Here is a 144,179-nt window from a genome sequence, read left to right as displayed (position 1 = left end):
TTAAATCACCTCACTTTAAAAGCCCAAATATTTAAATTAATTTTAATTTAAGTTAAGGAATTTGGTAAGTAAATTCTAACGAAAATCAAACATTAATATAATAAGAAAAGAATTTAATAGGATTATTTTTAAAAATTAGAAGAATAAATAATTAAATAAAAATTAAAGATCTAATTATATTTTATATAAGGATGATAAAAAAATGTTAGTTTTTTTTTATAAATAAAAAAATCAACCATGATTACTTTCATTCTAGAAAAAAAAAACTCAAAAGAAATTTGGATGCGTGGTTGATTTGTTCGAATGTGAATATAATATTAGATAAATAAAATTAGATAATAATAATAATGAAGTTCAAATAGAATATTCAAATTTTGTGAATATTTCCAAAAAATGATGTTTTAATATTTATATTTTCAATTTTTTTTATACGATGATTGTTTTAATATAATAGTAAGTTATATAAATTTATAATTCCTTATAAAAACAATTATTAAGATGACATACTAGATTTCTTTTACTAAAATATAATATATTTAATCCATTAATTCAAAATAAAAATTAAAATATTTTTTAAAAAAGTTACTCAATATGAATGAAATCCAAACAATTCACCTAAATTAATCCACAGACCGAACAACTCATGTCCTATAAATAATTATATTTTCGTTTCAATTGCTTAGAGTAAGACTGAAAATAAGATCTAAATTTTTGTCTCAATTGCTCAGAGAAGGCAGGTTCACTTTTACCGCACCTGCAATTTGTTGTTGTGGGATGGAACATCATACCTCAAATATTCCTATGCAAATCTTTCTACCTCTCACTCTTCAACTACATACGTCTAAAAAATTCTTCACCAAAATTGTTTAAAAAAGAAATCTCATTTTTATGTTAAAAAAATAATCAGAATCCTATTGTACCCTTTTTTTCGTACATAATAATTGTCACTAGTTATTTCAAGTAGTTAATGGATAGAACTTGCGGTAGAAGATTTCATCTTATGGCTTCATTGTTGGAGCTTGTCTATGTGCCTTTTGTTCATAAACTAGTGTTTGATATATGCCATGCAATGCTGACTGTGTATAAATCTGTTCTCCTTTCTTTTCTTTCGGTTAAGTCACTGCCCTTTCAGTAGCTTCATACATCACAAAATTTATCTCAGACTCGTAATTTTTTTCATCTCTGTTAAAGATCAAATATCATCGTACCACGCATATCAGTTGAAGCACGGCTTAATAACCCAGTTTCGTGTTTATATGGAGAAAATCCAGAATTTTACCATTGGTCCTCCTAGTTTAATGCTCCTCATTGATATTGTGCAAACTTCAAAGCTCCTTTTATGCATGCTTTAGACGCTTTGAATCAAACCATAAACCTTTGTTGATATTTTAAAGCACAAACCAAATTTCATCTACTTCAATCCTGACTTCATGTCATGCCTCATAAAATGCTGACATGGTAGGATCTTCAGAATGGATGTCCTTCCCCACTTTGCCATTTAACTTGTCAAGTATTCTCCATGTCACAGAATCAGGACTGAGACCATTCTTTTTCATCTCTCTGACAATCTGGTAAGCTTCACTTTTCAGACCAAGATTGCACGCACAGTTGATCAGAATATTATAACTAAATATATTCGGAGAGACCCCAGAATCTACTAATTCATACAAAAAATGGCAAGCCTCGTCAAAATTGCCAGAGCGGCAAAACCCTTTCAGAATTGCTGCATAAACAAAATTATCATGAACCCCTGAAGGCCATATAACATTGTGCCAAAATCTCTTTGCTTCTTCTACTTGATCAGATTCACATAGACCTTCTACCACAACTGTATATGTGGTACTATCTGCCCTAATGCCATCATTTAGCATGTCATCAAGAACCATCAATGCATCATTTGGTCGCTTTAGTTTGAACAAACCTCGGAGAAGAGCATTATAAGTCACAACACTAGGCCTTATACCATTTTCAGGCATCAGCTTATGAAACAGATCTAGAGCTTCATTGATTCTTGCAGCATCCAACATACCAGAAATCAAAGTAGTGAAGGTCACAACATCAGGTGCAGCAAATTTTCCTATTAACATGTCATGCAATACCTTTGATGCTTCATCAACCCTACCCATCTTGCAAAAACCATTGATCACCGTGTTGAGGGTGATCACGTCAGCATGACACTGGGTCTCAAACATAAACACAAGTACATTCAAAAGCTCTGTCGGGTTGTTCACAAGACAAAGAGCTCTCAAGTAAATGTTGTAAATCCTAGTCTTGTCAACACCTTTCTTACTCAGCATGAGTTGCAAAACTTCCCTCGCCTTGTCCACATCAAACACTTGGCAAAGAGCTTCCACGAGTACCTTATAAGTATGCTCAGATAACACAAACCCAAATTCAGCTCCTTCCTCTAACAACTGATAAGCCCTCATACAATCACCATCCCTGCTAAGCCCATGAATGACATAATTATACGACACCTCACTTGGAACAAACCCTCTTTTCCTCATTACGTAAACAATCCTAGCTGCCCCATTATGCCTCCCAACTCTGCAAAGAGAATCCACCATCTGTCCATAAGCAAGCTCCTCAGAAAAACCACTCCCGAACGGCAACTCCTCGGCAATCCTAAACACTTCACCAAAAAACCCCTCCCTGCACAAAGAATCAACCAAATTTGCAAATGCCGCGGTCTTCACAGAATCTTCAGCTTCCGCACTCATCATCTCCCACAACTTGCACATCAACTCCCTCCCACCTTCCAGGTCTCTCTCCCGAAGAGCGCCGCGAATCAAAACACTCCAAGTCACCGTATTCGGCTCCACGCCACTCTCAAGCATTTCATCGAACACCTTGCGCGCGTCCCTAAGACCACGAACCAAGCAGTACCCATTAATCAAAGTGGTGAAAGAGACAACATTTGGGCAATGGCCACGACTCTTCATGTCAAAAAACAGCCTGTGAGCGTCCTGGGGTTGATGGGCACCGCAAAACTGGTCCATCAGACGGTTGTAGTTGACCAAAGAGGGAACGAAACCGGGCTTGGAAGCGATGATGGATTGGATGAGGCGCCACGTGGCGTGAGGTGTTCGAGAAGCGAGCATGCGAGCGAGGAGGACATTGCAGGTGCGCTCATCGGGGAGGGAGCCGGAAGCGAGGGAGAGAGAGAAACGATATTGCGCTTCGGAGAAACGGCGAGAGTCGCAGAGGGAGTGAACAGTGGTAGCGATGTTGTGTTTTGAGGGTGCATTTTGGGACTGGTGAAATGAAAGAGACGGAGAGAGGTTTGAGAATTGAAGGGAGAATGGAATGAGTTTGGGCCTGCGGAGAATTGGCGCGAAGATTATGTGCATTGTTGCAGCAGCGAGTGAAGCTGAACCAGCTGGGTTGCAGACATGTCAGCACAATTCAAAGGAAATTCCAAACTAATGACTGCTTCAAAAATCATCCCTTCCCTCTTTGCTCTTTAGACGTCATAAAGTTTCTCACCTTTTGATTCACATTTCAAGATTTGAAATTCAACTACACACCAAAATGGATCTCAAATAGTCATGTTTTATGATCTGATCTCCACAAATAAACTATTAATTGGGATGACAAAAAAAATCCACACCCGCATATATCTGCAGATAAAATCCACGACGGATAGTTGATATCCGCAAATATTTATTACCCACCAGTAGGTAGCGGATATTTTAATATCCGCTTATAAACGAGTCGGGTGCGGGTATTATACTATCCGTACCAGCAGATACCCGCTATCCGAAAAAAATAAAAATAAAAGTTTAATTTATATTTTATTAAGTTAAATTTAATTAAAATTAACATTAATTTATATTTTACAAGATTAAATTTAATTAAAATTGAATTTAAATTTAAATTTAATTTAATTTATATTATATTTTATATTTTTTGTAATTCTATTTAAATTATTTTAATAATTTATTAAAATATATATTTTTTTAAATATTTGTGGGTATCAGCGGATATCCATGGGTATCCGCGGGTTTTAAAATACCCGCGGATATTTTTTAAGCGGGTATCCGTGCGGATAGCAGGTTGGGTAGCGAGTGAATTTTTTTTTGTCGGGTCGAGTTGCGGGTAGGCACTATCCATGCCCGACCCGACCCGTTGTCATCCCTAACTATTACAGTGTAATTCAAGTTTCAAAATTAAAACGATTGAAGAATGAAATTCATTTTTATATATTTTCGTGATATTATTTTGTTAAGACACCGAATTTAAACTAACTCTAGTGTGAAACTAAAGATTAATAAATAATCGGATAACAAGTGAATGAAACATTGTCTAATAAACAATAAATATTGTTAAGATGAATATAGTAAAAACGATGTATGAATATATACACATAAACGTATATATACACAAAATCCACTCAACGTATTAAGTTTTCTTAGTGCTAAGAATTCTATTTCGATGGGTGCTTTAAGATTTGTTCAACAAATTGAGTTTTTTTTTTATGTTTGCTCAATAAATTGTGTTATGCAAATGTGTCTCTCTACTACTAATTTTCTCAACACTTTCAAACTTTCAGTGATGTGTACAACTATAGAACACCATTTCTCTATTTCCAATTTGGCTCAATGCTTTTAAAAATTGCATAGGAAAATACTAGTATCAAGGACAACCATCTATTCTCTTCATTAAATATTGACATGTGACTCAACGAATGAGTTTCCTATGTCTTTCCCTTGTTAAAATCCTTCTTCATTTGCATTCAAACATTATAATTCTATCAATAAATACTGTACTAGTAGTTTGTATAAGACTATATATTCACGTGAAATAAGAGTCGAAAAAAAATATAAACAAAAAACTTTAACACTTGTTAATTAATTCTCTCAACTTATAACTTTGTTGGAACATTAGTTGGGTCATAAGAAATAACTTCTAAATTTAATATGATCTTTCAAATATCTTTCAAATGTAGCAACTCAAATTCATTATAATATGAATTCATTAACTATTAAATAATCATACAGTCTTTGTGATAATAATATTGTGGAAGAACTTATTCATCCTACACTTCTTAAAGCTAGACCACATTATGTAACACCCAAAATAAAACATCTCACACACTAATAATTTTATAAATAATATAATTATTGTACATTTATTTTACAAACATTTCTCCAGCATTATAAAGAGTGATTGCTGAAAATACATTATGTGCTTTCAAACATCACGAAACTCACTTAAATTTTTTTTTCTTTTTAAACTATTCTTCATTTCTCTGATGCTTCACTTGTATAGATTCAGACATTGTTCTCTCATTTGCTCCCGTATAGCATATACGTTATACAATTATCGCTAAAATAAGATTTTCCGACACAAACAAACAAGTAAGGGTGAACTACCACGCAAAATTCCAAGAGAGACATAACATTATTATTATACATAATACGTTCACTGATGAGTCAATATTTTGTTCACTTCACTTAGTTTATTGTGCTAGAATTAATCGGGAAATTGTGCTTAATTGTCCAGTATTTTCCCATTTTTACTAATTGTGCTTAATTTGACCAAAAATTATAATTTTAATTAATTTGGATTATTTGAGCAAATTATTTGCATTATTGATTTCAGGGAAAATTTTGGAAATATAATTTGGGACATTTAGAGGGCCATCACATGATTCAAGACTTTCCACAAAAGAAGTGTGCACAAAGGGTATTACGGTGATTTTACTTTTTGGGCTTATGAGAGAGGGGTGTTTCATTATTGGAAAAAGGGTGACATCCAGCAAAATATCTTTCAAATGTAGCAACTCAAATTCATTATAATATGAATTCATTAACTATTAAATAATCATACAATCTTTGTGATAATAATATTGTGGAAGAACTTATTCATCCTACAGTTCTTAAAGCTAGACCACATTATGTAACACCCAAAATAAAATATCTCACACACTAATAATTTTATAAACAATATAATTATTGTACATTTATTTTACAAACATTTCTCCAGCATTATAAAGAGTGATTGCTGAAAATACATTATGTGCTTTCAAACATCACGAAACTCACTTAATTTTTTTTTCTTTTTAAACTATTCTTCATTTCTCTAATGCTTCACTTGTATAGATTCAGACATTGTTCCCTCATTTGCTCCCGTATAGCATATACGTTATACGCTAAAATAAGATTTTCCGACACAAACAAACAAGTAAGGGTGAACTACCACGTAAAATTCCAAGAGAGACATAACATTATTATTATACGTAATACGTTCACCATAAATTCTTGTAAGATACAATTATTATACTAGACTCTATTATCCGGATATAATGTTGATGGAAGTCTCAGGTGGTCATGCACTTGTGATGACCTTACTCCTCTCACAACATAATCTTAGCCAAATACAATATATCATATCACCCACAAGGTTAGTCTGTTAACATCTATGACCATAATTGAACATAGACTAGGACCACCTACCACTCTCACCACATAACACATCCTTCTCTATTTGAGATTGGATAATTATTAGAGTATTAGGATAACCACCAACAACAGGACCCTCAACATCAACATATACACTAATACCATACCATTATAAAGTCTCTCCTCGAGACTTGTACTATATTCCAATGCATAATTTCATATCCAACATCATAAAATACATTCATCACATAAATCATACAAAATGAATATATCACAAAACAAATTAACAATAATAAAATATTACTATAAATGGTCACTAGAGAAGAATCAAATGTTTCACGAATCAAACTCACCATAAACGCTAGTACATATGACTAGTCACAACTTACTGGATCAGACCAAGGCTACTCTATGATCAGGGATGTACAACCTTCGGTTTTTAAGATTCCTCTATCCTACCATAAAAAAAATAACCTTAATATAAACATTATGGGGAACTAAGAAGTTGAATCTGGCATAGCCAGTTAGACATCTTCTCATCCTTCCAGTAAGATGAAATAAAAATAGATAAAAACAATAAAAATTCTAGGGAAAACAAGAAGTTGAATCTGTCATAGCTGGTTAGACAACTTCTCATTCTTCCAAAAAGATGTAATAAAAATAGATAGAACAATAAAAGTTCTAGGGAAACAAGTAGTTGAATCTTCGTAGAGCCGATTAGACAACTTCTCATCCTTCCAAAAAGATGCAATAAAAATAGATAAAAACAATAAAAGTTATGGAGAAATAAGAAGTTGAATCTGGCAGAGCCAGTTAGACAACTTCTCATCCTTCTAAAAATATGCAATAAAAATAGATAAAAACAATAAAAGTTATGGGGAAACAAGAAGTTGAATCTGGCATAGCCAGTTAAACAACTTCTTATCCTTCTAGAAAATTGCAATATAAATAGATAAAAACAATAAAAGTTATGGGGAAACAAGAAGTTGAATCTGGTAAAGCCGGTTAGACAACTTCTCATCCTTTTAGAAAGATGTAACAGAAATAACTAAACGTTATGAGAAATAATAATGTAAACACAGTAGAACAGAATAAAAAATCACGTTTTACAACTATCAATAGACTTGGATCTCATCACAGAAGCATGTTCATATTAAAAATTCAAGATCATACAAAAACAAAAGACTTCAGACAAAAGCAAAAGATTTCATATTCAAGGTTCAAGATCATACAAAAACAAAAGGACTTCATATTCAAGATTTAAGATAGACAAAAGCAGAAGATTGCATATTCAAGATTCAGGATAATACAAAAACAAAAGACTCAAGATTAGCTCCCCTTACCTCTATTCCAGACTTAATCTCCTGCTTAGAAATTGTTCCCCGAAAACTTCCAGAATTTTCCTTTTGCAACTAGAATTCCCTCCAACTCTCTCTTCTCTCAAAATTTTCTCAATTTTTGGTGCCATTTCGGTCTTCCTCATGCTTGCTATTAGGCTAAGATTTGGCACTATTTGATTTTTTTAATAATATTTTATTAAAAATACTATTTTATTAAAAATAATATTTTGACTTCACCACCAAAAGTGTCTTGCTTTCCATTCCACTTCTGAAAGGTTCTTTGTCATTTTGCAATCATTTAACATTTTTTTTAATTAATTTTTTCCTTTTTACAAAACCTTCTAAACTAAAATTTTCAAAATTTTAAATTCCTTCTTCTAAAATTACTATAATCCATTATCATAAATTTTTAATGTTTTTTATCATAATTTTCTCAATAATTATATTTTCTACCTTTAAAATTATTACTACTAAAAAGGCTACTGTTTATTAAAAATGGATAATTTTAATGGACTTTATATTCTCCTCTAACAACAAAAATTTTCAATCTCGAAAATTCGACACTTCACAAAAATAGATGGGGATAATAATGCTTTACATCATCTTCTAGTTCCCATGTAGAGTCACTTGTTTTCCTATCTCAAACCACTCTAACTAAGTTGATAGTCTTCCCTCTAAGCTCTTTTGTTTTAGTGTCTTCTATACAAATAGGTTGTACTTCTACGAAGAGATCCTCTCTGATTTGAATCTCTTCTACTTCTAGAATGTGAGAAGGATCGGGCACATATTTTCTTAGTTGAGAAACGTGAAAAACTGAATGGAGATTGGCTAATTGAGGGGGTAACGTCATCTCATAAGCGACTGACCCAATTCTTCTCAAAATTTGATATGGACCAATGAACTTAGCCCTTCCTACACCCGTGGTTGAAGTCACCCACAAAAAGACATGATCTCTGACTGCAAACTCTAGCGGTCTTCTCCTTTGATCAACATATGACTTTTGTATACTCTACGAAGTCTTCATTCTTTCTCGTATCAACTTTACTTTGTCCATGGTTTATTGTAGTAATTCAGGTCCTATCAAAGCCTTTTCACCGTCCTGGTACCAACATAAAGGAGTTCGACATTGTCTTCCATACAGAGCCTTGTAAGGTGTCATTCCAATACTAGCATGAAAGCTATTATTGTAGGTGAATTCCACTAGAGGAAGTACTTCATCCCAACTACCTAGATGATCTAATACACAAGTTCTCAGTAGGTCTTCTAACGATTGGATGGTTCTTTTAGATTGTCCATCAGTTTGGGGATGATACGCGAAACTCATTCGTAACTTGATGCCCATAGCTTCCTGTAGAGTTTGCCAGAATCTAGAAGTGAATCTTGGGTCTCGATCTGACACAATGCTTGAAGAGACGTCGTGCAATCTTACTATCTCTTTTATGTACAGTTGTGGCAACTTAACCATTGACATTCTCATATTTATTGCTAAAAAGTGAGCACTTTTTTTCAATCGATCAATGATGACCCAGATAGCATCGTTACCTCTCACTGTCCGAGGTAAATGGGTAACAAAATCCATAGCAATGCTATCCCATTTCCATTCTGGTATGTCTAATTGTTGTAGCATTCCTCCAGGTCTCTGATGTTCCACTTTTACCTCTGACAAGTTAAACAAGCCGCTACAAATTGTGCCAATTCCTTCTTCATTCCAGGCCACCAAAAGGACTCCTTGAGATCTTGGTACATTTTAGTCATATCGGGATGTATGCTAAAACGACTCTTGTGTCCTTCTTCAAGGATTAGTCTCTTTATCTCTGGATTGTCTGGTTGACATACTCTACTTCTAAACCATAATACACCATCAGATCCTAGCCTAAATTCTTTAGCCTGTTCTGTATCGATCATTTCTGTTATCTTTTTCAGGCCAAGGTCCAACAACTGCTTCTCTTTAACTAAATTGAGCAAGTCGCTACATATAGTCAGACTACTACATCTAACGAAATCTGCTCCAAACTTCATTTGTAGCTTCAGATCTCTAAACTTCTCCACCAACTCTTGTTCTTTGATCATCATATGAGAAACATGCACTTCCTTTCTACTCAAAGCATCAACTACCACGTTTGCCTTTCCCGGATGATATAGGAGTTCAAAATCATAATCCTTCAAGAATTCCATCCACCGTCTTTGCCTCAAATTCAGCTCCTATTGGTCAAATAAGTACTTCAAGCTTTTGTGATCGCTGAATACTTGAAATTGAGCACCATAAGAATAGTGCCGCCAAATCTTCAAGGAAAACACCATCTCTGCCAATTCCAGATCATGAGTAGGATAGTTCTTCTCATGAACCTTTAATTGTCTTGAAGCGTACGCCACCGCCTTTCTTTCTTGCATGAGCACACAACCTAATTCTTGATGAGAAGCATCATAATAAACCTCAAAATTTTTACTTGGGTCAGGGGTTACCAAAACTGGTGCACTAGTAGCCTCTGCTTCAACTCTAGGAAACTCTTCTCACACCTATCCGTCCAGACAAAGGGTTGATCTTTGCGAGTTAGTTGTGTTAAAGGTGCTACTATTCTAGAGAAACTTTCTATAAACCTTCTATAGTAGCCAGCAAAACCCACAAAACTCCTTATTTTTGTTACAATCTTTGGTCTTTCCCATTGCAACACTACTTCAACTTTGGTTGGATCCACCCTATTCCTTGAGATGATATAACATGTCCTAAGAATTTCACCTCTTGCATCCAAAACTCGCATTTTGACATCTTTGCGTACAATTTCTTCTCCCTCAAGATCTCAAGTATGACCCTTAAGTGTTCGACATGTTATTCTCGAGTCTCAGAATAGATAAGTATGTCATCTATAAAGACTATGACAAACTTCTCATCCTTCCAAAAAGATGCAATAAAAATAGATAAAAATAATAAAAATTCTGGAAAAACAAGAAGTTGAATATGGCAGAGCCGGTTAGACAACTTCTTATCCTTCCAGAAAATTGCAATATAAATAGATAAAAACAATAAAAGTTCCGTGAAAACAAGAAGTTGAATCTAGCGAAGCTGGTTAGACAATTCTCATCCTTCCAGAAAGATGTAACAGAAATAACTAAACGTTCTGAGAAATAATAACGTAAACACAACAGAACAGAATCAAAATCACGTTTTACAACTATCAATAGTTTGGATCTCATCATAGAAGCATGTTCATATTCAAAATTCAAGATCATACAAAAACAAAAGACTCCATATTCAAGATTTAAGATCAAACAAAAGCAAAAGATTTCATATTCAAGGTTCAAGATCATACAAAAACAAAAGGACTCCATATTCAAAATATAAGATCAGACAAAAGCAAAAGATTGCATATTCAAGATTCAGGATAATACAAAAACAAAAGACTCAAGATTAGTTCCCCTTACCTCTATTCCATACTTAATCTCCTGCTTAGAAATTGTTTCCCGAAAACTTCTAGCATTTCTCTTTTGTAACTAGAATTCCCTCCAACTCTCTCTTCTCTCAAAATTTTCTCAATTTTTGGTGCCATTTCAGCCTTCCCCATGCTTGCTATTTATAGGATATGATTTGGCACTATTTAATTTTTTTTAATAATATTTTATTAAAAATACTATTTTATTAAAAATACTATTTTGACTTCACCATCGAAAATGTCTTGCTCCCTATTCCACTTCTAAAAGGTTCTTTGTCATTTTGTAATCATTTAACTTTTTTTTTAATTAGTTTTTTTTACAAAACCTTCTAAAATAAAATTTTCAAAATTTTAAATTCCTTCTTCTAAAATTACTATAATCCATTATCATAAATTATTAATTTTTTTATCATAATTTTCTCATTAATTATATTTTCTACCTTTAAAATTATTACTACTAAAAATACTAATATTTATTAAAAAATGATAATTTTAATGGACTTTAGACATTATGTTTCAAAATAAATTTAAAATAAATTCATAAATTTAAAATAAATTCATAAGTACTTCAAAACATAAAATAAGAACTTAATACACTTTAAAATAAATTAAATAGATTCTCTAAGATATTTCTATATTAATCCTTCAGTCTTCTATACCACCGTATTATTTTCACTCTGAGTTTCTACCATTGCTCTCTTATATAAAAATAATGAATCGTCGTATTAAAAAGAAAACAAGAGATACATAAATACAAGGGTAAAACGTAAAAGATCGATGAGAAATAATATATTAGGAAATAGTAACATATCAAACTAAAGATGAATAATATCAAAGCATATTTGATAGAAAATAAGTTCTTAAGTCATCTTGTCTCATTTCTTGATATATTATTATACAAATACTCACTAAGTGAACATTCTCTTTAAAAATCAACATAAAAACTCACATAATGCATTTAAAAGAATAAGCTTAATATGAAAACATTAATAACATATGATAAGGATTATCAAAACAAATCTTTAGTAAAAATCAATCATTAACGTAGTCCTTCTCATTTTTTCATTTATATCACTCCATTACTTCAGTCCAATAACTCATTCAATAATACATTTAATTACATGACCCAACCCAAAAACACAAATAGTTCTCATTCATCAATTCAAATCAGCCCACATAGTTCAACTCAATGGCTTAAATGAACATCATTCAAAAGTGGCTCAACAACAAAATAAATATAGACTATCCTTCCGAAAGACGAGTGTATTGAATGGACTCCTGAGACTCTACATCTGTCATACTTACCATCATTTCATTCTTTTCTATAACTTGTTATCAAATTGAATTCATGTATCTCATCTAGTCTTGATAGGGTTAACCTCACTAGTTCCCTGAGTATAATTTTCTTTCATATCATATCGTTTGGCCTCCTTTGACTCTCACCACCTAATTATCTTTCTCTATATGAGTTAGGATCGTCTCATATAACAAATTCCCTTCAATACACTTTGATTGACCTTAAATTAATATTTCTTCCTTGAAAATAACAAATTTAAACTATTATATCAAAACTAAAATTCCTTAAACAAGCATACATCGACGGATGCAACTCAATCTAATCATCATTCAAATTGAGGTATGAAATCATCATAGATTTCTTTAACATAAAATCTTTAAAATTTCAAAACTTTCTTGAAAAACTCAATTATATAATGGATTAAACTTGACATGTAATCAATTACCAAAGAATGTAACATTTGTATTCATGTTCCATATTAACTCATCAATCAAACATAATTTCAAAATCAAAAATTCTAACTATGTAACCCAAATCAAACAATGCCAAAATAAATTCATAAACCTTTTAACAACCTCAATACACTTCATATTCCTTAATAATTCAATTCTTCATATCTTCATATTCAAAATTTTCTATGCTTGTACCCTCTTTAAGCCTTACCCTTCATATAATAATGAATTCATAAGAATAGTCATCTCACTACATCAAAGACACTCAAACAATCAAACCCAAAGAAATTGCATAGTCATGCAATCACAAAAATCACATTCAATCAATAAAGTTTCTTACGAATGTAATTATTCAATCACTACTTTCATACTGATTTCACAACACAACAACATCAACCATTACTTAACATATCCAACCTGGTAGTTTCACCCCCACTTAGGAACTTCATAGTATAAACCCAAAAATCTCCTCCTCTCACAAATTCTTAACTTTCTTTAAACCAAGGAAAATATCACCACTACAAATATTATTCATTAAACTTATACTTCTCTTAAGAAATTCTCATCTTTGTAGCAACATTCAAACACAACAATCATACCATCAATTAATATCTTTTAAAAATAAAACATTTGATTTAAATAATGAAATTAGTTTAGTTCACTTGATAAAGTTTGTCTAAGTCTACTCTACTTTCCTAAACAATGTCACACTCAAAAAATTACTCTATTTACAAAATCAAAGGTCTGACCAATGTTCAGGGCAAAATTTTAGGATCATAAACAGAGAGGGAACCCAAATTGCTCTTAGAGAGTAGGTAGAATTTTCAAACTCACCGTTAAGAGAAATTGACTAAAGGTTTTTGTAGAATTTTTCACGTAGATTAATTCAGTAGTGTTGATTCTTCAGAAAGAATGGAAGTTGATTCATAATTTTGGAAGAGAAAGGAAGGTTTTTGGAGAAAAATAGGTTTACATAGAAGAAAAGGGTTTTTTGAAGAAAAAAAATGGGGGTTCTCACATCCAAACAACTTGATTTTCTTTTAATTGTTCTAATAAACATCAACAATTTATGGCATCCCTATTTTCAGTGAAAAACAAGATATACATGCATTTCATAACATAAAAAGATAAGAGACAAATAGATAATTATTCTCTTCAAAAGTAACTCTTGTGCTTATAAAATTATAAGTCACCAAGTTAGTGTTTTTCTCATTAACCCTCACTGAGATATACATAAATGTTTTACTTTAAATCAAACACTATGCACATAATCAAAATAAACAAGTGAGATCTTTCAAAGGTCGTAAAATAAGTAAAACTTTAAGAAACATTATTTTTCTATATTTTTAAATTAATAGAGCATCTATGCATCACGTGGGAACTCCCCTACATTAATGCTCCTACCCTATTCCTTCTTTGAACCAAGAATTCAATTCTTTCATACCAATTACATCTCAAAATTGATTAATCACATTAATCTTATTTATTTTATCCTCTTTATAGTTAAATGTTTTTAGCTTTCATAAATTGACATCTTTACAAAGCCATAACTCATCATTGCTCTCTCTTTGATGTAAGAGAGGACCAAATTGCATGTAAGGTCTATGAAGTGAAATGAGTTTTGAATATAATTACTAAATAAATCTTCATTAAGGTATGCAAAAGTTGATTTTTTTATTCTAAATTGAGTTGATTCATGATAAAATGTCTTTATCACTTCCATGTGTTTTATGTTTAATGGTTATAAAAAATGACATAAAATCAACTAATAAGACAAGGTGAAAATCTTTCAACTTATGACTTGATTGAGTGTTTGGCTGGATTATTCTCTTTCTTATTTGAATGGTTTGGTTTCACTCCTTTTGAACAAAATAAAAAATTGATTCACTTTTCAAATTTGGGAGATTTTATATAAACATATCATATTCTTGATGAAAAACTAAGGATGATCATCTTTCAATTAATCTCAATCCATAACAAAAGATTTTTTGAATTATCAATAGCTTCAATATTTTAGTTTTTTGTCCACTAAAGAAAATAAGATTATCCCTAATCCGTGAAATTTTTGTTGAGAAAATTACTTTAAAAATGCTACAAAAATGGATAATCTCCTTCAAACAGATAATGAACAAAGAATTTGTAGAAAAGATTCATTTAACGAAGTGTATGTTCATGTAGAAACAACTTTCTTACACTTTTAAGTAAAAGAGTTATACTTAACTATAAGTTATAACTCTTTACTTTATAGTAAGTATTTGATGTAATAAAATTAAAAAATTCAATAATTGAGAGTATCTTGAATTAAAGTGTCAAATTTATGTTAAAGTTTGTACAAATTCTTAAAGTAAAATAAAATTGATTTAATTTTACATGGGAGTGAAAAAACAAGTGAATTCACCATCAACAATTTGATAAATTCAAATAATATTCATTAAGTTATCTTAATTCACTTTAAGAAGATTACACATGAACGGAGACAAGTCCTGACACGTTCAACCAACTCCTTCTTTTACTTTTTTTTTATAAAATATTAAAATTAAAATTAAAAAATTATGATTTAAATAATTTTGTAACTTAAATAAACACTTATAAAGTTAATTTTAATCATTAATTATAATTCAATAATTTAATACATAAAAGTAATATTTTTCTTAATTGATCAAATTAAAAACATTAATTAATAAGATGAAATTTAAAATACATTCAATATTTTATCTAACCTATGTATCTACACTTAAGTAGTAAACTCTATCATGGCAAACTCCTAGGTTTATCTTCATTGCAAAAAGTTAGATGTTTGAAAATGCAAAAGAAGAAATGATAACTACTTTTAATTGGAGAAACACTCATAATGAGTTGAGTTGCACGATCAACCACCACAAGCTGCCAATACACTTCCATTCTGTCACCTTTTGCCGCCAATTAATTATTAAAATAATAGGATAAAAAATTAAATTTATCAACAGTAAATATATAAATATTATATATATATATATATATATATATATATATATATATATCATATTTTTCTATATTCTACAAGTATACCAGATGATCCCGGACAGCCCCAGACAAATACATAGGACAGACGACACGTTCCAATCACCCATACCGGACGGTCATGACAGGTAGGTCTCCTGACGCGATTAAGGTAAAAAACTGATTAGAGGATTGAGCCGTAATTAAGGTCTTGCTAATTCTAGGCTCATGACCAAAACTATAATTACAGGTCAAAGGTAAGAGGTAGGCAGATTCATTAATTACGTATTTATTGCAGCACTTAAACAACCGATTGGACCATTACTGACTTAAGCATCAGAGCACCTTTGACAGGTACCCTTCTAAGCAGACAGGATGAACGGACTTTGGACAACGGAGGAAAGAATCTTACGAAGACTGGACAGAGACAACATAAGGCGTGCATATTTAGGTGACTCGACCCCATACAGAAACATTTTGGCACCCACCGTGGGACCGAGTGACTAAACCCAATGGTGACTACGAGAAACATGAGTAGTGAGGACCCAACCGAGATGATAAGGATGTTAGAACACAGATGGAGGAGTTGCAGCAACGACATGAGGCGGAAATGGCGGCCGTACGTGCCGAGTGCTTAGCTCGCATAGCGTAGGAGAGAAGATCCGGAGCAGGGGATAAAAGCGAAGAAGAGCACGGCAAAGCCGCTCAGGAAGGTGCTTTAGAGCATAGCAGCCTGCCTGATCCCACCTGGAAGCCGACCGAGTCGGAGGTCGAGAGGAGCAAAGCTAAAGCCGACTAGGCCGAGAGTGCAGCCCTGAGCAAACAATTGGTGGTGAAGGTCGAGGACACCGCTGACCACCTACCATTTGTTCAAGTTATTATGGATGTTCACATATCTGAACACTTTGTCCCGTCGCAACTTACCATTTATGACGGGACGACCGACCCTGACGATCATGTGAAGGCGTTTACTACTAGGATGGCATTTCGAACAGGCGACCGGGCAATCTGGTGTAGGGCGTTCTCTTTGTCCCTAGAGGGGGAAGCTCTGGAATGGTTCAACTCTCTGTCCCCAAATTCTATAGAAAGTTTCGACGGCCTGAAGGCTATGTTCGGATGGCAATTCGCTAGTTGTCGTTCCCAAGACTTAATAGTTTTTGAACTATCAAGCCTCAGATAGGAAAAAGAAGAAACATTGAAAGCATTCATGGACCGTTATCAGAAGATCGTTCGACGGGTGAAAGGTCTCAACTCCAAATTGGCTCTTCAGTATGTCTTGACTGCACTCAAATCTGGGTCGTTCAAGGAGAGTGTCTGTAGGTGCGCACCGAAGACTATGGAAGAGTTGCGTGAGCGGGCAACAGACGAGATAAGGGTGGAAGAAATGAAACAATCCTACTGAAAGAAGGTACAGAAGGCGAAGGAGAAGTCGGAGGGCAAGAGCCACAGAGGACCATTGGGAAAGACCGGCGGGTTCAGGTCGAAGGAGCCCCAAGAGGACCACATTTCCAACAGTACACCCCGCTAAATGCCCCTCAAGCTAAGATATTGCAAGAGGCATTGAGCGCTGAACTCATACAGGCGCCCAAGAGGCGTCCCACACCACCCGACGCGGATGGAAACAAGCATTGCCTATGGCATCAAAACTTAGGTCACACTACGGAAGATTGCATAACTCTCAAGGACCGAATCGAGGAACTGATCCGAGCTGGACAATTGAAGAAGTATGTTCAAGTTGGAAACACCAACCATCGAGTAAGCTCGTCGAGATGACCGTGCAGCCCACGCAGGAGTCCGGTGAGACAAGATGACAGGGGACGCTCATGAAACTACGGAGATAACAGTTCTCGGAAAGATAAACGACGCAGTAGAAGCCGTAGCAGGAGTAATGACCATCTGCTGTGCGGACACATCAACAGTATATCAAGAGGATTTGCCAGAGGCGAATCATCCTCGTCGACGAGGAAGCGTCATGTCAGGGCACTCCGGTCGGTCAACTCGGTACAGAGACCTAAGAGATCCATGTCGGCGATCACTTTCACAAATGCGAACTTCCACGCCCCGGACCCAAAACAGGATGATCCTATGGTGGTCACAGTGGAGATAGCTTGTTATGAAGTGAGTAAGGTGCTCATTGATCAGGGAAGCTGTGTTACCATTTTATACTGGAAAACTTTTCAGCGCATGGACCTGTCGGAAGATCTCATCGTGTCGTATAATAAGCAGATAGTGGGCTTCGTCGGTGAACGGGCGGATACGTGCGGGTATGTTGACCTCTGCACTCGTCTAGGGACCGGTCGGGAGGGCGACAAGAGGAAAGTTCGATACTTGTTGGTAGACGCTAATACGTCCTACAACGTCCTCTTGGGCCGACCGTGCCTTAACTCGTTTGGAGCAATAGTGTCCACGTCCCATTTGACCATGAAGTACCCATTAGAGAGTGGAGTGATAGTCATTGTCAAGGCCGATCAAAGAACGACCCGAGAATGTTACGCAACAGGATTGAAGCTCTACCCCCGAGTAGCACGTCGAAGGACAATTGGCTTTGAGGTGGCAATGGCCGACCTTGACCCTCGTACGAATACAGATGATCGGATCGAGCCTATAGGAGAATTGTGCGACGTGAAGATTGGGCGTGATGAAAAACAGACTACCCACATTGGGCTGGAGGTGGAACGGGAACTACGATCGATCCTCTGGCACAATTGCGACCTGTTTGCTTAGACAGCGTCTGACAACCGATCATTCATCCCTCGGTAATGTCACACAAATTGGCTCTGTTCAAAGAGGTCAAGCCGGTGGTACAGAAGAAGAGGAGGTTAGGCGCGGAGAAGAGCACGACCGTCAACGAAGAGGTGCGGAAGTTGAGGGAGGCTGGCTTTATACGTGAGGTGACCTACACCACTTGGTTGGCAAATGTAGTCATGGTCAAGAAGACTAGTGGAAAGTGGCGAATGTGCACAGACTACACCGACCTCAACAAGGCGTGTCCCAAGGATTCTCACTCGCTTCCCAGCATTGATGGTTTGGTCGACGGGCGTCTGGCCATCAAATGCTCAACTTTTTGGATCTCTATTCCGACTACAACCAGATCCCGATGTACGCTCCAGATCAGGAGAAGACGACCTTCATAACTGAGAAAGCGAACTACTGCTATGAGGTCATGCTATTCGACCTCAAGAATGCTGGAGCCACCTACCAACATTTGATGGATAAGATCTTTGCGGGACAGATCGACCGCTGCGTGGATGTCTACGTGGACGATATGGTCATACGGTCGAGATCCGACGATGACCATATCAGGGATTTGGAGGAGGTCTTCGGACAAGTAAGGCGGTACTCCATGAGGCTGAATCCATCCAAGTGTACTTTCGGAGTAGCCGCCAACAAATTCTTGGGCTTCATGCTAACTTCCCGTGGTATAGAGGCCAACCCGGACAAATGCGCTGTCGTCTTGGAGATGAGAAGCCCCATACATCTTAAAGAAATTCAAAGATTGGTTTGTCAACTTACTTCCCAGTCCAGTTTATGCCAAAATTGGCCGAGCGCATACGACCAATCATCAAACGAATGAAGAAAGGAGCCGGTGTGGGGGCTTGGGATGCCGAGTGTGAGCAAGCACTCTTGGAAGTTAAGGGCGTCCTGACCAACCCTCCGGTCATGAACCGACCGTGGCTAGGCGAAGAGCTATAAGTTTATCTAGGTGTATCACCAGTCGCCATCAGCGCCGCGCTAGTGCAAGAGAAACCAGAGCCCTGGCTCATCTACTTTGTCAACCGGGTACTGCAAGACACGGAGCCACGTTACCAACAGGTGGAGAAGGTGGCTTTGGCCATCCTCAACGTGGCCAGAAGACTTCGCCCCTATTTCTAGACTCACCAGGTGGTGGCTCGGACGGACCACCCTAAATCCAAGATTTTGAGGAAACCCGGTCTGGCCAGACGAATGGTCAATTGGGCGGTAGAATTGTCAGAGTTCGGACTAAGGTATTTAGCCGACTTCGCCGTAGAATTAGCACAGGCCCCCAATCCAGACGAATGGAATTTATACGTTGATGGAGCCTCCGGAAGGGCGGGAGGGGGTGCAGGGGTGGTCCTAAAAGGGCCAGACGACTTCCTATTGGAACACTCCCTCATATTTAAGTTTAAGGCGTCCAACAACAAGGCGGAGTATGAGGCAATGATAGTCGGCCTTGCCTTGGCTCACGATATGGGGGCACACAGACTAACCTGCCGCATAGACTTCCAGCTTGACGTTGGTCAGATGAAAGGCGAATTTCAGGTGAAGGACGAACAACTCCTCAGATATTTCCATAAAGCCCAGGCATTGATCAAGAAATTTGAAAAGGTGCACACTAGGCATATCCCGCACGAGGAGAACGTCCAGACAGACATGTTATCCAAGCTCAATAGTGTGAAGGAAAAGGGGCAGTTGACAACCATTATCTGACAGGTGCTATTGGAGCCTTTAATGGTCTGCTTAGCTATCGACAGAGACAGCGGGGAGGATTGGCGAAGCGACATTCGCAAATTAATGGTTGACGCCCGTAAAATTGCGCGATATGTTATCATCGGGGATGACCTCTACAAACACTAGTGCAGTAAGAGGAAATGACATCATTTATTTTTGCTTATAGGCATCGGTTCTGCAACCGAGGCATATATGGACGAGGTAAAAAAGGGTAGGCTTTATACCTTGGTTCAAAACTGAGGTAAAACGAGATAGGATTATGCCTCGATTCTTAGATAACCGAGGCAATAACATGTTTTTTTCAATTTTTTCAGCATCATCGTCCTTTGTTCTCAGTATTTTTTCAACATCATCATTCTCAGTTCTTAGTATTTTTTCAGCATCATCGTCTTTTGCCTCATTTTACTTTATCAGATTGCAACTCTATCAACTGCTAAGGCAGCATACACAATGGAAGCATGCTCTTCAGATCCAAAGGAACCTAAAACAAAGTGGTGCAAGTCAAAGTGTTTTTCAGTTGATGTTGGAAACTTGGAACAATACACAACAAGAAAATCCCAATCCGAGATCAAAACAGAGATCCAAGATTTCCCAATTTCATAAACCCAATTTGAATGGCAATTACCTGTACTTGTTCTTCACTAGGCTCAAGAACAATGCGAAAAAAAATCCCTATTTCGCTTCCAAATGTCCACCGCAACGGCGCAGCCTTCGGTGAAGTCCAACCTCTACACAACTTCGCCTTTCCCTTCTTGAAATGGGGAGCCGGCGGCAAGAACCACCACACCAACGCAGCGCATCACCACCGTTGCCGCCGCCCCTCCTCCCACCCCTCCGATCACGCCTTCGAACCTGACTCCGACCCCGACTACCGCCCCCACCGCCTTGGATCCAGGACCGCCCGCAACCGATTCGCACTCCCCACCTGCTCCCTCAAGCCGCTACCTCCACCACCACAACCACTTCAGGCGCCGTCGTGCGAAGCTGCGAAGCGCGACATCGAGGAGAGAATCCACGACTGGCGGAGGCACCACGGCCGGCGCTGGCGCCGCGTTGCTAGGGTCTAGGACGGGGAGCGGCAACACGGGAAAAGTCGTTGTGCGCAGGATGATGAAGGGTTGTTTAAAGAAATGAAGGGAGGAAGAAGAGAAAGAGTTTTGGTTTCGTAGCAGCAGTAGAGTAGTAGTAATAATGGAAGGGTTTGGTAGTAGCAGTAGAGGCAGCTCCTTATGCCTTGTTATGCTATTAACCGAGGCCGTAGCTTTCTGTGAGATGAAAAGCCTCGTTCACTAGAAAGTCCTTATGCCTCGGTCCTGCATCAATCGAATCAATATAAGATCATTACTTTTTATGCCTCGGTTCTTTCTACACCCGAAGTATATAATTTCATCTTAATTTCAAAACTGCCATCGTAAATGCTCCGGTTTTTACGAAACCGCAGCATATATGGCGAGTTAAAAAAGTGTTCTTTTACTAGTGAAAAGGGGATTTTCAACTCCTCTTCTAAAATGCCTGAGTCGGCCAGAGGCGTTGTACGTGTTGGATGAGTTTCACAATGGCGTTTATGGTTTCCACACCGGCCAGCGTACGTTGAAAGCCCGCGCCGTTCAGGTTGGCTACTTCTGGCCAACGATGGAGGAGGATGCTAGGAACTTTGTTCAAAAATGTGAAAAGTGTCAGGCTCATGCAAATATCCTACAAGCCCCTCCAAGCAAATTGCGGACTCTAGTCTCACCCTGGCTGTTCGGTCGGTGGGAAATGGACATGTGGGACCTTTCCCTCCTGGACGAGCACGAAAGAGGTTCATTTTAGTTGCCATCGACTACTTCACCAAATGGGTAGAGGCTGAGCCCCTCGCAACGAAAATAGCCCAACAAGTGCAAAAATTCGTGTGGAAAATTGTATGTCGATTCGGCCTTCCACGGACCGTGGTGACCGACAATGGTAGACAATTCATTGACAGGAAGCTGGGGCTGTTTTACCAAGGCATGGGGATCAAGCATGTCATGAGCTCGGTAGAACACCCCTAGACAAATGGTCATGCAAAGGCTGTGAATAAAGCCATAGTGACTGAGCTTACAAAAAGATTGGGAGAGAAAAAAGGCACTTGGGTGGACGAACTCCCTGAAGTCTTGTAGGCATACCGATGCACCCCACATGGGACAACCGGCGACACGTCGTTCGTCCTCACCTACGGCACCGACGCCATGCTACCAGGTGAAATGGGGAACTCTCCCTGCGACGGCAACTACAAGTCCCTCTGCTCAACAACGAAGAACTCATGGTGGAACTGGATACCCTGGACGAACGCCGCGACTGAGCAATCCTCAAGGCAAAAGCTTGCAAACGAATGGTGGAGAGGAAGTACAATACCAAGGTACGGGCCCAGAGCTTCAAGGAAGGCAACCTGGTTTGGAGAAAGACTGGAGACGCACGAAGGGCGACCACTCACGGCAAGCTCGCGGCAACGTGGGAAGGGCCCTTCAGGATAACGGAAGACCTTCAGAACGAAGCATCCCGTCTCTCCCACCCGAGCGGTAGAGCCATCCCGAATACATGGAACGCATCACACTTGAAATTTTATTTTAGTTGAAATTACTATTGTAATATCTTTTTCATTCTAGATATATAATACAACGCTCTGGATTTCCACTGCTTACATTGCTTATTACTGTCGCCCGACACGCATAGCCCATAAACGGATGAAACGATCGGGTGGTGATTGCGATTTCATAAATAGAACCACTGCCACCCGACTTAAAAGTTAATACGACGATCAGGTGGTGAATGGCGAGTTCATCAATAGAACCACTGCCACCTGACTCAGAAACTCATAGAAACAACCGGATGGTGAACGATGAGTTCATTTATAGAACCAGTGCCACCCAAGGCTCTTAAGAAAACTCTTAAGAGTCCATAACCTGGCCAGGTGGCCGATACGGAGTTCCTACAATGAACCCCCCATTAAACGGTCAAAACTAACAATTTCATATCAGCATAAAATTTTAAAGCGCACGTATGTAAAATTCATTAAACGAGCGATAACAAATGACCGAACGATAGAGATAAAATTTAAAAACTTAGAATTCATTAACAAAAAACAAATTTGTATGACATCAAAACTAACTACTGATACAAACAAGTATAACCCTTTCGGTCCCTGATCACTCCTACCCCAAAAAGCAAAAAACAAATTTCCCCAGCATCAATCAGTCATCACCCATCCGGATGCTCCTCCTCCTCGACCACCACGTCCTCATCAACCGGTCAAGATACGACCGGCATCATCTTCCCGTCGTAGACATCTTGGCAAATGTCGAAGCCGGCGGCCAAAGGATCCGTCCCCAACAGACAAGCGGCTTGCGGAGGGCCTTATTAAAGCCTTCTTCATGCTCAATTTGAACATTTGTGTTCAAAGTAGCAATGGCCTCGTTGGCCTTCTCCACCTCACAAATCAGACGATCCACCTGACTCTGCAGCTCATTTTCATTTTTTATTCGTCGCTTCGCCTCCAGCTTCAACCGTTCGGCTTCCTCAACTACCCGGTCGCTCCTAGCACGGGTGTCCTTCAGTTGTTGGATGGTAGTACTCAGCTCCCGGCGCACCTCGTCCATTTTCTCTTCTAGTTCGGACCGCTGCTTCTCACATTCTTTATGCTCAAGAGTCAGAGCTTCTAGTTGAGCCCGAAGATCTTCGACGATCTTCTTCTCAGCGGCCAGCTCCGCTTGGACATCCCCAACGTTTCGTCGATCGACAAATTCGCGTAGGTACCAGACCAGTATAGCCCCCCAGCTCGCGAACTCCAACGCGGCCTCGGTGATGTCCTTCTCTGACATTGGTTCGATCACCGCCCGTTGCAAGGAGCTCATGTGGAAGTTCGCTCCCCCCCACCACGTTGAATGTCGGGTCGATTAGACTGTCCGGTAGAGGATGAGGGGCGCTACCCTTTCAACGACTCAAATCAAGTGACGATCCCACTACCCGAGGCAGACAACCTATGACAACACGACACGTGTTTTCCCGCTCAAACTCAATTCAAAAAAGCGCCGACCAGCCACCCACTACCGTAGAACCCAACGACAATTAATTGTTTAGGGCTTGGGGGGCCTGATGTACCAGATGACCCCGGACGACCCCAGACAAACACATAGGACGGACGACACGTCCCAATCACTCATACCGGATAGTCGTGTCAAGTAGGTCTCCTGACGCGATTAAGGTAAAACACTGATTAGAGGATTGGGCTCTGAATTGGGCCATGATTAAGGCCCTGCTAATCCTAGGCCCATTACCAAAACTATAAATACAGGTCAAAGATAAGAGGTAGGCAGATTCATTAATTACGCATTTATTGCAACACTTAAACAACCGATCGGACCATTACTGACTTAAGGATTAGAGCACCTTTGACAGGTACCCTCCCAAGCGGACAGGACGAACAGACTTTGGACAACGGAAAAAAAAATCTCACGAAGACCGAACCGACAGAGAAGACGTGCTAATTTAGGTGACTCGATCTCATATAGTAACAACAACTATTTTTATAAAATTTCCAAATTTCTTTTGCTAAACAAGTAGATTTCTATCGTTTTGCTAACCTCGTTAAATGCAGGGTGCTGAATTTCTTCGTTAACCGATAAGTAAATGTCTATAAATCAATAATTGACCAGAAGCAGAAAACAAGAAATAAATATTTCGACATAAAATTTTGACTAAATATTTAAATATAAAAAGAAACTAAAAAGGTAAAATGTCAAACAGAGTGATGATTTTATTTTTAAAGGTTTTTTTATTTTAACTTTTTGAGTTGTAACTTAGATGACACTTATTCACTTAAATTACGATTCATACAAATAATATCCTTTGATATGATATATATCAATAATGCAGAAGATAAACAGTATACTCAACAATGGCATCCCTGGTGGTGGGCGAGAACCAGTGAGTTCTGAGCTGAGCATAACCCCTAGCAAAACGAAAGAGGCCACTTCCACCGATCACAGGCATCTCCCTCTTCTCGTTGAAAACAGGGTTCCTTCCAAGAATGGTGAAGCTGCTGCCATTGTACTTCCCTTCAGTGATGGCGAAGTTCATGGCCATCAGCAAGGTAACATCACTCTGCGACGTCGAAGCATAGAACCCCTGTGCCTTCCCCACCAACTGAGAGTTCAATTGGGGTTCCAATGTCAAAGGGTTCTCTATCATGTTCACCGCTCCAAACGACGTCGTTGAGTTCTTCAACCCTGATGAAACTACTTCGATGGAAGAAGGGTTGCGTCCACTCACCACGTCGTGCCAATACAACCTGAAATGACTAAACTTTTCTTGGTTTTCGTCCAAACCAAACATTTTGCGGTCCAAGGTACGCACGAAATCATCATGGGTGTCTTGTTGTGTGGTGAAGATGAAGGGAGTGAAGAGGAGAAAGAAGAAGAAAAGTTTGGTGAACATGGTTGTGTTGATGAGGTCACAAGAAAAATGGATTTGCAAATGGGAAGAGAAGAGTCCTTATAATGATCACACATCAACCTTGGAAGCGGGTGGCATAATCATTCATCGATGGACACTTCTATGTCCATGGTAATTTTTGTATCGTTTTTCATGAGGGTAAAACTTCTCAAATGTTGGATTGTTTTCAAAGCAACCAAACTCATGTAATTATTCATGAAAAATAATGTGCAAAATAATGAGTTTTTAGTAAACATTAAAAGTTATTTAATGAAAATATATTTAAAATTTAGAGAGTTTTTTTATAATTTTATTTATAAAAATGATACACTTATAATACAATATTCAATTTTTTCTAGATTATTCCAAAAACTGGGATAATTTATTTTCATTTAAGTAATAATCACAATTTTATTTTAGAGTGCAATTACGGTACAGTATAGTGATTTGTTCGGCTTTCAGTATATTACTTTTGAAAAAATATCTGAAAAAGTCTCTAAAACAATTTAGTATAAAGTAAATATATTTTTATTTATTTATTTACTATAAATAGTTTAATTTCATGCATTATTAATATGTCAATGTCACAATAAAGCTACTTTAAAATTGGATTTTAGAATACTTTTCATGCATTAAATTGGTAGAGAAAAATATTACTTTAAATATGATTGAATGGTAGTAAATTGGTAGGAAAAGAATTAGGGAGCTGGTTTACGAAGATAATATGGTAAGTTTTATCTTCCAATTGAATTAAGGCGATATTGATAGTGAAGTTAGAGGTGAATTTACTTGAATTAAATATGTTGATATATTTAGAAAAAGTGACAACAGGATAGTTTTAATTTTTTTTTATTTCTTATAGAAGTTTTGGATTTATATTTATGTTGAGTTACAAGACCATTTATATTTTAGAACATGTTTATAGATAGAAAAATTTTAAAAGTTTTCGTTGAAGAGTAATATTGTAGTTCATTCTATTCAAATAAGAAACTGATAACATAATTTCTTTGTCAACAATAACTTTATTATGTTCACAGGATCCTGCATGACAACCTTTCTTATATCTCAACTTTTTGACAAATAAAAAATCGAATAATAGAACTTAATTATATTAAACTTTGATTAAGTACAACTGGTCAATTGTGTCACTCCTCACCATTTCTTTGATTTCTTTATAAATAACTTCAGTCAAAACATTCATATTATTTATAATTAGTTATATTTTTTCTACCAATCTTGTAATTCTTCTACTAAAGATTTTATTATGAAGTTACTTCTTATTTTATATTTGTATCACAACAATTTATGATATTTTCTTGGTCGAACAAGTTATGATACATTAAATGAAGATTTTTCAAAATTTATTATTATTCCTTTCTCCTCAAATTTGCTAAAAACATCGCATTATAGGGTTCACACTATGAAGATATTAAATATCAAAATAAAAAAAAAGTGAACTTTATAAATAAACGTCGTTTGTAAGGATTTAACGGGATTTCATTGATATAAATTTTATTAAGTAGGGACGTAATTGACGCACGTTTAAAATAATGGACTAATTTGACATTGTCGAACGAAACTAGGAACAAAATAAGGTATTAAGCCAAAAAACTAATAACTACTAATACACGTGGCAGCAATCATGAATGATAAATAACTACGTGGCAGCAATCATGGATGATAAATAACTAAGTGACAATAATCATGGATGATAGGGTTTACGGTTTAAGGTTTTTTTTAAATAAAAAAATAAAAGGTAATTATTAAGTCATAAATAACTAACTTTTATTTTTTTTATTTTAAGTTAAATATTAAAATTATTAAAATACCTTTGGGTTTAAAGTATGTTTTTCTTTAAATGGAGATTTTTTTTCTCTATTAAAATTTGGTACACTTTGCTAAAATGTACCAACTAAAAAAACCTTACACGTAAATTAGCAAACTCATATATATATATATATACTAATATGATCTATAAATAAATATAATACCATATTAATTTTATTTTATTTTTTAGCTTACTAGCTTTTAAAATCACGAAAGTATCACTAGTGCAGAAAGGACTTTAGACGTATGTTATTTTGGGCTTTTAACGTCTGATCTTCGTCTGACGTCTATATGGGTGACCTTAATGAGACGTCGGACCCAATAGGTCAGACGTCTATATAGACGTCTGACACTATAGATCATACGTCTAAAACGTTGCCGTATTTGATTGGATTTTTTCGCTTGAGGCCTTTCAGGTTGCTCCTGACTCATGGTGATTCGAGTTTACAACTTTATATTTTAGTTGAAGAGAATGTATTGTACGTTTTTTTTTTGTATTGGATGATTTTAAAAACGTAGTGGAGAGAATTGGAGGACTGCAAAACGCAATAAATCGCCGCCCAAGAACGCCGCCCAAGGACATGAGCAAAACTGCACCAAAACCCAACGAAAACGCATTTTAATCGGTTCAAATGAAAGATAATGCATCAAAGAGTGATGTAATCAGAGTAAAGTTAATTTAAAACGGTGCAAAAGTGAGAAAACGAACCATGTATTAAACATCAACCATGTATTTTATTGCCTTAATTATTTATAAAACTTAAATAAAGTTAATGAAATTAAAGTTTATATATTAAAATTGTAAGGACCAAAAACTACCTGATGTGCTGATCAAATATTGGAATTTTTTTGAAGGGTTTTCTTTGATTCGAAGAAAAAAAAAGTGACTCGATATAACATATACTACCTTGCTAACCTAAAGCTCTTTAATCATCGCCCTCTCGATCACCTCATAAATCATTTTGATGTGTTTCTATTCACCTTCTTACCAATTATGGAAATGATTCTAAATTAATTTAACTACAGTGTTTCTCCCTAGTGACAATTCTACAATAGTTTTGCTTATTCTACATAAATCACAAATATTAGTATTTATTATTAAATTTATCAATTTTTTTTACCGACATCAAAATATTTTTTTTTTATAGATAATCAAACCAAACAGAATGAAAGACGAGCAATAACTAAATTAAACTGTCCTCAGCAATATAGAAGATCTTATGAAATTATTATTAAATATTTGATTTAGAGTAAATTTCAACTGCTAAAATATAATTTGTCTTTGAAGAGTCTCTTCCTATTCTGTGCTATTTTAAATTCAATTTATTTTTAGTGTTCTAAATATATCCTTGAAGTAGCTTTCTATGTGAAGTGTAAAGTTGGATCTTCCGTGACTTTATGTCTAAACCTAACCTAACAATATTTAGTTTCCATGTGATCTTCAATTATATACTTTTGATTTACTCATTAGGGTGCAATAAATGTCAAATATTTATTAACTTTTTTGATTGCTGATATTTTACTCAGCACTTACAATATTAAATAAATAAAAAATCATTCCACTCTTAATTCAGTTTGTGTCAGACCATGTTAGCGTTTATTTATCATGTCTTAATCATAGGATTTATTTTTTTTTCTATATTTCTTTTCAATATGTAAATTTGTTTAACGCGTATTTTCCTCCTTTAACAATTTTGACGATAATCGTACTTATTTTCTAATAAAAAGAGGATAATTGTTTTTAGTAAACTTTTAATAAAAGTGATTTTTCATTGATTTATTTTGTTATTTTGATAAATAACTAAGTATTTGTAATTTCACCATCAACTGTTAATGACTGCACAGTGTCTCAGAAGTAAATTAAAAATCATAATTTTCATAAGAATTATAAAATGAACTAAATTTAAGTCAGTTTTAACTTGTTTATAAATTTGATTATTTTTAATTAAATTTTCATTAAAAATTTATTTTTTATTATTAATGAGTCAATATTATCTTTACTTCACTTAATTTATTGTATTACATTTAATTGAGGAATTATGATTGAATGTTCGTTATTTTTCTAATTTTGCTAATTATGCTTAATTTTTTACTAGTAATTTTTATTTTAATTAATTTGAATTATCTTAGCCTAATTATTGTCATTATTAATTGTAAAAGAATTTTTGGAAGTATACTTTGGGACAAGGAGTTGCCACGTCATTCTTCACTTGCCACATCAGCATTTTAACTTAGAATTAAATTGTAATTTCGTTTCAGTGGACTTTTGGACATAATTAGTATTTGGACCGTTTTTGGTCATATTTGGAGAGAGACCCAATTGTAATTTCTGACCTAGTTTTGTGGCAAAGGGAGGCACACCCTAACTCTCTCCCTCATTCTCTCTTTTAGGTTTTTCGGTCTTATGGAATAGTAGAAGAGTTCCTCCTAATAGGCTTCTTGGGTATACTTTATATTTTGCAATTTAATGGAAGTTTGTTTTGGATTTCAATTTCCTTTCTCCTTTCTTGTTTAAATTTCATTCCAGCTTTTACCTTTCGGAGCCACTTTCGTTTTTTGTTTGAAGCTTCTATTTTCGTTCTTCCATTTTTGTTCTTCCATTTTTGTTCTAGTACAATGCATTTTCCTTTCTGTCCAGATTGCCTTGTTGTGTTAAGGTTCTAATTTGTTTTTCATTTTAGGATTAGGGTTCTCGTTCATGGGTTGTTGTTTATGCTATTAGGTTCGTTTTTGAATGTTCCAATTCGGTTTTGATTCTGTTTGGGTTTCGTTTTCATTGTGTGAATTTAGTTTGTGCATTTGAAGTTCGTGTTTCAAGTTGTTGTTCGTTTTCCCTTGCTGTTCCAATTCTATGTTAGCGTTTTTAATGCTTGGTTCTGTTTTGAAGTGTTAATGGAAGTTTAATCGATTTGGTTTGGTCATTAGCGATGCTGCAACATTTTACTTGAGATTTATGGGTATTAAATGTAAATTTGTTGCACTTTACCTTGCATTTCATTGAATCTATTGTGCATTGGAGATTAGAACACACTTAATGGTCTAATGTGGGTTAATTATCGTTTAGTTAATTAATCTGTTCAGTGTAGGATTGATTAAATGTGTGCAATTCGTTTGCATAATTCAATTTTAGGAAAACCCAATTAATCTTCGCTTAGTTGATTGATTGATGTTGGAATAGGGTGAAAGTAGTGATTAATTGATTGTTAATCGAGGATTGGAAATTTTGTAACTGAGCTAATGACCAAATTGTCTTTGAATTGTGTGAATTTCGTGTTTTGGTTTGTTAATTCTAGTCGCAAAACGGTCCACATAACCCCTCCCCCCACTACGTGTTCTATCTAATTCCTTGAACCACATTTGGTCCTTGAGGGACGACCTAGGGGTCAATTCTCCTAGTATATTGCACTTTATTTGCACATTAATTTGATTCGGTACGACCTTGATTATTTAATTTTATTGTCAGTTAGATTTATATAGTTGTTATTTTTGTATAGTCATTGTTTCAATATTTTAGGAAGAAAATAAAAAGTAATATAATTAAATTTTTAAGATACTTTTAATTAGGTTTTTATTAAAAAAATTAAATATAAAAATATTTTAAAAAGTTATATTTTTCAATATTGAATCCTATTAAGAAGTGGATGTTTACACTCACTTCTATACTCTAAATTGGTCTTATCTCTAATCGATGTGAAACTTCCAACCAATCTTTATAATTAATATAATCTCTATTATTAATTAATATGCTATTTTGACTCAGTATTACAAATTTAAAAAAATTAAAACTCCAAAGCTTTATTTATTTTTAGGTTTAATCATCTTGGACATCCCTATTTCTGTAGGATTTTCTCAAATAGGTCCTTGTATTGTAAATGCTCTCGATTAGGTCCCTTATTGTGAAAAATTGAATCAATTTAGACCTCGCCGTTAGTTCCGTACTAACACCGTTAAAGGAGGTGACACGTGTCAGTTCGTGGTGTTTTTGAATTTTTTAATTATTTTTTATTTATTTTTAATTTTTTTTAAAAAGTAAAATTACAAAAATGCCACGTGTCAAACTGATATTGTGCCACGTAGCAATGACAGTGCGACATGGCACTGATAGTGCCACGTGTCATTGTCAGACCACGTGTCATTATATTAGTCTCAATTTGGTCCTTGATTTTTATTGTGTCTCAATTTGATCCTTGTATTTTTATTTTGTCTCAATTTAGTCTTAATTTTTAAACAATTTTGTCCCTCCTCAAATTCAAGCAAAATTTAAATTGTATATAAATCTTAACAAATATTTTTATTAAAATTGATATTTTTGTTAAATATTTTTAACAAGATTAAGTTTAACTATATTTATATTTACTTAATCATATAAATGTTAATTATGTTATTTAAATATACCTATAAGGGTTTAAAAAAAGAGTGACATAACATGTTGGTTTGAATTTTCGTAGTAAAAGTTTCCATAGAAAATCATGAAAGAAGAAACTACCTTTAATTACTGTTTTCACCAAAACTTTCTCCAATTTTTTATTTAAAAAAAGTGAAATTTCACATTAATAATTTGTTCAATGAGCTAATTCCTTTGGAAATTTATATAAAAATATCAATTTTAATAAAAATATTTGTTAAAATTTATATACAATTTAAATTTTGTTTGAATTTGAGGAGGGACAAAATTGTTTAATTTTTAAAATTAAGACTAAATTGAGACAAAATAAAAATACAGGGATCAAATTGAGACACAGTACAAATACAGGGACCAAATTGAGACTAATGCAATGACACGTGGCTTGACAATGACACGTTGCCTGACAATGACACGTGGCACTGTCAGTGTCATGTCACACTGTCATTGCCACGTGGCACAATATCAGTTTGACATGTGACATTTTTTTTAAATGTTATTTTTTTAAAAAAATTAAAAATAAGTAAAAAATAATTAAAAAATTCAAAACAACCACGAACTGACACGTGTCACCTCCTTTAACGGTGTTAATACGGAACTAACGATGTTAATACGGAACTAACGGCGATGTTTAAATTGATTCAATTTTTCAAAATAAGGGACCTAATCGAGAGCATTTACAATACGAGGACCTATTTGAGAAAATCCTACAAAAATAGGGATGTCCGAGATGATTAAACCTTATTTTTATTAAAAATCATTGATTGGTATTATTGGTTTAATTTTTGTTTTAATATTTAGTTTAAAAATGAAACTATATCATTTGTTAAAAAGATAATTAAGATTAATATTTTTATGATTGATGTTTAAGTTTGTAAATGTTGTATTTAAGATATAAAATCAATTGCTCACATCATTTCACTAAACGAACAAAATCAAACTAGAGGTACTAAAGTAAAAATTATAAAACTTTTCAATACTTTATAAAACACAAATTTGTAATATAAATTTAATTAAAAATACTCCAATTGTTATTAATTTAATTTTATTTGATTTTCAATTTTCATGTAAAGATATGTAAAGAACGATGATTCAAAATCATAGTTATGTCATTTGAATTAAGGATAAAATTTGTAACATCCCAAAATATAACATATATTATATAATAGTCATTACACGTTTAATACAAAAGACTAGTTAGAGAAGGGATTATAAAGTATAATTTACAGTCATCCAAAATAACCATAAATTTAAAACTTTATATACAATATAGTTATAACAAAACTATATGCAAGAATGGTCATCTCAACCACAAAAAAGAAGCAAAGCTAAAACAGATAACTCTACTATTGTTGTCTCGAAACATCTGAAAAATCTCCACCTATAGCTTACTCCACTAACATCTTATCACCCTCTGCTCACACCCACCAGATGATCATCGCCAAACCAAACCAAGCAAAACATAACAACAAACAGAAACAACAAGAAAATAGTAAGCTAGATTACAAAACAAGTCAAAGGTCATTTATAACGTATCATACAAGAATCATACATACATATATCAACCCAACCATCTTAATATGCAAAGACATAAACCAACTATCTGGACTTAGAATGAATATCGAGCTATAGCGGGTTGTGCACTTGTGGTGGCCTCTATTGCTTTGCAAAGCCATTGCCAATGGGTTTCACCTTACCACCCACACAAGGTTAATCCGTTACCGTGTCATAGGCCTCCAGGAAGCACCTAGACTAGGACCTCCTACTACTCCAGCCACATGTTTCAATCTTCTCTACTTGAGAATGAAAGATCATTAGAATGTTAGGATAACTCTCAATGTTGAGTTCCCTGCATTCGTTCTAAAATACTTGAAGCCATACCGAAAGAGTTCCTCCATGGAACCCATGTTACCAACCATGAAACCATTTGAGACCATACCCATATACATATACTTCCACATTGAATCCCAACATATATTATTAATGATCATATAATACCATAAATACTTTTACACCATTCTCACAATCAAAACATAGCTTAAAGTTATCAGAAAACAAATATAGAAAGAATAAAAACAGGTCCTGGACTAGTCGCTCAATGCACCAAGCTCGATGGGCGACCATATAAACAATGAGTCAGGCTCCCTCAGCACTTGCTTAGTGACTAGTCTCATTGTGCGAACACAGAAACAGTGAGTTAAGTTCCCTCACCTCTCACTCAGCGGCCACTCTCGCTATGCGACAACAACAACAATGAGCCAAGATTTCTCACCTCTCGCCCAGTGACCACTCTCGCTGTGCGACAACAAAAACAGTGAGAAAAGCTCCCTCACTTCTCACTCAACGGCCACTCTCGCTGTGCGACAACTGAACAGTGAGCCAAGATCCCTCACCTTTTGCTCAGCGATCACTCTCGTTTAGTGAGTCTGCATAATTCTACAACACCAAAACTAGAGGATTTACACCCCTTAACCACTCTTGACTTATTCCAAATATCTTTCCCAACTTCTAATACTCCTAAATCGTATTATAGACTTAAATGTACCTAAATAAATGTATCTAAATAATCCTAAACACATTTTTAACTCATTGACAACAAAATTTCAGACTAAAATTTATCAAAACCTCACGTTAGAGACTCAACTTTAATTCCACTAGTTATAGCTCATTTTCAAACAACTTAGGGACTCTAACAAGTCCCAAATGACTTACTAACACTTCTCACACTAACCATTTAAGCACAGAACCCATAATTCAAACTTTCACTTGTTAAAACCCCCCTTTATTTGTACTTAAATCTTCTAAAACCATCACCTTGATCCATACCAAGTTCCCTATCAAATTTATACTGACTAATGTTACTAACAAATCTCAGATGACATATAAATAGACTTGAAATACCAGATTTCTACACCCAAACACTATCTCACCCAATTGCACATCAAAACCCCCATTTTAACTACCAAAACTCCTATATTTTCAACTCCTTATCTCATAAACTTTACATCATACATTCCAAACAGAATTGCAACATACTAACATCCAATTCCATAACAAGTTATCATCCAATATACCTCACAATAACATTTCATCACAAAATACCCAAATACACTTAATTAAATAATTTAAGACTAGCATAAAACATAATTTTCACCCAATTAGTTTAATACCCATATAAACATCAAACTTACACCACAAAAATCAATTAAGAAAACTCTAACTTTCCTTACCTTAGAAAAACCCTACAGCTCCAAAATCCCCAACCGTTGCTTCCCCGCAAAGAGCTTCTAGAAAGACCTACAAATCACCGATTGGTGATTGGAGACAAGCCTTAGAACCTAAATTCAACCAAGAATCAAGGAAGAGAAATTCTTGACACATGCAAAATAGATTCTCTTTGCATGACCATGAACCTAAAATACCAAAGAAAAGAGTACAAACTTATTTGCTCTAAACAACGAATTGATCGGGTAGATAGGTAGACCTTGACGCCGTGATCGTCTAAGCTCCTCCTGATCATCAAACAGATGACCAAGGAGTTAGAACACTTAGACAGATGTGAGAGAAAACAAAGAGAAAAAGTTCTAAAAAGATAAAGTGTTTAAAGTAATGAGATGAGTTTAGAAAATTTCTATTAATATTATAAAATCATTTTATAATAAAGTACTCGGTCTCATTATTTTAATACACCTACCCACTCTAATATTTTATTTTTTAGGTTCTAACAAAATTAAACAATAAAGTTTTAATTAAAAATACAAAATTTTAATATTTAATATAATGATTTTTCTAATAAATAATCCATTAAAAAGTATCTAAATTTATAAAAGAATAAAATTTAATTGAATCATTAATTGACTTTTATTTCTATGTTATTATAAAATTATAAAATTTCAACAATAAAACAAAAGGACTGAAAGAAAAAAAACTATTATTTTTTTTTGCATCAGCAGAATATAAACAAATTCAAAGATTTTGAACTTTATGTCTGAGAAAACTTGCAGAGAAAGTGACAGAATGTCAAAAAGACACACCTCACTGCATAAATTGTTGAAAACGATTTATTTTAATTTAATATTTGACACATATAATATGATTTTGTTTCTAATTTTCATTTTCATTAACTTCGACGTTTATACTTCAAAAATTCATTAATAATTTATAATTACACAAAAATTTATTATAACAAAAAATAAATAAAAAAAAACTAAACAAAAATAAAGCATAAAAAATTACAAATTTAAAATTTACAATAAAAATCACACTCTACAAAACATAAACAGAACATACCTATTATGAAAAAATATCTAAATAAATACTTAAAAAATAAAAAATTAAATCATTTTTATTATTTTTTATAAATAAAATTAAAATTTAATTACTTTATAAAATAATTATTTTACTCATAAAAAACATGGGAATTACTTAAAAAAAAACCAACGTCGTCTTTCTAGACATCTTTATCTAAAACTTTAAAAGACCACTTATTAATCTGGAAAACCATAACATATTAAAGTATAATTACTCTTCAATCAAAATCTAAAAAGCCTCACTCTGTTTCAAAACATAATTGGTCTCAATAAACAACATAAATAGAACTTTGCATCTTTGAAAAAAATGAAAAATTACTCACATATTTCCTTCAACTTCTTTTAAAATCACTAACACTAACACATAACTAACTATGACAATCATTAACTGCACCGTCAATATACACTTTAAGCCAAATAATAGATTAAACTTATTATATTAATTCAATAAATGAAACTACCTAGTTTGAATGTTGAAGTTTTTAGCATAAAAAATCAAATATAATATTATTGATATATTTTTTAGATTTATTCTGATTTCTTAATTTAAAAAATAATATAAGTAAAAATAATTGAATTATGAAATCTATTTATCCTTCAATAAAAAGAAACCTTCAATTTAAAAGACTAAAAGGAAAAATTACAAATCTTAAAAAATACTCTATTCAACCATTCTTAGAACCGAATAATAATAAAATATTAAAAAAACAAATGAAAAAAAATAAAATTCAATCTTATTCTCATAAAAAAATACATTACTTTCATTATTTTCTGAACATTTAAATCAATAAATAAACCGTCATACAACAACTTTTTAAAAAAGAAAATTTAACTACTAACACACCATCGAATTAGTTTAAATTCTCTCAATCCACACATTTTATATTAGAAAACCAAAAGTTTTTAACAACTTTTTAAAAAAAATATACTCATATCCTTCTTAATCCAATTAGATACATCATATTTTTATTAAGCATAAGAAAATTAAGATAAATTGACAGGAAGGAAAGTTCTGAATTCTCATTTCATACTATTGAGTATCTTTCTTTCAAAATTAAACGCTTAAATAGTTTAAAGGTCTGTCAAACGTAAGTAAAATTCTCACACTGACGTTGGATGTTTAAATAAGCACGACCACAGGAGAAATAAAAGAATATGCAAAGTATAAAATAAATGTACAAAAAGTGCATACAGAAAAAGTGATTAAATAGAAAGTTAATTTGGATCACATGATGTAACCTTACAAATAGGGCAAGGATAGACCCTAACAATCCTTCATTTCACCCGTGAAGGAAACCAGTGACTTCATGTATATCTATTTTGTTATCTTATTTTAAATTTGTTTTTTACATTTAATTACTCGTTTATTTTTTATATTTGCAAACAAACTATATTTTTATTTCTATATTAGAAAAACTATCTGTTTTAGTCTGTTTAGTATTATTTTAATGTGATATACCTTTCTAGAATCGAATACATACGAAGTGAAATCGTTTACAGCCTTCTATGGTGTAACTGACAAGGTAAAATTATGGAAATTGTTGAGGATAAAAGTGACATTTACACTTAAATCGTCTCAAATATAAACCTATCATTGCATATTCAAAAGTTCATATATCCCGTAACATAGTAATTCCACTAACTGAGCTATACATCAATTTTGTTAACTTTACAATTTTTTATTATTTTAAATCTAATTTTCTTGGGTCATACACACCATTTTCATTCTCCAAAATTGCACTCAACAATAAGACATGCACCATGCACAAATTCATAAACAATGCATATTCTTACCGTATAAGAATCACTTTCAAACAATAAGTTCAACTTGTCCAAGCATATAAACTTACCACTCATAACCTCAATAAGGTTAGGTCAACATAAGATTCAGCCCAACATCTTCATTCCAATCATCAAACAACCATACTTTACCAGTCAAAAGTACGGAGACAACTCATAATACATGATTCATTCACATAGCAAGTTAAACTTTAATGAAAGTTTTAAAAACATATTCTGAAAATTTATTTAAGCACCAATAAAACAGTTCTAGTAGCTAGTAGACAACACTTTTTAAAACTACACCTACATATAACCAAGCTCTTAAAAAAGTTTTCACACTCGAACACATAAAATAGACCAACAAGTTACATACTAAACTGTCAAGCAAAGAGTCACTGAGTCAGATGCTGCACCATAATCCTGCAAGCAAATCTGGTTTCACAAATTTGGTTCCACAAATCTGGTTTCAGCAAGCTCTCAAGACTCACATCGTTAACAACCTATAAATTTCCAGCTTTACACCAATACTCTGTAACCTTTGCTGAACCAGGTCTAGAACTATACACCACTTTTAATTAAAACTCCATAAACTTAAGCTTCCAAAACCAGTGTGTATATATACACACACACATATATTCTGCACTCATAGCAACTTGATCTATGCCTAATCACTCAAATCAAACCATACACACCAAAACACATATAAAGCATCATGATCAAACTTTAAGCTCCACCTATTTCTAACCAGAATTCTCATAATATCTCATACACCAGCTGTCCAAACCTTATCTCTGGCTTATCATTATATAATCCAAGTGATCATTGCAGCTACTCAGTTTCAGTTAGCAGTATCACAATAACAGATTAATTCCAGCACTTATAAACCCTCACGGCCTTTCAAGGTACTTGACATCAGATTTCTTAAATAAAAGGTACCAATCACATACAAGACTGATTTCTACTGCTACCAAACTCATAAACAACTTATAACCAGATGTAACACTGCAATATAACCCTACAACGTCAATATTATAGACTTAACTATAGTTCCAAGTACACTGAACCATCCACGTTCCTGTACCAAAATCTCAAATACTGGTGCGGTTCTCTGAATTATAAACAATAACATGTGCAACTCTCCAACAACCATAAAACAATGCACCTTATCCAGTTAAATAATCCAATGCTCTTAGGGAACCAATTTAAATTCTTATTCTGCTTGTAACCCTCCTTATCCTCTGTGCGGAAATATAACCTGCCTACAGGTTTAGTCAACCCAAAAAAAATAGTCTACATTCCCACTAACAACTATGCACTAAAACAACAGAGAATTATTGTTGTCTAAAAGCTGACAAAATCACCAGCAGTATTTCCTGATGCGTGTAGATTCACTGTCCTTAAGGACTTATCCGCGGTGTATTGTGCAAGTTCCCCAAGATATAACAGGAACTTCCCAGAAAAGCTATGAGGATCTCAGAACTAACAAGGATCTCTAAAAATAGTATAAAATAAACCCAGAATAATTTTAAAAGAGGAAAAGAAGTAAGGAGAAGGAGAGAAGACTGCTTTTGTTGTAATTTTGGAATGGGGAAAAAACTCTCTATTTATAGAGCTAGGAAATAATAAAAAAAGACAATAAAAGCCATTAAATATTTTACCGTTGGAGTACTTAATAAAATGAATTTAAACGTTATTGGCAATTAAAGTTTTGAACGTTGCAATCCAATGTTTTTCTTTTACAATAATCTAACATTATTACAACAATCCCCCACTTATTGCAAAAGAAAGTTGAAATAAAAGGTTACCTGGTATAGTAAGCTATATGAATCAGTCTTAGATTGAAATACTTAACACACAGTGTAGTTGGTATAGCAAGTTATATGAACCAAAGACACTTGACGTGTGTTAGAGGTTTATCAATCACAATACACCCCCACAATCCTTGATGTTATCGCTGTGTTGCGCTTACTAGGCCATGCGCGTGCCCGGTATTCATGAGTGCTCTAAAGATCATGCCAAGATCTCATGCAAGCGGCCCCACTCGACACTCATATAGTTGATTTCATCAAGTGTATGTTGCAAATCATACACCACCCATAAGGGATATGAAAATCATTGAAAACTTTGTTTAAAATAAAATTCTTTCACCACATAGAATTTTAATAACAAAGTTTAGCATCTCAATAATACAGTCTCTAGCACTTTCACACACATCATAGGAATGGACATAATTGATTAAAATCAATTTAGTGCTATCAGAACTAACAAGTGACTTGTTTTTACTCATATGAACCTTATTCATGGGATCTCCAATCACAAAAGGTTGGGTTACCATCACTTGTTTGTTTGCAAGTGGCTTAAGTCTCATTCCCCTTGATGTTTCTAATATCATTTGTCTTCCCATGAGTTTTGTCAGAGGATCTGCTAGATTATGTTCTAACTTCACATAATCAATGGAAATAGTTTCACTCTTTAACAGTTGCTTCACCAAATTGTGCCTAATTGTATATGTCTATTCTTTCCATTGTAATTCTTGTTTTTAGCTATAGCTATTGTCGATTAGCAATCACAGTGTATTGACACCAATAGGGTTGGTTTCATTCCTAGTGGAATGTTTGCTAAGAAGTTTTTCAACCACTCAGCCTCACTATCAGCCATCTCAAGCGCGACAAACTCATATTTCATTGTTGATCTTAATTGTTTGTCTAGCTGATCTCCATGTAATCGCACCACCCCCAATTGTGAATACCAAACCACTAGTGGATTTTGTCTCATCTGAATCAAAGATCCAGTTAACATCACTGTACCCTTCTAGTACAGCGGGAAATCCACTATATTCAGTGATGTAATCCATTGAACCTCTTACGTATCTTATAAGCCTGGAAAGTGCATCCCAATGTTCTTGATTTGGACATTGAGTGTACCTACTCAATCCCTACTGCATAAGCAATATCAGGTCTAGAAAAACTCATCAAGTGGAGTAAGCTCCCAATTATCTGAGCATACTAAGGCTGAGATAATGATTCTCCTATATTTTTCATTAATTTAGATTTAGCATCATAAGGGATACTCACTGGTTTTAGGTCATAAAACCCAAACTTCTTTAGAACTTTCTCAACGTATTGTTCTTGTGATAGTAATATACTATCTCTTATCCTTATGATTCTAATACCTAAAATCACATTGGCTTCACTCATGTCTTTCATGTCAAAGTTTGATCCTAGAAACAATTTAGTTCTAGCGACAATCTCATTTCGTGTACCAAAATTTAACATGTCATCCACATACAAACATATAATGACACAATCACCATTTTCAAATTTAGAATACTATCAATATCATTAGGTGAAAGCCAAAATTTATTTTTCGAGTAATTAAGTAAAATTACCTACACCCCCACAATTTTAAAATATTTAAGATTGGTAAATGAGAAAATACCTAGTTGTGCTTTTCTCTTTGTGGGTAAAATATACGAAAATTTACTCAAGTACCTCATCTTCTTCGTCCTCATCCGTGGTCCTTACAAATGCGATCAGAAGTCATCGTTGCTGCAAGCACCTTGGCAGCCTCTGGAGTTATGGGTTTCGCAAATACCGTCTGAGTTCTAAAAACAAAGTTTTGATCCTCCGGGAATGAGTTGTTGATGTTAGCCATAAGTCCTTAAGATGGTTGTCTAAAAGCTGACAAAATCACGAGTAGTATTTCATGAGGCGTGTAGATTCACTATCTTTAAAGACTTATCCGCGGTGTATTGCGCAAGTCCCCCAGGATACAATAGGAACTTCCCAGGATACAACAGGAACTTCCCAGACTATCTATGAGGATCTCAGAATTAGCAAGGATCTCTATTAAGAGTATAAAGTAAACTCAATAATTTTAGAAGAGGAAAAGAAGTAAGGAGAAGGAGAGAAGACGACTTTTGGTGTGTTTTTGGAATGGGGAAAAACTCTTTATTTATAGAGCTAGGAAAGAATAAAATCAATAAAAGATAATAAAAGTTATTAAATATTTTACTGTTGGAGCAATTAATAAAATGAATTTAAACGTTATTGGCAATTAAAATTTTGAACGATGCAATCCAACGTTTTTCTTTTGCAATAATCTAACATTATTACAACAATTATTTCTTCTGAACCAGAATATCCAGTAGTATTAAATTGCTACAACCCTTCAGAAAATCCTAATCTCTTGTACTAGTAGAAAGGTTTCGTACCTGAGTAAAGTGATATGGTAACCAATTTATGTATTGCACCAGACAAACTCCAACGCAGACCAATAAAACAGTGAACGTCGCATACATATATAACCAATCATAGCCAAAATCTTCTTCCAATCACAATGCACGTTAATTGCATTCAGCATACAGCCATAAGAAAGAAAAGCCACCCAATTATATAATCACAGCATCATATTCACGGAATCAAAGACAAGGCTCAGCACCCCTTACACATACAATTAAATAGCATGCAACTCTAAAAGAGACTCTACATAAACTCACATAATGCACACAATGAGCTTCATAGATTCATAATAGAGACTAAATAAGATGTAAAACAATTTAAACATAGATTAGTAAACCAAAGACAGCTATACACACGAGACTCCTCCAAAGACAGCTATACACACCACCGAGCTCTATGCCAAGCTCTTAGGAGTTGAAAAGACTTCCTCGGCCAGATATTAGGAGCTCGGCATGGATAATTTTAAACTCGATCCGGTTGATGTTATGCTCGAGGTGATTTTAATTCTTGTCATGTTCAGTTTCAATTTCTATTCTTCCTGTTTTTGTTTTATTACTCATCTTTATATTTCATGTTTGCTGGACTTTATTTTGATTATTGCTTTCGTAAGTAAATCGGCCTTGAATTAGTTTTGGTTTCAAGAGAAATTTTCATTCTAGTTTTAATGCTTTCGTATTTTCTGTTTTCCATTTTCACACATCACAATCTCCCAATTCTTGTTCTGTGAAAAATATTACTCAATGTGCTAAATTAAAATGTACTGTTCCATGGATTCATACCACGGGGATATTTAGTTTTATTTAAGGACGCTTCTACAACTAAAAGCCCTCTATCAGGGTATAAAACTAAAAAGGAGAAAGGGTCCGATTACTCGGTACCATGTATGGATCACATTTTCCGACTTCTTGACTTACAATTACAAGAAATTTCAAAAAAATAAAAGACTTTCCATTACAAGTAAGAGAAGTTATCAATAATCTAAGCAAGAAAAATTTGATCTAGGCAAAGTTTATATGATGTTTCAGCATTGACAAGCATTTTAAGACCAGCTTTAAGCTCTGCTATGCCTTCCCCAAAACAGCACATACAGGAAAGATGGGGACACCCTGTACCCTTCTCTTTAAGTCCTTACATACTTCACTTGCACCCTCCTCGTCAATCTTATTTGCAATTATCAAGGATAGTCGATTGGACAAACCGTCTTTGATGGCAACTTTTTTAGGGACTTTCCATCCAAAGAAGTATCAACTTAACACTAAGACTAAGAAAGGAAAGTTGAATAAGGACTTTTAAACAAAAGGATCTTTTATTTCTAAGTCTTAGAATGTTTACTTTACTAAATACATTTACATTGTTTTGTAGGACAAAAATAAGGCTTGGAAACCATCACCAATCAACCAAAGAAGCTTGGTGAGCTAAGGAAAGCAAAGGAAGCAAAGAAAGGAAGCCAACCAAACAAACGCTGCCACTCACCAACGGTCAATTTTTAAGCACGTTTTAAATGCTTTTCTTGTATGGAACGTGTAAATCATGCTTGCCAGCATTTCCAGCACATGTATCTTGCCATTTTCGTAGCTTGCTAGGCACTTCAGAGTCGTCTCTTCTTCTATAAAAGAGAGACTCACCTCTTTGTAAATTCAACTTGAATGTAATAGAGAAATGTTGTTGATTTTCTTCTAGCCACTCTGACTTCGAGTTCACTTGCTTGTGCCACTTTAGCACCATCTTCCTCTAGCTTCCTTCCCTCTTGGAAGGCCTCCTGAGCTGGAGAAACTTCACACGCACCTCCATACTTCACAAAACAATTCATCAAACACCTACCGTGCATTGTTTCCACCATCCATCTCTTCATTCTGCTGCCACCTTCTGGTTCGAGGAGCTCCTCAGTCTTAAAGATTGGAGCTGCTTCCATCATTTGGCATCAGAATTGAAAAATGAGCAGTTGAGTTGCTTGAAATCTGGTTTCAAAACACTGTCACGTTTCTCCATCAAGTTTTGCACCGTGCTTGTAGTCTTAGTGATGGGGCTGTCGCGGCCCATACAAGTTTGATGTGCAAATAAGAATGCAGTATAGATTACGAAGTGACTCCTAGGTCGTTTCTCAAGGACCAAATGTGGTTCAGGACTTAGGTCAAACACGCAGTGGGGGGAGGGGTTGAAAGTGTTTTTGTGACTAGAAATGAACTAAATTAAAGCATGAAATTAAACACAAGAGACTTAATTAAAAACGCTGAAAGATAAGTGGGAAGCATGAAGACCAAACGATTTTAAAATGAGACCGAATGGTTGTAAAGCGGAGATCGAACGGTCCGTAAAGAAAGGAAATGGAAGTGCAGGAAATTTGGAAACCGAACGGTAAAAGCAACTTAAACAGCAAAGGAAAAGGCCGAACGGTCTCTAACAATGAAGCATGTTAGAGACCGAATTGTATTAATTTAAAACCGAACGGTCTATAAAAATTGCATAAACAGTAAATGTGCAAAATCAAAAAGTAGCGCAGCGGAAACAAAACTGCAGAAACAGAATGCTGGAACAGTAAACGCACAGAATGCAGAAAATGTAAATGCAGCTAAATGTAAATGCACCAAATGAACGTAAACATAAAACGCAAATCCAGAAACGCAAAACGTGAATGGAAACAATGCTTGCAAATTAGATGAACAGTAACTCGCATAATAGTAAAACGCACCAGCAAGGAAAGAGATGATGAACAATAAAATGCAACAGTAAAGAAGACAATGAATAGTAAAATGAAAATGAAAAGTGGATGCAGCAATGATTTCAACTCTTAATTTGCATTGTAAACAAGATTGAATACATGGAAAGGAAAAAGAAACAGAACCGAAACCTCCCCAGAGGGGAAGATGCTCCCCAGAACTAAGTGGCGGCGGGAGACTTCTAGTGAATTTTGCTTTTAGGGTTTTATACAAACCAAAAGACCAAAATGCCCTTCTAGAGGGTCTGTCCCACAAAATGACCTAAAATTGGGCCCAAAGTCCTAAAGTTTGACCCATTGACATTCTAAAACGAAATTAAACTATACTATCAACCCTCTTGAAATCCCAGAGTATGCTTCTAACACTGCATTTGATCCTGCAGCTGACCACTGCATCTGACCGTTCGGTCATTCAAGGCACTTGGTCAAGACGTTCGTCTATTCGATTCAAGGCGCTTGGTCAAGACGTTCGGTTCAATCAGTGTTCGGCAGGTTCGCTCTCTATGACCGCTCGGTGCACGAATTGTCAGAGACCGTTCGGTTCAGTAGAGCTCGGCTTCTACAGACCGTTCGATCAAGAACAGACCGTTCAGTCAAGCACAGACCGTTGGGTCAAGAATAGACCGTTCAGTCAAGCACAGACCGTTCGGTCAAGAACAGACCGTTCAGTCAAGCACATACCGTTCAGTCAAGCACAGACCGTTCGGTCAAGCTATTGTGTGCAATAAGTTCTCTACCTTTCAAACATTGATTGTCCTGCAAAATAATAATTGAAAGAATTAAGCCCAAATAATTCAAATTAATTAAAATAATAATTAGTCTTGAAATTAAGCCCAAATAGTGAAAATGAGACAATAATTGATAATTAAGCACAATTCACTAACAAAGTATGGTGCGGGAAGCTAAGTGTATAGTAAAAAATGGTGACTCATCACTTAGTTTGGTCTTAGGTCCTTTAATATCTCCTAGCTAATTTTCTGCAGCTAGATCTAGACATTTAGGATTTCTTTGAGTTTTTAATTGAACCAGTCAGCTTTCAATCCACTGCTTTCTCAATTCTGCAACAATTTTTACTGCATTTTTCTACACTTTTAACAACTGCAACTGTGTTTTGATGAATCTGATTGTTTTGGTGCATTCTTACCATTTGAGAAAGTTTATTTTACCATTTTAAACTTGTATGCACTGTTCATTTGGTCAGTTTTGAGCATATATGCAAAATCACCATCCAAACCATCAAATTTGCTTGAAATTGGAAGTGGACCACTGATTTTCTGGTGTAGTCTTTTCCTTTGTTGTTTAAGTGTTTACACAAATCCAATTTGATGATATAAACTTGTTTGAGGTGTCAATTAAGCCTTAGACACACTGCCATTCATTTTTGCCACTACAAGCACCATTTTCCAATCTATTTTCTGGTGCAAAATTCGCTTTTTGGTGCTGTTTGATATTGTCCATACTTAGATTTTCAATTCTGGATTGGCAAAAGCTGGTGTAGTGTTTCCAAACGAAATGACATGATTAATACACTGTAATGCAATCATAAAAAGCCATTAAAACCATGCAATCCAGTTTTGAAAGGCCAAAGATCAGAAAACACAAAATCTGCACTTCATTTGGGCATTTTATCAAACAGTTTCACTTTTTTATCAAACAGTTTTACTGCACTTTGTTTTGATCTGTGCTTTTTATTTTTCTTGATTGTTTAATCTGCTCTAGAGCCTATCCTAGGTTCCTTTTATGTTCTTTGTTCTATTATAAACACATTTTCATGTATTTTTTTGAATCATTGTATCACGCAACCTTTGTAGTTTAATTACTTTTTACATTTGAAACTTAAGAGCCTTGGGAAAATTCTTTTCAAGCAATTCCAAGTGCACCTTTGAACATTGTAATAGTCTAGTTTCCGCATCTTAGTGTGAAAGTGTGTCAAGGGCTCCAAGTGTCACTTGCACTTTCACTTAGGGTCATCTCTCATTCTACTTTCCATTTGCATTACTTTACTTTCCTTTGCTTGATTGACTTTTATCTTTTAAGTCTCCGTGATACCTAGGAGCGTGTTTCATTTAGCTAAACCTTTGTTGGGTTTCTACGTGCATTTCATTTAGCTAAACCTTTGATTGCATTATTTGGACTGTTGTCAGTCAATTCTCGCTAAGCGCAAGCCATAATTCGCATATCTACGAGGAAGAAATTCGCACAACGCACTATCACTATGCGTTATGCCAATGTCATCAGTTGAAGAGCAATAGTTGAGAAATTCGCTCAACGCTTGCACACTTGTGTGCTGAGCGAATTAATTAAATGTTGGCTTAAAAGACGTGACAGAAAGAGAGAAACTATCTTCTGACACAAACAAAGCACGAAAAATACTGGAGAACCTCAGGAGACGATGAGCAGACATTTCAAGGCATCAAGACTTCGCTTTCTGCAAGGAATTGCTGTAAAGAGTATGTTTTAGATGTCTAGGAGAGGCTAGTTTTTCCATTCATTGGAATTGGTTTTATGACTATACATTAATGTAATTTTCCTGTGCAATATATGTCTGTGTTGTTGTGCTTTTCTTAACTTGCTTATGATTATACGGAACTATAATTTTATTTAAACGTTCTTTTGTATTGGGAAGTATGTTTGGAACATAAACGTAAGAAAAACAACTAAAAGTAATGACGCTAGGAATAGCTGATTTTCTTTTGGTCATTCTTAACATCTGGAGTTAATGCAAAGTTATCTGTTAAATTAATTAAGGGATTAATAATTTAAAAGATAATTTTAGAACTTGCTTTAAGGAATTAAATCATGATACGTTGATGTGAATGCTTGAATATATAACGTATGTTGTTCAGGATGTTACTGTAATGGTAGACTAAGACCAATTCCAATGATCTTTTATATAATTTTACATTTTTAAATTTTTACGTTCTTAATTTTATGCCATTTTCCAAAGTTGAAATCAAATGTTATCATCACTAAATTGATTTTGATAAACAAGCTTGATTAAATAACGTGACTCAAATTTCCTTTGGAAAACGATACTCTAAACTTATTTCATTAACGATTTGGTATACTTGCCAAAAAGGTATCAAGTTTTTGGCATCATTACCGGAGAATTTGATTGTTATTGTTATTTCAATTGTTTTATTGTTTATCAATTTCAATTTTGTTCCATTATTTGTATATATCCATTGTTTTTAATTTTTGTAGATAGGTTGTCTCTCCCGATTGAGATGGAACATAAGGCATATTGGGCATTAAAATTCTTTAACTTTGATTGTTCTCTTTGTGCAGGTAAAAGAAAGCTTCAATTGCAAGAGTTGGAGGAAATGAGGTTGACTGCATATGATTCATCAAAAAGATATAAAAAAAGGGTTAAGATGTACCATGACAAGAAGTTGATCAAGAGAGAGTTTCAATCTAGACAACAGGTATTGTTGTTCAATTCCAAATTCAAATTGTTTCCAGGTAAGTTAAAATCTAAATGGTCTGGTCCTTTTGCTATTAAGGCAGTCAAGCCTTATGGTGTTGTAGAATTGATGGATCCAAATTATGAGGATCAAAATAGAAGCTGGATTGTGAATGGTCAAAGATTGAAACATTATTTGGGTGGTGAGGTTGAACACCTCACCACAATTATTCATTTATCTGAACCGTGAATTTTTTAGGTCAGGCTAGTGACGATAAAGAAGCGGTTGCTAGGAGGCACCCTAGAAAATGTATGTTTCTCTACGTGTTTATTTGTTTTTGTTTTTGTATTGTTGAGTTTGAGTGTGAAGAGGAAGTGTTAAAGAAGCCTGAGTGTGATTCTGTGACGCTCTAGTCGCTCAGCGCACATCTGTGATGCGCTCAACAACATGAGTACTTCAGGCAACAGTGTTTTGATCGCACAGCACAATCCATGCGCTAAGCGTGAGAAAATGGTGATTGGTCTCTGTAATGACATTCGCATAGCGCACCACTAGTGCTAAGCGATTCAAACTTCTAGTTTCTCTCTGTAATGTTATTCGCATAGCGTATTGGAAACGCGGAGCGAGCAAAATCACTGCAGCAAACTGTGAGAAAATGAGCCACTAATTCGCACAACGCACACCTTGCACTGAGCGACCAAAAGTTTGGGGAGTCCCACTGTCTCAAAAGTTTCGTTGTGCGAAGCCTTGCGCAGAGCGAGCAAAAATGTGAGAGGTGGTTCTGTTTTACTAGTCTCGCTATACGCACAGTAGAGGTGCCCTCAGCGACAGTAGTTGGAAGAATAATATTAAAAAAATGAAAAGTGGTCAAAAAAATAAACATTAAAAAATTAAAAATGGTCATTCGCTCAGCGCACAACTGACGTGCGCTCAACGACTGACCCCAATATTCAAAAAATAATACAATATTCGAAAAAAAGTTCAGAAAAAGAAGAAGGACATTTAATACGAGTTGTTTCGCACAGCACACAGGACTGGTGCACTTAGCGAAACTACTCATTTTTCAAATTTTAACTTCCTTCTTTTTTTTAAATTTTATCACTCCTCATTCATTTTTTTTACCTTAACCGTGCTCTCCCTTCAATTTCGCACAGCGCTACCAGTTCTTCTTCTCCCATTGCTCCCAGATTCTTTCTTAGTTTTCCATTCCTAGCACAGCCAAACTCCAATGTGCTCACTCTTGTGTCTTTGCACTCCATTCTTTATTGCTTCAAAATGCTTACTTTTAGGTAAGTTTGTCTTCCTCTGTTTTATGTTTCGTAGCCAATTAAATAGAAATTCCATGGTTTAGGTGTAAATTGTGCATGCTCTGTCCATCTGAACAGCATTTGTGGTCTGTAAATGTCAAAGGAGTAGTTCATTTCGCTGGTCTAGGATTGATTCGCATAGTGAAAGGTTTATTCTTTTGAAAAGATGTTTACATATTTTACCTTTACATTCACCAAACTTGACTAGTGAATGTCTATACTGATCCATATGATATTGTTTATGAGGCGCAAAGCGAGTTGCTCACATAGCGTCATTCACTGTTAGGTCACATTCACTATGTGAAAGTTTCGCACAGCGAATCATTAGCTCTGCAACATGATTTCTGATATCTGTAAATTCCCTCAGCGCAACTGTGTGCATAGCGAATTGTTGTTGACAATAGCCACTGCGCCTTCCAATTCGCTCAGTGCAACTTTGCGCATAACGAATCCATATGGAAACATTTATGCATTGTTGATTGCTTAACTGATTAAACTGTGTTCCATGCTTCTGTGTAGCTTTTTCTTGCAGATATGGCTCCTCCTAAGACCACTCAAGAGAAGAAGAGGAAGACCACCAGAGGGTCTTCTTCTAGATCCCAACCTGCAAACGCCCAAGAGGAAAACATGGTTCTGAACTATGATCAGGATCGCTCTGTTTCAGAGGCGACTTCAGACAGATTTAATCAAAACATCATGGGTCGAGCACTATTACCTGAGAGGCGAGTGAAGTTGAGACCAAGTGAATATGACCACATTCAACAAGAACTTGAGAGGAGAAAATGGCATTGTGTCTTAGCCAACCTCCTTGATGAAATTGATGAGCTCTTGGTAAAAGAGTTTTATGCAAATTCCTGGGAACCCAACCACTCTCAATCTCGGCCGAGAGTCTCCAAGGTAAGGGGAAATCTGGTTCACTGATGACAAATTTATGAACACCGAAAAACGGCGCCACAAAACTTGTTTAACAATCGGTAAGTGTGACCGAATCGTATCAAGTAATAAAACAAGGTAAGACCAAGTATCGTTTTCCCAAAGGACTCACGGCCTAGTTTAGCTATATGATTTGTTGATTATTTAAGACTTAAGAACAAATTGATTGTAGGTTTAAATGCAAGAGACAATAATTAAATATGTATGCATGAATTTGATCAATGGAGAAAAACAGAATACAAACACTTCAATGAATTAGATGGATGAGTATGTTGTTGGGGTTATCAATTTCATCTTATCCACTCTCATATACTTTTAGGAATTCATCATTCTTATCATCAATGCTAATGTCACTCTCTAAATCACCTTGCAAGAAGGCCTATCCTTAATTACGAGTTCATACAATTCCTAGCATTCCTAGTAATTAGTTCTTAAAGTGCAGGAGCTTAAAGGCAACCAATATGCTATTGGGAGAAATTCCCCGGATCTAGACTTCCCCGTACGTTCCCGTATCGACAAAATCAATAATCATGGCAATGAATGAGTTAAACAAAGCAAGCAATAAGCAAAGAGGAAAAACCCTAGCTAAAGATGAAAGAAAGCATATATCTTAATATAAGACTTTAAAACACAAATTCCATATATGAGAGTTTCACAAGACTACATTGATTCCCCAACAACAATACAAGGTTTAGTTCACCACATTCATGATGAAACTAGATGAACAATAATGAATGAAAGAAAGATAGAACCCTAGAAAGAGGAGGAGGTAGCCTGAGCATCCAAGATCTTCCTTCAAGGGGTGGAAAAAAGAGTGTTTGCTTCGTCTTAGCCAAAGATACAAACCCTAGGACGTCCTAAAGCTTATATACTATTCTAAAATTACAGAAAATTAGGCCCAAGCCCAAAATAGTGCCGCTTAGCGGTAAACTACAGCTCAATAGTAAGTGCGTGAGTTGTTTTTCTCCCCTCAGCGGCCTTTTCACCCCTCAGCAGAGCCAACATGACTGCCTGAGTGCCGCTCAGCGGTAAACTGCCGCTCAGCGGCAGTTGCGGCTTCTCCTTTTTGCACTTTTTGATGTCTTTTCTGATTCCATCTCTATCCTTCTTCACTTCTTTCACCAAATTCACCTTAAAACCTGCATAAAAACACTGAAATCAAGCATAAACATGTCCAGCTCTCTTATTTCTAAAAATATAACCAAAAGCATGATTTCAAGTTAGTTTCTAAGTGTTAAAGGTTGCTTTTAGTATCAATTTTAAGCATGAAAATAACAGTTTTTCAACTGTTATCATTCGCTTTGACAGACGATCTCTGAACAAGATGCTGCATACACTTACCTTTCAGCAGTGCCCTCTAGGCACTTTTATGTCCAGTCATCCTGATCATGTTCTTATTGTTGCCACCTTGTTCTTACCTGGCTATGGATATCAATTGGGCATCAGTGGGACACCAGTACGAATCTTAAGGAAACATTTGAATTCTTTGGCAACAATATGGAGCACCTTCTCTTTCACTAACATCAGCCCCAATTCTCACACTTCAAATATCAACCTGGAATGCTCGTACATAGTATATGGTATAATCACAAGCATTGATATTGATGTTGGAGCATATATTTCTCAGGAGATGGCTCTTATTGCTGATGTTGATTCTTGCAAGCTTGGGTTTCCAGCTTTGGTGATAGCTTTGTGTAAAAGTAGTGGAGTAGTTGGGGTGTTTGATATCACCCTTAAATTACAGCCCGCCCTCAACAAAAAGTTCTTTGACCGAAATTACACTAACAGGGCGGAGTTTTCAACTATGCATGCCCCTCCTCCAGTTCCCCGTCCACGTAGAAATACTATAGCAGCCAAACCTCCTTCAGCCCTCTCAGTTACTTCAACAGACATGTTCACCGACTACATGCGTTAGAGTCTTGCTTGACAGGACGATATCCGTGACTGGTGTAACAGTATGAGGCAACGCCAAGTGTCCTTACAGGACAACATGTATAACCTTTCACTTGGCCTACCTAACTTCCTCGACGATTCACTGATAACTGGAGCCTAGTTTGCGGCCCATATTCCATGGCCTGAGGGTAGGCCATAGTCTAGGTGGGGGAGTGCTTACCTAGTAGAGCAGGAGCCAGAGCAGGAGGAGGACATGATGGCAAGTGATGGTGATGAGGAGGAAGAAGAGTTTGATCCTAGATGGACACAGCCTAGTCACCAGCACCAGGAGAGCTAGTGGAGATTGAGACCAAATGTTATACTACCTTACACCATAGAAGAGAACATGTATTATGCTTTAATTGAGGTTAAGGTTAAATTCAAGTTTGGGGGAAAAAAAATCATAAAAAAAAACGGATTGATAAAAAGGGTGCTTGAACTGAAAAAGAAGGTTGAACTGTGAAAGAAAATGGTATGGAATAAGTGATATATATTGGTATTTGACTACTGCTTTGGGAATTGAAGCATGTACTGATGTTCTCTATTTAACTGGTGACTTTGAATCCAAGAAAAACCATGATTTTTTTTCTAGCCAAGCCAAGCCATAACCTAAAAAGACCTTTTTACTTAACCAATGGTGTATGAAGTGTGTGAATTAAATGAAATGTAAAAGTTGATGAAGTTCTATGACAACTCTATTGTCATGTGAGGACAAACACTTGAGTGGTGAGTAATGCTAAATGTTGATCTGGTTGTTCATATTCTATGCATAAGTGATTTTGTGAGTGATGCACCATGTCATACTTGTTTGAAATCTTTGAGAATGCATGTGATTTTTTCAGATGTGCAAAGTCATTTTATCAAAATGTCAAATGTCTATTGTGATATTTATTTTCTTTTGTGATTTCATGAGGGCATGAAATAGTTGAAGTTTGGGGGAGTTGATAAGTTTGAAAAAGAGTTGTTTTTACACTTATAAATGAGCTCAATCTTGTAATTATTCATTTTGTTCCTCATTGAAAAGTTGTAATAGGAAGTAGAAAGTTGTGTAAACATTGTACAAGAAAGATTGCATTATTTGGACTCTTGTTAGTTAATTCTCGCTAAGCGCAAGCCATAATTCGCAATGCTAGAAGGAAGAAATTCGCATAGCGCACTATCACTATGCGCTCTGCGAATGTCATCAGTTGAAGAGCAGCAGTTAAGAAATTCGCTCAGCGCATACACACACGTGCGCTCAGCGAATTAATTAAATGATGTTGGCTTAAAAGACGTGACAGAAAGACAGAAACTATCTTCTAACATAAAAAGACCACGAAAAATACTGGAGAACTTTAGGATACGATCAGTAGACACTTCAAGGTATCAAGACTTCGCTTTCTGCAAGGAATTGCTGTAAAGATATGTTCTAGATGTCTAGAAGAGGCTAGTTTTTCTGTTCATTGGAATTGGTTGTATGACTATACATTAATGTAATTTTCGTGTGCAATATATGTTTGTGTTGTTGTGCTTTTCTTGACTTACTTATGATTATACAGAACTATAATTTTATTTAAACGTTCTTTTGTAATGGAAAGTATTTTTGGAACATAAACGTAAGAAAAGCAACTAAAAGTAATGACACTAGGAATAGCTTATGTTCTTTTGGTCATTCTTAACATCTAGAGTTAATGCAAAGTTATCTGCTAAATTAATTAAGGAATTAATAATTTAATAGATAATTTTAGAACTTGCTTTAAGGAATTAAATCAAGGTACGTTGATGTGAATGTTTGAATATAAAACGTATGTTGTTCAGGATGTTACTGTAATGGTAGTCTAAAACTAATTCCAATGATCTTTTATCCAATTTTATATTCTTAAATTTTCATGTTGTTAATTTTATGTCATTTTCTAAAGTTGAAATCAAATGTTATCATCAGTAAATTGATTTTGATAAACAAGCTTGATTAAATAACGTGACTCAAATTCCCTTAGGAGAACGACACTCAAATTCCCTTATTTCACTGTATTACTTGAACGATTTGGTATACTTGACAAAAAGTTATTAAATCACATCACCACCTCTCCCACCATTGCCACCTACGACAAATAGACATCAAAGTATCATTGTCATCAACTGCATTGCACACCATCCACATTTCTTAAATTGTGGTTTGCAACTACTATTACAGCTACACTATTGCAGTTTTGTAGAAGTTCTCTACTACCTAATTGCAACCACAACTGCACCGCAATTTCTAAAATCACAATGCAACTAAATTTGTGAATCAAAACCGTGGCTATACATCATAGTAAAGAGACATACACACCATCGGGTCTTCCCTTGCGCAAGCTGAAGCAACCACTACCTCCATCACCTACTTTTGCAAATATCTTACACTTGTCTATCATTCGTCTCTCCTACAAAACCACCCATAACCCTAAAGTAGTGGTAAAAACCTTAAAATAAATGACAGCATGTCCTTTTCATGTGCAAAAAAGAGTTGACAACCAACCTACAAAGGAGCAAGCTTAGACTTCTGGGAAGTATCAAAGTCAAAGCTTATACTTCTTCTGGGTGTAATAGACCATCTAGATATAGACCTTTGAGTCAAAGCTTCCATTTTTTAATGCTTTTTACTTGAAAGGAAAACATCATGTGCACACACTAGAAACTTGTAAGAGTGGGTCCTCTATGTGTTGAAGTTTGGCACCTTCAAAAACTATGCAAAACAAAAGAAAGTTAGCGCACATGGGATTTCTGGTTGCGGAATTTTCTCAAACATATTTCAGGCATGATAGAGTGTTACACAATCTTGTGCACTTACTAACAATTTTATTTTAGAAATGTAAAATTTGAGGGTGAGAGGGGTCACCTGTTGTAAAATGTTGACAAAGATCACGAAAAAAAAATTCTTAGGCATGTAGATGTCCTTAAGAACTTAAACGAAAGAGGGAGACTCGAAAGGTATTCTGTGAAAAGGGAGAGCTCAAGAGTCATTCCGTGAGAGTAAGAGCTCGAGATGCTGATCTGAGAGAGAAGAAGAGCTCGAGATTGTATTCTATGCGAGAGGGAGAGCTCAAGATTGTATTGTCACTTAGAGAAAGCACAACACTCTATTTATGAGAAGATATGTGACCTGTCAAAATAAATGACTCAACTAATGATCTGACGACAAAGCGTGAACCATCATTAACATAATAATAAAATTCTAACACAATCTTTTAATTACAATATCAAAACCACAAATATAACTTGGACCAGCAAAGCATTAATGTACCTAATATGCACTACAGCTGTTATGAGAAAAGAAAGGATAGGAATTGTATTTCTTATTCCATAAGAAGAGAGTACAATTTTACATATATATAATTGTTTGAAACAATATATAAACGGAATATAAATATAAAAATAGAATATAAATATATGAAGATAAATGCACAGATATGAACGGAAAATAAATTAAATCCAATATCCCCCCTCAAGCTGCAGCATATATATCCTTAATGCTCAGCTTGGACAACAAAGATTGAAATTGTGCTGGATGCAAAGCTTTAGTATGAATGTCTACAAGTTGTGCTGAAGTAGGAATGGACAGGAGCTTAATTACACCAGCTTGAACTTTATCTCTTATGAGATGACAATCAATTTCAATATGCTTTGTTCTTTCATGCATGGCTGGATTTTGTGCAATTTGTATAGCAGATTGATTGTCACAAAACAGAGAAACTGGTTGTGGTAGAGGTTGTTTCAAATCATGGAGCAAATACAGAAGCCATTGAATTTCACATGTTGTGGAAGCTAAAGCTCTATATTCTGCTTCGGTTGATGATCTAGATATAGTACCTTGCTTCTTGGATTTCCAGCTAATTAATGATGCACCATAGAACACATTAAAACCAGTCACAGACCTTCTAGTGTCAGGGCAAGCAGCCCAATCAGAATCACTAAAAGCCTTGAGAGCATGTTCTGTGTTGGAGGGAAAGAATAATCCTTGTCCTGGATTGTTCTTGATATATCTCAGGATTCTTATTGCTGCTGCATAGTGATCTTCCAAAGGATTGGAAAGAAATTGACTGAGAGTACTAACAGCGAAACATAAATCTGGTCTTGTGTTGGTTAGATATAGTAACCTGCCAAGAAGTCTTCTATAGGCCTGCACATCTGAATAGGGTTTCCCTTCTGTCTTGGAAAATTTTGTGCCTGGCTGTATAGGAGTAGAAACAGGTTGACACCCCAACAATCCTGCATCTTCTAGTAACTCTAGAGCATACTTCCTTTGTGACAAATTAATGCCCTGTTGAGATCTTGCAATTTCTAAGCCCAGAAAATACTTGAGTTGGCCTAAGTCTTTAATCTTGAACTTTGCATTCAATAGAGCCTTCACAGTTTGGATTTCCTGGATGTCATCACCTGCCAAAACTATATCATCTACATAAACAAGTAAGATGGTAATATGAGCAGAATCACTTTTGACAAAAAGTGAATAATCTGATTTTGATTGTGTGTAGCCCAAAGAAAGTAAAGTAGTTGTCAACTTGTAATTCCATTGTCTAGAGGCTTGCTTGAGTCCATATAAAGACTTCAACAACTTGCAAACTTGTCCTGGTTTTTCAGATTTATAACCAAGAGGAAGAGACATGTATACTTCTTCATCTAGATCCCCATGTAAAAAGGCATTAGTTACATCTAGTTGATGTAAATGCCAATGTTTGGAAGCTGCTAAAGCTAGAACCAATCTTACTGTTGTGAGTTTGACAACAGGTGAAAAAGTCTCAAAGTAATCTAAACCTTGTTGTTGTGTGTAGCCTTTGGCTACAAGCCTTGCCTTGTATCGTTCAATACTCCCATCAGCATGCCTCTTTATTTTGTATACCCATTTACATCCAATAGGTTGCTTTCCATTAGGTAGATCAGTCAAAACCCAAGTTTTGGTATTTTCTAAAGCTGCAATTTCTTGATCCATGGCATTTCTCCAACAATCATGTTTGATGGCTTGGTTATAGGTTTTAGGTTCACTAACTTGGGAAAGATTAAGGACATATGATTTATGAAGAGATGATAATGCATCATATGATAGATATGAAGAGATAGGATATAAGGTACCTGTGGATGACTGAGTGGCGGAAGAAGTAGATGACATGTTGCAATGATAGTCCTGCAGATAAGATGGTGTATGTTTTGGCCTAATTGATTTCCTTTGTGGAGTAGCAGTGACAGGTTCAACAGAAACAGGCTGAGAAGAGAAAATAACAGGGTCGAAAACAATAGAAGGAGGAGATGTAAGTGGTAAAGAGGGTTGATCAGTAACTTCTGAGAAAAGAGGTGATGGAGGTGAAATAATTTTGGTGACAAAATCCAAGGAATTTTGTGTATTAAGAGGTGAGTGCTTGTCACTAGTAAGAAAAGGAAATATATTTTCATAAAATACTACATTCCTTGATAGAAAAATTTCCCTAGAATTGAAATCTAACAAAAGGTAGCCTTTCACTCCTGTTTTAAAACCCAGTAAAACACATTTTCTTGCACGAGGTTGAAATTTTGTTCTATGAGTTTGAAGAGTTGAAGCATAGCAAAGTGAGCCAAAAACTCGTAAGTAAGTAATGTCAGGTTTAACATTGTGTAACAGCTGAGATGGAGAAAAATATGTCAAAACTTTGGAAGGTAAAATATTAATGAGTTGCACAGCATAACAAACAGCAAAAGACCAGAAAATTATGGGCAAATGGGATTGAAACATTAAAGATCTAGCAACATTGAGAATGTGTTGATGTTTTCTCTCAACGACTCCATTTTGTTGAGGTGTTTCAACACATGATAATTGATGTTGTATCCCTTTTTGTCTATAAAAATCTGTCATTGCAAACTCATTACCATTATCTGATCTAACAGCTTTTACATCAATGCCAAATTGTGTTTTTATATAAGAAACAAAGCCAATAAGTTGTGATCTTGTATCTGATTTACTTGTCATTAATTTAATCCATGTGTATCTAGACATATCATCCACTATAGTTAAGAAATATTTGAAACCATCAACAGAAGAAGTACTATAGGGCCCCCAAATATCAACATGAATTAAATCAAAAGGAGCTTTTGAAACAGTAGTACTTAATTGAAAAGGTAATTTTCTTTGCTTAGAATAATGACAAGCATCACAATGCGTGTATTTTGTATTGGGTAAAGTGGCATACATGTTGCGTAATTTGGTATAACAAGAAAAAGAAGGATGCCCTAGTCTATAGTGCCAAATATCTATAGAGTTATGTCTTATTGTAGAACAAGCAATAAAATTCTCAAAAGTAATAGCAGCTGGTGAACCAAGGGGTGTGGGTGCAGGAACTATCATGACATACAAGCCATCTCTTTCTTCAGCTTTGCCAATCATCTGCAGGGTTGACTTGTCCTGTATTTCACAGGAAAATTCAGAAATGTTAAGTTTACAAGATAGAGATTTAGTTAACTTTGTGACCGAAATAAGATTGACAGAAAAATTAGGAATAAACAAGACATTATGTAAAGTAAGGTGTGGGCTAAGTGAAACAGTGCCAGAAAAATGAGCAAATGAAGAGTTCTTGTTGGGTAGTGATACTGTAATTGGTGAGATTCTATGATAAGAAATAAAATGAGACAAAGAATTAGATATATGATCAGTAGCACCTGTGTCTAGAATCCATTTGGAATAGATATTACCTTGAGCCTGGGAAGAAGTGGAAGCATTATGAGAGCTCACTAGATTAGTAGAATGTGGGATTGTGGGATTAGATTGAGGAAGAAGTGCCAATAAACCATGAATTTGCTCTTGAGAAAGTCCCAAAATTGCGGAATGTGACTGTGCCGGAGAATTATTATAAGAAGGAACTACTGTAGAAGAATCTGTTGTAACATTGTGGACTCTTTTGGATTTGAGATCAGGTGGTAATCCATGTATTAGAAAGCAAGTATCAATGGTGTGGTTTGTCCTGCCACAGTGAGTGCATTGTCGAGGTGCACCAAACCTTCCCCCTGAGGAACGAGCCTGAGAACCTTGATAACGAGCCTGAGAACCTTGATAACGAGCCTAAGAACCTTGATATGAAGATCTTCCCCGGCCATAATCATTGGCAGGAGAGGGTTTACCTCTGCCATTGAAGGTAGAAAAAGAAGGTTTAGATTGAGAAACTTGTGACGCCATGACTGGAGGTTGAGAAAGAATTCCTGATTGTAATTGTCGCTCATGTTGAATTATCATCGAAAAAATTTTGGGTAAAGAAGGCAAGGGATCCATGAGAAGGATCTGAGAGCGAACAACAGAGTAATTATCATTCAAGCCTCTAAGAAAACAAAGAACACAATCATTTTCATGATATTCCTTCATTGTCTTAGAAACAACACAACAAGAAGCAGAGGATTGGCATTCAGGAATAGGGCGAAAATTGCAAAGTTCATCCTAGAGAATCTTCATTTTAGTGTAATATGCAGTAACACTTAGATCAGACTGATGCATTGAATAAAGATCTTGATGCAATTGTGAAATTCGAACAGAATCACCTTGGGAGAAACGATCTTTGAGATCCTTCCATACCGTAGCAGCAGAGTCAATCCAAATAATACTTGTAGCAATCTCATGAGAAACAGAATGATTGATCCAAGATAAAACTAGATTATTGCAACGCTTCCATGCTTGAACCATTGGATCTGTACCAGCTGGACAAGGAATGGAACCATCAACAAAGCCAAATTTATTCTTCATTTGTAGTGCCATAGACATCGAGCGAGCCCATCCATGATAATTGTGACCTTCAAGAATCGGGGAAACAAGCACCAATGAAGGATTCTCATTAGGATGAATGTAATAGTCATGTGTTGTATCTTGCAACGATGCGAGAGTAACAGAGGGAGTAGCCATAAAAGGAGAAGAAAAAGGCAGAAAAGCCAAGAACGAAAGGTAGAAAATGAAGATCTGGACAAGAAAAGAATTGGTTGCGGAAGAACGTGATAAAAAATTAATTTTCTTCTGATACCATGTTATGAGAAAAGAAAGGATAGGAATTGTATTTCTTATTCCATAAGAAGAGAGTACAATTTTACATATATATAATTGTTTGAAACAATATATAAACGGAATATAAATATAAAAATAGAATATAAATATATGAAGATAAATGCACAAATATGAATGGAAAATAAATTAAATCCAATAACAGCCCTTCAATTACCATGAGAGACAGCTCTTCAATCAATCATCGCACTAACCAACTTCTAAACTCAAAGCAACCCACATCGTAATATATATTAAACACTGCACGTCGAATACACCACACACTTTCACGTTTTAACACAGAAAATACATTTCTATTTTAACCATAAGGCACCACTGCACCAGGACATGTGTTTACCATAAATTAACACCACACTCTAATTATTTCCATGTATCATCTTCCAGCAAAAGTCTTTTACTTAACCAGTGAAAACAGCCAAATATAATTCTAGCGCTAATACATGTATTTCTCGTTCAAAATACTTAAGCATGTAGAACCAAATTATCTACATTACAAGAATTAACACCCTGCACAAATTGTTCCAAGAAAGCACCGTTGCACCTGTACTATGCCTCGAATTTTCACAAACTAACCATGATATATATAAACTCATCACACCAGACTTTATGTCAGTAAAATAATAACATGATCATGCAATGACAGTCAAACAACGGTATAAATAAACAACTAAAGCACACCACATTAGCACACATAGAACCTGACGCATTATTTCCCATACCACTGAACCATTAAACTAACTCAATCAAAACAGCCAACTGATACTTAAGTCAGGGATAATATCATTCTGAAACCAATTAGTCTTCAGAAAAAACTGCACAGTGCACACAAGCCAAGCCCATCATTTTAGACGTGTGCAATTCCTTCGCTAATTAGACAATTAAAACAGCCTTTAATCACATAACATCACATATGACACTAGATAATATTTACCACACCAAATTAATTCACTACAGCAGTACAATTTCACACCAGGGCAGTCATTCGACCAAATAAGGGTTCATAATACTCATCAATCAGTGAATAAGGTAATTCCTCCAGAAAAAAAAATTAGCAGAGAAAGACACTTATCACAACATTTGAGCACGTGCATACACTAAAAAATTTCACGCAACAAGCATAGAAAAAAATAACAAGGTCAGTTCCCCTTACTGCCACTTCTGCACCAACTACACAAGCCTTAATGACTTCAGCACCCAATGAACCTTGCACCAACTATCCAGCATAATTCCAAGCACTATCACAATCAAAACAACCAAGGAACCACTTCCTTCCAGCCTTGAACCGTTTGACCAATCCTTGCACCAGCTTTTTAATTCACACAACCATGGACTTACATTTCACGATTAGCGTACTATTCACATCAAACAACCACCAAAACAATGCCTAAACAGACCATACACCTTGCACATGCATCAAGCACCGTAAACAGTTTTAAAACACCATATATACCAACCAAAAATTTTCAAAACACATCATGCACTCAGCTATCAAATTACCACTTTGGATTACCATTATTCAGCACATAAAATAAGTGCATTCAATCAATTTTATTGAGCATACCAACTGTTTCTAACTAATCACAAATTCCAAACGCAAGTTCTCTTCTTTAAACAATTTCTAGCAAGCATTCACATCATGAAACACAAGGATATCAGAGATACACATCAGAAACTACACTAACTCACTCCTAAAGCCCCAAAAGATTTTTGAAAATATGATTCTGATACCAAAATGTAACACTCCATTTCGGGATGCCATAAATAAGTATAAAGCATTCAAACTGAGTCTTTGATACTAGCACGAAAAACGGAAATAAAGAAAACTACTTATTATTCAATTGCGCAAATTAAAATTAATACGTCCAGTAATCTCAAAATAAAACTTTCAAATTGAATTACATGTTCTTTAAAACTTATTCAAAATTGAAATTAAAGAAAAACACTAAGTTCTTCCCAGTCCACTCGTCGCTCTACACCGTATCAAGAACATCTGCAATATCACTTGTTCCCGTACAACACACAAATTACATGATCAGTATACATATATCAACAAACAGGGGTGAGCTAACTAGAAAAACATTGACAATAAAGAAATTCAGACAAGTAACACTAAGCATCACACCAGTACCAACAAGTTACCCAAGCATGATCATCACAACTACAAATCCAATCATTTGTTTATCTCTCATATCCTACTGAACAAACCTGTTTACCAGAACAGGGTAGTTCGAGTCGTCGTGTCATCACAACACCGGACCTATTTCCTGTGCTGCTAAAGAACTTATGAGTAACAACTTCGGTGAATCTCACACTGAGCACTATATTCAAACACAAGCTGGAACCTAAGGGCAAAACATCTTTGCCTCCCCACTGCCTCACATAGGCACAGATAACCTATTTTTACTCCCTCGCACAGGCAAAAAAGTCATCCTGAATTTACTATGCACAAGAAGAAGACCTCATAAGTCATAACAGCCTATCTTTCAATATACACAAGCAGACAAAAAATGACGCCCCTAATAACCTCTCAGCCCACACAAGCTTACCAAAACCAGATGGAATAATACAGTTGCCTTATCTTGACTCGGACAGGTCCACATTACCAAACCAGCACATATAAATTAACCAAACAGGTTGATTTTCAAAAAATAAAAGACAACACTATCAAACAATAAACAAGGTACACTATGACAGCCAACCACGTCAAAACCACTTATAAATCTCACAATAGATGGGGAAAATCATTAAATTATTATCAACCAAATTCAAGCACTAACGTCATGAACCAGCTACAGCAATTCTGCTGCCCCAAGCACAAAAAATAGCACATACAACCTCATAACAATTTGAAATCAATTAATTAAGTGTAGCCAAATACAGTCATTGGAAAAATAACAGCTAGCTACAACATTTCTACTACCTAAAGCACACAACTAGCGTTAAAACTCTCATGTCAGATTGGAGTTATGCAAGAAAATATAAAATAGCCAACAAGTTAACACAACAACCTGCAAATCAGCATCAAAAGCATCTACAATAAATCAAAGTTATTTCAACAATGTTTGACAACCAAACAAGCTAAAACAACCTTATAATGCATGCAGAAAAGTGAGCATTCAGTTTGGTAATAATAGTCAACAACCACATGCTCAGAAGAAAACTAGACCTTTCAAGGTACTGCTAAAGGTGGACATAAACTTGGTATTAGACCGTATAGCTAGCCCATGGAATTCCCCTTATCCTGGACCATTTAACGGTGAATCTAAACAATTTAAAATCCATAGAATCCCCTGGAATAGACTGTATTCACTTTAGAGGATGAATTTGGAGGAGAGGGAATGAATGGATTTGAGAATAAATTAATTATTTTTTTTAAAGGATTTGAAAGTGAATAAAGAGTGAATTTAGAGTAAAGTTTATAAAAATTAGTGTAGAAATTGACCGATGTGACACATAAAAAAATATGATTTAATTGATATAAATTGAAGATTAACAAAAATACCCTTAGTAATAAAAATATGTAAAATGATAATTATTAATATCATATATAATTGTAAACATTATTACAAGGAGAGAAAAAATAAAAATTAATTTTAATATGAAAATAAATTGTATTATTATTTTATTATTATTATTTTTATTATTATCATGTTTATTATTATTATTAGTATGTTTATTATTATTATTATTATTATTATTACTATTTATTATTATTATTACTATTATTTTAATAATATTATTATTATTATGTTTGCATTATTTGTCTTCAACTCTTTTTATCTTGAATTTTCATATTCACATAAATGAAAACTAGCAACACTACAAATGCAATTAAACAAGGACAACATGGACATTTCATATAAATTTTCTGAAGGCCTTGTTCACTTGAGAGAGTTTAGAGGAGATGATTTGGAGGAGAGTGATTGAATGGATTTGAGGGTAAATTTTTTGTTGTTTATTTGAGTGAATTTTGAGGTAAGTGAGAGTGGATTTGGGAGTAAAGCTTGTGGGAATTAGTGTAGGATTTAATTAATATGACACATAAATAAAAATTGTTTATTTGGTATAAATTAAAGATTACCAAAATACCCCTAGTTATAAAAGTAATATAAAATGATAATTTTAATGTTATATATAATTGTAAAAATGTTTATAAGTAGAAAAAAAATAAAAATTAATTTTTAAAATGTAAAAAATGGTAATTTAGTAAATTGAAATAATAATAATAATATTATTATTAAATTATTTTTATTATTAATATTACTATAATTATTATTATTATTATTATTATTATTATTTGGGTTAAATATGTTTTTAGTCCCTTAAGTATCAGACGATTTTGTTTTTAGTCCCTACTCAGAACTTTGATGGTTTTTAGTCCTTATTGTTTTGAAACTCTGACTATTAGTCCTTAAAATTGGACGGTGTTAAGTTTTAATGGATGTGGCAAACGGCGATGCCACGTGATCACTGATCTGCTCTGTTCACTCTCTACCACGTTGGATGTTTAAGTGTTGAACTGAGATTAAGTCAAGAGCACTTCGTTATCTTTTATAAATGAGATTTGAAGAAGTTGGGTTCTTCTTCGTGGCTGGAGCTGGGGGCAAAGAACTTGGGTTCAGCATGTTGAACTAAGTGGACTCGATGGAGTGACTGATGCCGGGGTTCTTCCACTGCTAGAGAGTTCTGAGGCTGGTTTGGTTAAAGTGAACCTCAGTGGCTGCAGAAATGTCACAGACAAAGTAGTTTCATCCTTGGCCAACCTTCATGGTTGGACTCTTGAGAACCTAAACCTTGATGGTTGTAGAAACATCAGTGATGCTAGCTTGATGGCAATTGCTGAAAACTGTGCATTGCTATGCGATCTTGATGTCTCCAAGTGCTCAATCACAGATGCTGGGATAGCGGCCCTGGCACATGCCCAACAGATTAATCTGCAAATTCTCTCTTTGTCAGGTTGCGCTTTGGTCTCAGACAGGAGCTTGCCCGCCTTGAGAAAATTGGGCCGGACCCTTTTGGGATTGAACATCCAGCACTGCAATGCAACTAACACTTGGATTCTTCTTCATCATCTTTTACCAACGACTTTTGAATGCATCTTCTACCACCAGATTTCCATCCTCCGCAATTCGAAAAACTCCACTGGAATCGGCAACAAGATCTTCTCTGTTGGCAACCCACACCATTGTTTGTTGTTTCAAGCCGTGATACCAAATCTCCAGATATTTCCTTCCACTTTTTTCGCCAGGAGAAAAGAAGCCCAGCTCAAATGTGGCGTTTGATGAAACGAGGTTTCCTTGCGGTGGTCGTTCCGTGAAATTTTCTCCAATTGAAAAAATTTACTTTGCCCCAATTAAGAACCCTAATTAACTTTGCCCCAATTAAGAACTCTAATTGCCCAATTAAGAACTCTAATTGCCCAATTAAGAACCCTAATTGTTAATTTGATTTCAATCAAGAACGTGGCAGAAAGAGAAGAGGACAGCTGGTATTTCACGTGGCAACGCCGTTTGCCACCTCTACTAAAACTTAACACCATTCAATTTGAAGGACTAAAACTCAGAGTTTCAAAACTATAAGAATTAAAAACCATCAAAGTTTTGAGTAGGGACTAAAACCAAAAACGTGTGATACTTAAGGGACGAAAAACATATTTAACCCTTATTATTTTAGTATTAACATTAATATTATAATTATTAATTATTATAATAATAATAATAGTTATTATTATTATTATTATTGAATTTTTTTATTATTCTTATTATTATTTTTATTATTATTATAATTGTTTATTATTATTATTTTTATTTTTATTGTTATTTTCATTTTTATTTTTGTTTTTATTATTATTTGTTATTATTATTTATTATTATTATTATTACTATTATTATTAGTTATTATTATTATTATTACTATTATTATTATTATTATTTGTTATTATTATTATTATTATTTATTATTATTATTACTATTATTATTATCATTATTATTTATTATTATTATTTATTATTATTATTATTATTATTATTATTATTATTATTAGGATTGTGATGATCGTGTTACTACTACTACATGTGGTGACCTTGTTTGTCTTCGTGATTGTGACACTATTAATCTTGTATCTGATGAGAGCATGTGGATAACTGATAGTGGTGTTATACTGCATGTTACATCCAGGAAGGAGTTCTTTACATCGTATACACCTAGTGATTTTGGAGTATTGAAGATGGGTAATGATGGGGTGTCTAAGGTTATTGGTATTGGTGATGTTCACTTGCAAACCAACATGGGGATGTAGTTGTTGCTTAGAGGAGTTAAACATGCTCCAGATGTTCGCTTTAACTTGATTTCTGTGTAGGTACTTGATGATGATGGATTTGATAACCACTTTGGTTCTGGAAAGTGGAAGCTCACCAAAGGTAACTTGATTGTGGCTAAAGGGGAGAAAAACTCTAAGCTTTACTGGACAAAAGCTTTGGTTGCTAAAGATAGTGTGAATGTCATGTATATGGAGTCATCTTTGTGGCCTAGAAGGTTTGGGCATATTAGTGAAAAGGGACTTAACTGCTTAACTAAAAAGGATGTTCTCTCAGGATTGAAGAGTGTAGAGTTGGAGAAATGTTCTCACTGCATGGCTGGTAAACAAACCAGAGTATCCTTCAAGAAGCATCCTCCTTCCAGGAAGTCAGAGTTGCTTGAATTTGTGCATTTTGATGTTTGTGGCCCATTGAAGGTAAAGTCTTTTAGTGGTGCACTTTACTTTGTTACTTTTATTGATGATTGTTCCAATAAGCTTTGGGTTTATGCACTACGGAGAAAGGACCAAGTATTGGACAAGTTTAAAGAATTTCATGCTTTGGTTGAGAGGTAGCCAGGCAAGAAGCTGATGACAATGGTGGTGAATATTGTGGACCATTTGATGCTTATTGTAGACAGTATGGTATTGCACATGAGAAGACTCCTCCCAAAACTCCTCAGTTAAATGGTTTAGTAGAGAGGATGAACAAGACATTGATTGAAAAAGTTAGGTGTATGCTTTCTGAAGCAAAATTGCCTAAGCATTTCTAGGGTGAGACATTGCTTACAGTAGTGCATGTTATTAATCTAAGTCCTACAATTGCTTTAAACTCTAAGGTGCCAAACAAGATTTGGTTTGGCAAGAATGTTACTTATGATCATTTGCGTGTCTTCAGTTGTAAAGCATTTGTTCATGTTTCAAAGGATGAAAGATCCAAGTTGGATGTGAAGACAAGGCAATGTATCTTCATTGGCTTTGGTTAGGATGAATTTGGTTACAAGTTGTATGACCTCATTGAAAAGAAAGTTGTTAGAAGTCATGATGTGCAATTCATGGAAGATCAAACCATTGAAGATATTTATAAGGTGGAGAAGTCTACACCTAAGGAAGATGGTAATGTGGCTGATTTTGATCCAATTCGGTTGTCTATTAATGATTTGGATATTGATGTTCTTGATGATGAACAACATGGTGATACTGATAATCAGCAGATTGGAGATGACTTGGATGTTCATATTGATAATGTTGATGAAGAGGAACATGATGTGTCACAAGATGAGAGTCTTGGTGATGTACCTGAGCTACCTGAAGCTCAACCTAGAAGATTTGACAGGCTAAAACAACCTTCTAAGAAGTACTCTATCAATGAGTATGTGATGTTAACTGATGAGGGAGAACCTGAATGTTATGAGGAGTCCATTGAAAGTGAAGAAAAGCAAAAGTGGTTGGATGCAATGTAGGATGAGATGAAATCACTACTACAAAATTAGCTATAGATAGCGCTTAATAGATAGCGCTTTTTTAAATAAGCGCTATCTATTAATGTGTGGAACAATAGATAGCGCTTATTTAAAAAAGCGCTATCTATAACTATGACAATAGATAGCGTTTTTTTAAATAAGCGCTATCTATAACTATTTAATATTTATTTTTTAATTTATAGAGTAATAGATAGCATTCTTCTAAAAAAGCGCTATATATTATGTTACAATAAATAACATTTTTTAAAATATACTATTAAAACTGATTTGAAAAGAGGTTTTCAATTCCTCTTCGTCGGAGTGTTTTTACGTTTTCGAGCTTCTTTTTATTTCAGCATCTTTTTACTCTTATATTTTTCAAAATTTCCCCCTTTTTCCTATTTACTTTCGTATTTTCCAAAATTTTCTCCCCCTCCTAAATTTTCAGTTTCACTTAAGGTACAAATTCATCCCCAAATTTCAATTTCGATTTGCCTCTAAATTTTACTTCGTGCTTACTCTCAAATTTCACTTTGCATTGATCCCAAACCTGCATTACATTTATCAAACCTAATAGTTCTTAGTGGAGCAAGTCATTATTCCATTGTCTTCTCCATCATTGCTCATCGGCCGGCCAAAGTTCAACAATTGTGGTCACCTATAAGGGTTTAGGAAACCAGCCTCCTTCAAGAAATTAGTACAGTCGTGGCTAGGTTTAATGCTTCGCCAGAAGTTCTGGAGAGAGAAGTGATGGTGTTGTTGAAGGCATCACCAACAAACCACACCTCGAGTCAACGCTCTCCTTTGCAACATCTTATTCTCCTCGCGTCAGCGGTCTCCTTTGCCACATCTTCATTGTGCTTGCGTCAGTGCTTGCACCTCATTTTCAGTTTCGCGTTGCTTCTCTCATTCTCGCGAATCATCGCCATCAAACCATACCTCGAGTTCTCTCTCCTGCCACAGCCACAGTTCTTCACATATCCACCTTTTCTCCTCACATTTCTACTTTATTTCAGCTATTTCGGCCTTAGAAACACCATCTTCACCGATGAGTTCTTCGATCTATGGCCTCCGCTAGGGTTTCCCTCATCTTTCATCTTTTTCTTTGATTTTAACCGTTTAAATCCTCTTTTGCTCCGATTAAACACTTTCCACTGTTTGATCGGTTAACCTAGTGTTTTAAGGTTCTTTCACCGTTCGATTTAGGGTTTCCTTGCTTCATTCACAGTTTTGGTTCATTTGCTCTTGGATTCGTATCATTCCGCTGTGTTTCACTCTTTGAGGGAGCTTCGAAGGAGTCCATAGCGTGTTCGTTTGGGGTTCTTCTCGGAGCTTATTCCATCACCTCCCTTCGCAAGCGTGAGGTGATATCTTTATCTATTCTCTCCTAATTTGGGATTTCAATGTTAACCATCAGAATTCATTTTCACTTCTTTTTATCCCAACTTCTCTAATTTGTACCTTTTTATTATTCTTTGTTGATTCCAATGACATCTTATAACTTCATTTCCTCGCAGCACCGATGTAGGTTGAGGCCAAAAAAGCTCACTGGAAAGAATCGCATTTGGACATCCATTGGTGGTTACGAGGTGGGTGGAGGATAACCAGAACTGGAGAAGGATGAAAAAAGGAATTTTGTTTTTGGTGAACATTGATGTCAATATTCTTCTATATAAAATTACTTTTTTGGTTTCACAGTAGATAATAATATCCTTCAGAATTTCGTTTTTAACTTAGTGTGTGATCCATACAGTTGATTTCACTTACTAAGATAAGGTTACTGTTGATGTTATTATTGTGTTAGTTGTTGATAATTGCAGCCACAGATGACTGTAATTGATTTCATTAATACTGCAGATAAAAGGGTTGGCTTTCTCAACAGTAGACCCGAACTGCATCTGTATACAAGGGGTTGATTATGAGGTAAATTTTCTCATTTTCTAATAAATGTATTACTACTTTTGTCAACCGAAATATAAAGAAAATGAAAGGTGTAATATGAGTTTTGTTTTCTCCCATACATTACAAATCATAGATTATGGTGTGTGGGTACTAACTCATGAAGTATATTTTAAATGTGATTCGAAGTTAAAGTCCAATTATTGTTTCTTTAATTCATTTGTATATATTGTACTATAGTGACAGTGGCTCTGGATCTCATTATAAAGTGAAGGTTATCTTCAAGGGTTGATAAAATCTACTTTTCATTTGTTTGAAATAAAGCAATATATTTGCTCTCTTATTCCTTTCCTCTAACAAAATCCAAGATCTCAACGTAACTTGTTTTTATTTCATCAATCTTGACCTTTTATCTACATGAAGATAATAACCTATAATCTCATTATGGTTCTTATATCATAGGTTTTATAAAATTATTGTGCTTTAAACTAAATTCCTTTAAAATATATAATCAAGTTATCTGTTAGAGAAACTTTTGGTAACATGCCAATATTTTATATGCATCTCTATGATATAAATAGTCAAATTAAGATAAATGACTTTGTCCATGGGTGTATTGGCAATGTTATACTCAATGGTATGTTAAGACCGTGTTCATTGAGTCAAAGCTTCTTTCTTCATTATCCAATAAGAGATTTTTATATTCTCATTAAGCAATTTGTTGGCTTTTCAGGTTTTCATGATTTAAAGTTTTAAGCCATGGAAAATCAAGCTCCTTTAATTATACCAATGCTGGTATGCATGCATTCTTTAATAGTCTTCACAAATGAACTTTGTTTCTTTGAACTATTGTTGTTCGATAATGTAAATCCTATATTATTCTATTTAATGAATATTTATTCAAGATAAGTTTATGTTATTCTTATTGTTATAAAAGATAACTTGGACTCTCAAATTCTTAACTTCCAGGCACCTAGTTCTTTTCTTTGCATCTTGTGTAGAAGCTGATTCCAAGGATTAAATAGGTTGAGCTTTCCTTCTCATCCATTGGAGGCTATAATATACTTGTGAAAAAATGTTTGTGGTATACTTTCTTATTCTTTTGTATGGAATTTACTATGTCCAATAGCCCAATAGATCATGATCATTTAGTCCAGAAACTAATCATATGTTATCAGATAAAGAAACAATTTTAGATATGTTGTCTTTTAATTTATCGTTTCAACTTTGATAAGTTGATCCTTACTAATGACGTCAAGATAATGAAGTTTGAACTTTAATAACTTTGAAATATATGTTTCAATCATTATAGATTCAACTATATACCCCGACATGTAGTTGAAAAAGTGTTTCCGAGGCAAGTTATCTCCTCCAATGTTTTAGAGTACATATAGGCGTGAGTATAAAATTTCCCCCCATAAATGATTACTGATTTCTATTCTTCTTATGTAGACTGCTTTGCTCACATAGGCCTCAATACTCCAAGGAAAAGTGTGTTAAAATCAATGCTTTTATGATTATGTGCTTTTATGCTTCTATAATTATGTATTCATCTTGTTCTTTAGTGTATTCATGGTAAATTCATTTCATAATACCTTTATGCTAGTGGAGATTACATCATTGTGAACCACATACATTCATTTTGTTCATGTTTCAGTTAACACTTTGGTTATTCCAAGATATGGAGCAAGTGGAGACTAATCCTTCTTGTACTGACTTAGCATATGAGAAGGCTATTTCAGATGGTGTGGATGTTCTTGACTGTCCTGTTCAAATGTCCAAGGATGGAATACGTTTTTGCTTAAGCTACATTGATCTTATTGGGCTGTAAAGTATTTATTATTATCTGTGCAATTTTCTGTTGTTGCTTTCATCTCTAAATTGTATTAATGTATCGTGTTGTGCATGGCAGAGGCAGAACTCCTTACAGCTCCACCAAGGTTAGTATATAACAACTTGATAATTGATAAATATTGTAGCTTTTGTACTCAATATATTATCTTGCAGTGCATCACTAATCGTGGGCCTAATTTTTTCTTACTATTGGATGACTTCTATGTTACTAATGCTGCCAATCTTGATCAATCAAGCATTAATTTCACATTAGAAGTTCACCACAGCTTCACTTCGTCAATTTTACTTTTACTTTTTTAGTATCTATTTTTGATAGAATGAGTTAGTTTAGATACCATATTTTATTTCTTCTAGATAATAGGTAGATTGGTTTATGTACAGTTTTATATTGATTAAATCAATTTGTTTAGTCTAGCTTGATTGTAGTTTTGTTTCTGTAATTGAATTTTGCTAGTTCAGTCAATTTTCTTTTAGTTAGAATATGGTACTATAGTTAAATTATACATTTTTAGTCTTAATAACTAGTTAGCTTTAGTTCTAGTCTTAGTTGGTTGTTCAAAACTTTAGGAATTAGTTTGGTTAGTTTTTAATCGTTGATTCTAGGATTTGTTAGTTGTTTTCCTGTTTTGACTAAGTTTTAGCTTGTTTTCTAGGTACGTATAGTGATATTTTGCATTTTTAGTTTTCTAGAATAGATAATTGTTATAACAGTGCTCTTTTATCATTTATAACTTGCTTACTGTTTTAAAGTTGAAGGAACTTGTTTAATGTTTTGGTGTTTTGAAGGTAGCATTGGATCTTGTCTTATTTTTCTTTTTTTTGGTTTTCATAGGTAAATTTTTATTTCTTTGTTATTTTTAGTAGTTAGCATAGTTTTCAATAGTCTTGTAGCATTTAAAACATGTTTAGAGAGTTACATTATAAATTCTGGTTTGACAAATATTTCTTTAGTCAATTTAAACTTGCCTGAATATATTTTGCTTATGTTTTTACGCATTTCTTTCATATTTTGCTTCATTGTCATAATAATTTTTTTTAGTAAAAATTTAATTGACTAATTTTATATTATTTTTCTTTTTTGCAGTATTTTTTTAGTTACAGATATCAACAATATCGTGACAGTCAAATCATTGAAGTTAGGAAAGATTAATGTTTACATGTAATTAGTACATACTTATAGGTTATGTTATGGTATGTAATGCTTATAGGTACGGATAGAATATATGTTTATATTTGAAATATTATTGTACAAATAGTTATTTTTCATATTAATAAACATTCTTTGAGACATTTGTCTTTCTCATATTTTTTTTAATATTTTATATATATTTTTATAATAGAACCAATAAATATCACATGTTAAAACATAATAAAACTAATATTTTATATTTTCTTTTGATTTGTTTTTGAGATATTTTATTAAATTTTCTTTTTTTAAAATTAATTTTTTTTTAAAAAAATTTAGACCAATAGATAGCGCTTTTTTAAATAAGCGCTATCTATTGTTGTCTGACAATAGATAGCGCTTATTTAAACAAGCGCAATCTATTTTCAGACAGTAATAGATAGCGCTTTTTTAAGAAAGCGCTATCTATTGTTAGACACCAATAGATAGCGTTTTTTTTAGAAGCGCTATCTATTAATAGATAGCGCTGCCATAGATAGCGCTTAAAAAGCGCTATCTATGATAAAAAAAAGCGCTATCTATGCACTTTTTTGTAGTAGTGAATCTTTGCATGATAATCACACTTATGACTGAGTGAAGTTGCCTAAGGGTAAGAGAGCCTTAGAGAATAGGTGGATTTTTAGGGTGAAGCAAGAGGGCAATTCTACATCTACCAGATATAAAGACAGATTAGTGGTGAAAGGCTTCAGACAAAGAAAGGGGGTTGGTTGACTTCAATGAGATTTTCTCACATGTGGTAAGGATGACATCCATCAGAATTGTGTTAAGTTTAGCTGCTACTCTAGATTTGGAGGTTGAGTATATGGATGTGAAGACAACTTTCCTTCATAGTGATTTGGAGGAAGAGATTTACATGAAGCAATCGGATGGTTTTCTTGTTGAAGGCAAGGAAGACTACCTGTGTAGGCTACGAAAAAGCCTATATGGTTTGAAGCAGGCTCCGAGGCAGTGATATAAGAAGTTTGAGTCAGTTATGTGTGAGCAAGGTTACAAGAAGACTACTTTTGACCATTGTGTTTTTGTCAGGAAATTTTCGGAGAATGATTTCATTATATTGTTGTTATATGTTGATGACATGCTTATTGTTGGAAAGATGTATCCAAAATTGACAGGTTGAAGAAGCAACTAGGCAAGTCATTTGCCATGAAAGACATGGGAGCTGCTAAGAAGATTCTTGGTATAAGTATCACTCGTGATAGAAAAGAGAAGAAACTTTGGCTATCACAAGATAACTACATTCAGAAGGTGTTGCAACGATTCCAAATGGAAAATGCTAAAGTTGTAAGTACTCCTCTTGCTACTCATTTTAAGTTGAGTGTTAAACAAAGTCCTTCAAATGAAGCTGAGAAGACATATATGAGTAAAGTTCTTTATGCTTCTGCGGTGAGTAGTTTGATGTATGCAATGGTATGTACAAGGCCTGATATTGCACATGTTATTGGTACAATCAGTAGATTTCTGTCAAATCCAGGTAGAGAGCATTGAAATGCTGTGAAACGAATTTTGAGGTATCTTTGTGGTACTAGTGGTTTGAGGCTTTGTTTTTGAGGTGATAAGCCTACTTTGGTGGATTACTCAGATTCAGATATGACTGGAGACATTGATTTTAGAAAGTCCACTTCAGGCTATTTGATTCAGTTTGTAGGGGAGCCTTGGCTTGGCAATCAAAGTTGCAAAAGTGTGTAGTTGTCTACTATTGAGGCAGAATTCATTGCACTTATTAAAGCATGTAAGGAGTTGTTATGGGTGAAGAAATTCTTGCATGAGCTTGGTTTTGTTCAAGGGAAATACTTGACAGTCAAAGTGTTATTCATCTTGGTAAGAATCCAACTTTTCATTCTAAATCCAAACATATTGATGTGAGGTATCATTGGATACGTGATGTTTTGGATGCTAAGTTGTTGGAATTAGCTAAAGTTCATATAGATGATAATGGTGCTGATATGATGACCAAGACATTTCCAAGAGGAAAGTTTGAAGTTTGTTGTGAGATCGCCGGTTTGGCGGATATCTCCACATAGTCGTGAGGGGGAGATTTGTTGGGTTATTGGGCTCCCTTCCTATGTGGAGAATAGGCCTAAATAATGTGGACCTTTATGTCTCACTAGATTAAATAGAGATGGGTCAGATTAGTAGGTTACATTAGAGTCATTTGAAGAGAGGCAAAAGCCAAGTGAGAGAAAAAGGAAGAGAGAAAGCTATTCCCGCATAACCCTAAACCTGCGTTGGTGTTTGTATCGTTGTGAAGTCGTTCACCGTTGGATCGAGCTGATTTTTGGACAGTGGGTTCCAGACATATTTTTCTTCATTCTAACTGTTCGGATCGTAAATTGGATGTCTAGATTTGGAGAAATCAGTCCCGCACCAGCAGCCCTGTTTTGGAGAATTTTTATCTTCTTTGTTCTCATTTGTAAGCATTTGTGCTTATTTAAATTCGCATATTGAACACACCATTTGATGCTATTATTAGAGACTCTTTTGTACCCTATTATTGATCATAGTGGATTTTTCTTTGATTTGGACGACTCGTGGTTTAACCCTTACATTGAGGGGTTTTTCACGTTAAAAATTATTGGTTTCTCTTTGTGCTTTGGATTCTATTTTTATTTTATTTGTTTGATGCTCCTCAGATTCTCACAAGAAGGAGGATTGAATTTTCGTTAAGTTATTATTTTTTTGTAAGTTGTTATATTTTTTTGCCCTTCTCCATCGGTTACAATTCATTTCCAAAATACAAATCAGTCCATTAATCAAATCAAAGCATCAATTTGAAATTCAAAGATTTCATCATCAAACGCGCATTCAAACATTAACAGAAATACAAACAAGATAGCTCCCCTTACCTTGGTTTATCTTAACTCCTCTCACGATTAAACCCCAGCACGCTTCTCTAACTTCTCTTGCCCTTGCATAAGAAAATGATACGTTGACGTACATAAATATTTTAAGTTCTTTTGATATTATTTTTTTAAAAAAATATACAAATTTATTTTTTTATAACTATTTTCATATCTTATCATATCAAATTTTATTTTTATTTTTATTTTTCTTTCTCCATTATTCTCTTTCCGTTACTTGCAGTCGTCATTGAGCAATGAATGCCACTGAAGATGTTTTGATGCATGGATATGGAAAGATTTCTACTATGATAAAAAAAAAATTTGCATGATGAGGATGATTATGAGTTCTTTTTAAACCAGTACATATTATTTACTCATCTATGTAACACATTTATGATTATACTCTGTTAGTAAATTATTTAAATATCCTTATATTAGAGGAACTAAACTAATTTTTTTCAATGAAAAAAATTAAATTTATAAGACACTTAGTGAACTATTTTCTCTTCAAAATTGTGAATTTTGTAATTTTATTTTTCTATTTAATTTACTTATCGTCTATTTATTTATTTTTAAAGATACAGATTTTATTTTAATTTATACTATTTTGGAACTTTTATAGCTTTGTTATTTTTTGTGGGTTAGATGTGGTAAAGTTTCATGTTGTTATGGGAAATGCTTCTTTCTTTAAGTCTGCGTTCATTTCCATCGATTTTAATGTAAAAAAAAGGAGGGATGAGTGAGTGATTACTACGTTCATTTTCACTGATTTGAAGAGATAAGAGATGACGATTTGCGAGATGGTAGGTTAAAAATATCCTTTCTCAAATTAGGGGGTTTGAGGGTATACATATATATTTTTCTATACTGACCTTTTTTTTTTAAATCACAAACAAAAACAATATTGGGTACTGTAGCATTGTGCATGAGCGAGCAGCTGTTGTGGATACAGAGGAAATGATGGAATCGGTTCACTCCCATTTAAAATGACCGCAGAATCGATTCCTGCAATTGGGTTTATTTAAAAGGGGGAGTGGAATTAATTCTTGTTACGAGAGAATCGATTCCTATTGTTATTGAATTTATATATATATATATATATATATATATATATATATATATATATATATATATATATATATATATATATATAATAAAAATTATAATAATAAAAATAATACTAATAATAATAATAATAACAATAACAAGGGTGAAAAGATAATTTTCCATTTTAATAGGTTTTTCTAAATTTATTCACTTTCATTTCAAAATTCCTTAAAACAAATATAAAAACATTACTTTCAAATCCACTAAACTTCATCTACTCACTTTCCTTTATACTTATTTTCACAAGTGAATACACTCTAACGTTGTGTTTCCTTCCGTTGAATTCCTGTGCAAGATTTGTATTCACTTTAAATAATTGTGTTCTTTACTTTTACATATTTGAGGTTATTTGAGAAGAAGGATTTGTCTGATATATCATTGTTCTCATCCTCATGTAAGTACGATTTGAAAAGAATTACTTTTCACGTATTGAAATGCTCATATCTTTTCTAAAAATAAGAAATGTGTTAGTTTCAATAATAGATAACAAATAAGAAGTAACAAAGTGCACTTGCACTTAGCTCTCTAGGTTAACGCCAATAGTGTCTACCTAGCATCACACCTTTCCCAAGTTTTAGTATTGGACACCAAGTCTTTCAATGAGTTTATTAGAAGGAAAGATCGATTAGTGGTGAAAGAACCCTTCCCCACTCCACTTCCCCCATTTCTAGGGCCTCGTCCTCTTCAGTAGAAGAGACTACACATTTCAAAAGGAAAAACTTAGAAAACAAAAAAAAAATAAAAAAAGCATAATTAATGCAAAGGTTTAATGTCTCCGTAGGTCCCTATTTTGGTCATGAATTTCAAATAGGTCCTCTTTCTTTTCGGCGTATCAATTGAGTCCTTGTTTTTGTAAAATTGAATCAATTACAGGCCTGCCGTTAAATTGGACAAACGGTCGTTACAGTATTGGTTAGGTGGCATGGTTGAGTGCAGTTACTAATCAGACGTGGCATTTAAAACGATTTTTGTATTAAATAATTGGTATGCACAGATGTTTATTCAGTTTTGGGTAAGGGCAAAGTAGGAAATTTGAAAAAATTAAAGGGCAAGACGTTTTAATTGAGGAATGCACATGAGATTGGGGAAAGAAATTGAGGGTTTTTATTATTAGGGTTCGCGTGAGAGGCCAAAAATCGCGATCCTAAGTTCGATCCAAAAATCAGGTGTGGGTCCTTTTGTTGTTGGAAGCAAGAAGCTGAAGCACGTGGTCAGTGGAAGGTCAGTGTTTGTCCCCATTGATGTATGGTTTGGTCTCTGGTTTTGATTGCATTTTGGTGGTCCCCCATTGATGTATGGTTTGGTCTCTGGTTTTGATTGCATTTTGGTGGTCCCCCATGTATGGTTTTGCCGGTGTTCCTTGGTGAAGCTTATGTAGTTGGAAGTGGGAGGGTGCGCGTTCTTTGTTCGATTCGAAGTGATGGATAATGAAGTGCAGAAATCACATTCTTGTTCATCTTCGACATGCAATGGGTGGCGGAATCAAAACTGTGATGTCGTTTTTCGTGGTGGTGGAGTATCTACCATTGATGGTGTATCACCCCTTTGCCTCTGTGGAGAGAAAACAGTGGTAAGAACAGCTAGAACTGCTAAGAACAGAGGGAAGCAATTCTGGAGCTGCCCTAAGTACAAGGTAAGAACGTGTAGAAGTAGTGTTTTGTTTGAGTGGAAAGTCGTTTTAATTGTTATTTTTTTCACAGACTGGACATGAAGGTGGTTGCAATTTCTTCAAATGGTGTTGTGAAGACGGTAATGACAAAAGCTATACGAATGTGAAGTGGGAAGAAAAGCATGAGTCTTTGTCAAAGACAGGAGAAATGGGAGGTGGATCGAAGATGATGAGTGATTTGATTAAATCTGTCAACGTTGTGGAGAAATGGATGAAGGTGTTGACAGTGATGGTATCGGAGGGGGTATTTTTCGAAGAGTATAGCGCAGCGGAATTAACACTCAAAGAGCGGAAAGCGTATTCGATCACAATTAAACTTAATTTGGTCCTTTTAGTAAAAATAATTTTCTTTCAGAAAATTAATCAAACAGTTGATATACGTAAAATAAAATGAGTGTAGGGAATAAGAAGATCAACACAGAATTTTTATCCTGGTTCGAATCAAAAGATTCTACGTCCAGTCGTTAATCACTATAAATAGTGATTAACCTTTTTCACTAAAAAATTGTTTAACAGATTACAAGATAATGAACAAGAATAAAATGAATAGAACCACTCTACCAACTTGAAGAGAACCGCTTCAGCAATCGACCAACGATTCACAAGCTTCTCCTTTCACAAGACCAGGCAGAGCACCTTGCTAACTTGAAGAGAGTCTGCTCCGACTATCGACACACACGATACGCGAGCCTCTCCTTTCACAAGACCAAGCAAGGGAACAATGAACAAAAAGCTCTCTAAGAACGTTCCTCTGACACACAGTGTTCTAAGCTTTCTCAGTTCAAAAACGTTGCTTTCTAATTTCTCCAAAACAAAATATATAGCCAAGTACACTGAGTGCCAAAGGTCAGCTCCCAACTGCCATGAATAATCGATTATTGTAAGTGATAATCGATTATTCAAGTCCGTTATAGGTTTTCAAAAATGTGATAATCGATTATATGAAGTGATAATCGATTATTCAAGTATGACTTGTGATAATCGATTATTGCTTAATCATAATCGATTATTGTAGTTAAAAATGCAAGTTTACAAGGTTTACAAGACTTTCCTACTACATTTAATTTCTACAAATTGCTTTTAACTAATTCTAATATCTTCTGCAACTAAAACTTCTTGTAGCATCATCAAAACAAATTTCTTCAAGATTTACCAATACTCCTTATTGGTAACAGACAGGATTGGTTATTTTGATTTTTTTACTTAATATTATTGTAATGTCAATATGGATTATAAATCCATAATGTAGTAGTGTTGATCGTATTCTTAGGAAGAAATTAGCCGGGTTTGTTAGGATGGAACTGTTTATGTATATGACGAGATGTGAAGGAATGAAGTTGTGTTACTGAAGTGATAAACATAATAAATTGAGGTTTTGGTTTAATGTAGCAGGTTTTAAGGCCTTTTGAAAATTGTTGAATGTTTATTTTATTCACAGCAATGTTACATAATAATTAACGCTCGGTCCGGTCATCCTACCGTGTCTATCGCTCGTCCAACTAGGTCCCTGTTCCCTAGCGTTCGGTTTAGTCGTCTTCCCTCGTGTACCGCTCGTCCAACTACGTCCGTGCTTAATATCGTTCGGTCTGGTCGTCCACCCTCCTGCATCGCTCTTCGAACAACCTCCGTGCTCAAGACCGTTCGGTCTGGTCGTCCTCCCTTGTCTACCGCTCGTCCAACTACGTCCGTGCTCAAGACCGTTTGGTCTGGTCGTCCACCCTCCTGTATCGGTCTTCGAACTACCTCCGTGGTGAAGACCGTTCGGTCTGGTCGTCCACGCTCCTGCATCGCTCTTCCAACAACCTCCGTGCTCAAGACCGTTCGGTGTGGTCGTCCTCCCTTGTCTACCGCTCGTCCAACTACGTCCGTGTTCAAGACCATTCGGTCTGGTCGTCCACCCTCCTGTATCGCTCTTCAAACTACCTCCGTGGTGAAGACCGTTCGGTCTGGTCGTCTACCCTCCTGTATCGCTTTTCCAACTACCTCCGTGTTCAAGACCGTTCGGTCTGGTCGTCCACCCTCGTGTATCGGTCTTTCCAATTACCTCCGTGTTGCAGACCGTTCGGTCTGGTCGTCCACCCTCGTGTATCGTTCTATATAAGACGTCAAAGAAGGAAATTGTAATATATCCAAAACATTGTAATACATCCAAAACAGTTCCTGGTCATTGACAAAATAGTTCCTGCTCATTGTAATACATCCAAAACATTGTAATACATCGAAAACCATACATAGTTGGCATCATTGTCATTCATTAAATTACATAGCAGTAAAACCATAAACCTTGTTCCTTAGACTATTACATAATAAGATCCTTAAACTTGGCATCATTGTCATTTATACACACATCTATAGTTGAGCTTCCTGATCATTCATACACACTTCAGATAATTGTGATGATGGCATGATTGGTTCTTGGGTTGCTTTGGGGCAACGACTCCTGTTGTGCCCAACCTCCCTACATAGCCCGCATCTCTTCCGCAAACCACCCTTGCTCACTCGTGAATCATCCTTTCTGATCTCCCACTGCTCCAGTCTTCTTTTCCTTTTAGGTCTTCCAGGCATAACCTTTTTCCTAGGAGGCATGACATCCGGATATGGTGTTAGGTCCCACATGTTGTTGCCGTTGATGGGATATACGATTGATGCATAGGTTTCTTCATAGGTGGACTTTAGAAAGCAAGCTGGAATGAACTGCTGGCCATCAATATTAAGAAACTTCATTGCGGCTAGGGAGTGACAACATGAAATTCCTGTGATGCTCCATCTCCTGCACGAGCATGAGAACTCGTCTATGTTTACAACAAATTTTTCTCCACTTTGGGAGACGTGTCTTACTTCAAACAGTTTGTGTGCTGACCAGCTATAAAGAAATAAAAAAAAATTTAAACAACACATTTAAGTGTCTGACATAAAGTTTACCAAGGAATGAATAAACATTTATGAAGTTATGAAGAAAGTTACCTAGGTATCCAGTTCTTGGTTGCTTGGGATTCCTTTGTAAATCTGGCCTGGATCTTTGGACAAATTGGTCCTGAAAATGATTGTATCTTAGACCTGTTTTTTGCCCATCTTTGCATTATGTATACCCTAATTTCTTCCAGTATTGTTATGATTGGTTTAGTCCTGGTGTGAACCAAGACACTGTTGAAAGCCTCACTCATATTGTTGACCAATGTCTCACATTTTGGTGTTGGACTGAATCTGGACCTTGACCAATATCTACAACAGATGATATATACACATGTTAAAACTGCAACTGATATGGACAAACATAAAATAATATAGAAAGGGCAAAAATAATTAATACAAATTGTCAACCTTGGAGGGATGGCAATCAAATGCTTGAATGCGTCTTCATTTATATCTTTAATGTTTCTCATCTCCCTTTCCCAGTTTTGTGGATGAGTGGCAGTACCTGCCCTCCACATCAGCTGTTTCAGATTTTTACCAGGAAACTTTTTCCTAAAGTTTGAATATAAGTGTCTGACACAAAATCTCTGGTCAACACCTGGGAGTAACTGTTGTATGGCTGGTAGTAGACCCTGTGGTGTTAACATAAAACATTTATCACCATATCAAATTAATGAACCAATATACGAAAGAAGCAATTTAAATATGATTATTACCTTTTGTTGGTCGGAGACAAAAGTAATTGAAGAACATACTTCTCCACCACCAAGATCATCAATCAAAAGTTTCAAAAACCACATCCATGAATCTTTGTTTTCGACTTCTACCACTGCATATGCAATGGGCAACATTTGATCATTTCCATCCCTCCCAACAGTCGTCAACAGCTCACCACCATACTTCCCTTTCAAAAAGGCTCCATCTAATCCAATTATTGACCTACAGCAGACAAAACTGTCTTTGCATGCCTTCAGACAACAGTAAAATCTCTTGAAAATTAACTCACCCTCATTATTCTCAACATGGACCTTAACTGTAGATCCTGGATTTCTTTCCAACAACTCATGCGCATAATCATATATCCTCTTATATTGTTCATTAAAGGACCCATCAATTTGATTAGAAGCAATAGCTTTGGCTCTATAAGCCATAGACCTTGATATACCTATGTTCCACTTCCTTTGAACTTTTTCACGAATATCAACACCCTTCATCTTAGGATTTTCCTGAACTGTTTTCACCAACTTTTTGCTCAACCACTTGGCGTCAACTAACTTCAGGTTGAACTCCCTGCTGCATGTATGAATGTCTTTTTTAGTTCTCAGCTGCCATGATTTTACAGCCTCCATATAACCAAAGTATATGGTCCATGGGCATTCTCCTTTTGCACCAAAGCACTTCATCCTTAATCTTCTGTTGTCATTTTTTACAAACTTTATATTCCTCCCATTTTCCAAGGCATACCCTTTTAGAGCATCTAAAATATCTTGCTTTTCTGCAAAAAAAGTCCCAACTTCCCATGTAAAGTCTACCATACTTTTTGGCATACAAAAAATACCAAACCTCCCATAACCTTCACTGTCATTAACCTCTTCATCACTATCTATTGCACTAAGAAATTCCTCAGATTTCCACTCAAAATCTGACAATCCTCTATCGTCATGATCATGACATTCAACACTGACATTATCACGGTCATCATCACTATCATAAAGACTTTCTACTTCTACTTCTACTTCGACATTACCATCTACATCACCATCTATATCACATTCAACACTCACATCTACTAGGCCCTCTAACCACTCATTATTTCCATGTACATCACCTTCTTCAGTAGATGTACTCCAACTACAAAGATAAACTTCATCCTCCACAACTCCTTCACACACATTCAACTCTTGCTCTTCTTCCACCTCATGCAACTCTTGTACGTGACCATGACCTTCAACCTCTACTTCAACAGCACCACCATCTTCTTCACCCTCGTTCACCTCTTGTAAGTCACCATCAACTGCATCATTTACTTCAACACCGTCACCATCTTCTTGACAAACATTCACCTCTTGTAAGTCACCATCAATTACACCATTTACTTCAACACCGTCACCATCTTCTTCACAAACATTCACCTCTTGTAAGTCACCATCAACTACACCATTTACTTCAACACCGTCACCATCTTCTTCACAAACATTCACCTCTTGTAAGTCACCATCAACTACACCATTTACTTCAACACCCTCACCATCTTCTTCACAAACATTCACCTCTTGTAAGTCACCATCACCTTCACCATTTACTTTAACAGAATCACCATCTTCTTCAACCTCTTTTTGTACTGTACTATTACCTTCAACTTCTCCTTCATCATTAGTAATGTCTTCAAGCATATGAATGACTTCGGGATCAGAAACTACATGGACAACGTATAAGTGAACTTCACCATTAAGCCTAGCTAAGTTAGCCATATGCATGGCACCTCTGTCATCAATCAATTGTTCCAACCTATTTTCCAACACTAAACCCCCTCCTAAATAGTACCATAAATCTTTAAAATTCTCATATCCTAAACTTTTGACTACACTGACAACCACAAAAAAACTCCACATGTTAGGGTCAAAGGACAAAGTTGTTGTCTCCCCTTCATACTTTAGGGTACTATCATTAATGAACTTTCCTCCATGGTGGAAGACACACACAATAGCGTCCTCCATTACGCACAACACAACATAAATATATCTACAGACCTATTATAAAAACATATCACGACAAAAAAAATATATATTAAAACAGGCACAGAGATCAAATAACTTTAAACATACGCACTCAGACAAAGTCAAATAACTTTAAACATACATGGGGGACCACCAAAATGCAATCAAAACCAGAGACCAAACCATACATCAATGGGGGACCACCACCGAATATTGTAGTTTCGATTCAATAAAAACGAAGACAATAAAGCACAAACACTGACCTTCCTTGAGATTAACCTCCACTGACCACGTGCTTCAGCTTCTTGCTTCCAACAACAAAAGGACCCACACCTGATTTTTGGATCGAACTTAGGATCGCGATTTTTGGCCTCTCACGCGAACCCTAATAATAAAAACCCTCAATTTCTTTCCCCAATCTCATGTGCATTCCTCAATTAAAACGTCTTGCCCTTTAATTTTTTCAAATTTCCTACTTTGCCCTTACCCAAAACTGAATAAACATCTGTGCATACCAATTATTTAATACAAAAATCGTTTTAAATGCCACGTCTGATTAGTAACTGCACTCAACCATGCCACCTAACCAATACTGTAACGACCGTTTGTCCAATTTAACGGCAGGCCTGTAATTGATTCAATTTTACAAAAACAAGGACTCAATTGATACGCCGAAAAGAAAGATGACTTATTTGAAATTCATGATCAAAATAGGGACCTACGGAGACATTAAACCTTAATGCAAACAAGGCAATAACCTCGGTTAGAGCAAAATTCAAGATTGCATATCCGAATAGTTGTTTTGCCAACGATGAATTCTTGCTACGGTATGAATTAATGAACTGAATATGTTTTCAATTCCTATAACAGCTTCCGCTTAAACAATTGTAGCAATTTTGAAACCCATTTGAGAAAGTCTCATCACACTCTTTCATTCATGATTTTATGGTTTTGTTACTTCTTCTCTTCGTTCATTTTCTCTTGGACATCTTTGAAATAATAATAATATATTAATTTTAACTATAAGTTTAAAATTATAATCTAACATTTTAATTTATTAAAACATTTTTTTATTCTATCATATTATCAAAATGTTTACAAATTTTTATAAATTTTATCTTTAAATCTCTTTACTTTTATCTTTAATTTTTTTAAAATAAACAAGATAAAATTTATTTTTAAATCCCTTAAAATTATCTTTAAATTCCTCCAAATCTACTTAATTACCGTCTTTAAATTCACCCTTAAAATTCAACACATGTGTTTTGGCATTCCCATGGCTAATTCTTTTGTTCTTTCTATTGAACTTGGATACGATTCGATGACAGCAGCTTCAGAATAATCTAATGATCTTGTAAGTTGTTTGGTAAAAACATAATATATAATTATACTTTTTTTTTTAAATAATCTGTCAATAGCAGCAAGTATTTATATATTTTAATTTTGATACAAATTGAAAAAATATATATTTTTGTTACTAAAAGTTTGATTTCATTAATTTTATTTACATTTTATTATTAATTAAATACATATTTAATCTCTAATAATTATAACATATCTTATGAAAAAAATAAATGCTAATATACAATTTCAGTCTTTTGATTTTTAGCTTTTATTTTATAAATTCAATTTTTTAATATTTTCCAATATTAATTACATATTAATATTAATTTTTTATTTAATATATATATATATATATATATATATATGACGATTATTATGTATAAAATATATATTCAATTATATTAAATATTAATAAAATTTAAATAAAATTAATAAAATTAAATTATTATATTAAAACAGTAAATTTATTAAAAATAAAATATATCAATAATTTTAATATTTAACCAATAATTTGTTTTTATTTTTTATGGTGAAGTAGAATTCCTATTTTGGTGTGATTATTAATTTTTTATGTTTAATATGGTGGAATTTTCTATTATATCTTTCTAATGCACGCCTTTATTGTTTCTGTTAATTGTTTTTCTAGATGTGTCCGCAATGTTGTTTTTAAATATTTATTAATTAAAGTCTCTACGTTTTTCAAATAAAATAAAAATAATATTTTTTAAAAGAATAAATATGAATTTTAAAAATTCCTTTAAAATTACGATGATTATCTAAAATTATTTCTTATTTAAATTCAATAATTTACATAATTTAATTCGATAAATACTTGTAACTCCAAATTGCTAGCAAATAAACAATAACCCATGTCAAATCAAACAATCTTCTCACTTTAAACCAACCTCACTCCTACTCCTTTTTCATTACTATACTTCTCGATTCTATATACCACAGTCTGCACTGACAGACAGAAAATAAAATAAAAATATAGTAATACCTTTTCTTTTATTTGACTAAAATGTATACAAAAAAAACAAGTTTTAAATTTTTTCTTTTATTTTATTTTTCTTCGCTCTTTCTTTTTCCACTACAAGAACCAAAGGGGTTATGTCTTTTTGCGCTTTGATTGAAAACATTTGGCCATTGTGTAATAACAAGCTGTTCCTTCTTCCTTCCATTGTTACTCCTTTGGGACTATTTGTTACCCTGTCCCATCATCGGAGCATCTCTCGTGATTCTCTCGCTTTCTCTGTTCATCGTTTTCTTTCTGTATGCCCAGAAGAATGTAGGCTTCAAAATGCACACTTTTTTTTTTTCTTTCCAGTTGTTGATCACAACCTCTTTGAAAGTTTTGTGGGTTTTCGACGCTGTTTTGAAGTTTTGGATGTTCGATAAACCCCATTTAATCGATTTTTGAATTTTCAACTGGGTTTGCCTGTTCTCTTTTCTGGTTCATACTTGCAAGTTCTTGGACAGTGAGTGCCGCTTATGGAAGGTTTTGAAGTTTACGCGTTGTTTTTGGATTAAACCCCGTTCCATCTGTTTTTAATTTTTTGAACAGTGTCAGTTCTGCTCCCTTTTCTTGTTCTTACTTGCATGGGCAGTGAACGCCACTTATGATGCTTTGATACATTGATAAAGTTTCTAAGTACTAGAATCTGTACCGTTGAACTGTTCTACTTTTTCTTGTTTCATGGTTCTTGTGAATTGAAATTTAAAATGTGGTGTAGGATCGTTTTGCTGTTCTTGAATAGTACTTTCTTTGCAAGTTTCCTTTGTGGCATTTGTGTTTTAGGCTAACCTTTTGTTCTCTTATTGACTAATTTTGTTCTTGGATTGAGTTGCATTCAACTTTTACAATGACATTTGTGGGATATGTATGTACTGGGGTTGTGAATAATCTATTCATCTTCTCAATAACTTAAATAAGAAAACCCATTTTTATCGTCCAAACCTTGATTTCGATTAGCACAAGCGATGTTTTTCAAGATAACGACAACTTTCAGTTCTTTAGACTATAATTTTGACATAGATGATATAGGAAATAACTTTTCTCTTCTTATGCCAGGGCGGGGGCAAGGAAGAAAGGACAAGCTCCTCAGTACTGTGGGAATCAACCTTTCCCTCCAAATTTATCTTGTGGCAGAAATTTGAGGAAGAGTGAACTTGGTGCTGTAATCTTTGGATGCAAGAACGCCACAATGAAAGAATGCCTCTCTAAACAACTCTTTGGTCAGTTCTTCTCTGTCTCCCTCTTCTTTTCCTTTCTCTAAAATATAGCGTCTACAAACACTTACATGACACAGTATGTCTCTAAAAACTGGTACGATATTGCAGCCACATGTCTGCAATGTTAAGGATGACAACAAAACTGCATCTGTGACTCCGTCAATAATCCGAAAGTATTTACGATATTCAGCATTTTGAAATGAAAATTGTGTTCTATATGACTTGGAGACACTTATATCTTTTCATGAACTTAGTGCGTAAAATTTGTATTATTTATATATGATAATCAGTACTGGCAACGAAGATAAGGATTGAAATCTCTAGCTCATACATTTATCTGTTTTCAACAGGCTTACCAGCTCAGCACTTCTCTTATGTGAAGAATATTGATCCAGGATTGCCTCTGTTTTTGTTTAATTATACTGACCGGAAGCTTCATGGAATTTTTGAGGCAGCTAGCAAAGGGAGAATGTTTATAGACCCCTATGGATGGACTACTGATGGTTCAGAGAAAACACAATATCCTGCACAGGTATATCACTCACTCACTTGAATTCTATAATTGATATGGTTTTGTTATTGAAGATAATTCTGGTCATGATACATGAAAAACCTTTTATACTCATACTCTTCATTAAAATATTTAAGGTGCAAATTTGTGTTCGACTTAAGTGCCAGCCACTGTCCGAAGTTAAATTTAAAGAATTACTTGCAGACAACTACTACACTCATAACCATTTCTGGTTTGAGCTAGACCATGTGCAAACAAGCAGACTTATTTCGTTACTATCATCTGGATCAATTGTCTCTGGTAATTCTGTCTCGCAGAATACACCAAATTGGATGACTTTATCTCGACCTCTTACATCAAATGAGACTTCGAGGGAAGATGAAACATCTAAAAGGCTTGAATTAGAGACAGACTATTCTACCCACTCAAGTACAAGAAAATATTGGACAGAAAATGATTCTTCTTTTGTAGAACACAACCAACCATTAGATACTACTGAGGTTGAGAATGAAGTACACAAGGATGAGGCTGAGAACGAAGTACATGAAGATGAAGTTGAGAACAAAGTACATGAGGATGTGTTTAACGGCGTACATTTGAAACTGAAGGAGTTAACTGTTAACTATCTGGAGCAGAGACTGGTACTCTTTTTTATGTTGTAGATTCTATCTGAAATTTATCATATTTCTGAATTGTTTCTCCATCCCTAACATCTTTAAGCATATGGGTAGCATGCATAAAAAGTATTGGGTTATCAAAGAAATTGACCATGCATGTGGAATTTCTCAATCTACCTCGCATATAGATTCTTCTGAAGTAATTAAACCCTTATGCAACTTTTAACTTCTACTATACTTTTTGAATTCTCCAAATATGTGGATCACCTATTGTTAGGCTTGTTTTTACTCATTACATTCTCTTTGCAGATTTGACATTTCATATTTAATTGACTCATTTTCACAACGTTGTTGTTATACTGCAGCAAATGCGGTGGCAGAGTGAAACACATAAAACAAGTTGAGTCCATAGTTTAAATGTAGTGAAATTCAATTTTTCTTGGCTTATAGTAGGATCCTCTTCCAACAAGTCTTGTTAGTATGCAATTCTAGTGTGGGTTTATGAAGCTTTGAGCTCTTCAACTACAATGGCTAGCTTTTTGTGGTGTGGTTTTTCCAAGGTGCTAATCCATTGGTATATAATTTGGTTTCCACAGTGTCTTGTAGCCGCAAGCAAGCAACACAAGTTGTGACACTGACATTGCAGTGTTCATCTCAGACTAGTCAAAGGGCTAGTACATTGCTATTGCCACCTCATGTGGGTGCTGAGGTGGCAAAGCATGGTGGGATGTTAATATGGGATTCTGTTGTGGGGTTTATATGGCCTTTGATTGTCCAACTACAACAACTAGCGTTTTGTAGAGTGGTTCTCACATTGTGTTCTTTCTCTCTGATGTATAGTATTGTGTATTAAGAATTGAAAATACAAGACTCTGTCTTCAAATCTTTATTGCTTTAGTCCAATTCCGCTCCTACCAATGTAGTAGGCATAAAATTGATATAGAATGTTTACATAGTATTCTCCAACTGAGGTTGTTCGAGAGAACCTCATTCTCCACAATTCTTCTAAAACTTTTCCTTTCCAAAAACTGCCTCCCCACTACTGACTGTGGACTATTTAAAATAGTCAGTTGAAGTTGGCACACCATCTATGGTATGAGAATACTCTTAAATGTGTGAACACATAATTTCATGTAATTTAGAGTCTTTAGGAAGTAAACTGAATGAAGATTATATAAATTGAAACTTGAAAGTATTAATGCAAGACTGACTGGATGTATAGGTAAGAAAAACTAAAATGAAGTACATTAGGCATGCTTAACTTGCATTGATTACTTGAGATAATTAGTTAAGGCTCCAAAAGGCATAAATGATTTCAATTGGTTGGGGAGATAATTTGAAAACATTTTTCGAAGTGATGCAAAAGTTAGTGCAATCTTTTGGAAGTAATTTTGGTATACCTTTACTTGCACTATTTTCTATTTTTCATATAGATGTCTTCTTGAGTATCAACATTGGCTTATTTTTTACTTGTCATTCAGATTGAGGCAGAAAGGGAAATTCAGCATCTTAAAGATCGTTGTAAAGTTTTAGAATCTGCTTGTAATATCCCTAATCGTTTGGAACATGTTGAGAAGGAAGTAATAAAGTCGACAGCTGATTTAGATCCCAAAGATTCATTATTTTTAATTGGAGGTTTTGATGGAAGATCATGGTTAGCAACTATGGATTTGTACTGTACTTCTCAGAGTGTGACCAAACCTCTTAAGCCTATGAACTCAGTTCGTTCATATGCTTCAGTTGTGCGGTTGAATAGTGAAATTTATGTTTTTGGTGGTGGAAATGGTTGTGTTTGGTATGACACAGGTATGAGATCTATCTGTGCTTTTCAATTAATTGTATTTTGGAAAGAGATGAGGTTTTAACAACCCATCTTCTATCTGTGTAGTTGAATCATACAATCCAGTTGATGATAACTGGACCATGTGCCCTTCTTTGAACAAGAAGAAAGGAAGCTTGTCTGGTGCTGCTTTATATGGTAAAATTTTTGCTGTTGGTGGTGGCAATGGAATTGACATCTATGCAGATGTTGAGATGCTTGATTTTGATATTGGGCGGTGGATCCCTACACGCTCAATGCTAAGCAAGGTAAAATGGAATAATTAAATGGTCAATATTTTAGGTTTTGATTGAGATTTGAGAGGTATAATTATGGTAACTTCAAAACGAACTGAGATATGTGGTTTTGAGGCTTATGCTTCTAATTGTGTAACTTTTGTCAGTTCATTTGTGCCCAAGGTAAAAAAAATAAAATGGGGGTTTAGTGTATCTTATACCATGTAGTCCATATGTTTGCATCAAGCCTTGTACCTTTTAAATACTTCTACATATTGATCCTTAGTAGGATTACCCGAGTCTCCTATTCTCACGCGGAAGAAACTATTTGGATAATTTCTTTGAAAATCATAGAAAAATATTTAACTTATAACTTTAGTGCTCTTTATATTTCAGAGATTTGCTCTTGCTGCAGTTGAACTCAACGGGTCAATTTATGCCACTGGCGGGTTTGATGGAAATGATTACTTAAGGTAATATGTATAACTTGATTTTGGTTTAATTTATTTACATCATTAGCTGAAACTCACCAGGCAAACATGGTTGATCTAGACTATAATGGTTTGTCCTTATATTTGTTATTTTATATTTGTACTAATGAGAATGACACTTTTACATAACTGCAGGTCTGCTGAAAGATTTGATCCTAGGGAACATTCTTGGACCAAAATACCGGACATGAATGTAAAGCGGGGCTGCCATTGCTCAGTTGTTTTGAATGAAAAGTTGTGAGTTCAACATTTTTTGCTTCAAAGTAACCAAGTAATGTTTATAAATCTAAATTTGTTTTGTAGAACCATTAGGTGATTGTTTGGAAATGCTCAACTTATCTTCATATCATGTTGGACAAAGTTTGTAATCATAAATAGGGTAATATTCTATAGATAAAGTACCGCCGTTCTAATCATAGACCTAAATCTGAATTTCTTGTGCTTGACCGAAAAGAGACATATTTTACTTAAAATTTCATGCATTGCGTAGGTACGCCCTTGGTGGTTTTGACGGCAAAAAAATGGTTCAAAGTATCGAGTTGTTTGATCCTCGTCTTGGGGCATGGATAATGGGGGAACCAATGATTCATCCACGGGGGTATTGTGCTGCTGTAGTTGTCAATGAATCCATTTTTATGCTTGGAGGAGTTAGGATTGGCGAGAACATTGTAGATACAGTGAGTAAATCTTTTAATCTAATATTTTTCTTTTGAAGATGCATTTTTACTACCCTCAAATACTTTAATTCTTAAATATCTCTCTAAAAATATATACATTACAGGTTGAGAATTATAAAGTCGGTCAGGGATGGCAGGAAACTTGCAGATCAGCAGCTGTTAATAGGTGTTTCTTGTCAGCCATTGCTTGCAGTCAGGAGTAAGAAAATAAGGTTCTTGAGTGCATAAAACATTTTATAGTGCATTAACATTGTATATAAATGAGTTTGTTGGATATTTCTAAAGGTGAACCCTTTTCATTTTTCATCAACTAAAATCTGAAGTTGTAAGTGTTTGGTAATTGACCATAAGGGCACTCACCATAGATACTAGGGTTAATATGCTAATAGAGTAGTCATATATAGTTGTTTGCAGTCAGATATACTGGGATGCTACTTGTATGAACCTAATTTGTTAATATGCTCCAGTATAGATTCTGGCTCAACTTTATGATAGCCGTGCATTACACCCATTATTTTTTTCTGATAACTTTAAATTGTTCTTTAAATTCATGGACAATCTGTTATTTAAAAGTATTTGTTTGTTACAATTACAATATTTAATAAATAATTTTAATATATAAATTTAATTTATAATGAATAATTTAAATTGTTATATGCTGTTAATTTTAATTATTGGTATTTAATAAAAGAACTGAATGTAATTTAAAAGTATTGATCGAAATGTAAAAATAAATGGTTGGACAATTAAAGAGATTAAGTATATAATAAGGGAAATTTGAAATGGTTGAGATCAAGATTGTCAAAGTCAAGAATTTACGCTAACTTGATAAACTTGAATAGTAAACTCAGATTAATTTAAATGAATAAAAATTAAAATATTTATAAGTAGTATAATATTTTATTGTTATATGATTCTATAAATAGTTTTTTATTTTATTTTTAATGAAATATTATTATTATTATTAAATTATTATATTATATTTTAAATATTTTTCTAATATTATTAAGTTATTCTTTTATAATAACTTTAATTAGTTAGATTGTACACTATATTTGATATAAAACAAAAGGTTGCTGGATTGGTCATAATAAGAAATTTTTAAACTTCATCTTTCATTAAACGTGACAATGGTGTAACACGAACACAACGCAGGAAGATTGCAATAGTAGGTCACACTAGCTAGAACGGAATTATGTTGTATCAACGATCATGGGATGAGTCGTGAGAGTATAGAAAATAAGGAACCCTAATTGTGAGTAACAGTGAAGGAGAAGAACGAATCAAATTGATTTCACATAGGAGACAATAATCTTTGGTGTCTTTTTTGTTTGAAAAAAGTCTACGAACTTGACAACTCGATCGTTGGATTGCGAGTTTAATTCAGTTCACCGTATTCGCGGCAAGTTTAATGAATTTGTTCGAAAACGAGTTTACATCTGAGTTAATTCGGCATGAGAGTGAGAACGTAAACTCATTGAATCGCGAGTTTGATAACGATTGCTTTTTTATTGTCTGAAATTATATCTAAAAGAAGAAATAACAAAATATTCATAATGCAGGAAGTGATTAGTGTTTTAGGGTTACATTAAATCGAAGAACAAATATTTACAATATATGTTTTTGGTTGTTTTGGTTCAAAATTAACGTGAAGGTATTTTATTTTAAGTTAGAAAATCATTAGAATATCTAAGTTGTCTAGATTTTAGGATTATCTTTGTATTCAGGTTTAATATTAATTTTTGTCTTTATTTTTGTCAAAATTTGTTTAATGTGAGATTTGTTTTTTAGTAATCAATATAGTTTCAATTTTTATAATTTATATTTAATTTGATCTTAATTGAAGATGTTTTTTTTAATTTTTTATTAATTTTTAAATTTTTTCTTAATTTAAAAAAAGTCGTTCATGTGTTAAGTTAATATTATGTTACGTGACGATGTCAATGTCATGTCATGTGTCATTGTCTTGTATCATTGTCTTGTATTCAATTCAGTCCTAATTTTCATTATTTTGTTCAATTTAATTCCAAATTTTGTTCATTTTGTTTAATTCAGTTCCAATTTTCATTATTTTTGTTCAATTTAGTCCCAATTTCATTTGACTTTACTTTTGATTCTTGTTTTGAAAACTTAAAAATTGTACCAAAGTGGTGTATGAAGACTTATGTTGTAGTCAATTGAGAGAAATGCCACTTTATAATGACTAAGGCCTTGTTCACTTGAATGAATTTGGGGAAGAGTGATTGAAAGAATTTGAGAGGATTTGAAAGTAAATTTTGTTGTTGTTTATTTGAGTAGATTTGGAGGTAACTGAGAGTGAATTTGAAAGTAAAGTTTCTGAGAATTGGTGTAGGATTTGATTGACGTGACAAATTAAAAAAATTTACTTCCAAATAGACTCTCATGTACTTCCAAATTCACTCAAATAAACAACAAAAAAATTTACTTTCAAATCCTCTCAATTCCCCTCAATCATCCTTCCCAAATGCATTCAAGTGAACAAGGCCTAAGGGTTTTGTCTTTTGATCACAATACCAAGAAATTCAAGTAGATGGACCTATAGTTGAGTTCATTGAAAAGTCAACATTAAAGGGATTATAAGCTTTCTGGGGACATGCTAGCTTTTATAGAAAATTCGTGCAACTTTTTTAAGATTGCAAAATTATTGCCTACTCAATAAAGACACTCCTTTTAAATTTAATTTAAATTTTGTTAGCAAAAAGAAGATAGATATCTTGTTTCAATAAAAAGTTTTGATGATGATAATTAGTGTTAAAGATTTAAAAAATGCTTTGATTTAAGAGATATATTGAAGACTAAATAATTTAGTTGTTGAAGTCTTTTAATCTATGTATTGTATTTAAATTAGTAGTTTAAGAGTAAACAGGGAGAACCTAAGTAGCATAGCACTCAAGGAAGTTTGTGATTTTTCAAAAAGGCTATGGAATAATCGATTATAAGTAATAATCGATTATCATAATTAATTTCAGATTTTTAGAAAAGCCTATGGAATAGTTGATCATCACAGTTTGTAATCAATTATCACAAAGAGAAAATAATTTTTTAAGGTTTAATACCTCTTTTGGTCCCTCGAAAGGGGGCAAAAGTTCAATTCGGTCCTACCTTTTTTTAGAAGTTCAATGTGGTCCCAACTTTTGTAAAAAGTGTGCAATCAAGTCCTTTTTGGAAACGGCGTTGAGTTTTTAACGGAGCAGCTGACAGGGTGGACTGAAGTTAGCTACGTGGCTGTGTGTGGGTAATACGTGGCTGTGAGAGGGTCATACGTGGCTGTGAGAGGGTAAATGTGATAATATTACTGAGGTTAAGAAATCAGAAGTTAGGGTTTGAGTTGCAGAGAAATTGGTAATTTGAGATACGAATGGCTTCTTTTGAAGGGTGTTCGTCGTGTTCGAGAAGTTGGGGCAAAGGATCTTCTGGGTGGTCCCATGGTTGTGGTGTGAGAGGAGGTGGGATAATCCCTACTTGTTACTGTGGTGATGTTGCTGTAACCAAAGTGGCGAGAACTACGAAGAATGCTGGGAGAAATTTCTGGGGTTGTCCACGTTACAAGGTAGGTTGTATACCCTTTTGAGTTAAAGTTTTTTTGAATTGATGCATTTGTTGATAGATTCCCTAACTTGGTGAATAACAGGGTGGATCTTCAATTGGCAGCTCGTGTAACTTTTTCAAGTGGTGTGTTGAAGAGAAAGTTGATGAAAAAGATTGCACAATGGTGAGGAGGATAAGTCAGCTGGAAAATTCAGTGAAGGACTTGCAGAAAATGATGAAGATCTTAGTTGTAGCTTTGTGTGTGTGTATTGTGGTGTGCCTTGTTCAGGTTCTGTTTAGGTTGATTTAGTTAGATTGTAACATCCTATGTTTTGAAAGGTGTAAGATCAATTAAGCAATTCAATGTATTCCGTATTGACTATTTTAATGAGTTAACTTCAGTGATTAATGTTGAAATCAGTCCCCCTGATGTTTTAACAATGTTGAAATCAGTCCCCTGATGTTTTAAAAATGTTAAAATGAGTCCCCCATTTGCTTTAAAACTGTTCACAAAGGTCACCCCAATAATGCATATGATGCTGAATAATGGCACATAAAACAAATACATAAAACAAAAAACATAAAACCAGTTTCATTCATTACGACACATAAAAGAAATACATAAAATCAGTTCAGTAAGTAAGTTAAGTATCTATTACACCACCATGTAACAAACAGTACATATTACACCACCATGTAATTTAACTATCTAATAACCCAATTTCATCTAAGTATCTTTTCTTCTGACTTTGCATTTTGTTGGCCGGGATGATTGGGGACTTGATGACTGTGATGGTTCAGGGGTTGGGGAACTTGGAGGTGGCTGTGATGGTTGTGTTGTTTCTGCTGGCTGGAGCTTTAAAGGGCAGTTATTCTTGTTGTGCCCCATCTGACGACAAATACCACATTTTTTCCTATGGCCACCAACACGCATTTGAGTGTGATCTTTAGTTAGCTCCCATGCTTCCAACCTCCTTTTTTTCTTTGGCCTCCCAGGCATCTTCCTGATCAGTGGTGGTAGTATATCATTGAAATTTGTGGTTTCCCATAGTAGGTGGCCATTGAGTGGAAAAATTATGGACGCATACACCTCTTCATAGGTGGATCTTGTGAACACATTGGGGACAAAAGTCTGTGGATCAACGTTGGAGAAGTTCATTGCTGCAATTGCATGACAGCATGGAATGGCACTAATCATCCACTTTCTGCAGCTACACTCCTTTGTGTCCAGGTCCAGTGTGAACTTGTTCCAAACTGATGAAGTATGCCTAACCTCAAAAATCTTTCGTGCAGACCAGCTGAAACAAATGAAGCACATCAACAATGTAGATAAATAACTTGTATATAAAATAAATTGAGTTATACTACCTTGGCACCCAAAATCTTGACAGATTACATTCCTTCTCAAGTCTCTTCTTTATCTTTGGGCATATTGTGAAGTCCATAGATGCCACCTTGGTTCTATTGGTGGCCCACCTTTTCATGAGATAAACTCTGATATCCTCCATCATGGTTATAATAGGTTTTCCTCTTGAATGAATAAGAACACTGTTGAAAGCTTCACTGATGTTGTTATCTAGTGTATCAGTCATTGCTTGACATGTGAAGCGAGATCTTGACCAAAACCTATTGCACACTCAAATGGGTTACAATGCATCAGGGATAGTAAATTGTATGTAATGGCTAATGGGTTACCTTGGGGGAATGCCTATGAGGTATTTATATGCTTCAATATTGACTTCTTTAATTTTCAGCATCTCTCTCTCCCAAGCCTGTGGATATGTGCTTGTGGTAGCTGTCCACATCAGATTTTTTAAAATTTGACCACCAAACCTTTTCCTAAAGTTTGCATACAGGTGCCTCATACAGAATCTTTGTTCTGCCCCAGGAAGAAGCTCTTGGATAGCTGGGACCAACCCCTGCACAAATAATTTTAGTCATAAAACAACATCCTTTAACAAAGCATTAACTAAAATTGAATATAAGGTGTATATTTACCTTCTGCTGGTCTGACATCCACGTGCACCCCCTACATACTTGACTACCCCCGAGGTCTTCAATTAATAATTGCAAAAACCATGTCCAGCTGTCTTTGTTCTCCACTTCTACTACTGCATAGGCAAGGGGTAGCATTTGATCGTTTGGGTCCCTACCAACAGCAGTGAGAAGCTCTCCCTTGTAATAACCTTTCAAAAAACATCCGTCTAAACATATAATTGGCCTACAACTTTTGAAGCTGTCTTTACAAGCTTTCAGACAAACATACATTCTTTGGAAGATTGGGTCACCATTATGAGAGTCAACTTTAATCTGCACTGTTGAACCTGGGTTACACCTCAACAACTCATGTCCATAGTCGTATATCCTTTTATACTGTTCTTTGAAATCTCCTTCAAGCTGTCTTGTGGCAATTAACTTTGCCCTTCGTGCCTTGGATATTACCACATTTGTATTCCATTTTCTTAATGCTTTAGTACGAATATCATTCACCTTTAAATTAGGATTGTCAACTAAAGACCTATCTATTTCTTCACTCAACCACTGAGCATTCATTAGTTTGATGTTAAGTTGCCTACTACAACCGTGAGTATCAATTATCTTCCTTAATTGCCAAATTTTGCGTGATGGCAAGTACCCACAGTAAGCTACCCATGGGCACTTCCCTTGGCCACCCATGCAGCGCACCCTCACCCTACGCTTATCATTCTTCACAAATTTTAGATCCCTCCCAGCATGAACAACATACCTTCTAATAGCATCCTTAAACTCTTCCTTCCCACTGAAAATGGTGCCCACTTGCCACTTGTAATCTGCCATGGACTTCTGTTTTGCATATTTTGAGAAACCACCCATACATACTCTATCCTCGTTGTCATCCTCCTCACTTGAACTGTTTTCAGGAGTTACAAGCATATCAGACTCCCAATCATCATCTGACAAACCCCTGCATTGTTGTTGGGTTTCTTGATCATTGTCTGCATCCACATATTCATCACCACTCAGATCATCCATTCCTGGTTCATCATCACTGTCCACGTCCACTTCCAATTCTTCTTCAGTATGAAGATCCCCTCCATCCTCAATGTCCGCTTCCAATTCTTGTTCAATATGAACCTCCCCTCCATCCTCAATGTCCACTTCCACTTCTTGTTCAGTAGGAACCTCCCCTCCCTCCTCAATGTCCACTTCCAATTCTTCTTCACTTTCAACCTCCCTTCCATCCTCAATGTGCACTTCCACTAATCCATCATTTTCAAGCTCAACTCTGTCCTCATTCTCAACCTCCACTACAACCTCAACGTCTTTTGCATCCTCCTTGTCATCCTCCCAGATATTTTCATTCTCAGCATCCTCCTTGTCACCCTCAACATGTGCTTCTCCTTCAACGTCACTACCCTCACCACTGTCTGCTGGACCTTCACATAGGTACAAAATCTCATTGTCATCATTTTCTACAATAGCTGGTTCGTCCACCCCATGCACAACATACAGGTTCACTTTCCCCAAATAATTAGCCACCTTCATCATGTTCATAGCTCCTTTATCATCATCAAGCTTATGTAAAACATGTTGGATATTGTAATATAATTCTTTTACTTCCATGTAACCCAGATCTTTAAGTGAACCTAATACTCCAAAATAACACCATTTATCGGGATCTACGTCCCAATAAACTATGTCCCCGCCCATATACTTAAAGGGGACTTCTTTGATCAAGGTCCCACCGTGATGGACCACAACCTGAAACACCCATCCCTACCCCAACCCTGCAAATGCAAACGGGGACCACTAATTTAAGTTAAACTAATATCTATGGGACCACTATCAACCATCAAAACAAGACAACTTTTCACCCCTACTTAAACCCCCTATAAAGCGACAACAGTGATAACATATACAACAACTACATGTCATAAAATTATCAAACATAAACCCTAACCTGATTTGCGGTTTCCAATTTGAGCTACAGATTTCCGGTATCCAATTCGCGCTTCAGATTTCAACACACTTCCTCCACGATGATAAATCCCAAATTACCAATTTCTCTGCAACTCAAACCCTAAATTCTGATTTCTTAACCTCAGTAATATTATCACATTTACCCTCTCACAGTCACGTATGACCCTCTCACAGCCACGTATTACCCACACACAGCCACGTAGCTAACTTCAGTCCACCCTGTCAGCTGCTCCGTTAAAAACTCAACGCCGTTTCCAAAAAGGACTTGATTGCACACTTTTTACAAAAGTTGGGACCACATTGAACTTCTAAAAAAAGGTAGGACCGAATTGAACTTTTGCCCCCTTTCGAGGGACCAAAAGAGGTATTAAAGCATTTTTTAAATAGTTTCTGGAATAATCGATTACCACTTATTATAATCGATTATAAAATGATAATTGCGAAATTGACTCTTCAATTTCTGACCTAATTTTTAAAATGTGAGTCTATAATAAATATTTAACTTAAACCTAGTTTCAAAATAACTTTTCACTCAGGTTCAAGGGTTGTCTGTGTTTGTGAAGAGAGGCTTTGAAAAACATAGTGTGAGTAGAGTGAAAACTTTTACTAAGTATCTTTTGATTGAGTGATACTCTTGTTGCTATGAAGACTATTCATCGTTTGTGTGTCAAATAAGGTGCTTTCTAACCTTAATTTTATTATCTTAGATTATAAGTTTTTGATTATTTTTAGTGTGATTAAAAACTCATGTAAAATCTTTTAATGCGACTAATATAAAATAATTATTGAGCAAGCTTATCTTATTATGCACTCTTTTATTTACTTATTATTATCTTAAAGAATAATCTTTTATTATGAAGTCACTTAAAAAAAATTGAAGAAATAGTTTTTATTAAATAAACCCATTCAAACCAAAAGTAATAAGGTGTTGCAATTAAATATTTATTAACTAAATCATATTTCAAACCAAGACTAATAAGGTAGTTGCTTTTGTTGTACGAATTGAATTTGAAAATAAAGGATAAAAAAAGTTGAGAACAATGTGCAGATAACTTTTCTAGATTTATGAATAAAAGGTGACGATACTAGAGCCATAAGTGCTAGAAGAATTTCCAAATGAACAAATTTTAAGAATTTCCAAATTTTCAAACGAAGAACCTTAGATATCCAATAACACTTATCATTTACAATCTCTATCTAACATTTCGTAATCCATTAGTAAAAGATAAAACCAACGCATTTGCCATGTAAACAAACAATTAGAGCATTTTAGACCATCTTTTTTCACAAGGATTTTTTTTTAAATATAGAAATAAGATAAAAATTTATCCATAAAAACTCTCATAACTAATAAAAACACTCAAAAACTCTTAAGCGCGGCGGACAACATTCACTTAAACTAATTAAACTCTTTCAAAATCAACAAATAGGTGCTAATATAATATATCATAAAATCGGAAATCCAATCATTTTAAAAAATGCATTTCTTTCATCTGACATCACTACAAAATGCATCACTTATTTTGCTTCTTTACAATTTTTTTGAAAAAAAAAATAATTTCCAAAGTTTAACATAGTACTAATAATTATTTATCTATTATACATTTAGTTATATGTGATTTTTATGATGTAGAAATAAAAATAAACTAATAAAAAAATGGTAGATGTTTTATTTAAATGGAAAAACATTATGGTATTTCTTAGTTTAAAAAAAACCCTTTAAATGACAAGGTGAAAGGAACTAAGACCAGTATTTATAGTGCAGTAGTTTCCACTAGCCTAGCTTAAAGCAAGAAAGATAATAATAAATTAATCTTTATTAACCTTGGAAAGATAAACTTGTTTTTCTTTACAAAGAAGTACTAGTTCATGTTTTGGTCCCCCAAACCTTTGGACTGGACCAACATTTTCAAACAAACATTCTGCACCAATGCAAACCTTCAATGTAAGACAATAAGCTTCTGGTGTTCTGTAGAAGGGCGCAACAAATGTAAATTTTCTTACCACTTCAGAGCCTTCAAAACAGTCCAAATCAAGAAAGACATGTTGTACGAAACCATCATCCAAAGTCATCCTTAGCCATAACTTACTCTCACTTGAAATATTATGGAGAGTGATTTCACATGGTACACCAACGGGTAGCCCTGAAACGAAGGGAAGAGGGTGTTCCATGTCATTGTTGGGAATGCTTAGTTCTGCCTTTACATGTTTGATTGTTCCATGAAACATAAACTGCTTCAGAGAGAAAAACTTGAGACATGCATCAAACTGAAGTGGACTGCAAGAAGCTCCATCGGTTGAGATGGTACTTAGTACTTTCCCAAGTTCAACTATGAAATTGGATGGCAACGCTGAACTTTCTTTAAGGATAGATTCAACACGTAAATATAGAGTTTTCAGCCTCTTCAATGTATGATTAAGACAGATGATTTCACTTCTACATATCCTGAGAGCACACGTTAATAACATTAGCTCCAAGAAGTTCAATTCCTCTTCCGCAGACAAGCCTATAAACCTACTCATCAATTCTTTAACCCTCCTATCAAGCTTTCCCAGTTTGAATTCCATTTTTCCTATTCGCTGAGAACACAACTTTTTTGATGGCAGCAAGGGCTCCCATACTTCAACAAGTAGCTCTATCACCCGGAGGTATAGTATAGTAAATGCCAAAGCATCAGCATCACCAGATCCCAAAGAATCATGTTTCATGGCAGCTAACTCCTTCAAACACCTGCATCATTGGCATCAGCACAGAAATAAATGATTAAAAACAACAAGGAGAATATTAGGCACATGCCTACTGAATTTTAACAATAAAAATATAAAAAAAGTGATATTATTACTATATTATAAAAGCTTGCAGGACATCTTAAATTTCAAGCAAAAAAACCAACTAACTAGAATCTCCAATTCTGTATATAGCATAAATTAATCACACAAAATATAAAGCAATACGTGGAAATTGAATTATTTTAAAGAAGTTTAATAGTCTTTTTAGCCCCAAGTTTTCTCAGAATTATTTAATACAGTCCCTCAATTTTTTTCTTCATTTCAATTTAGTCCTTATTTTTTCTAAAAAAAGTTGTAGTTCTTTCCGTTAAAGGTGTTAACATTATTTAGTCGATGACGATGTGGCAGTGTAAATGATGACGTGACACTAAGGTGGCTGGACTTAAATGATGTAAGTACCAATATACACAGCCACCTCGTCACTCTCTAAATGATGCAAGTACCAATTTAAAAGAAGAAATCACATTAACATTTTTTTTTTTTAAAATGAAGACTACATTGAGATGAAAAATAAAAATTGAAGGACCATATTGAATAATTCTGACAACAATTGGGAGAAAAAATGCTATTAAACCTTTAAATGGTTATGATACGTACCCAAGAGATAATAAAAATAGGTGGGGCAGAGTTTATAAGAGGAGAGAAAAGGGTGACGTGGCTTTGTGAGGGAATTGTGTTAGTTAGAAGAGAGAGAAAATGGTTTGTTATATATTATGAGGTGTAGGCTGTGAGGGGGGACACGCTTTGGGTTTTTCGGTGGAGTGGGAGGAGAAGAATTATTACGATTCTTCTCAGGAGCGAGGCTCTGGGCAGAGGGTCTTGAACCTTCTGAGTTTTCTGTTTTATAATAACAGTGAATTTTCACTATTCTACTTTTCACACTTCATATTTTCGATTGTTCCATTTATTCCTAAACGCTGATTTCTATTAATTGGTCCGACCTGCCGGATCAATATTTCCCGATCGGAGATCATGCCACCAAGAAAGAACAATGTCCAAGGAGAGCTAGCGGGTGAGGAGAATGAGGCAGATCTTGTTGTGGGTGAGGTCGCTAAACTCAAAGCGGTAGTTGAGGAGCTTGTGGCACAATTGTTGCAAAGTCAAACCAACTTGGAGAAGCTGCGTAAGGATTCAGCAGAACAGATCGTAACCTTACGCCGAGAAGCCGCTGAGAATCAATCAAAGCTCCTTCACTTAATTTCGAAGTTCACTAATATGAATGAGGGGGAAAACGAAGAGTTGGGGTCAGGATCGGTGAATACGCAGAGAACGAAAAGTATGAGACAACTCGAGGGAGACGATTTAGCCGAATTTCGGCAATCGATGAAGAAGATAGAATTACCACCATTCTATGGAGAAGACCCAGCGGGGTGGATAGCAAGAGCTGAAGTTTATTTTAACGTACAAGAGACACGAGAGGCAGTCCGGGTGAATCTCGCACAACTGTGTATGGAAGGAAGCACGATTCACTTTTTCCATGCGTTATTAAATGAATATGATGAGTTAACTTGGGAAGATTTGAAACGAGAGATGCTGGAGCGATATGGAGGCCGAGGAGAAGGGAGTATTTATGATCAATTGGCTGCCCTAAAACAAATAGGAAGTATTGAAGACTATATTATAAGTTTTGAGTGTCTCATTGCTCAGGTGCCACGAATGCCCGATGAACAATATTTTTCTTATTTTACACAAGGGCTGAAGTATGAAATACGTGCGAGAATACGAAGCTTGCACGTGGCACATCCTATGTCCAGGGGTCGCATGATGAATGTAGCTCGCGCCATTGATGTGGAGATATCAGGGAGAAATAAAATATGGCAGGGAAGGGGAGAGTCTCGAGGGGATAGGTATCAAGTAGGGCATCGACCCATTTCAACTGTGGTGGGAAAAACTGGGCCAAAACAAAATGGGGGAAGTTGGGGAGGAAATGGGCCTGGCCCAAGTGTTCAGAAGGATTGGGGTGCAAAGAATAAAGGGGGGTCACGTGATAGAGGAGCAAATCATCTTTCTTATCAAGAACTTCTCGACCGAAAACAAAAGGGCTTGTGTTTCAAATGCGGTGGGGTGTACGGTCCCCTTCATCAATGTCCTATTAAGCAGCTAAGGGTGGTCATGGTGAATGAGGAAATCCAAGTTGAATGCGAAGGAGATGAAGAGGAAAATGAGGAGAGGGATGACGAAGATGAGGTGGTGGCAGAATGTACAACGTTAAATCTCTATTCTCTCACGAGAGACCGAAATGATCAACCGAGGACTATGAAGTTACGGGGTCTGATCGGGGAGATTCCGATGTTGTTCTTGGTCGACAGCGGAGCCACGCACAATTTTATTTCACGAAAACTTGTGGAAGCTTTGGGTTGGCAGTGGGAAAGAACCAAGCAAATGAAGATTCTGATGGGAGATGGGCACAAATCCGAGACTCAAGGGATTTGTCGAGGTATCAAAGTAAGGATTGATGATGGTGAGTTTGAAATTGATGCTTTTCTCTTCGATTTGGAGGACATGGACGTGATATTGGGGATGTCGTGGTTAACGACGTTGGGAGAGACCACTGTGGACTGGAAAAAACAGCAAATGAAGATCCAGACTCAGCAAGGAGAGAAACTGCTAAGAGGAGCCCCTCATGGGGATTCATTGTTAATTTCAGTGTGTGGGGTGTTGGAGGAAAAAGAGAAGATGGAAGTTGCGGAGTTGGGTCCAGAGCAACGAAGCGTCTTAAATCACTTGCTGCAGTATTTCAAAGATGTGTTTGAAGAACCTAAGGGGCTACCCCCTAGACGTGTAAAGGAACACAAAATTCATCTCAAACCAGGACAAGAACCTATTAACGTGAGGCCTTACAGATATGCGTATCATCAGAAGAATGAAATTGAGAGACAAGTGCAAGAGTTGATGGAAGTGGGTCATATCAGGCATAGCCAGAGTGCTTACTCGAGCCCAGTCATTTTGGTGAAGAAGAAAAATAACAAATGGCGCATGTGTGTTGATTATAGAGCTTTGAACAAGGTCACTATTCCAAATAAATTTCCAATACCAGTTATTGAGGAGTTATTGGATGAGTTGCATGGAGCCAAATATTTTTCTAAATTGGACCTTCGTTCAGGATATCATCAAGTCAGAATGAGGGAGGAAGACATTGCAAAGACAGCATTCCGAACCCATGAGGGTCACTATGAGTACCTCGTGATGCCCTTTGGACTTATGAACGCCCCATCGACATTCCAAGCTCTCATGAATGAAGTTTTTCGAACGCTGTTGAGGCGAGGGGTATTAGTGTTTTTTGATGATATACTCGTGTATAGCAACAGTTGGGAAGAGCATATGCAGTTGCTTGAAAAGGTGTTAGAAGTGTTGAGGGATCACCAATTATTTGCGAACAAGGAAAAATGTTTGTTTGGCCATGAGAAGGTGGAGTATTTGGGACATATTATTTCCATACATGGAGTTGCGGTGGACCCAGCAAAGGTTAATAGTGTGTTAGAGTGGCCAATTCCCAAGAACGTAAAGGGAGTTCGTGGATTTTTGGGTCTTACAGGCTATTATCGTAAGTTTATAAAAGATTATGGTAAGATAGCTAAACCACTAACAGAGTTGACTAGAAAGGATGGATTTGGGTGGAATGAACGAGCTCAAGAAGCATTTGATGAACTCAAACAAAGGGTCACATCAGCACCAGTGTTAAGGCTCCCAAATTTTGAAGAAGAGTTCATCCTGGAATGTGATGCATCTGGGACAGGGATTGGAGCAATCCTAATGCAAGGAAAAAGACCTGTGGCGTACTATAGCAAGGCCTTGAGTTCACGCAATTTGACGAAGTCAGCCTACGAAAGAGAGTTGATGGTAGTGGCATTGGCTATCCAACACTGGAGGCCTTATCTTTTGGGTCGCAAATTTACTGTTTTTTCAGACCAGAAGAGTCTTAAGCAATTAATGCAGCAAAGGATAACGACAGGTGGACAACAAAATTGGTTGGCTAGACTATTAGGCTATAATTTTGAGATTGTTTATAAGCCAGGCAAAGAAAATCAGGGGGCAGATGCTCTATCCCGAAGTAGAGATGAAGGGGAAATGAAGAGCATGGTCTCTTTTCCAGTTTGGTTAGATTGGCAAGAGCTTAATGCAGCGGTACATGTTGATGATAAATTGAAGAAGATAATAGAAGAAATAAAGGCTGGACAGGTTTATGTGGGATATGAATATAAACAAGGCGTTTTATATTATCAAGATCGCTTAGTGATACCGGAGAAATCTGTGTGGGTCAATAGGTTATTGGAAGAAGCTCACTCTACTCTGCAAGGGGGTCACTCAGGGTTTTATCGAACCTACAGAAGGATTGCAGCCAATGTGTACTGGAAAGGAATGAAAAAAGATGTCCAACAATTTGTCCAAGCCTGTGATACATGTCAGAGGCAGAAATATATAACAGCAGCCCCTAATGGTTTATTACAGCCTTTACAGATTCCAGAAAGAGTTTGGGAGGATATCAGTATGGATTTCATTACTGGATTGCCCCGGTCTAAAGGCTTTGAAGCCGTTTTGGTAGTGGTGGATCGTTTAACAAAATACTGCCATTTTGTTCCCCTTAAACATCCTTATACGGCAAAGTCATTGGCTGAGATTTTTGTAAAAGAAATAGTAAGGCTGCATGGAATACCGAATTCGGTGGTGAGTGATAGGGATCCGATATTCATGAGCTTGTTTTGGAGAGAGCTCTTTAAGATGCAAGGAACAAAGCTGAAAATGAGCACGGCGTATCATCCGCAATCGGATGGACAGACTGAGGTAACTAATAGATGTCTGGAGACTTACCTCAGATGTTTTATTACTGATCAACCCAAGACGTGGGTGATCTGGATGCCGTGGGCAGAGTTGTGGTTTAATACCACTTATCACAGTTCCACAAAAATTACTCCTTTTGAAGCGGTGTACGGAAGACTTCCTCCTAAGATTGTACAGGTGGTTCAAGGAGAGGTGAGGGTAGCAGCTGTTCAAAAGGATCTTCTAGAGAGGGATGAAGCATTGAGACAGTTGAAGTCTCATTTATTACGTGCCCAAGACAGAATGATGATTCAAGCTAATAAGCATCGAAGGGAAAGATATTTTTCGGTGGGAGATCTTGTGTTTTTGAAGTTGAAACAGAATAGACAGCAGTCGGTCATGAGCAGAATTAATCATAAATTAAGTGCTAAATACTATGGACCATTTGAAGTAGAGGAGAAAGTAGGAGAGGTGGCATATCGTCTGAAATTACCACCTACTTCAAAAATTCATCCTGTTTTTCATGTATCTTTGCTGAAGAAAGCGGTGGGCAAGTATAAGGTTGAGGAGGCTCTCTCTACCGGGTTAGAGGATGACAGAGCTGAAATATTAGTTCCCACGGCCATCTTAGCCACTAGGAACTACAACAAAAGAGGAGAAACTAAGAAACAGGTACTGGTTCAATGGAGAGAGCAGAATGCAGATGAAGCCACTTGGGAAGATGAAATAAATATTCGAAGTCAGTTTCCAGAGTTTAGCCTTGAGGACAAGGCTTTAGTTCATGAAGAAGGCATTGATACGTACCCAAGAGATAATAAAAATAGGTGGGGCAGAGTTTATAAGAGGAGAGAAAAGGGTGACGTGGCTTTGTGAGGGAATTGTGTTAGTTAGAAGAGAGAGAAAATGGTTTGTTATATATTATGAGGTGTAGGCTGTGAGGGGGGACACGTTTTGGGTTTTTCGGTGGAGTGGGAGGAGAAGAATTATTACGATTCTTTTCAGGAGCGAGGCTCTGGGCAGAGGGTCTTGAACCTTCTGAGTTTTCTGTTTTATAATAACAGTGAATTTTCACTATTCTACTTTTCACACTTCATATTTTCGATTGTTCCATTTATTCCTAAACGCTGATTTCTATTAGGTTACTATGCAACTCACACGATACAAATATTGGAAGAAACAACAACAAATACTAAGGCACCTATGTTACTAAAGTTACACAACAATTCCTCACCTTAAGGACCTTAGCACTTCATTTGTATGACTTGATTGTATCCTCAGCCACATAGCAGGGGGCTTTGCAAGGATGTAATTTATAACTTCATCATTCAGAGATTGTTGTTGTTGTATCTGGTTATCTGCTAACTCTTTCGGCTCCCTTGTGATATGTGCGCCAGTGACCTCATTGCTAGAAAAATTTGGAGCATTATCACCTTCAAATAAAGGCAACTGTTCCTCCCCTTCCGTGAGGTTAATATTTGTTGCAGAATACTCTGTAGATCTGCTTTTCTCACATAGGCAGGCCAAAAGGGAATCCCTATCCATGATATCACTAAAAGCATTATAAATTCTACCTAGGAACGTAACTGCATAAGAAAACATAACTGGTGGTATTCTGCCTACATCAGCATTCAAGAGTGGAGCAGATATAGAAAGAATTAACAGTGCAGCTATCCTTGCACTATCAAATTCTACATTTCCTTCCAAAGCCGTTTCTACCTGTAAAAGCGAAAACAAAAAGTAATCAGTGCCACTACTTCAAAGAAGTTTAGGTACATCTGTCTCATTGACATGCAAAATATGTGAAAGGATCAAGAAGTTCTTGTGTATATGATTATATGCAATAATCCGAACAAGCGCACCTCTTCAAACGTGTCCTTCATAATCAGCCTTACAAATTTCTTGTGATTTCGGCCCAGATGAGAAAAAGTAGAAAATACATCAGCTTCATCCTGGAAGCACCAAAGTTAAAAATTAAATGGAATATAGGTTGGTTAAAAAGTAGTTGCATTGAGAATCATGGCTCCAACTTCTGAAAGAACAGGATTACCCCTTAGTGAGAGGGATGACTTTGTAGCACATGAGCAAGCAATTAAGCGGGGGGGCAACAAAAGAGGTTGCGAGACTGCCCACAACAGAAAAGTTGTTTCACTTAATACAGGATCACTTCACACCTCTTTGTCTGGATGGTATAATGAAAAGTGAGGGAATGCAAAAAGAAAGAGAGAATAACTTTCTTTGAAGGGCCATTAAATGTTCTTCAGTTAATGGCTGGTTTTGAATGCGGGGGACTACTTTGGTATGTAGTCCACCCATGCTGTGGTTAGTCTAGTTTTCACTTAAATAATAATATCTATAACTCTGTTTATATTATCCTGTTCTTCTACACATCTTTATGGCTATTACTAATAATTTTGAAGCCATAACAAAAAGTTAAACCATGATGGAATATCAAGACAAGGATGCAGCAAAGATAAAAATATTATGTAAAAGGGTGAATAATACAAGTAATTAAGGATATTCTTCTCAAGGGACACGTCTTTAATTGAGAACATCTAAAATTGCCAATGGTGCACTGTGAAAGAAGAGATGATGATGCAAAACACAAATTATTGCATATTTAAAAATTAAAAACAGAAAATAAAATGGATAGAAAATGGTTAAAAGATATATTCATATGCAGTCAAGGTCCTCAAGGATATAGTACGCTATTGCCTGAATGGTGAAATAAAAGTACATGTAGTATATATAGGTATTTTTGCAGATAAAATGACCTCGAATATTGACAAAAATAAAAAATTAACTAGAGATTTTACGTAGCCATTGAAAATATAAAAGGCAAATGGAACCGAGTATAAAGCAAACCTGTGGATAACTGTCTAAATTTCGCAGGAGTCTATCAACAGATGATTTGAACAATGCCAGATTGTTTAGCTTCATTACTTTAAGTATTTTCCTATAAGTATATCTTACATCCCAACTATCATCTACCAGAGCTCCAAGAAACTGAAAAATAAAATGAAAAATATATTACTAATATCAATTATAAAGTGCATTATATATACAAGTAATGGCATTAGGTGAGTCAGTTAGAGAAAAATTCACGATTTTGGCAAATTAGGTTTCTTGAAAAAGATTAAGATTAATCAAGAATTCAACTAAGAAAACACTCAATATCCATAACAAGTATCAATAAAATCCCCACCACTGATTCATGCTGTTGGTCAGGTCTTGTTTATTAAAAAGACTTTATCAGCTGAAACTTAAGGACTATCCAAGACAGCTTTTAGTAAAAATGTTTCTTCCTTTTAGAAGAGGAAAAAACCATAACAGTCCCCGGTATTTGATTTGATCACCGATACACAAACAATCATTCTTTTCAGTTTGGCAAACCACAAACAGGCAATCTAACCATTGGTCCCAACAAAACTAACCTTTTCCATGCACCCTGCTAGTCATTCTTCACTTTCCAAATGTAATTTGGTCAACCCAAGGGACCTAGTTCATTCTACAAATCTACTGAAAAGCTTAGGGCCATTTGGTTTGAGAAAACAATTTCTATTTTCACTTTTAATGATAAAAATGTCGCATTAATTTTACTTGGTTTTCTATTTTCACAAGTTTGTAATATGTATAGGACATGGTGGAAAAAAAAAACAATAAAAGGTTATTGTCAGTGATTCCTTCACAGACTTTTGAAATAGTGAGAAAATGAAAACAAAATGGAACTTTTGTTATTAAAAACAAAAATAGAGAATGAAGACTACATCCAATTAATTTAAAACCATAACAACTATAACCCTACTTATTTTCCAGGAAAATAATCACACCACTAGCAAAACTCCTTAACCATAAAACTTCCAAATAAAACATTAGATTTTTCCCCCAAATTTTGTCCTACCTCCTAGCACAGTAAAATTTCCGAATTAGAAAAAGAAAAGAATACAAATAACCAATAAATCTCCATACAGCAATATGAAGAAGGTTCCATAATTTGTCCAACATGAGATGCATCTTGCAGTTTCAAAGAAAGGAAAAACCGTAGGCACTAAAATACATACTAGAAATAGAGCAAAATGATTAATGGAGGATCAGAAACACACCATGTGCAAATGTTTTTCATGAAGCTTTAAACGGCCATTAATTGCCATATGGTGCATGGTTTCTAAAGCTTGTAAGCGAACCACCGCAGAATCATCATTCAACACATCCATTAATGAGTCTAACGCTTCACGTGCAAACTCAGCAGATAGACTTGTCAGTGTGTGTAAGGACTCACATACAGACTTCCTCACCTTCATATCAGGCACAAATGAAGAAAATATTATCAAACAATCACACAAGGAAAAAACACTATAACTATACCAGATTATTGCTGTCAATTTTAGATAAACCTCTACTAACACGGGGTTTTCAAAAGATACCTCAAAGAACTCATCCTCAAGTCCATGAACTAGTGCACCAGCAACACTACTTGCCAACATGACACATTGTTCAGATGTGCTCGGACTCTCGGTTTCCTTTTGCTTTCCACGTCCTGAAACTCTCTTTGCTAAACTTTGCAAAAGAAGATCCTCCGATACCATTTCCATCTTTCTGAGGCCATTAAATGCTTCAACTCTAACCTTCATATTCATATCTCTTGCCATGGAGCATAGCTATATGAACATACATACTGTGAATGAGTTACGTCATACTGAGGCAACAACAGTCCGAAATTCTAGAAAACTAAAACAGATACGTAACACCAAAAAACTTGAAACATATGAAGCCCAATACTACACCTTGGCAAATACGTCATTGGACCAATAGGCTTTCATCTCTGAGCTAGAAGCTGCCAACATCATACCCCATGAAGCCACCTGGAATATATAAGCATACATCATTCAAAGACTTACCACCATCAACTAGCTCAAAACAGAATATTAATCATTCGACAATTGACTGAACTCAACAAGAACACTATCTGATTGACACTAATACTAAAATATCAGATTTTCTCATTTCTAATATTTCCGCAACACAATATCTAGCAATAATAAAAAAGGACTTGACACCTCGTTTAGTTAGTCATCCAAAAGTATTCCCTACATCACATTGGGCATTGTCTGTTGGTGATGTAGGTCATATCAAATTAATCTTAAATGCAGTACATACTCCCATTCTAAAAGCACTTCCACATCATATCGACCCTTCGTTCATATATCCATTGGTCTTCAAATTGCAGATAAATGCCGCTATCATATTACTTTGGTCCACTTAGAAGACCAATTTCATGGTATTAACCGACTGAAATACTATGATCATGGGCATCACTATATATTGACAACTTGTATAATTGAAATATACTTTGGTAATATAAGGTCATTTTAAAAATTTCTCCAAAAAAATATTTTGAAAGTCACCTTTAAGGAATTCGTGTTCAAACTTAAAATCTCCTTTCAAGTTAACTATCCTAAAAAAAATACCTAAACTTTAGTTGCAGGATTTATCAGCATAACCAAATAGTCGTGGTAACATGGCTGGTCAGGACCGAATTTGGCTTTCTTCGTCTTTATGCTTCCCGGAGAGAAAACAGGATCACCCAGTTTTTTTCTAAAATTTAATTAGCTTATATAATTTAATCAAATTATATAATGATTATTTTGGATAAGAACTAATGGACAACACAAATCTTTAAAATTATCTTACTTTAAATTCAAAACATTCAATTAATTATTACAATAGTTAATTTATATTCTCAAATGCAAGCACTTATTAATAGACCACATATTTCATTCTTAAACTCCATCTCGTTTTTGCAGAATATCATCCAGTAAAATCAAATTAAATACTTTCATCATTCTCTCTTTTTTTCACTCACTTAGGAGTGCATTCACACAAACTCTTGATCAACCAACCAAAAATTACGTCTCACAATTGATCTTCTTCACCCTCTTATTCATAATTTACTCTTTCTCTAAAATTCAAATAATTAAAAATAACCACATAAAATAATTTTAATAATTTATTAAATCTAAACTAAAACAATTATATAGGAGAATATTTATCTATTAAAATTTTATTATATATAATTCCTGCATCCAAAAGTTATCATAAATTTAAATTATGTAATTTAGTTTGTAGAATGTCTAAGTTAAAATATTAGTTTTTCCCGTTACAAGGGCAAAGCAGTAAAAATAATCTCTGATGAAATAAAGAAATTATTGGAAGAGGCAGAGTAAAGGAGGAAGAGTCTATGGCGATGAAATTGATAGCAGAAGAGATCCTTACCACGCGAACCGCAGAGTACCTTACGCAGGGATCGAAGTCCCGAAGCAACTGAACGGCGCGTCGGTAACAAGCATCGACCAAACCAACGTCTTTCAACTCTCCACCGCGCTCGATGAATTGGACGAGCCCTTCAAGCGCCGCGTCTCTAACGTAAGGGTAAGGATCCTTCGTGAACCCCAGCAGCACCGCCAACAGCAAGCCAGGTCGGACCTCGAAACTCGAACCCGCGTTCCGGAGCATCCACGCGCGGGCGGGCACGGAGGCGCCGAAGCACAGCGACGTGAAGCGCGCGTCGTCTAGATGGAGGCCCGAGAGGGACGCGCCGATGGCCTCCACAGCGAGGCGGGGAGAGGATTCGGCGGTGGGAAGAGCCATGGTGGGGGCGAGGTCGGGGTGGCGAGAAGCGCCGTCGGAGAGGAGCTTGAGGGAGTGAGTAGTGGGGTGTGGGGAGCTGGTTAGGGTTTGGAGAATGTGGGAGACGGTGCTTTTTGATGTAGAAGGGTGGAGGAGGAGGGACCTCATGGTGCAGAGGGTACGGAGAGAGAGGGTTTCGTTTTCTTCAGAAGTTTCGGGTGGATTAGCCATCGCCGGAAAAGGGATGCGACGCTGCCGGTCGTTTTGGTGGAGAAGGTGGAGCTGCTCTTAATTTTCAGATTTTCATAAGAATTTTTTCTATTTTACGAGGATAGTTTTTTTTTTTGCCAACAAAAAAACCTATTTGTTTTGTTTTGAGACCAGTTTTTTAAATGGAGGGAATGATTTTGTTTTTGGGTTAGTACTGTTTTGAAAGTAAAATGTGATAGGAAACAAAAAACGATTAAAATATAAAGTTGTTAAAGAGAGAAAGATGTAATTAAATAAAAAAATGTATTATTATCTTTTATTAATCATTGTTACACTAAAAAAAATACATTATAACAGGAGTTTATTTTCGGCGGGAAACCCTATAAATGTTCAGCGGTTTTATAGAAACCGCAAACAAATTAAAAATATATTTTTATTAAAGAAATGTTGTTTCGTTTCCCTCCTCATTTTCGCACCGGCTCGTTTTCTATTTGACTTAAAATAAAATAACATGTAACCACACTAGTTCGCGATTTTGATTTAGATTTGCAGGTGTCATGGAGGCACGAGGACTGGGTTCGAGAGCTTCGCGTTTTGCGAGAGAAAGACGATGATGGCGCTGTGTGGTGGTTGGTTGTCAGAGGTTCGCGACGACGATGTGGGGATGATGATGGAGGATCTCTATTTCACAGTGGCTTGCGGTGGTGAAAATGAAGCTTGCGATGGTCTGGTTCGAACTCAAATTTGGAGCTTTTTGTTTCTAATTTGGGATTATCTGCAATTAAGGCTGGCCACTTGCTCGAAAGGTGGAGAATGACCATGATGGTCTCGTGGTTGCCTCAAAGATGAGGCTCGATGATGTTGAAGGAGATGGTTATGAAGGCGCTGATGAAAAATGGGTTTTGTGGTGTTTCACAGGTGATTGCGGTTTTGATTCGGACCAACCATTACCTGAAGGGAGAGGCATCGTGGAATATTGTATGGGACATGCGGCCGGCGCGGTGGCTCCATCGTCCTGATTCCGCGTGGCTCCATAGTGGAATGTTGCATGGGTTCTGGTTAGTTATATTTATAGAATAAGGTTTTAAATTATGGTCATTGCAACTTTTAATGTTCGATAAGTCTGGCTAATGTGACTGCCATCATGTAGATGGTATAGTTATATGAAGTCAAAAGTTTCAGTAACAAAAAGGAATACTAAAAAATATAGTATTGTTCTGCATAATTTAAGTAAACCATATCAGTTAAAATTGGTGGGTTTCATATGTTTACTAATGATTTTTTTCTTGATTTTTCAAGTGTATCTGAAAAACCATATTCTTAACACTTCTCATAAATTTGAATTTGACATAATATGCGAAAATATCATCGAACATTTTTTGTTTATGTCCAGGACAAACATATAGTAAATCCCTAATTCAAGTTATCACTCAACAGAAGATTAAAAGAGGTGATGAATATCTTTCAAAGTGAAAAGGACAAAATAGAAGATATACACACACACCTTAAGTGGCACTTCTAGAAATTAGTAAAATAGCATAAAAAACGAAGATTGTAAGTTTTCTGGTAGCAAACAGGCTATATAAAAATTCAGAATAAATCTTCTTTCCACTACCCCTGCTCATATAGACAATGCTCAAGACATTTATCGAATCGTGGATTATATCAGTAACTAGTATATGATATGGTGAATAATTTTCATTTTATCAACTTGAAAAATTAAATTAGATCTTAAAGTCTTAAATAAATTAAAACCCAATTTAGTTATTAAAAGACACATTCTGAAAAATTAACTATTTAGATCACCAAACTGCAATTATTTGGAAAACATATTTATTGAATGTATACGTTTTACAAATAAATTAATCAAATTGGTGACAAATATGTGCTTCTACTACGTATCAACTCAAATCTCCAAAGGTTTTGAGCAAGAATTTATTCACAAAGTATTATCAATAAACATCAATTTAGAGTTATTTTGGCATGTATCTGAGGGTGTCTTCAATGCATGTTCTGGGGTATGCATTTTATGGAATGTTGTTTCTATTGGATGTCGTGGCCGTAGAAGGCTCATTTCTTTAAGCAAAGCCTTATAGAAAATAAACTCTGAGGACCCTAACCTGTATAAAATTCACATCCTAGTCATCAAATTAAATTGCAAAACTAATACAATCAAACACGTTATTACACCAATCTAGGAAGGTGAAAACTACGAAACTGAATTTAGCAGATAAGCAGGACCAAGACTAGATTTTGATAAAATCTAATTAGCAAGGAAATTAAATCAGAAGCCCCATTTCTAAAATCTTATCGACCAACCTCTAAGCCAAATCAAAGATATCATAAAATTCGCCACATCTTCTAAGAACTTGTCACTGAAGAACAATTTGAAATAGAAAAGAGAAGTCCTCCTTATGAATAGAAAATTATATTCTGTGTTGTACATGACAGAATATGCTGCACGGTTTATTTCTAGTTTCCATTAATTACATTGATGGATTGTTTAACGTTCATGAACTCACAGGGGTTCAAAATGTCATACTATGCAGCACGATTTTTCGACAGGCAAATGAATTCCACTTGGCTCTTTGCTTCAGCTCAGTCAAAGTGGTATAGCAAACACCAAGAAATGAAAGAATTCACTGCGAATTTGGGTCAGAAATCGAGGAGAAAACTGAAAGGTGAGTACTAATTAAAATTTATCTTGTTTTTCTTTTCTTTTTCTCATTTTAGTTGTGCAGTGCATGAGTAAGTTATAATGGTTATGATATTATATGAGTTATTAGAGACCGAAGTAGGCATTGAAATGGTGAATGGAAGGCCTTAAGGAAGTGTTTTGGTGTTTGCATTGTAGGTATGAGTTGGTATATTGTAGAGGAAGCTTTGATGATGGACGGAACCAAGAAAGTACAAGTGAAGCTGTGAATGCGTACTATTCAGCAGCTTTGGTGGGTTTAACATATGTTGACTCACGTCTTGTTGCCACTGGATCAACGCTATTGGCGATGGAAATTCTTGCTACACAAATTTGGTGGCATGTGAAAGTTGAAGACAACATGTACAATAAAGAATTTGCAAAAGACAATAGGATAATTGGTGTTCTGTGGTCTAATAAGAGGGATAGTGCATTATGGTGGGCCGTTGCTACATGTAAAGAGTGCAGACTTGGAATCCAAGTGCTACCCTTGTTGCCTATCAGTGAGACATTGTTCTCTGATGCTGCTTATGTGAAGGAGCTTGTGGAATGGACACTTCCATCTTTAAGTAGTCAGAGTTGGAAGGGAATGACCTGTGCCTTGTAGGGAATTTACGATAAGCAATCAGCATTGTGTATCATAAGAACATTGACAGCTTTTGAAGGTGGAAACTCATTCACTAATCTCTTGTGGTGGATTCACAACAGATAATTATGGAGTCGTGATGCGCATAACTTTGAATAAATAATGTTTCAACTCAATAATCTAAGTTGAAGCAACATATGCAACCTCGAATCTCATCTCAGTTTTGTTAGTTTATGATTATGGATATCAATTTAATAAAATATTTTATAGACTTTGTTCCTTGTTACAGTGAAGTTAAACAATCTAAAACTAATTTTATCACAAAATCATTTTATTACAATCAAAAACTAAAAGAAGAAACATATGTACACATTTCTGGCGGTTTTAGAATCTCGATTAGGTTTTACCGACAATTATATCTAACCCCAGTTAGGTTTTACTGGCGATTTTATCTAACCTCGGTTAGTCCGGCGGTTACAACAAAACTTTCGCTAATTCCGGTGGTTCTAGCAAAATTCTTGCTAATTCCGACGGTTCTAGCAAAACTCTGCTAATTTCGACGATTTTCTCAAAACTTTTGGAAATTGCGGAAGTTTCTTAAAAAACCGTCGGTAATTACTTAGCGACGCAGTTTTTCCCAGGAATTTTCCTAACCCCGAGTAATGTACTTTGTAGGGTTAAAACCGCTAGAAACAAAAAAAATAACTCCTGGTAAAAATTTAAATTTTTATAGTGTTAGTAGAGTGTTACACCCTCACCACCTAATTGCTTCTTATACCTCTTCAATTTTTTTTAATTCTAAAATTATCTTTTTTATTTATCATTTACCTATTTTACTTTTTTTTTTGTTAAAACTTTAATTCTCTACCTCTCATTTTCTCGTAGTCTCACACCCTCCCACCCCCCATTCTCACTTTCTCTCCATTTTCGTTTCTTCTCCTACCATATTCCCTTCTTCCCCCTTCTCCATTTTTATTTTCATTTTCTTCTTTCTTTCTTCCCCATTTTGTTGTGTTGGAGGTGCGTTGGTGGTGCGTCGTTCGTGGTGGTGCTGGTTTGTACTGTGGAGTTTGACGCTTTTTGTTTGGTCTCGAGAGGCTAAGGTTTCTTTGCTATGCTTGTATGCATGATAGATAGCATGACAAATTGTTTCATTAATGTATTTGAATGTATATTATGTGTGTTGTGTTCTATGATGGTGTGCCTGCGTTTTTTTTGTGTACAAAAGAAGAAGATAACTGCGAAGGTCTCAACGGATATGACAAATCTGGTGAGGCCTTCGCTGTTTCTTTTATTTTTTTTATTAGTTTTTAGTTTATTAATTTATTATTTTGTAAATTAATTTATATATAGTATTTAAATTAATTGTTTTATTTATAATTTGTTACGTAATTATAATTAAATTTATTTTATTTTATTTAATGAATTAATTATTATTAATTTAATTATAGTTAATTGATTTTGTTTTGAATTTTTTTATTTTTAATTAATTGTGTAATTGTTTTATTTATTTAATTTATTTATAGTTATTGAACTAATATCTATTTGATTATTCTTGTAGTATTTTTATATGTATTGTGTTGTTTAATTCATTAATTGTGCTTTTATTTAATAAATGTTTTTGTGTCAGAAATAACAAGAACACGTAGTGCATCTAGTTCTCGAAGAGAGAGTTATGTTCAGGGCGAAGCTAGGAGAAGATCTACTGCATCCGCTTGGAGAAGGCTATCAATTATAATAATTAGTTTTAAATTATAATAATTAGTTTTTATTAGCCAATTTCTGTATATCTACTTTCCCTTTATTTAGGTTAATTGTTAGAGCTAAATTGGTGGAGTTTGTTCCCTTTACTCTTTCCACTCAGGTTATCAATTTGTATATTTATATCACTGTAATTCAATGGCAAAATCAATTCATTCAAATACTTTCTATATGGTATCAAACTAACACGATCCTCTTCATTTTTTTTTCTTCTTCAACACACAGGACCGTCTTATATACGGTGCTCTCCTCACCACTTTCTCCTCTGAGGTTGCATCCTGGTGTCTCAAACAACAACATCACATGATCTCTGGACTCTTCTCCAGCGCACCTATGCTAAGGCATCCCACAACCACCTCAATTAGTTAAAAGAGCGTCTCCACACGGCGTCCAAAGGTATCCAATCCATCACCACCTACATGCATTCTCTGAAGCAAACTGCAGATCTCCTTGCCTCACTTGACTCTCTTGTCTCCGTTGAAGACATGACTGACCATGTCTTGTGTGGCCTCGACGACGGTTACAAAGTTGTCATTGACAGCGTCAATGCAAGGGACACTACCATTCTTTTTGATGACCTCCTCGAGAAGCTTTTCATTCAAGAATTCTCTTTTACTACTGCTCAACGACAGGTTCCTGCTCCCATGACAGCCTTGAATGCACAAGCTCGACCCAACCATTATGACAAAACTCGATCTGGGAAATTTTCTGCATTATCAACTTCACGCCCTAACAATCGCAAACCGTTTCTTGGTCGCTATCAGTGGTGCAATGTCAAGGGCCATGTCCTTTCTCAGTATCACACCTTCAAGCAGCAACACCCTGGTGTCCCGATGCCTCCTCGTTCCTCTTCTGCTAACCCTAGACAGGTTCAGGTCCATACTACAACTGCCGGCACATCTCAAACTAATTTTCTGGTTAACAGTGGAGCGACGCATCACGTCACCAATGATCTTGCCAATCTCGCGCTTCATCATCCGTACAGGGGTCCAGACTCATTGTATATGGGTAACGGTTCAGGTTTAAACATCTCCATTCTGGAACACTTTTACTTAATGATTTATCCCTCTCACATACTTTGTGCGTTCCTTCCATGCAATAGAAAATCCTTTATGTCTCTCAACTCACCAAACAAACTAACTCTGCTGTTGTTTTCTTACCAAACTCTTTTTATGTGAAGAACTTGCAGACGGGTCAAACAACCCATAATGGCTAATGTGTGGATGGACTCTATCTCTGGCCAGCCAACTCTCCGTCCGTCCACTCTGTCCGCACAGACTCCTCTACTTCATGGCACCATAGACTTTGGCATCCCTCCTCTTCTATCTTCACGTTTATTCAACAACATTTTTCTTTGGGTTAAAATAAATTCCAGCAATTAGAGCGCAACTCATGTCAAATTAGCAAAAGTCATAAACTTCTTTTCCATGAATCCACTCTTAAATCATCTTATCCTTTGGAAATAATTTTCTCTGATGTATGGACTTCCCCTATTTTATCAATTGATGGTCTTCCCTACTATTGCTTGTTTGTTGATCATTTTACTCGCTATATTTTACTCGCTTGTTGAAAATTTCTTTCATCACAACATCAAAATTCTTTACACGGATAATGGTGGCGAATATATTGGTCTCCTTCCTTTTTTAAGCACTCATGGAATAAGTCATCACACCACCCCACCTCATACACCTCAACACAATCGAATTTCCGAACGCCGGAATCGACACATTGCCGAAACCGGTCTCTCTCTTCTCCACCACTCAGGTTTGCCCCTAACATATTGGCCTCACACCATGACAACTGCCGCCTATCTCATAAATCGTCTCCCAACACCAATTCTTGGGTACTAGTCACCCTATTCCAAATTACTCAAAATTAGGTCGGATTATCATAAGTTAAAGTGTTTTGGTTGTTTGTGTTTTCCCTAGATTAAACCATATGCTAACCATAAACTTGCACCAAAGTCTGCTATGTGTGTTTTTGTAGGTTACTTGACTGGTCAACATGCATACTTGTGTCTCGATCCAGCCACATGAAGGATCTACACCTCTCGCCATGTCAAGTTTGTTGAATCTGAATTCCCGTACAACTCCTTAGTACCTCAAGCCAGGCCGAGTGCAGAGCAACAACAAGGCCCACTTCAACTCTCCATACTCCATCCCATAATCCAACCCATGGTCAGTACCACTCTAAACCCATCAGAGGAGATCTCGGCTGCCCCTTCATCTTCATCCTTCCCTAACTCCCCGACTCCGGCCCAACCCTCCACTAGACACTCTGAATCCCTTCCCTCACCTCCAACCTCAACACCATCCTCACAATGTTCTGTGGCCACCATCCCAACCCGATGTCAATCCTAACAAGAGACCCCAAACCGATGAAGGTGGCATCATCACCCGGTCCAAAAACAACATTGTCAAACCCCTCAAAAAGCTTAACCTCCATGTCCAACCCTCTTCTCCACTCGAGCCCAGCACCATCACCCAAGCTCTTCGCGGCCCTGATTGGCGCTCAGCTATGCAAGCTGAGTTTGACGCCTTACACCGTAACAATACTTGGGCACTTGTCAGTCAGTCCTCTACTCAAAATTTGGTTGGCTGCAAATGGGTTTTTCGAATCAAAAGACACCCGGATGGCTCGATTGATTGGTACAAGGCTCGGCTAGTTGCCAAAGGTTTTCACCAACGCCCTGGTTGGGACAATATAGAGACATTCAGTCCGGTTGTTAAACCGGTCACCATTCACATTGTTCTCACACTTGAAGTTCGTCAAGGATGGTCCATCCGCCAACTTGATGTCAATAATGCGTTTCTTCAAGGGGCGCTCAAAGAGGAAGTTTTCATGCTCCAACCTCCTGGTTTTGTCAACAAAAGTTTCCTTGATCATGTTTGCCGCCTCAAAAAGGCATTCTATGGGCTAAAGCAAGCACCCCGCTCCTGGTATACGGAGCTTCGAGTGTTTCTACTTTCTCTTAGCTTTGTCAATTCAACTGCAGATGCATCTCTCTTCATCTACAAAAAATCAGGTTCCACACTATATTTATTAGTATATGTTGATGATATCATTATCATTGGGAGTTCCTCTACAGAGTTGTCCAACCTTATTTCCACCATTGCTGCTCGGTTTTCGCTGAAAGAAAGACCTTGGTTGTCTTAACTATTTCTTGGGCGTCGAAGTAATTCCTTTCGATACAGGACTATTTCTTTCACAAAAGAAATACATCACTGATCTACTCCATAAATCAGGCATGGCTAACACAAAATCAACATCCACTCCCTTGTCCGCCAGTGCTCCATTACTCAAGGATTTCGGTGATCTCCTACCTTGCCCAACTGAGTATCGCGCACTCGTGGGAAGTCTTCAATACTTAAGTCTTACTCGCCCGAACATCGCCTTCAGTACCAACAAACTTGCGCAGTTCATGCTTCACCCCAGAACGACGCATTGGTCTGCCCTCAAACGGGTGCTCCGTTATTTGGCGGGCTCTTGCAACAAAGGCATCTTCATCTCAGCAACTGCTCCGTTAACCTTCCATGCTAACTCAGATGCAGATTGGACGGGTGATAAGGATGATTATATCTCTACCACTAATTATTTGTTGTATCTTGGTAGCACTCCCATCTCTTGGAGCTCCCAGAAATAACGCTCTGTTGCTCATTTCTGAACTGAAGCAGAATACAAAGCCTTGGCTGACACGGCCAGTGAACTTCTATGAGTCCTATCCTTGTTCACTGAACATGCTCACATGCCCACAACCAATCCGGTTATCTATTGTGACAATCTTGGTGCCACAACTCTTAGCTCTAATCCTGTTTTCCACTCTCGGATGAAACATATAACCTTAGCCTATCATTTTGTTCGTGAAAATGTTCGAAAAGGAAAGTTTCGGGTGTCCTTTGTGTCTACTAATGATCAACTTGCTGATATACTCACAAATCCTCTACTTCATCCTCGGTTTGACTCATTATTGTCCAAGTTGCATCTCTCTTTTAGATCATCCAACTTGCGGGAGGATATCAATTATAATAGTTAGTTTTAAATTATAATAATTAGTTTTAAATTATAATAATTATTTTTTATTAGCCAATTTCTGTATATCTACTTTCCCTTTATTTAGGTTAATTGTTAGAGCTAAATTGATGGAGTTTGTTCCCTTTACTCTTTCCAATTAGGTTATCAATTTGTATATTTATACCACTATAATTCAATGGTAAAATCAATTCATTCAAATACTTTTTATAAAGACGTGCAACTCCTATTGAGGATGACCCTATAGCTTAGGAGTGAGTATTTGAGGAGCAGACATATGAGGCCTATGAGGCTCAATGTTCAGGAGGAGACATTTGAGACCTCTGACGATGATGTTGAGGAGGAGGAGCATGCAAATGTTTCTGACATAGAAGAGGATGTCGGTAGATTTGCTGGAGGTCCACGTGATGCTTTATTAAATTATTTTATTATTCATTGACGTGATTAATATATGTATATAGTTTGTTATGTATTGTTACAGTAAAGATGAATGTGATACTTGTTTTGGTTTGGTGCCGTTGGTGTTTGAGATAGAGGGTTCGAACTTGTATTAAAGCTTAGGTGTACTTTTTTTTGTCATGTTTTTCCAGTGGATGAGCAAATAATAGGTGCATTGAATCTTGACACACACATAGGTATTTAAAGTTTATTATGATAAGTAAGGAGAAAGATTTGTAACGAGCAATCAATCACATTTTTTTACGTGCAAATTAACCTGTAGAGGGGAATCAGAATATTCTGGAAAAGAGAGGAGGGAGGCAGCATGTTTGAGGGTTAGCAAGCATGAACGTGTGACGGCTGGGAGAATGGGTTGGTGCAGTAGAAGAGCTATCTGTGGAAGGAAAAGAGGCTCAGGAGAATCAAAGGTAAGAGGAGTTGGCCTTGCTTTTGTTATGCAAATTTTTTATGTGATGACCATGGATGGATGTACTTGTATATAACTTGGTGTTCATTAACCCTTGTGTGTTTCTCTAGTATAATTCTCTGTTGTTTTGACCAGTCATGCAATGGGTTTATTGATGGGTATGAGATGAACATGTGGTTGTAGATAGTATAAGTTATGATTTTGTATTATTGCAATGTTTTAAGTTGAATATAGGAACTGGGAGACTAGGTACGTGACTATTCTCTGTTTTAGGAATTCTGATCTTTGTGGTGTAGTATAATGTTTGTAATGATTGGTATATTTGAAGGGAGATATTATTTGATGATTCTGATATAAAATTTAATAGTTATATGCTGTTTTAGAAGTGTCAATGGATTGGGATAGGTTACTGTCAGTACATTATATAAATATAGTTATACGTGAATTTTGGGTTATGAGTGCTTGTGCTTTGATCCAGTAGTTATATGTATAGATAGTTGGCGATGTAGAATAACGGATTAATGAACATGTGTATTGATGTCTATGTGCATATAATAAACTGTTATTTAAGTATGATAATTGGTGAAGCATTTTAGTTATAGTTTTAGTCACGTTGATTAGTTAGGGTATGGTATATATGATTTTCGGCCTTATGGTTCAATGCTTAAGATGTTAGTGATTTATTAGTTATGCATAGGAGTTACTATATTTGAAACTGATGCATGGTTATGAAAAGTGATGAAGGTATGGTGTTAGATGTGAATCTTGTGTTAAGCGCGAATGTTGTGGTGCAGGCTTGAAATTGTGTTGTTTAAGCTTGATCCATGTTGTATATGTTTTTATCTATGTTACGTATGGTTGTAACTAAGCTGTTATAAGAGTAGTGGCCATGTTGTTCAAAGTTTAATTTGTGTGTTTCAGAGGATCTATGTGGTTAAAGTCCAAACTGAGTTGTATGTAAATGGATTCAGATTGTCTTTTAAGTTGAATCGGTGTTAATATAAGTAAGTTGTGCTGACCAGGTTGATTCTGAGGTGTTTATCATGAATTTGTTTTAGTTAAGTTGTTGATCTATGATACTTTGAGTGGTATTTTATGGGAACCATGCTGTTACGTGTTAATCCGCATTATTTCAGTTTTGAACCATGTTGGTTAAGCTTGAACAAAGTGGTTGTTAATCAGAATCGAGTTGTTATCAAGTGTACTGAGTTGTTTCTATTACTGGAGGTTTTGTTAAGTTAAATATGAGTTGCTAAGTTGTCATGTCTTGTGTTGTTCTTTATGTTTGGGTGTTGATCTGTGATGTTAATAGGCTAAGCCAGGTTATGCAGTGTTGGGTATCTTAAGTTGGGTTTAATGTGCTAAATTCATGAACTATGAAATATTTTCCATGTTCTTAAGTTTCAATCCACATTAGTTAGATTGTTAAGACGTGCTATTTAGGTGCTTTAATATTGTAACCGAGTTGTTTAACAGTGCTGCTGAGTTGTTAAATGGTCAAGCCAAGGTGCACAATATTTATGAGTTGCTAAGTGTTCATGCCAGGTTGCATAGTGTATGCCGAGCTATTAAAGGTTAGGCTCGGGTGTGGTGCGGTGTGTTGTCGGCCATGCTATAAGGTGGTTAGTTTGGATAGTGGTCGGGTTGGCCGAGTTAGAGGTGGTGTTGTCCGAGCTGTGTGGTGGCTAGGTTGGTCGAGTTGTAAGGTGGTCGGCTTAGGCTAGCCGGACTATTTTGTTTAAGTTGTTTTGGATATCGGTTTTGCGGTTCTAGATTTGTTTTGGGTGTTTTTGAGGTTGGTATGGAGAATTTTTATCTTGGTCAAACTGTTTATGATGATTGTCGGACTGTTTGAGGTGTTGGTCGGGTTGTGATGTTTGCATACCGAGTTGTTTTATTGTCTTTCAGAGCTATATTTATTCATGATTGAGTTGTGTTTGATGGTTTTTTTAGTTATGCATGTTCAGGCCAAGTTGTGAGTGGGTCTGGCCGAGTTGTTGTGATGTTTGTCGTGTTGTGTTGGAACATGGTTGTGATATTGGATTTTGATTCTACTCTTGTGTTGAAGTGATGTTGTATGTTTAGTGTAAAGCTGAAATGCATGTTTATGTGTTATGTCTTTATCTTATAACTGTAAAGCCAGTTGATTCCTTTTCATCCAAAGGGCTTTGGTGAGCTGGAAAAAGGAGAACTTGCGTTTCGTTTGTAAGGCTTTCACTTGAGCTAAGTATAGTGCTCTGTTCGTAAGGCTTTTGTAGAATAGACAAAGTTTTTACTTGTAAGGCTTTTGAAAAGCATGGGAAACAAATCACGACCATAAGCCTTTTGTGGAGTAGGCATGATGACCTTGACCATGAAGCTTTTGTGGAGTAGGCATGATGACTCTAACCGTAAGGCTTTGTTAAGACAAAATCGTCTATAAGATTAAAATGTATAAACACTCTCATATGTTTTGAAGTTTAACAAAAGAACATTAAACGAAATGAGGATAAATTAGGAAGTCTTAAAAAATCACCTAGGCAAAAACTAGATGCAACTAAACAATCCCCAAGCTTAAGTGTCAATGAGAGTCTTGCTACACAAAAAAGTTATATTGTACCAGACCATAATCAATCACACTCTTAACTTAGTTAATAAGGTAAAATTTTCTAGACAATGTTTTCAGAAAGCACTTTGAAAGTCTCAATTAATATTCCAAACACTTGTGATAGAAGACAACTTGTTAAATGCACTTTTTGAATAAAGCAGGACTTAAAAAGCGTTTATACATAATAGACGATAACATGAGCTAAATGATCTACTTCATAAGTCTTTAATCAATGCTTGACATCTTAGTGAGAACCTTAAATGATAAAATCCTACGTGAACGGTAGAAAATGTAAAAAACACTTTGTTGTTCTGAATAGGCATTAATGTCATTAAATATTTAACGTTCAAAAACAACAAAAGTGATATGAGAAAAGCATAAAAGAGTTCAAGAACTCAGAAAATATCTGAGAAGAGAAAAAACTCAAGTCTAGAAACATTCTCAAACTTCATTGTTATATAAGCTTACTATTGTAAGAAGAGAGAAGACATAAAAACACTTTGCGAGTCTATAGATTGAGTTGTACTGAACATATATCCTTTCTGTGAGAGTAATCATCTAAAGACTTGTAAGCAATCTGTTTGATTGCGTATTTTGAAGAGAATTCAAACATTTGTTGATTAGTTCAGTTGAGTTAAAGGATTATTAGGCAGTGTACCACGTTGGTACCAAGATTGTCTAGTGGAAATATTCTCAACTCAACTCAAGTTAAAGAATTTAAAACAGAGTTTTCAAAACATGCATAAGGCTCAAGGTTCAAAGGGTAAAACAAATTGTTTTCTTTTTAATGGACAAAATTTTCTTTGAAGGCTAAAAGAATAAGGGATAACAAAAGATGGCCTTGATCATATGAAACCTGCAAGCAAGTAGTTCAATCACAGAAAATTTGGGAAAAATCATTCATGCTTCCAAAGTAATAGCAATTATTTACAACAACTCTGAAGCCCAAAACTCACACAGGTAAACTCTTAAGTTCCAGAATTCAGAAAAACATCATGCTCAATGTCTCAATCAAGTTTTACCTCAAACACCTGTTTCATACATTGTGAGCCATCACCTGCATATTATCACATTATGCATCATCCCAACATCAATCCATACACCAGAATCTCACAAAGCAATACTCATCACAAAACAATCACAGTTGAATCAAAGCAGAATAATTCATTCAAGCAATACAAAAACAAAACAAATAATCAAAAGGAAAAGTTTAGAAAGTTGGGTTGCCTCCCAGTAAGTGCTTCTTTAACGTCACTAGCTTGACCCAGTCTTCATCATCATACTATCCATCAGTAGATGCTATCAGTAACATCCATCAGTAGATGTCTAATCACATAGCATCCATTAGTAGATGCTAATATTTCTTATCTTCATTGGTATCCCTCAGTAGACACCAATCGTTTTCATCTTTATCGGCATCCATCAGTAGATGCCTAATCACCTAACATCCATCAGTAGATGTCTATCCATCAGTAGATGTCTATCCTTTTCCATAGCAGCATCCGTCAGTAGATGCTGTCATTCATCATGCTCATCATAGCAACATCCATCAGTAGATGTTGTAGAAGCATCCATTAGTAGATGCTGCCATTACTGCCATCAGAAGCAGCATATAACCCTAAAAAAAATTCAAACACACAAAAACAAAATCAAATCCAAACCACACAACTAAATTAAAAAGAAAAAAGAAAATAAAAAATAAAACAAAATAAAAAATAAAATAAAATTCAGAGACTGGGTTGCCTCCCAGCAAGCGCTTCTTTAACGTCACTAGCTTGACACCATTAAGCTCAATCTGGATCACCCAATTCCAACTTTAATCTTGGTGTTCTCCTTTCTGTCTCCACACCAACTTATCTTCAACAGCTTCCTCTTTGTAGGCTTGACTTCAAGACCACCAATCTTTTCAAGTATAGATAAGGGCATCAAGTTGATAATGGACCCTAAATCAATTAAGGCTTTCCCTCTTTCATGACTCCCAATAGTGCAGGAGATATTGAAGGAAGTGCCTTCTACAAGATCACACTGCAATTGCTCTGTACCTCAATTGTTTCTTCCTCTGGACTTTTTCTCTTTTTGTTGAATTTCTTCAGGAAGTTAACATAACCGGGTACCTGTTGCAATGTCTTAGTCACAGGAATTTTAATCTCCAATTCCTCGAAGATTTCCATGGATTGCTGAAACTGTCTTTCCTTCTCTTCCTTAGAATAATTCTTTGGGTAAGGAAGAGGTTTTTCATATAATTCTTTCTTTTTTTTTTGCTTATCCTCTTCCTCTCTTTTTTTCTTTTCTTCCCTATCTTTTTCCTTTTCTTTTCTCTCACTCTCTTCTTGTTCTTTCTCTATATCTTTCTCTTTTTCACTCAAACTTTATTTTTCTTTTCTTTCTATTTTTCTCTTATCTTCTTCCTCTTCTTCCCTCTCCTTTTCTTTTCTCTCACTCTCTTCTTTTTCTTTCTTTTCCTCTACATCCTTCTCTTTTTTTCTCAAACTTTCTTCTTTTGTCTCTATTTTTCTCTAATTAAAAACTTGACACTCTCAGTGATAACGACGTTGCACTCCTCTTTAGGGCTAACTTCCATATTGCCCCCAAAACCATCCAGCTTCTGAATTATGAACCTACAATGCGCCTCCATCCTTATGCATGCTGCTTAAGTGTTATTACGATGAGACTCAGACATCTGTATGAACTGTTAAAGCGTGCCATCCATATTAGCCCATCTTTCTGATATAGAGGGTTGTTGCTGCCATTGTTGTTGTGGCAGCCTATCAAATTGTTCGGCAGCTTGAGTGCTTTTGTGATGAGAATCAAACATCTGCATTAACTATTGAAGTGTGTCATCTATCTTAGCCCATCTTTCTGATATAGAGAGTTGTTGCTGCCATTGTTGTTCTGGTTCCTATAAAATTGTCCGACAACATGTCCAAATTGACTTTGATCTATGCTTGAGTGAGGTTCCCACCAGTGGTTGAAAGTACCTTGGTGGAATTGAGTGTCCATATAATTAATTTCTTGTCTGAATTGCATCCTGCAAGCATTAGACACAAAACCCTAGAAAATATTGTTAGCACAAAAACAAAAATAAAAATAAAAATAAAAGATATGGAAATAAAATAAAATAGAATAAAATAAAGTAAAGTAATAATCATTAAATGAGTCTATTTATACACTTATTATACGAGCTTATTAATACACATTAAACAATTATATTTATTATCTAATTAGACGATCATGTTCATACACATTAGATGAGTTTAATATTATACTTTAGACGAATGTGTTTATATACTTATTAAATGAGTCTAACATTAAATATTAGATGAATCTAATAATGCATTGGTTAGACAAGTCTAATAATTCATATTAGATCAATATGTCCATATATTGATTCATATTTATAGCAAATATACTTCACAAATTTTTGCACAGGCTATCCTTTAGTTTACTCTATATTTTTAACATGTTATATCTGTTTCTACAAAAATATACTTTTATCAACTTTCTAAACTTATTAATAATGTTTTATATTTATTCTATTCAATATTTAATTAAAAACTTAAAAATATATTTTTTCTCAATCTCTAAATATCTTTTAATATAATACATATTTAAATATTTTTTAATATAATATATATTTAAATATATGTTAATATAATGTATATTTATTAATAAAAAAAACACGTACAAACAAACATAAATATGTGTGTATACGCGAGTTTAAATCCATTTAGTCTCTAAGGCGGTGTTAACTTGTACTAAATTACCACTCGCTGATGAGAAGAGATTTGAAGGCAATTGATGTAAATGTCAATTTTTTCCTTGTTTTATTTCATGATTAGTTACAGGTGTAATTGATGCAAATGGGTTTTATTTAAGATGCAATTAAAATAATTAAAATTTATTAAAAAATCAATTAATCATAATAATATATTTTGTATAACTACTATTAATAATAATGAAAAAGATTTAAAAACATTGAGAATGTTTATTAAAATCTTTTATAACAATAATATTAATTTAAGATGATAAAATTAATTTTAAAAATTTAATAATCTATATTAATAAGTAATTAAATAATTTTATTTTAATCTATATTAATAAATAATTAAATAATTTTATATTAATTTATATTAAGAAGTAATTAAATTTACTATTATTAATAAATATCATTTTACATTATTTTTACCACTAAGGACATTTTGGTAATCTTCATTTTTTATCAATTAAAACATTTTTATCTGTGACATATCAAATTCTACTCTAATTTTTACAAACTTTCCTTCCAAATCCATTCTCATTCACCTCCAAATCTCTTAAAATAAACAATAATAAACTTACTTTCAAATATTCTCAAATCCATCCATTTCCTCTTCCTATATCCATTCTTTAATGTGAATAGAGCCTAATCGATACATATTAATGCCACAATGGAGTATCGATAAAATTATAAGTACACAATATAATAATTTTCTCATTCCTGTGTTTTTCTCCCAATTCCGTAATCCAAGCAAAACAATCGTTAAAGTTACATCTTGTAAAGGACGCGTCTCTTATTATCAATAAAATATAAAAAGTTACGAAAAGAAACGTGAAAATAATGTGCAGAAAATAATAATTTATCTGTTTGGCGATGTTTATGCATTTGAACCAAACTGTTTTATAAGAGCTATACTTGTCTGGTCCTAGAGGAAATTAAAAGAATTTCAAAAGTTTTTTTTATAAGATGAATTTCAAAAGTTAATAACTATACCCAAACTACAAACAATTTTTGGGTACCCTCACTGTTACAAAGTAAACTCTTAACACAAACACCAACGTAATTTGACTTTGAATTAAATCACTATTCATGTTTTATCTAGTTTTATGTGTACTTCACTATAAGTATAGATTCAAGATTAGATATACGAAAATAAAAGATAATTATAGTATCATTTTAAACATTGAAAATGATACCTAGATAGCAAAAACCATAACATGTTATTTTATCGTGTTTTGATTTTATTGTAATTTTTTTGTTGATTGTGTAATTTTAAATTGGAATCAAAGAAAATATTTTTTTATTCTCATTTCTTAAGAAAAAGAATATAAGTGATTGTACGACCACAAAGAGCACCAGTTGCTGTCCATATTGCAATTCCCACATCCACCACTATATATATATATATATATATATATATATATATATATATATATATATATATATATATATATATATATATATATATATATATATATATATATATATATATATATATATATATATTTACAAAGCAGCAGTCTCTTTTTCCATCAGCCTCACTCACTAGTGTCACTTCACAATTCTAATGCTCAAAAGCCATACATTCCTTATCAAATGTAATAATGTAAACTAGTGTTAACTTCACAATTCTTTTCAAATTTGCTGGTATATATAATAATGTAAACTAAAAATTTGATTTTTCAAAAGTAAAATAATAGCAGATTTGAATCTGGTTACTAGAGTTCAGACTATATTCAACTGAAAAAAGAGACCACAATTTATTAAAGGATGATTGTCTTTTTACTCGGACAAAAACATTTTCAATTCTAATCTTAATCTTTAACTTTTTATGCCAATATGGTTTTTGTCTATGTATTTTGAAATACTCAAATTTTAAATTCCTAATAAAGCTAACACTTTTTCTTACCATAGGATCAAAGATGGAAAATTTCAATAAACACGGGTTTGTCACTATTTTTCAAAATTGTCATACTTAGAGTTTTAAAGTAACTAGACGAATCATCTGTTTCTTAATTCCTCCATTGGAAATGATTAGTCAATTCCCTAGACTTTGATTAGAAAACTTATGTTTTAATTACTCATTTCTTTTTCCACCTAAGAACTCTTTTAAGAACAAAACTATGACATAGTTCTACTTTCAAAAGCGGACAATACCTCACATGATTGACTCTAATGATGTCACTCGAAAAATTTGGGATCGAAAAATTAGCGTCCACCATGAAGCCGATAACAGAAACATTGGTCCCTTAAGCCCTCCATTAGGAATGGTCAGTCATTCCCCTTAGATCTAGACTGAAGACTTATGTTCCTACGTGATCTAACAGAGATAGTAAAGAGCACAACCCAACAAGTCTCATTAAGCCTCTTCATCCTAGAGCAGTTTAAACCTACATCTATTAAAACTATTTATATATATAATTAATCTCAAAATTTTGATATTATGATTATTTATGATGATGTATCATTATATATACTTAAATTAAATAATATTCTAACGATAATACTTTAAGTTACCGCTAAGATCTTGTTAATATCTACAAATTCACGCTCAAAATTTTGACAAGATCAATAAGAGTTTGTCTCTATTTTTCAAAATAATATTTGAGTTTTAAAGTAAACACTTCTTTTCTTATAAGAGGAAAATATTGTTTAAAGATAAATATAATATTTGAAAAGTTTTAACTAAAACAAATGTTTGAAAACATAGAATCTTTTAATATTTTTAAAATAGAATCACAGAATATGAATACTATCAAGTCTTATTTAAACAATCGTTTTAATTTCCTACTTACATTTATAATTATTTTATCATATATAAATAAATAAATAAATAAGAGATCTAGTTACTCTGAATATAATTATTCATTATTCAGAATATTTTCTTAAAAATTAATGGTTATATATGGTGAATAAGTAAACTTAAACAATAACATTTTAAGAGGAGAATGACACACAAATAGTAAATCTCTTTTAGTATGATTATTGTGTTATGCATTATAAAGTTAGTGGGTCATACATATTCCAAAGCACAGATAAAACCTCCATAAAACTAATAATTATTTTCCAACTTTTAACGTCCGCTCAAGAACAATGAGGAGTGGAGCATTACATAGATGGAATTACACCAACGTGTAAGTAGCAATTCTTCAAAGAGAAAATAATATATTTTAGACTAAATCAATTAAAATTTTAAGCAAATTTTTTAAATTGATTAAAAATAATTGTTTATTGTATCTATTAAATGATAATGCAATTAACTAAGATTTAAAAACAAGGGTGATGTCTCTGATGCTAATAAAAAAATATGGATTTTACCTCGTGCATTTGACACGATTTCGTTGCAACCAAAGTATAAAATGGTGCAGTGACATTTTTACAATTATCACAAACATATATGTCTCAGTTCACAAAAAAATTGAAACCTAAAGTGATCTATGACATCGATTGTCTAAAGAACCGAGACTATAGAGTACTTATGCTTCAATTATGTCGCGAATCGAGACATAAAATAACTAAATTTTTATTTTATTATTTTGAGAGGCTATAGGCAACAATTCTTAATAGAACTTAGACCACAGACCCTTATTGTCTCGGTTAGTATTATAATTGAGGTATAACATGTTTCTAGGGTTAAATTTTGCAAATAGAGAGTCTCTTGCACATTTGAAACACAACCATCTGTTGTGCAGCTACTCTCTCCATGTCTTCCACACCATCAACTTCCATTTCTTCCATTTTTTCTTTCATTTTTCATTAATTAATTGCTTTCTCTACCATTTTCTTTCATTTTTACCGATTGATTTTGTGTATAGGTGCTCTTTGGATTTTATTTCGTTTCGTTTAAGCATCAAACTCACCTTCAAGGTAGTTTTGTTTTAGGTTTTTGATGTTTTCGTTTGATTGTTTGTTCTTCGTATAACATAGGTATAGGTAAAGTTGAGAGTATGGTCAAATGAATTCTAAATGGCTTTAAAATTTGTATGAAGGTCCAAAAAATCATGAAAACCACTCAAAAAATTTCAGCTCAAAACTCAAAGTCTAACTATTTTAAATATTTTTGCAAAGTTTTCAAAAAATAAGAAAATAAATTTCTGAAAAACAGAAAACAACAATTTTTGGGAGATTTGGAAGGATTAACTGGCTAAGCGAGCTACCACGGTATTAGAAATTGTTATCTACCCCAAATGCATATATAATAATATGAAAACAGTTAACCGGAGTGAAAGTTATGGTAATTTTAAGATTTGTAATGCAAATATTTTTAAAACTTCATATTAATCCAAATTAAGGGCTCTTGGGATTTTATCCTCAAAGGAATTTAAAAAAAAAGAGTACTAAAAAGAAATTTCGTTCAAAGATAATGACCACAATTATGAAAACCAAAAATCACATTAAATGGTTGTTCTTGTGTGCATGTGTGTTTTTTGTGCATGACTTCTTTTGTGTTTCTGGGTTTGTCTTCTTGTATATATGCTATGGAATATTTACAGAAACAAACATTTTAAAAAAAACATACTTTAGACAACAGTTGTGGTAAAAATTGAAGCAAAAAAGATATATTGTCACAATTTTGGATCCAACTAAGACCATAAACCCTTTAATGAATTAATTTTAATGGTCTACGGCCTCGGTTGAAACCACAATTGAGGCAATAGACCCAACTTTTTTTTTGGTTTATTGTTTCCGGTTTTTAAACCGAGGCAAAATCATAACCTCTTTGCTTCGCGTGAATATGCTTTTTACATCGCCTAAATATACTTCGGTTCTATAATCGCTGTCATAGACACAAAACAATTGTTGTCGTATAATTTCAATGCACTAGTGTGTTATATCTTATTTTGGTGCATATTCATTTTGAAAGTTAGACACCGAGAATATTCAATATATAATTTATTATTATTTAATTCTGTAATGTATAACCGTCTAGTTAGTCAAAATATGGACGATCAATAATAGTTTGAATGGCCAATCCACAATTTGAAAAGCATACCAGTGAATTCGGTCGAACACCAAACAGGCTGATTGACCATGCACTAGTCTGAATGGTCAATCCACAGCTCGAAGCACATGTCCCCAAGTTCGGATGACCATAAAACATGTCGATCGTCAATGTACCAACTCGAATAGTGAAGCACTAGCTTAATGAGCAGACTATCGAGCTCGATCGGTCACTAAACAGGCTAACCGGACATGCATAAACTAAATAAGTGAAGCATTAGCTTGAAGAGCATGCCACCGAGCCTAGATGATCACCAAGCATACTGTCTAACCTTAAATAAGATCGATTGTGAAATTTATTAACTTAAGATTAAAGTGCAATTACTCACAATTGGACTGTAATTAAGCCAACCATAATCAAAAGGCCACCACGAAAACCTATAAATAAGTGTTTGAGATAAAAAGGTAGGTTAAGTGAGGTAACTGTTGCATTAATTACTATTTGACAAAGGTTGAACTGATTTCAATAACAAAATACTTTATACGGGTACCATCCAACCAATTTAAATGCATAGAAGAATACTTAGCGGTCAATAAACAAGATGAAATAGTTTGTTTAAAAATCTTGATTTTCTTAGATAACTTTTATCAAACAGTTGGTATGCTAAAAGTGCATAGAGTAGGATTCAAGAAAATCAACACAAAATTTTTTATCCTGGTTCGAATAAAAAGATTTTACGTTTAGTCGTTAATCACTATGAGTACTGATTAACCTTCTTCACTAAAAATATAGTTGTACAGAATACAAGATAATGAAATAATCAAAGAGTAGAAAACACCTTCCTTCGACAAACTAACGGAAGAACCTTCCTTCGGCAAACGAACATGAAGTAAACTACCCAGCCAACTTGAAGAGAACCGCTCCGACCTTAGACACTTGAAGAGAACCGCTCCGACCTTAGACACACTAAACGCGAGCTTCTCCTATTCACAAGACTTAACACACTATCACTTGAGAACTTCCTTAGACAAATTGTATTCTCAAATGGCATAGGTTAACCCTCTAAAGGGTTTGGCAAAGAGTATATATAGCCCAAAGGTCAGAATTAAAAAGACAACTCCCAACTGCTAATGATAATCAATTATTGTAAGTGATAATCGATTTTCCTTGTCTGTTATGGGGTTTTTCAAAAGCTGGTAATCAATTATTCTGAGGGATAATCGATTATCTGTGAGACTTGGGTAGTACTAAGTCAGAACAAAATAATCAATTATTCTGAGCAAAAATCGATTATTTGCGCGAGCAGTTGTTTTTCAAATGAGCTTGTGATAATCGATTATTACACCAAATAATCGATTATCTGCGCAAACTTTCTAAAGATAGGAAAACTTCTATGTGTTTACATTATCAAAGTTTATTCCTATTACAATTGATTTTATAGAAATGCTTTTAAATAAATTATAACTAAAGTCTTCAAGTTCTTCACTTTGTAGCATTATCAAAATCATAATCTTCAAGACACCAATGCTCCTCATTGGTAAAAATCTCCCCCTTTTTTATGATGATAAAAAATTTCCTGTTTAAAAGCATTTTTGAATATTTGTACAAAATTCAAACTTACAAACAAGTTCGTAGTAAGTGCACTGGAAGTTTTTCTCCCCATTTTTGATCATAAGCAAAAAGCAAATATACTCCCCCTCAAAATATTCTCCCCCTCAATAAGTGAATTTATGCAATGATGAAAAATGAAGAAGTTTTATTCATTGATGCAAAGGAAAGTACATTTCACTCAAAAGATAAAAGACAACACATAATAAAACTTTAAGACAACTATCTATTCTCTAAAAAGTAGGACTTGAGGGACGTTCTGGAGGTTGAAGATTGAGGTGTTCCTGAATGTTGCCTAGGTGAGTATCAAAATCTTCAAGCCTTTCATAGACATATTCTTGATGAGTTTGCTGCATTTCAATAATCTGATCAAACTGCGTTTGATGAGCAAAACTCATGTCCTCCATTTGTTTGGATAGATTGACAAAATGTTCTTCCATAGAGAGAGTTGATGATGAAGGCATTGCAGAGGGACCAACTTTAGAAGGAGTTGCAGCTCTTACAGGTTCTACCATATGGGCATCCATATCATTATCATCATCCTTGTGAATAAGCACACGTCCACGAGCAAGAAATCCCATTTGCCAAAAGGTTGTCTCGCCAATTTTAGTCCCAATTGATTGGATGACTTGGGTATGTTCACCATCTACGCTTACTCCTTTGTATTCAAGAATTCTAGAAATTAGGAGAGCATATGGAAGATGATATGCATGGAATTTTTTAGCCTTTAACTTGGTATCTGCGATAAGGGCAGGGCAATCGATATGAAGGTGATTCAATATCCATATAAGAGAAGAAGATCTTGCTCTGAACATTGAGCATGATTGATAGCACGAGGGCACAAGAGCCACACAATCAAATAATGGATCATTCTCTCTTATACCTAGAATCCACCCACCAATAATTGACAGTGGTTGGTTTGTTGTTAGGGATTTCGCAGAAAAGATTGGAAAGCGACAAGACAATTGAAGTCAGGAACACCAAGGTGAACCTTACAGCATAATCCCACATCGTGAGTTGTGGAACATTGGTCCAAATATCATCATGAAGAATGATTGGGACCCCTTTTACCTTGGTTGTCACAATGACATCACAATACTTGAGGTTGTAGTAAAAGACTCGAATCAGGTCAGGATAGATGCATCCCCTTTGTTCAACCAAATTTGTTATACTTTGGGTTTGAAATCACTAGTGCAAAAAAGACTTTAGACGTTTGTTATTTTGGGCTTTTTACATCTGATCCCGACCTGATGTCTATTCGGGTGACATTGATGGAACGTCGGACCCCAATCAAAGGTCTATATAGACGTTTGACCTCTATAGATCAGAAAACTATATAAACGTCTGATCGGAACAGATCAAACGTCTAAAACGTCGTCGTATTTGATTGGATCTTTCTCCGCTTGAGGCCTCTCGGGTTGCTCCTGGCTCATGGTGATTCGAGTTTACAACTTTACATTTTAGTTGAAGAGAATGCATTGTATGTTTTTTTTGTATTGGATGGTTTTAAAAACGTAGTAGAGGGAATTGGAGGAGTGCAAAACGCAAGAAATCGCCGTCCAAGGACACGAGCAAAACTGCACCAAAACCCAATGAAAACGCATTTTAATCGATTCAAATGAAAGATAATTCATCAAAGAGTAATGTAATCGAAGTAAAATTAATTTAAAACGGTGCAAAAGTGAGAAAACGAACTTGAAAAATGTAGCTCGTGGAGAGAAAACGCGAGAAAGATAATGAACAACGAGTGTGCGTAACGGCTACCTCACGTTCGCGGTGTTTTAATGCACACATTTAGAAGTCGGTTTCCCCCATAATAGACGTCTAAATGGATTTAGAAGTCATAGGGGCGGGATCAGAAATGGAGTCAAAAAGTGACTTTTTAAATTTTTGGGCTGAGTATTTAGAAGTCGGTTCCCCCCATAACAGACGTCTAAATGACTTTAGAAGTCGGAGTGGCGAGATCAGACGTCTAAATGGATTCAAAAAGTGAATTTTTAAATTTTTGGGCTGAGTATTTAGAAGTCGGTTCCCCCCATAACAGACGTCTAAATGGCTTTAGAAGTTGGAGTGACGGGATCAAACGTCTAAATGGAGTCCAAAAGTGACTTTTTAAATTTCTGGCCTTAGTATTTAGAAGTCAGACCCCCATATCAGACGTCTAAATGGCTTTAGAAGTCAGAGCCCTCCATAACAGATGTCTAAATAGTTGTTTTATTTATGGAAAATGCCACCAGTCATTTTTTATGTTGGATATTCGTGGGTCGGACATCTAAAGGGTGACGTTAGAGGTCTTTTCTGCACTAGTGAATAAATTAGGAAATTGAAAGCCATAGTATTTGTAGAATTCCAACCTGATAAATTTGACACCCAAGATGTGATGTTCTTGCCAAAAATGGGAAAATTCAGCTTGTTTCTCCGGGTTGGAGATCCATCCTTCAATGGAGGCAGGACGAGCAGCTCTAAAACAAGATGAAGAAGCACCACCAGCAAAAGGAGATGTGAGGAGAGGGTATGAGAAAGATGATGAGAACAAGAGTGGAATCTGTTGGAAATTTTGTGTTTGGCATCGTTTGGGTGCAAAACGTGACTGTTAATCGATTATGAAGGGGTATTTATAGAAGAATTCGAAAAACTAGCCGTTTATAACCGTTTATAGTCGTTTTTGAACGTTATAACGACTCTATTTTTGAACCTGCGTCAAGTGATAATCAATTATCACTAATGATAATCGATTATCTGGTCAAAAAATAATTTCCAGAAAATCACCGGTAATCGATTATTGATGAAGATAATCGATTATCTGTTCATGAATATCTAGATTTGAAGAGCGAGCTAGGATAATCTATTATGCCTCGCAATAATCGATTATTTGTGAACCTAAAACTTTTCTAAAAGCTCAAGATGATCGATTATAACTATTAAATAATCGATTAAAGACGTTGGGGTTACGAAAAACTTAAATTTTTCATGAATTTTGATTTTAAGATATATCTATTACTCCTAACTCTCTTTTAAGATCATAAAACCTATCCTTGGGTATTGCCTTAGTGAAAATATCAACTAATTGATGCAAATATCAATATATTCTATTGTTCAAGCACCCTTTTGAATATGATCTCTTAAAAAATGGTGTCTTATCTCTATATGTTTAATTCTAGAATGCATTATGGGGTTCTTGGTCAAGTTTATGGCACTATGTTGTCACATTTTAAAGGAATGTGATCAAGGAAGATATCAAAATCTTCAAATTGTTGTTTCATCCACAAGATTTGGGCACAATAGTTTCCTGCAGCAATATACTCTGATTATGTGGTAGACAAGGATACACACACTTGTTTCTTTGAGTGCCAAGACACCAAAGAATAACCCAAAAGTACATGTACCACTAGTACTTTTCCTATCAATTTTACAGCCCCCATAGTCAGCATTAGAATATCCTATCAAGTTAGGCGTTGCATTAGAAGGATACCAAAGATCAAAAGAAACAATCTCTTTAAGATATTTTAAGATTCTCTTAAAAACAGTTAAATTGGATTCCTTAAGATTAGCTTGGTACCTAGCACACACACATACACTCTGCATGATATCTGGTCTACTAGTTGTAAGGTATAACAATGATCCTATCATGCCTCTAAACATTGTTTGATTTACCTCTTCTCCAGATTCATCCTTATCTAAATAGCAAGAAGTTGCCATAGGAGTGTTACGTCTTTACAAGTGTCCATTCCAAATTTCTTAAGCACTTCCCTACAATATTTGGTTTGAGAAACAAAAGTTCCCCCTTCCATTTGTTTTAACTATAGTCCTAAGAAAAAGTTCAATTCTCCCATCATGGACATTTCAAACTCACCTTGCATTGTTTTTACGAACCCCTCACCTAAGGAATCATCAGTAGATCCAAAAATGATATCATCAACATATACTTGAACCAGCAAAATAATTGGTTCCCTACTTTCTTAATGAATAAGGTTGAATCAACCTTTCCTCTAGAAAAACCATTTTATATCAAAAAGCTACTAAGTCTTTCATACTAAGACCTAAGTGCCTGCTTAAGGACATACAATGGCTTTTTCAATTTATACACATGATCAAGAAATTTAAAATCCTCAAATCCAGGGGGTTGACTGACATATACTTCTTCTTTTATAAAACCATTCAGAAACGAACTCTTCACATCCATTTGATACAATTTAAATTTCATCAAGGATGCATAAACAAGTAATAATCTAATTGCTTCTAACCTAGCTACTGGGGCATAAGTCTCATCATAGTCTATACCTTCCTCTTGATTGTAGCCCTTTGCAACTAGCCTTGCTTTGTTCTTGGTGATGTTTCCATCTTCATCCAATTTGTTTTTGAACACCCATCTTGTACCAATTACTTGATAATCCTCTTGTACCAACTCTTCTTGCATAACAATGCACCACTTGTCATCTTGAAGAGCTTCTTTTATGTTTTTGGGTTCTATCTGAGACACAAAAGCTACAGTGAGACAAAAGTTATTTAAGTTGTGTCTAGTAGTTACCCCTTTTGATATATCTCCAATGACGTTGTCCAAGGAGAGCCCACGAAGTTGTTGGTACTTTTATGATCAACTTCTTGATTTTGAGTTTCCCTATGATTGTTTTCATTTAACTACATCTCTTCAAGAGCTTCCCTTAAATAATCTCCATCACTTGCAATAGGTTTGTTTGACTCAAGAGAGTTCACCTCAAGGTCCACAATTTCATCAAAGACAACATGCATGGACTCTTCAATGATCAAGGTTCTTCTAATTATTTATTTTTCCTTTCAACAACTCTATTTTGTTGAGGAGTTCTAGGTGCAGAAAAATTATGGGTTATGCCATATTTCTAACAAAAATTTTCAAAGACTCATTTTGAAACTCACCACCATGCTCACTTCTCAAAGTTTTGATTTTCAAGTCCTTTACATTTTGAAAACGTTTTGCAAATGTTTTGAATCATTTAAAAGCTTCACTTTTCAAAGTTAAAAGGAGTGTACAAGTAAACCTAGTATAATCATCAACAATTACAAGTGCACAATAATTTCCACCAAAACTCTTGATTCTAGATGGACCAAACAAATCCATATGCAAGAGTTCTAAATGCTTTGATGTTGAAATCACACTTTTGGATGAAAAAGAAGATTTGGTTTGATTCCCTTTTTGACATGCAGCACAAAGTTTGTCTTTCTCAAATTTTAGCTTGGGAAAACCAATCACAAGGTCTTTAGAAATTAATTTGTTCAAATGTTGCATATGAATGTGTGCAACCCTTTTATGCCATAGCCAAGGATTTTCCTCTTTTGCAACTAAACATGTTATGCTATGACTAGATGCACTATCAATGTCAATCAAATAAATGTTGTTATGCCTAACACCTTGCAAAGCAATATCAGAAGAATTTTTAAAATATACAATGCATTTATCACTCTAAAAAAGTACCTTAAGACCTTTGTCACATAATTGACTTATGCTTAGAAGGTTGTGCTTGAGACCTTCAACATATAGCATGTCTTTTATGGTCAAAGTGTTCCCTCCTTCAATGTCACTGGTTCCAAAATTCTTCCTTTGTTGTTGTCTTGAATAACCACTGTCAAGATACCACAATGACTTCTTTGACTTAGTAGGTTCCTACAAAACAAGTTAAGCAAGAATTTTAGGTCCCCAATCTCAATATGGGTCCTTGGGGTTAGTACTGCAAACAAGCATAATTTCACAGTCTTAACCCATGCATATTTTCCATTTGGTACTCAAAAATGTTTAATGTTGCATTTGTTAGAAGTATGACCATGCTTCATGCAATAAAAACAATAAACATCATGCATCTTATTTTTCACAAAAGTACCTTTTCAACCCAAACTCTACGAGTTCTTTTACCTTGTGGTTTCTTATGTTGATGCATGCTCTTGTTTCTAAAATTACTCCTTTTAAAGCTAGTTTGATCATGTGAGTTAGACTTTGTTGCTTTAGCAAGTAAGTTCTCAAGTATATCAATATCAAACATATGACTCTTACAAGACAAGCACTCAACAAGATTTTCATTTACATTAGACTCGGACACTTTAGTTTCAAGATTGAAATCTTATTTCTTACAATGACCTCTTCATCTAATGCATTTTCATATTTCAATTTTAATTCAATAAATTCTTTCTTTAATTTCTTATGAACAACATCCAATTTTTCAGATTCATTCATCAATTCAAAGAAAGATTTTTGCAAATCTAATTCACTATACTTAAAGCTAGAATCACTTACTTGACTTTCAACATCATCAAAGTCAACCATTAAGCAAATATTTGCTTCCTCATCAACATCACTTGAGTTTGAAGAGCTGAAATCATTTTCTTCCTATGCTATATAAGCCTTTTTCTTCTTGGGAAATTTCCTTTCTTTCTTTTCTTCACTTCTCTAGTTTTTGGGACAATCGATTTTAACATGTCCTCTTTCTCCACATCCATAGAACTTGATGCTTGATGCAGATCCTTGATTTTCTTTCCTTTCTTCTCTATATTTGTCCTTTCATGTTGCTCTCATGAACTTAGCAAACTTCTTTATCATGAGGCTCATGTTTTCCTCATCATCAGAGTCACTATCATCATTTCTTTGTCAACTTTTTCACTTAGATATTTCATATTTGAAAGCAAGAGTCTTCTTCCTTCCTCGATCCTCTTTCGCAGTCAATCTATGCAATTCAAGCTTGTGCTCACGAAGCTTTCCAAAGAAATTTGCCATCGGCATTTGGGTGAGATTTTGTGACTCTGAGATAGTTGTCACCTTTGGTTGCCAAGACCTGTCCAATGATTTCAAAAATTTTTACATTTAATTCATACACATCAAAGGTCTTACCCAACCCTGTTAAATGGTTCACTATGTGAGTGAAGCGCTT

General features: G+C 35.0%; 11 protein-coding genes, 1 long non-coding RNA gene and 1 pseudogene across 14 annotated transcripts; 6 read left to right on the top strand and 7 right to left on the bottom strand.

Annotated features, from left to right (window-relative positions):
• Positions 1–620: 620 nt before the first annotated feature.
• On the bottom strand, positions 621–3,503 carry LOC124847452 (Pentatricopeptide repeat (PPR) superfamily protein). The gene has a single exon (XM_047324944.2). The coding sequence runs from the start codon at positions 3,348–3,350 to the stop codon at positions 1,434–1,436; it is 1,917 nt and encodes a 638-aa protein (XP_047180900.2). The 5' UTR covers positions 3,351–3,503; the 3' UTR covers positions 621–1,433.
• Positions 3,504–25,116: 21,613 nt separating this feature from the next.
• LOC124834168 (dirigent protein 22 pseudogene) lies at positions 25,117–25,918 on the bottom strand (annotated as a pseudogene).
• Positions 25,919–56,135: 30,217 nt separating this feature from the next.
• On the bottom strand, positions 56,136–60,011 carry LOC148202198 (uncharacterized). The gene is made up of 7 exons (XM_088109554.1): positions 59,774–60,011; positions 59,348–59,680; positions 59,166–59,245; positions 58,849–59,060; positions 57,255–58,050; positions 56,501–56,861; positions 56,136–56,383 (listed from the first exon to the last, which is right to left on the bottom strand). The coding sequence occupies exons 1-7, from the start codon at positions 60,009–60,011 to the stop codon at positions 56,136–56,138; spliced, it is 2,268 nt and encodes a 755-aa protein (XP_087965680.1).
• Positions 60,012–60,083: 72 nt separating this feature from the next.
• On the bottom strand, positions 60,084–60,542 carry LOC148202197 (uncharacterized). The gene has a single exon (XM_088109553.1). It carries the CDS (start codon positions 60,540–60,542, stop codon positions 60,084–60,086), a length of 459 nt encoding a protein of 152 aa, XP_087965679.1.
• A 9,720-nt stretch (positions 60,543–70,262) lies between these two features.
• Positions 70,263–71,596, top strand: LOC148202196 (uncharacterized). Its single transcript, XR_015784724.1, has 3 exons — positions 70,263–70,376; positions 71,086–71,147; positions 71,322–71,596. It is a non-coding gene; the product is annotated as an uncharacterized LOC148202196 (long non-coding RNA).
• A 7,163-nt stretch (positions 71,597–78,759) lies between these two features.
• On the top strand, positions 78,760–80,252 carry LOC148202195 (uncharacterized). The gene is made up of 3 exons (XM_088109146.1): positions 78,760–78,972; positions 79,040–79,234; positions 80,184–80,252. Exons 1-3 carry the CDS (start codon positions 78,760–78,762, stop codon positions 80,250–80,252), a joined length of 477 nt encoding a protein of 158 aa, XP_087965272.1.
• Positions 80,253–81,357: 1,105 nt separating this feature from the next.
• Positions 81,358–83,270, bottom strand: LOC148202194 (uncharacterized). Its single transcript, XM_088108639.1, has 4 exons — positions 82,638–83,270; positions 82,330–82,553; positions 81,973–82,230; positions 81,358–81,871 (listed from the first exon to the last, which is right to left on the bottom strand). Exons 1-4 carry the CDS (start codon positions 83,268–83,270, stop codon positions 81,358–81,360), a joined length of 1,629 nt encoding a protein of 542 aa, XP_087964765.1.
• Positions 83,271–87,105: 3,835 nt separating this feature from the next.
• LOC124820090 (influenza virus NS1A-binding protein) lies at positions 87,106–93,049 on the top strand. Of its 3 annotated transcripts, none has more exons than XR_015784764.1 (10): positions 87,106–87,270; positions 88,054–88,217; positions 88,565–88,746; positions 88,863–89,366; positions 90,824–91,148; positions 91,231–91,430; positions 91,794–91,870; positions 92,024–92,081; positions 92,192–92,267; positions 92,379–92,511. XR_015784764.1 is itself a non-coding variant. In XM_088108657.1 (10 exons), exons 1-10 carry the CDS (start codon positions 87,257–87,259, stop codon positions 92,766–92,768), a joined length of 1,674 nt encoding a protein of 557 aa, XP_087964783.1. In that variant the 5' UTR covers positions 87,108–87,256; the 3' UTR covers positions 92,769–93,049. The 3 variants fall into 3 exon arrangements, 2 of the variants coding, with proteins under 2 accessions (XP_087964783.1, XP_047147677.1); XM_088108657.1 differs by lacking the exon at positions 92,192–92,267 and adding an exon at positions 92,670–93,049 and having other exon boundaries at positions 87,108–87,270; positions 89,043–89,366; positions 92,024–92,125; positions 92,379–92,565; XM_047291721.2 differs by lacking the exon at positions 92,192–92,267 and adding an exon at positions 92,670–93,049 and having other exon boundaries at positions 87,108–87,270; positions 92,024–92,125; positions 92,379–92,565.
• A 2,895-nt stretch (positions 93,050–95,944) lies between these two features.
• Positions 95,945–96,424, top strand: LOC148202193 (uncharacterized). The gene is made up of 2 exons (XM_088109043.1): positions 95,945–96,136; positions 96,218–96,424. The coding sequence occupies exons 1-2, from the start codon at positions 95,945–95,947 to the stop codon at positions 96,422–96,424; spliced, it is 399 nt and encodes a 132-aa protein (XP_087965169.1).
• A 764-nt stretch (positions 96,425–97,188) lies between these two features.
• On the bottom strand, positions 97,189–101,321 carry LOC148202192 (uncharacterized). The gene is made up of 7 exons (XM_088109552.1): positions 101,277–101,321; positions 99,519–99,870; positions 99,295–99,488; positions 98,113–99,198; positions 97,810–98,033; positions 97,483–97,740; positions 97,189–97,396 (listed from the first exon to the last, which is right to left on the bottom strand). The coding sequence occupies exons 1-7, from the start codon at positions 101,319–101,321 to the stop codon at positions 97,309–97,311; spliced, it is 2,247 nt and encodes a 748-aa protein (XP_087965678.1). The 3' UTR covers positions 97,189–97,308.
• Positions 101,322–101,871: 550 nt separating this feature from the next.
• LOC124822488 (protein SIEL-like) lies at positions 101,872–114,477 on the bottom strand. Its single transcript, XM_088109752.1, has 8 exons — positions 113,893–114,477; positions 112,404–112,481; positions 112,044–112,277; positions 111,723–111,914; positions 110,485–110,625; positions 109,482–109,571; positions 108,854–109,338; positions 101,872–102,805 (listed from the first exon to the last, which is right to left on the bottom strand). The coding sequence occupies exons 1-8, from the start codon at positions 114,475–114,477 to the stop codon at positions 101,884–101,886; spliced, it is 2,727 nt and encodes a 908-aa protein (XP_087965878.1). The 3' UTR covers positions 101,872–101,883.
• Positions 114,395–118,009, top strand: LOC124822489 (uncharacterized). The gene is made up of 5 exons (XM_088109753.1): positions 114,395–114,522; positions 115,001–115,186; positions 115,375–115,514; positions 117,006–117,137; positions 117,311–118,009. Exons 2-4 carry the CDS (start codon positions 115,067–115,069, stop codon positions 117,070–117,072), a joined length of 327 nt encoding a protein of 108 aa, XP_087965879.1. The 5' UTR covers positions 114,395–114,522; positions 115,001–115,066; the 3' UTR covers positions 117,073–117,137; positions 117,311–118,009.
• Positions 117,086–117,758, top strand: LOC148202191 (glucan endo-1,3-beta-D-glucosidase-like). Its single transcript, XM_088109551.1, has 3 exons — positions 117,086–117,137; positions 117,198–117,204; positions 117,311–117,758. Exons 1-3 carry the CDS (start codon positions 117,086–117,088, stop codon positions 117,756–117,758), a joined length of 507 nt encoding a protein of 168 aa, XP_087965677.1.
• Positions 118,010–144,179: the final 26,170 nt, after the last annotated feature.

The sequence above is a fragment of the Vigna umbellata genome, chromosome 3, assembly GCF_029865625.1.
Source record: "Vigna umbellata cultivar VRB3 chromosome 3, Vumbellata_1.0, whole genome shotgun sequence".
NCBI lineage: Eukaryota > Viridiplantae > Streptophyta > Magnoliopsida > Fabales > Fabaceae > Vigna > Vigna umbellata.
Note: the sequence above shows the minus strand (reverse complement) of the source record. Positions and strands in the feature narration are given on the sequence as shown.

Coding starts and splice junctions, on each gene's coding strand:
- LOC124847452 (XM_047324944.2), bottom strand. CDS start 3,350: ATGCACATAATCTTCGCGCCAATTCTCCGCAGGCCCAAACTCATTCCA.
- LOC148202198 (XM_088109554.1), bottom strand. CDS start 60,011: ATGAAGGAATATCATGAAAATGATTGTGTTCTTTGTTTTCTTAGAGGC. Junction 59,246..59,347: donor CACTTCTTCCCAGGCTCAAG/GTAATATCTATT, acceptor CACCAATTACAG/TATCACTACCCAACAAGAAC. Junction 56,862..57,254: donor AATCTGAAAAACCAGGACAA/GTTTGCAAGTTG, acceptor ACTCCTATACAG/CCAGGCACAAAATTTTCCAA.
- LOC148202197 (XM_088109553.1), bottom strand. CDS start 60,542: ATGGCTACTCCCTCTGTTACTCTCGCATCGTTGCAAGATACAACACAT.
- LOC148202195 (XM_088109146.1), top strand. CDS start 78,760: ATGGATAATGAAGTGCAGAAATCACATTCTTGTTCATCTTCGACATGC. Junction 78,973..79,039: donor GGAGCTGCCCTAAGTACAAG/GTAAGAACGTGT, acceptor TTTTTTTCACAG/ACTGGACATGAAGGTGGTTG. Junction 79,235..80,183: donor AATGGATGAAGGTGTTGACA/GTGATGGTATCG, acceptor TATTGGTAACAG/ACAGGATTGGTTATTTTGAT.
- LOC148202194 (XM_088108639.1), bottom strand. CDS start 83,270: ATGGAGGCTGTAAAATCATGGCAGCTGAGAACTAAAAAAGACATTCAT. Junction 82,554..82,637: donor TTGTCTCCGACCAACAAAAG/GTAATAATCATA, acceptor TTAACACCACAG/GGTCTACTACCAGCCATACA. Junction 81,872..81,972: donor ACCAAGAACTGGATACCTAG/GTAACTTTCTTC, acceptor ATTTCTTTATAG/CTGGTCAGCACACAAACTGT.
- LOC124820090 (XM_047291721.2), top strand. Junction 89,367..90,823: donor ACTATCTGGAGCAGAGACTG/GTACTCTTTTTT, acceptor CTTGTCATTCAG/ATTGAGGCAGAAAGGGAAAT. Junction 92,126..92,378: donor GTTGTTTTGAATGAAAAGTT/GTGAGTTCAACA, acceptor TGCATTGCGTAG/GTACGCCCTTGGTGGTTTTG.
- LOC148202193 (XM_088109043.1), top strand. CDS start 95,945: ATGGCTTCTTTTGAAGGGTGTTCGTCGTGTTCGAGAAGTTGGGGCAAA. Junction 96,137..96,217: donor GGGGTTGTCCACGTTACAAG/GTAGGTTGTATA, acceptor GGTGAATAACAG/GGTGGATCTTCAATTGGCAG.
- LOC148202192 (XM_088109552.1), bottom strand. CDS start 101,321: ATGGCAAATGCGTTGGTTTTATCTTTTACTAATGGATTACGAAAT. Junction 99,489..99,518: donor ATGTGAAGGTCCAGCAGACA/GTGGTGAGGGTA, acceptor TTGAAGGAGAAG/CACATGTTGAGGGTGACAAG. Junction 98,034..98,112: donor GGATGTCAGACCAGCAGAAG/GTAAATATACAC, acceptor TTATTTGTGCAG/GGGTTGGTCCCAGCTATCCA.
- LOC124822488 (XM_088109752.1), bottom strand. CDS start 114,477: ATGGCTAATCCACCCGAAACTTCTGAAGAAAACGAAACCCTCTCTCTC. Junction 109,572..110,484: donor ATTTAGACAGTTATCCACAG/GTTTGCTTTATA, acceptor TGGTGCTTCCAG/GATGAAGCTGATGTATTTTC. Junction 109,339..109,481: donor TGAAGGACACGTTTGAAGAG/GTGCGCTTGTTC, acceptor TCGCTTTTACAG/GTAGAAACGGCTTTGGAAGG.
- LOC124822489 (XM_088109753.1), top strand. CDS start 115,067: ATGATGGCGCTGTGTGGTGGTTGGTTGTCAGAGGTTCGCGACGACGAT. Junction 115,187..115,374: donor ATGAAGCTTGCGATGGTCTG/GTTCGAACTCAA, acceptor GGTGTTTCACAG/GTGATTGCGGTTTTGATTCG. Junction 115,515..117,005: donor GGAATGTTGCATGGGTTCTG/GTTAGTTATATT, acceptor CATACTATGCAG/CACGATTTTTCGACAGGCAA.
- LOC148202191 (XM_088109551.1), top strand. CDS start 117,086: ATGAAAGAATTCACTGCGAATTTGGGTCAGAAATCGAGGAGAAAACTG.